Genomic DNA, 126,806 nt, shown 5'->3' with positions numbered 1-126,806 from the left:
ATGGAGGTAAATTGGGATGTATCTAGTACTCTGAGGCAAAAGAAATAGTCTGAGCTATTTTGAACTCTGAAGAAAATGGCTTTTCGGTGTATCTGTGACATATACGTTCACTTCTGATTAAATATATGATGGAAATGTCAGCTTGAAGGCCAAGGCCGTTTTGAAGGCGGCTAATCGTCTGACGGCAAGAGGTGCTGAATACAGCTACAGTTCATTATTGCAATTGCTGTAATCATTACATATTCTGGAGCTGCTGACAGAAAAGCTGTCAGTTAGTATTTTCATTGTTGTCCCTGTCAAAAGCGTTTATTTTCTTCTAACGTGATTTGCACACACAGTCCTGCTTACCATCAAAAGTGGAGTCCTGCTCCAAGCTTTAATGAAGACTGCTAATATACTGTGTATATCTTGAAAACTTGTGTGGGATATTGTGTTTGCTATTCACAATCTCATGAAAACAAGAAGCGTTTTTTAATCAACTGATTGATACTTTCAAAGGTGTATTTAAGTAATATTCTCTTTTGTGTATATGGCGTCGCCTTATATTGACACCTAGTGGTGTGGATGTAGCATCAAGCAAAAACATATCAGTTTTCAGTTACTTATACACTGTAGAAATTCTCTATTCGCACTTAGCCATTAATATCTGCTTTTTTAATATATGTCTGTGTAAAAAATGTGCTAACACTGTAGAATACGCACATTCACTATTAATTTGGAGTTTTACCTCAATAAACTCTTAATTTGCTGCTTATTATTAGTTAGTATGATAGTTGTAAAGTTTATGTATTGGGTAGGGTTAAGGGATCTAAAAAATGGTCATGCAGAATAAGACATTAACGTGCTTGATAACCAGTGATATGCATGCGAATAATAATTTGAATTGGTCCTTAAAATAAAGTGTTACCAAAAATGCTTTAAAATGTGTATTTACTGTTGATTGTAGCTTATTGGTGTAAGGGAAGCCTATACTCGCAATAGTGTTTTTACAAAATTCTCTAAATAAATCACTCTCAAAACAACAGAGCATCATAAAATAAAAGAAATACAGCAAGATACCCAGATACTTTTGTTCTGGCAAGTCTCTGAAGTGTGCATTCAGTGGACACTTTACTATCCCAGAAAACATCTAAACAGAGAACAAAAAGGCTAATTTAAAAGAAGGAAATGTCTAGATTGTGCAAAGCACCATTTATTTTACCCTTCCTCGAGTTTCACCTCCACAGACCCGCCTTATGCCATTAGAAGTTAATATCAAGTTACCGCAGATATTTTATTAAAGGGATAGTTCACTCAAAAATGAAAGATATAACATCATTTACTCACCCTCATGTCGTTCCAAACCTAGAAGACTTTTGTTAGTCTTTGAAATGCACATTTATGCACAGTAACGGTAAAGGAAAGATCGGTTGCATCTCTTCACAAGCCTTGGATTAAAAAGCTCATTTCATATGGATTTGATTTATGACGCATTCATAATTTTTGTTTTGCTTACCTGGAGATTTAATAGAAGAAGAAAAACCTCTTTTAGGTTAAACATCTTAATGTTTTAAAGATGAACCAAATTATAAGGTACGAGTACATGATGACAAAATTTTTAATTTTGGGTGAACTGTCCCTTTAATACTAATGGTAACCCAGCAAAAACTATGGCTACTAAGGTAGGCTCTTAATTATTTTTCTAATATGGCATGTTTTAAATTGGTTTGAGTGAAATTAGCATAACCCACTCAGATTGGGTGGTTTGACTCAGAAAAGGTGATGTGCCCTTCGTGCTGAAGACTGCATTAAATGAAAATGATAAAGTGATGCTGCTCTGTGAAAAATCAAACAGAAGAGGGGGAGTCAGACAAGCAGCCGGGCCTTTCCATCTCAGAGATAATAATCTGACACTGTCCCTGTCAGCGGTCCATCCACTGAGTTTACTGCAGCGCTGCTAATTCCAGCTCCATCTTCCTTCCTCTGTTCAGCTCAGTCAATGTTTGCTTTATTGATAATCACTTCAGATGGCCCGAAGTCAGAAAAATCATTTCTCCCCTCCATAGACAAGGGAATAGACAATAAAGAAGACGGCGGGCTGAACAGCAGTCTGCGCACACAAATGAGCGAACATACAAGATTTTTGTTCTCAGTTTGACTACTGAGAATCAGGTATGGAAATGACTTTGGAAAAGCACGTTTACATCACTTTGACAGATGGGTCGAGGCCTTCCACAGCAGCAAAAGTAGCTCTGAATATAAATATTCATTGCTCTTCGGTGTCAGGGATATACTGTATGTAGGCCTCACACAATCGTGTGAAACAGCAGCGAAAGCTCTTCTTTTATTGATGGTGACTCTGGAGTTTGTGCTTCTAGGAAGTCATGTTGAACAAAGAGTTCTGTATTGTGTCTGGGATAACACACAAATCGGGGCTCAACAAAAAATATTATTTGTACTCGATCTGTATTTTGACCATCAGAATTATTATTGTTTTTTAAAGATTTTAAGAAACAAAATGCAATCGTGAAATAAATGCTTTTAGAGACATGTATGCATAATCTTTGAATAAATGTTGAATGTTTTTGGGGAGCATCCTGCCAGCTAATATGTGTGTGTGTGTGTGTGTGTATATATATATATATATATATATATATATATATATATATATATATATATATATATATATATATATATATATATATGCATATCTTTATTGAAATGTTTAACAAAATATTAATATATATATATATATTTAAAAAAAAAAAAAAAAATATATATATATATATATATATATATATATATATATATATATATATATATATATATATATATATATAATTAATTTTGCATTCTGTGCATATCAGCAATGGTCCTGTCCAATACCCCGAAAAGCTGACCCTCCTCACTGTTGAGCCATATAAACACTGAAGTCTTCCTTCCATCTCTTTCTCTCCCATTAATCCGAATGTCTGTTTAATTCATTCATTTTCTCTGTGCAATGAGACACGTTCTGCCTTATTAGAATCAATGTCACACTGAAAGGTAGAGGCAGGGGACTGAGAAATTGAGTGAACAAAAAGCAAGAGAACACGTAGAATGCGTGAAAGGAGAGAGGCTGGCGGCGAAGGAAATGACGAGGAGATGCTCATTACTGCTCCAGAAGAACTGTGGAGGCTGAAGCACATAAGAGGAATCTCCCTCTGTTCACCCTCCCTCTATCAGATCGCAGCACATCACAGAGAGGCCAGAGGATAAAAGCACGGCTCAGATGTAGAGATTTAGGTAAGAGACGTGCCTGAATACCCTGATGCCTCTGAGCCAGAGGTCTCAGAACATCAGCAATGTAGAAATCTCCCGCCACCCACTGATTAGAGATCAGTGTAAGGGACTGGCCAGCTATCAGCCTGCGCCGAAAAAGTCATGCTGCTCGTACACAGGAGAGAAAATGTGCGGCTGGAACGAGCTGCATGCGGAAAGCCACCTCCACTTCATCGTTATTCTCCGGCAGCCGTGGGGAGTGACCTTTGCAGGCAGAGAGCTTAAGATAGTTAAAATTTGATTGGATTGAGGGAAGCTAAAAGAGGAGAAAATAGAGCCTTTTTCTTTCATTGATGCTAACCTTGAGGAGAGTCCCAGGGAGGATGACTGGAATTTTTCCCTGAGAGACAAAGAGAAATAGAGACCAGAAAGTCGTGCTGCATTTAAACGATATATAAAATAATAATAATGAAATATGAACGTGAGGCCTTTAGACTGAAAAAAACTGCATAAAAACGTACCCCTAAGAAAATAAGATAGTTTGCATAAATTGAGCAATTTGTGGACCATTACTTTTCTAAAATTAAGTACAGTTTTCCCTATAAAATTTTCTTTTAGTTTTCACTATGCTCATTCTCAGCAGGATCTCATTAATGTGCTACACTGATTTTGCTGACTAAAATTAGCATAAAGACTATACAAGAAACATGTCATAATGTACAGTATGAATCATGTATAAATACTACAATTTAAATAATATATCATCGTTTTGTCATATTTTTACAGTAATTAATATAGGATTGAATGAACGAACTGCTAAATGAATTAATGTAATGACTGTAGGTTTTCATAAAATTTTAATGGCCGTAATATGCATTAAAATTAAATTCTTCAACGGAAATGCATAGTCAGTAGATTGAGAAATATTGGGGTAGAAACAATATTTTTGAGTAGGCACAGTACAGGTTCTATATTGTATGAAATTAATATATTCATTGTCATGAAGCCTGCAACATCAGTTGTGTCACTGCCATTCACAAATCTCTATATATTTATCGACATCAGCTACTTTAAACAGATACTTTGTCATTAATCACTTTGTCGTTCCAAACCCATAAAAGCTACGTTCATCTTCCTTACACAATTTAAGATATTTTGGATGGAAATTATGTGACTGTCCCATTGACCGCCATATAATGTTCACCGTCAAGGATACGTTTTGTAAATGAATTTATGCTATGATTTGAATGCAAACAGTGCATCTGTGTTTCACGGGCTGACACGGAAGAGCGTTCACTTTTTTTTACGCGCAGCGATGCTTTTCAAAATGGACAAATTTGCTGAATAAAGTCATTACTTTTGTACACACATTATTCTCGTTGCTTCGTAACCACTGACGGCAGATGGAATATTCTGTTGATGTCTTTCATACTTTTCTGGACTGTGACAGTGTTCATTATTTGGCAGGCAGTCAATGGGACAGTCACAAGCCGAAATATCTTACATTGTGTTCGGAAGACGAACAAAGCTTTTATGGGTTTGGAACGACATGAAGGTAAGTGATTAATGGCACAATTTTATTTGAAAATGAAGCATCTATGGTTCCATGAAGAATCTTATATATCCTTGGAACCTTTCCATTGCACCCAATTTATTTGATAAAAAAAAAAATGGTTCAGAATATGTTCTTCACACTAAGAAAAAGGGTTCTTATAAGAACTACTCACTGAAATGGAACCAAAAATGGATTGAAATGCCATTGCTGCAAATTGCATCCGTTTCGGGAACCTTTATGTTCCTGTAGAAAGTAACGGCTACTATAGCGCCCGCTTTTACAGCACTAGAAGCTCCTTGAGCAACTTGAGCTCCCGTACTTGCGTCGGGCGTTTCAAGCCTCAGAACTGACAGAGACATCAAATCCAGTATTTCTAGGAGAAAAAAAGCGTCTCACATTTGTTATTTGCAATCAGAGGTGAGAGATTGCATTTCGCTTCTGAATAACAGTTGTAGTTCAAATGCGATAATAAGGTGCTTCTAGGAGATGCGCTTGTTGTGCCAACAACATGAAGGCAATTTATTCACTTTCAAGAGGTGAGCGGGTATCTCTTACTGGTTTCAGAATGCTTAGTTTGTGTGCTTATAAATAATTGCAGAGGTTGAGAGGAGAAAAGAACAGCGCATTAGCAAAACACGCAGCAGCAGACAGGGACAAACGAAGGGGAGGTGAACGGGGTGGGTTGCCAATTCCCTCCCCTATTTCATTGTGTCCCTCCGCAGATATGGTTAATTCTCCTTGGCTCACTTTTTAATCCAAAGCCATTTCATTATTTACGCGCACACGTACACACAAAGGGCTGTCTGCTTCCCCTTCTCCTCGCGGTTCCTCTCCTGGGGAAGGAAACAAAAGTTAATTGAAATAAATGAACTGGGGAGTGAATCAGAGTTGATTACATCTGCGAGGTAGGAAGTGATGTTGATTACAAGTGCAGAGAGAGCGAGAGAATGTAGCTGAGGCTAATGAAGAGACATGCTTGTCTGTTGCCTTTACAGAAGACATCACAGTGCCTCTGATCCTCTCCGAAAAGAAGCTCGCCTCAGAACCCGAAAAATTGCTTGCACTCCGAAGACAATGAAAAGGTCTCCTTTAAAGAAAGGCATTTTTAATTCGCTCATCACTTTTTCACAAATACAACTGTCAGCCAACAGATTAGTATTATCATTCATACTTTAGAGTAACTGTACACTATGTAAAATTAGTAGCACAGACAATATACAAAGGAGGGTTCAGAGGTCAGGATGGGCAGGGCTGAATTTAGTTCCTAGCCATAGCAACCAGGCATGTTAATATTTAGTCATTCTGGGATTGTCTGATTAACAGATTTGGTTGTTCCACATCATGTAGTTTCTGACAGAAAATAATAAATATTCTTGGTTTTAATATTTCTGTATAAATGGTAAAATGCTGTAAAACGTGCTTAATTTAATGTGCAGATTTAATATTTCGCTTCATGTCAGTTCCAAATCAAATAACATCCTCGTTTTAGTCTGTATTTTTGTCTTGCTTCCCAGTACAAATATCAAACTTTTTTTAAATCAAGATAAATTTAGTTGAAGTTAAGTTTAATAAATGACACAAAATTTAATGTTTAAAAACTAAAAATAGAAAAAACTCCCACTTTCAACCAAACTTGTTTAGTTAAAAACTAAGTTGATAAAATGTGGTGTGTCATGTACTGGAAAAGTAAACAAAAACACTTATTTTAAAAATAATATTTTTGCAGTATATTAATATTAAACATACTAACTCTGTTTTTTTTTCATTTTTTAATTGAGAAAATATAGGGTAAAAATTGATCGTCGCTGCTCAATTTACAGATTTGGACCTTTTTTTTAAACATTGCGTAAAATGCGTTTACTGTCAGCATTTTTGTTTACGTCCTTATAAATTGCCAATATATTATATCCATATCAGCACTACATTTGCACCGTATTGGCAGTATATTACAGCACGTTTTTCTGAGAGTGTTTATCTCCCTCCATTAGTATTAAGCACCACAGATGTCTTCCCTTTTCCTACCTCTGCCCCTGAGACAACAAATTATCATTACACATAGCAAAAAAAAAAAAATCTCTTTAGCACCACAGTGGGAACACACAACAAACAAGACATATCAACACACATACACAGCACACAATACTCTGAGGTTGATGATCAGGAACTCGGTAATCACAAATTCAGATATGAATGTGTTTGCATAAAAAAGAAGCATAATTTAGTCAGTCTTCAGTGTAATGATCGTATGACACCCCTCTCTCAACACAGTATTTTTCATTCATTACCACATACATATATGAAGCAATTCAGCTGTGTGGCACAAAGGTTGATACTCTAGCACCATGGAAACATGGATCACTGACAGGCAAACATACTAGGCTGCCCGCTAACAAGACAAGCAGCTTAAGTGAGCGGACTACTTTACATATTAATAAGCAGCTGGGCTCCATTTGAGTCATGCACATAAACTGCTTTGCGTTTTGAAAAGCTCGGGCCTTATTTAACATTGTTTATGTATGAGCGTGTGCTGATTAAAGATGAGTAACGCTGCAAGTGTGATGCGACAGGGAATATCCAAGCGAGGAATTACAAACATACCAGGGTTGTATTTTCTTGTCAAACTAGTAAAGAGGTATAACTTTGCCTCAGTTGGCATCACATTGCAGTCAAGGCAGGAAAATGGGTCTGAGAAATATTTACTCTTCAATGTCGAAGCTGATCCCTCAAGTGGCAAATTAATTTCAAATCATCGCTATCAAATGAGACAAACAAATATGAGATCCCAGTCGCAGGCTGTAAATTCAACATATATGCTGTGGGCTTAAATGGTCTGTGGTGCAGATGACAGACAAATGATGTATTTGTTTTTCAGCCGGAGCAGTTCTGGGAACTCTAGTGGGTCACGCCTCATAATTTAATCCACAGGTGAGTACAGTATAAAGACAGACGGAAGAGGAGATAAAAAAAGACTTCCCTTTGATAAATGTGCTTAGTTTGTCCTGGTTGGCATCTGTGCGTAGCGACCATGGACTTTTGGGCTTTTTTGAGAACCATCAGATGTTCAAAAGCCATTTGGAAACATGCCACCAACCCACTGTCTACATATTGCGTAATAAATAGCACTCGTGGCCTTGTTTCTTTAGCTGGTGAGTCCTGTGATGAGGCGCTCTGTGTTAGCCATTAAAACACACTGGTCCGACATGAAAGCCAAACTTCTGGTTGTTATTTCCAAAGTCTGATACTGCCACATCTATGACCGGAAGAAGCTCTGATCGCGGAGAGTCAATCTGCAGCACGGTCCTCTCCTGCCCCTTACGTGTCTATGGAAAGAAAACAAAACGTGAGCTGAAAGAAGGCTTTTTATGCTCTGGGATGAATTGCTGAGTGTATCCCTGTGAGGTTCTTCTGCTGGATGAAGCATTAAACTCCTGCTGAAATAGGCTTATTTGTGTGCTATTTTAGAATTAGCGTGTTCTGATTGTTTTTAGCTCCCCATTCTCTGCTGAAGGAAGGCTAATTTGGTGATTCATTAAACTCAGAGAAACTAAGTGTGGGCGTTTTTTTTTGTAGTTTTTTTTCAAAAGGAAGTGTTAAACTAATACTTCCCATACAGACAAAATTATTGTTTACAAACAAACACACGGCGATGGCATAACCAGGTTCTTTATACATCCTGCTTTAGATTAGCATTTCATTTAAAGTAGCAAAAAACATTGGTGGAGGTTTGGCTTTTTTGGATTTCTGTCATGATCAGTGGATTAGGACTGTGGATTTAACTCGGGATTCACGCACTGATGCTTTTCGTGAAAGGACATACAGATTTAAACCATTTATTTTGAATGGAATAAGTACAATGTTTAAAATATTCCTGTGATGGTAAAAGAATGTTTAGCATCATTAATGCAGTCTTCAGTGTCACGGGATCCATTAGAAATCATTCTATTATGATGATTTGCAGCTCAAGATATTTGATAATAACGTTCTCATTATTATCAACGTTGACAACAGTTGTGCTGAACAGTATTTATTTGAAATAGTAATCTTTGCTACTTAAAATAAAAAATAAAATATTGATTCATTTAATGCACCCTCGCTAAATAAAATGAATACCTTCAAACTCTAAAAAAGCTCTCATCAAAACCAAACCTGCTTATGTTAATTTCATAAATAGAAATCTCCTCACCTGACAACCATCATACAGTGCTGTGATAAAGGGCGATTTGGCTTGCGTCATCTCCTCGTCGTTGCTGCCGCGGAACCGTAGAGCTTGTTGATGGCTGTGGCTCGTCACATCGTACCACCCGACTGAGTTCTGGCAGCTATAGGTGAAGGTCTGCGTGGCTGTGGCACTGAGGAGCTTCAGGAAGGTCAGCTGGACTACAGGAACTGGATTTCCATCAGTGTCAATATAGGAGAACTGCAGTAAAAGGGAATCATGGGTATGGAGCACTCAGCTTAATCAAAGACAGTTCTTTAGACATATTTATTGCATGGCATCCATACAAACTTGCTCACCCCTCCTTGATTTTATTCCTAATGAAGGCAAGAAAAGAGTGACATCTGTCTACCTAAATCTCCATAACAAGGTCAGATGTCGCACCTTACGAATGAGCTCCGAGTGAAACAGGCTTTAGCTGTTAGTCTCAAGCATCATTTAATGAGCCAAGACGGATGGAGGTCGCTAACGTGCACTCAAGAGAGTTTGGCCCGAGGCGTTTCAGATAGAGCCGCATATAAATTCCATCATATCCCTTTTCTAAACCAGACATACCATTTATTTTTTATTTTTATCAAAGACACACACCCATTGAGTGATGCATCTCGGTTGATTGTTTGACAGTTCAGAAAACCTCTTTCACCATGTTTCGCTGTTAATTTGAGAGTTAAAATTCTATATAACAACTGGTCTATTTATTGCATCAGGCAGTGTGTTTCTAACAAACTGTGGGGCGACAATGAAGAATTTTTAGGCAAAAAAAAGTGTCTGGATTCAAACTTGGTGCTGCATGCATGTTGACAGTCAGAGAGTTAAAAGATGAAAGAAAAACATTTGAAGGGAAAAGCACCTGTTTGCCCTTTCTGTACTGGCTGTACCAACTGCCCGTTTTTTCTTTGTTCCAGGCGGCCAGCTTCACCTGTATTGAGAGATGAAGAGACAGATCAGACGTGTTTTTCTTCAGACTCCAAAAGGCCTGTTGAACTGAGACTGCAGGAAGACGTGTGTAGTGTACGTGAGTATGGTTTGAGGGTCACCATTTCAAATCGTTTATCAGGGTGCAGACAGGTCTCCCCCTCCGCAGTGAAGTTGCAGAAAACCTTAATGGAGTCTCGATGGCAGCCTTGGTTTGGGTCAATCCAATATTCACCTAAGAGGGGGTGGATTGCAAGATCTCTTTAAATGGTTTTTAAATACTGGGGAGAATAACATGGGCCAAATTCACTAAATAGTCACTTTCAGTACTTAATGCACAAAGAGCACAAACACAACTCTTTTGTATGTAAATCTGAATCATTAAAGATACCGCCAGTGCTGTTTGCCAAGGTCATGTAGCATTCAAAATTAAGAATTCTTTTTACATTATAATTCAGTTACTGAATTTAAACTGAAGTACAATCAAAATGTATTAAATGAAAATGAAGATATTTCTGTAGTTCAGACAAGACACAAAACAGTGCAACACCAAGGTCATGGGCTCGATTCCCAGAGAAGCATGAACTGACAAACTGTATGTTTGGCTCATGCCAAATGCATAAATTCAAACAAATTAAAATCCGAAAAAAAAACTGTCATTTCTAAATGCCACATTCTGCATTTTTAAAGCTTGTTCAGGTATCTGGTGGAATTTAGTGATTCTATATAGTTCCATTGAAGTTTGTCAGATTATATTAGTCTGCAGCATGTTTTACAACAAAACACTTTGAACTGACCTGCTTGCACTGTGCAAATTTTATTCAGCTTAGATTGTGCGCTGTTACCTGATTTGCATAATTCCTTCAATGAACAGACAGCATGTGCAAATAAACCAAGACGGGCACAATTACCAAGCATTGATAGCGAATTCCCTCCATCAAAGAAATTAATTAACTAATGGAAAATGTGTGTAATATTCCTCACCATCTTTGTATTCTGGATGACACAACATCAGCTCCTTGCATGTGCGGGCAGGACTCTCGAAGGTCCCGAGTGGTTTTCTCATGAGCTCCACCTCTGTTTTCATTGAGTTGAGTGACGCAAACACCTCTTCCATGCCTTCTGGGTCATCTAGAGACTCGTCTGCCTGTAGGAAATCCTCCATGTTGAGCTGGACCGCTTCCTCTTCCTCGCTCTCTGCCCTGGCTCCGGCTCCTTGTCGGTTTGAGTGTCTCCTTCGCTTTTTACGTCCCTCTCTGTATGGCAGAGGCTCAATCATAGTGGCTGGTGGGCCCTAGAGAAACAGAGTGATGGGAGACATGAGGAGTCGGGATAACAGAAACAGACAGAAAATTAAGGAGACATTATGATGGCTCACAGGTAGTCCAGGTGGACCAGCAGGTCCTGGATCTCCTCTTGCACCGATGGTTCCCTTTGGGGGGAGAGAAACAGAAACAGTTTAGTCAGGCATCCCTAAAATTGGCACAACACTCAAAGGCCACTGCCAACTCAGTGCTTCATATGGCGATTCGTTCAGAGGGATTATCCAAGTTAGTGCAGCAGGATGCAACTCAGGCACTGACAATGCCTTTCACTCAGGTTTCATAACAGAAGCAAAAGCTCAGATCAAAACAAACAAATACCATATAAACAGAGAGAGATGAAAAACAAGACTGCAATGAAAAATATATATACCGACCTGGTCTCCTTTAGATCCTTTCTCACCTATTGCACCCTACCAGTGAGACAGAAAATAACAGTAATGAAAAACAGGCAATATGATTCCGCAAATAAATTTAAACCTAACAGGTACCTTCAAAAGTAGTTGCTGTTCCGCTATGAAGCTAAGAGATAATCGATATATAGAACGAGAAAAAGGAATGCATATAAAAATGGCAACTCACAGACAACCCAGGGGGTCCAGGTGGACCAGTCGGGCCGGGGGGGCCACCAGTACCCTATCATCAAGAGATCAAAATAAAATTTTCTTTAAGACCATTATTAATACAGACAGTTTAGGAGTGTTTGTGTTTCTAATATGTTTACATTGTAACAATTTCTATATTATTATCTAATCTTTTTAATTGGAACCAAACAATCAAAATTAAAATCTCTATGGTGGCTACTGGTCATTCATGCTAACAGTTGCCCAACAATCAATAGACAAAGTAGATATTAAATTCATATGCATCCTAACGTAAGATACAAGAAAAATTATAGCTCAAAATTGAACATTATTGAACATTACTCATGAAACATTCCTACTTTCTTAATTTTCTTAGTTCAGTGAATTTGTGACTGAGAATGTTTACAACTCTGTTTATACATACATTTTAATTAAACTCCCAACAAAGACCATAATTCTAATGCTTGTATAATATATATTAAAACTTGTTTATAATAGTAGAGATATATACATACACCATCTCCTCTAGGGCCTTGTACTCCCTGGTTTCCCGGCAGGCCTCGATCTCCTTTCTCTCCCAGATCTCCTGGAGGTCCAATCAATCCAATCAGCCCAACATGACCCTACAAAGAACAAAGAAAGAGTGCACTGAGCCATTACTGTTACCACATGCCATGATTTTGCAAACAAAAGGACTTCACAATATTTCACAATGAGCACAGAGCCAGCAAGTTACGTTTTGAGAGTTTTATATTTGGCTTTATTGAGAGATATAATCGCTGGTTTCAAGCTGTTCAGTTATGTTCCCAGCTCTCTCAAGCTGTATTGTTTGATGCAGTCTATGATGCAGTCAGGTATCATATCTCACAGTTTCAAGTGTTTATGATGCTCTCATACCTTGTCTCCTTTAATGCCGGGATCTCCTTTCAGTCCTGGCAATCCAGCTGGACCCTATATAAAGCAAAGCCAGTCACAAAGTTCAATTTCATTTTGAGGCAGAATTTGCTACAAGCCAAAAATAATTTGACTTCTTTTCTTGAAGCAGCATTTGATACAGTTGTAGATCGATATGGGAGAGAAAGAAGTGGTGAAAACCCTACCATAGGTCCTGGGGGTCCAGTTTGCCCAGGGGGCCCATTTAACCCTTGCTCCCCCTGAAAAGGACCAAGCAGAGTGGTAAGTTCAAGATGGATTAAGCGGTCAGAGAGATCAGTAATAAGAGCGGATAAAGCCACGTTGTTCAATATCTGCTATCAATGGTAGAATGTTATACTGGAACATAGATGCGCTTAGACTCACAGCAGAGCCTGGAATCCCACGCAATCCCTCTGGACCAGGGTTTCCAGGGTGTCCCTGTGGTCCAACAGGCCCGGTTTTTCCCACTGAACCCTCAGCACCTGCAGAACCCTAAAGAAGAAAGTAAACATGATAGTTGTCCTTGTGTAAAACTATGCCATGCTATATACCATATATACCATTATAAAACACTCACCTTTGCCCCCTTTTTTCCCTGTTTCCCTTCTTTTCCTTCAGGACCTGTATGACCCTGTGTAGAAGGAGACTAGTGGTTAGATTAGTTTTTTATAGTATGTGAATCATCCAGTACACAATTGAATCCCACCCTCCGTCCAGGTGGCCCTGGAGGGCCAGGCTCTCCTGAGGCTCCTGGGGGTCCCTGTTCAAAAGAGAATATTTACTTGAATTACTTTCACAAATGTATAATTACATCAAAATCTCGGATTGCTTGAAAACTCTACTTACAGCTTTGCCAGGTTCGCCATTATCCCCTTTAGCTCCTGGCCCACCGTCAATACCCTACATCCAAAAATTATATTCAAATCACCATGTGAAATTACCATCAAAAGGTGTCGATCTTGAAGCTTGAATTGATGCAAGTGTTGCTGCACTTACATTAGCACCTGGCTCTCCAGGGGGTCCCGCATCTCCAGGAAAACCAAGGGGACCCTATTGAGGAAAATAGATGGTGTTAAGAGTACAAAAGTCTTGACAGTTTAACTGTGGGAATAGTTACTCACTGGGTGTCCTTTGGGTCCATCTGATCCAGGTGTGCCTCTGATTCCTGCGGGTCCTGCAGCCCCAGGGGGGCCAGTATCACCCTTCTCACCCACTTCACCTTTGTCTCCCTTGACATTAAAGCAACAGGGCGCTTAGTGATAAATGGGAGATCAAAGACTAATGAAAAAAGAGGTAACAGGAAGAAATTACTTACAGGGGGGCCGGTTTCACCCACATTTCCTGGATTCCCTGCTTCCCCATCCTCACCCTAGATAGAGAGCAAAAGAGACCGACAAAGAGAAGGAAGCAAAAAGATAGAAAGCGACCATCCATCATACTTATGCTCACATGTTTACATAGTTACAGAGGCAGCACCTTCCAACAAATAAACACAACCTCCCCCATAAATCACAAAAATACTTGTACATATACACAGTGAGAGAGTGGTCTACCTTTTCTCCAACAATTCCTGGTTGGCCCACTCCGCCCGGCATGCCCTGAGGACCCTTGCCACACAGAACAAAACTGAGTCAGTTTCATACATAATGCATGCAAGGCTGTCTCCTCTACTTGCAGACTGTTGACATTACAGTGATGAGATTACAGACTACCGAGCATGGTCTCTCTGTATATGCAATCATATTTTATTAAGCTAAAACGCCATATTGTTCAGCTTCCTCCTGGCTGAGGCGTTTATGGCTTCAGTGGCTGAGTATGAATATCTCGAATGAGTCTAAACTGAAGTGGCTGCCCTGGTCTCTGGAGTCTTTCTGCTGAGTGCCTTTAAGTGAGGTGCACACATGAAGCCAAATAGATGACCAGTGTATACATACTGGCCGCTTTTCATAAGATGGGCACATTGAGCCCCGGTGCACAACTCTCTTCTTTTCTACTCTCCAGCACTTTTAGAGTGCAGGCGAATGGGTCACTGCCACGTCTGTCTCGGTTCTCTCACTTTTCAATTATTAACACATGGGAGATGTTCAAAGGCGGCCATTAATAGAGGTAAATATAACTCTCTCTCAGGGATGATAGTCTAATATTCCTTAATCATTCATAGAGAAGTAAATATAACTCTTGCAGAAGGATCATATCCCACTTCTTGTTAATAATTTAACGCTCAAAATCAGCAGAGGGTGGGCAGAAAGAGATATGGGGAGGATGAAAGTCTGAGGAAAGAGAAATGAGGTGTCGTATGTGACCTCATAACAGCCTGGGGGGTTTTCATCTGCGGCACGGCAGAGTGTTGATACACAGGACGGGTTCTTTGGAGTCGCGAAACAAAGACTCCTCATTATGTCTCAGCAGTACTATCGCTAATCTACTGTCCTGCATTTGAACCCTACTGCACAGGAGGTTGATAGACAGGAAAGAAAACACAAAGACACTTACCTCTCCCCCAATGGGTCCCTGGGGGCCATGCGGGCCATGTTGTCCTGGAGGGCCCTGATGAGAAGCATAAAGATTAAGCATTTCTCACATATCATTAGACATGTACTCTCTTCTTTCACTCTCTCTCCTCCTCTTTTTGTACAATCAGCACCTTTCTCTGTGTCAGAGAGGTGTTTTTTTTGTACATCTCTGACATGGTGGTGACAGGCTATTACGGGCAGGCTGATTTCCTCTCTGTGTGCTGTGTCTGCGTTTTAATGAGGACCATCTCACTTCTCCATTCTCTGGTTACACTGCATGAATTCTCAACTCCTGAGGCATACCTCTTATTGCTGCGGAGGGCGGAACACGAGCCATTAATCAAACTGGCCAAAACCGTTGCTACCACGCTGCATGCGGTCTCCACCGAGAGATATTAGTGCAGCACGAAGCATCCAGCTGGAGAGACTACAGCAAGGATCAACACCAAGGCTGAGTGTGTAGTCTCAAAAATATACAATACCCCACTCTCCAGAATCCATCACAGAGGCTTAACACAAACTGGTACAGCGAAAATGGGAAATACAGTGGCTATGCATTAGGGCCTAGAAATCCCATGATCCACGGCATTCACTCGCGGATGAGATGTTCCCAGTAAGGTCTCGTGGCTTTGTTTTTGCCCGGTTTTGATGCACTTCATCTAATCGTGCAAGTGTGTGGAACCGTTGAGAATCTTGTTTTGCATTCCTTCATGGTTGACGGAGCCGTGAGAAGACTGTCACAAAGGAGTGCGCTCATTAGACAGCCCAGGCTCACGGTAATCTGATTAGCAGCTGTCACGCTGCCTTCCACTTCAGAACCAGCATCACTCTCTCTCTTCTGTCACTCTCGGCTCACACGGGTCTAACACTTATACACTCACACACATGAATGATGCCCTAGTCTCACACGGCTTCTCTCTCGGTTTCCTCATCTTTCACTGTATTATAGTTCTCTGCTGACTCTCATCCTACAGAGAGTCCCGTTAAGAGAAATGCTGCGCTGGTTTGGAACGTTGGACTGACTTAATGTGATACTCGAGTGAATGATTGTTTTTTCATTGAACAAGTTTGTACTACAAACTACTATTTTATGTTAATGTAATAAATGTGTAAATGTGAGTTGTGCTTGAGGCTCCAGGAGTAAGTTTTGGAAACCAGTGGCTTAGCAAAGTAACAGCACTCTTCTCTTTGACAAGTGACATGATTTGAGTAATCATTCAGGGTTGGAACCATTTGCATTTAGAAGTATCTATCTTTGTTTTGGGAATTTTCAAAATTCCATTTCTATTTAGTGATGGGAAGTTCGGATCATTTTACCAACTGGGACCTTTGAGTCTCGTTCAGCAAAATTAACAAATCTTTTTTCAAGTCAGTTTGTTCATTTTATCAAAACATCATTAAAATGTTATGTATCACTTCCCTAACATCAAACAATACACAACAAACAATACAAAACTATAATGCTATGAGAAACAGAAAAGACTAATCATTGTAAATCATTGTTTACCTGGGTCTTTAGTTTATGATTAGCTCACCTCACCTTTCAAGTCTTCAGGGTTTCATTGCATGACAGGCCCATAAGATTTAACCAATGCAGTATGAGCCAGAAAGAGAACTGATTAGTTTGTCTTTCAAAGAATTCCAGTACAGAACCAATAGGATATTACACATGGGTGAATGAACGAATCACTCCCAGAGACAACTTGTTCTTCCCGAGTCACATTAAAGATTTGTAAGCACTGTTGAAGTTTCTCAGATGTCTCAATAGTAGATCTGGCTGTTTGAATTTATAGACATTTGTAATTAAAAAAAAATCATATATAGTGTTCAGATGCAAAAAGCCTCTTCAAGTGCCACTTTAATTTAATTCTAAAATGAGCATATTTCTCAGGCTGCTATGTTTATGTTCAGCCATTTCACTGCAATGTCAATGAAGAGAACCTATTCATAGCCATTAAAGTGAAATTATAGAGCCTTCACATTGGAGTCTGATAAAAATTATAATTTTAGAAGAAAAATTCATGTGCAAACTCTTCATATACTTTTTTATATATCTGACCATTTCACAGACTAGCGTGGAAGAACATTTCAACTCAACTATATATCTGAATAATCCTCCTGTGGAGTGTGACAAATTCAATTTAAAAAATCTAACTCAAAACTGAAAAAAAAATTATATACTGAAATTTACTCAAACTTGCTGCATGCAAGGTGTAGCATTTAGGGGTATTACACAGGCTAAAAGCTTAGACTAGAGTCAAAATATTTATATGAGGAATTCATGAAATGCACATCTTACCATAGCTCCAACGTGGCCACTTTCTCCCTTCTCTCCAGGGGGTCCTGGCATTCCCTAAATAAACACATTTAAATTTAGAGTCATACAGTTTTGAAATTAAGGTGGATTAACCCCCTCAATGAGCTGTGAAAACTATGTCCCATCTGGATGAAGATGAACTAAGATTTTGCAAACAGTGCATTCATGCATGCAGTCAATAGATAAGGACATCTGGAACTGACAGAATGCTCAATATGTAACAACTCAGGGATGCAGGCTTAAAAATGGCAGACTATTTGCAAAAATGCCCACAAAACTAACATAGCCTTCTGCTATTGGTTGTATTTTTAGAATCCCAACTTTAATTTCATAGGTTTTGTTTGGTTATACAAACCTAAAGATGGTCTGAAAAGTCATGTGTATGTGGCATATGCTTTACCTGCAACCCCGGGGGTCCGGTTGCCCCCTTGAAACCACGCAGACCTTCATCACCTTTAGGGCCGTACATTCCTTGCTGTCCCCGGGGCCCTGGCTCTCCATCCAGACCCTGAAAGAGACATCAGTGCTGAACTGTGAACACACACAGAAATCTAAGCAACATCACTCTCACATTGGGTCATGCACACCACACTCATACATACTGGTGATCCTAGCTGTCCAGGAGGTCCTTGGCTCCCAGGCGGCCCTGGGGGACCCTGTGAGATAACATACAGCGATATGGTGATGCATACCTCTAATGAAAGTTCATGTATTATTCAGCACTTATGACAAGATAGAGATACTAACCCCCTCTCCCTTGTCTCCTTTGCTGCCTTTCTGCCCTGGTCCTCCTGTCTCACCCTGACAAACAAGCATGGCCATAAATATCAACCAGCATGTGCAATTTTTAAAAAAGTAGTCAAAGCTATACCTTATCTCCATCCTCTCCAGGTGGACCAGGTGACCCTGCAGGACCAGGTAATCCGACAGGCCCTTGTTCTCCATCTCGCCCAGCAGGACCAATTGACCCTTTCTCTCCCTGAAGAGGAACAGAGGTAATTGGTCATTACTCTTAAAGTTACTCTAGCATAGTAGTGTATCTTCTCATTTCACAGACTGAAATATCCTGTCGGCACTAACCGGCTCGCCCTTCTCTCCCATTGGCCCGGAAGGGCCGACACCTCCCGTACGACCAGGCTGACCAATGGCTCCTGCAGTTCCAGCGGGTCCTCTTTCTCCTGTGGCACCCTGGACAGGCAAAGGAATGCAACATTTTAGTTAAGTGAAGTATATTGTGGAAACACAAAGAAAGAAAAAGGACAATAGAAAAAAAACACTTACAGTTGGTCCTGCAACACCAGGGGGGCCCTCCCCACCCTTCAGACCTCCAGTACCCTAGTAAACCATAAATCCAAGACAGTAAAAATGAGATTCTTTATATGTAAAAAATAAAATCCTATAGCAATCGCCATCTGACAATCTATAAGATGCCTGCTTTTATATTGGAACAGTTGTCACTTATGTAAAGGCAACAGTCATCACAGTAGGAATTAAAAGAAGGCATTCTCTCAGATGTGTTGAGAAATGTTACCGAAGTGCCAGGTAAGCCTCTTTCTCCTCTGAATCCACGACGCCCAGCAGGACCACTCTTCCCGGACAGCCCTGCAGGTCCTGGATCTCCCTGGAGACCAGAGAACGCAGAAAGATGGATCTCTGTTTCCACAACTCTCTCACTCATTAGGAGTCATCCATCACTCTTTATAGGCACTGAGCCATGCTGGGAGCTCTATTCATATTGAATGAGCCGAAACATATGGAGTGTAATGAGCAATGTAACTTATAACTAGATGAATGTGTTTGGTGTGTCACGTGATGATGATGATTTCAACACTGATATCTAACCTTGGCTCCCTCTTTGCCCGTGACTCCTGGCAGACCTTGCTCTCCAGGGGGTCCTGGGGCACCCGGATGTCCCCTGTCACCAGTGGGGCCAGTCTCCCCGGTTTTTCCCTGGAATAGAAGATAAGTGAGACAGATTTATTAGATCAGATCAAACATTCATAAATGTTGCATAGCTTCTTGGAACTGAGCGAAGACCATGAAGCATGAAGGCATTGTTCATCCAAGCCTGTGTGATCGACTTACCTGTGGGCCAACCACTCCAGCAGGTCCGGGGGGTCCAGTCTTTCCTTGAAATCCCTGTATAAAAGAACTTGAATGTGAAAATAGTTTTCACACTGCTTATAATACTAGATACATATCTATATATCTAGTTGCGAAAATTCATTTAAAGCCCAAGATGGGCCTTGTCCCAAATGCAGTTTTCGTGATGTGATGCTAAATAAAATGTCAGGTAGCAGTTCACTGTGAAGTCTGCACTAACTCAGCACTAAGGGTAAATAGTGCCTTTTAAAAGCACTTGTGAGTAATTAAATGACAAGTGGGATATACAGTGCTCTTACTTGTCATTTAAGGATTCAGAAGGCTGCTCACAAGTCACATCAAATGTGTCACCAGTCCATTTGGGAAATGACCGTGGTTACCTTTCTCTGAAATGATTCTTTTTGAAATATGAACTGACTCACCGGCTCTCCCCGTTGGCCTGGATGACCTGGCAACCCGTCCTTTCCTGGAGGGCCCTTAAAAGAAAGGACATAAAAAACGTTGGAGATATCGTTTCATTTTCTCAAAGAGTTTTCTTTCTTTGCTGGTCACTTACGTTTGGTCCCTTTGGCCCGGCTTCTCCATCGCGTCCTTGTGGACCTTGAGGGCCCTGAAGCAGAGCGGAAGAAACACTGTTATTCATTTATCTCCGGCAATGAAAAGAAATGTGAAATCTCACATTAGTCTGGTAGATTGACCGTGTAATATGAGGAGAATTGTAATAGATAACACATACTCTCTCTCCTACAGCACCCTGTGGGCCATCATGACCGGCAGAGCCCTGTGCATAAGACAAAAAAGGGGACGTCACATGAATTTAAACACATACAGGACCACCTTTTTCAAAAGGAATATATAGGATGGGTTTCTTACCTTGGCTCCAGGCTTTCCTGTCGGGCCTCTTGCTCCTCTTCCTCCACGTACACCCTACAAACAACAGGAAGCCAACACATAAATATGCTCATAAAGGATGCATGATTAAAACAATAGTTCAATCAATTATTATCGACTGCTGCCTTAATAATCTCTGTATGTGTTTTTAGTAAAACCAAAGAGGTTTTACATTTCATTAGCATGCTTAGTACTTACATTTGGACCTCTTTCACCATCGGGACCAGGCTGTCCGGCAGAACCCTGTAAAGAAAGCATAAAAAACAATGAGGACACACCTATCGCTGTAGCAGGGTAAGCGTAGTCCATTGGACAGTGTACCATTGCACAGGCCTCTTACCCTCTTTCCTTTCTCTCCTTCCACCCCAGCTGTTCCAGGAAAGCCCACTGATCCCTGTGGACCAATGCGAAGGTTAATCAATTACCACATTCCATTCATTAATCAACCTCTACATTTAATTAACCACAAATTAACCTCTGAAGTCCCATTACCATAAATAAGCTAAATAATAATTGTAGTTTCAGATAAGCTATTAATAAAACTGGCCTCTAAATGGTCATTAATCATCCTCAGTAAAAATTTAATCTTGAAATATTAATATACCATGACTGAAACCTGCGGCTTTGAGATTTCTGTAAAAAAAAAAAAAAAAAAAAGGTTATTGTTATTTCAATGATAATGCTTTACCTTGGAGCCTTGCCTGCCGGGATATCCAGGCAGTCCAGGAACACCAAGTTTGCCCTACACATGGAATGAAAAATCAGGAAAATGAAGGCAAACAAAAATAATTGGAATATAAACAACGCAAAATAGAAGCAGCTATTACCTTTTCTCCAGCAATTCCCGCAGGTCCAGGCTCTCCCAGGGGTCCTGATTGACCCTTCGGCCCTTCTGGTCCATCTTCACCACGGCTTCCAGGAGCCCCATTATCACCCTGAGCATGAACACACACAAGTTATGCCATCAAAAAATTAAATTTTTTAAGAAATTTTGAATGGTTACCACAATGTTTTTGTATGTATTAAGTAAAATACTTTTCCTCTGCATGATATGAAGTGTAATTTGTGTCAGTAGCACAAAACAGTGTGGGACCACTTAAACACTGTAGTGCAATAAAACACTTTTGAGCAATAATAATGTTTGTTTTAACAAGCACCTTATTTGGGCTGAATGGAAAAACTCACTCTGTCTCCATTGATGCCCATGTCACCCTTGGCCCCTGGGAAACCATCTTCACCCTGTAACAAACAAAAATAATTCTATTAGCCGGAATAAAATGCAGACACACTTAAAAAACATCACACATCCTGTCACACATCCTGTGACAAAGCCGTGCTTTATCTACCACACTGATAACTGATTGTGTCTTCTCTTCCCTTGCTTTGTTATGAGAAAACAAGTGGATTATGTTTTTTCTCTTACCTTCTCCCCCTTGCTACCCTTCAGTCCCCTCACCCCGTCTGCGCCCTGTTAGAAAAGAGCAAAATATATCAAGTGTGTGCCGCAGGGATCTCTGAACCTCAGGTAGGAAACATTCACCCGAAAAGCAGAATCTCAGAGAGGATGTCTTGGCATGAATACCAGCACTGACTGTTTAAAGTAATAAAAATCATGGCTTACAAAATGCTGGAGGTAAGACATACAGCAACAAATAAAAGCACCACTGGGACAGAATATAGACACAGATGATAATAATCTGGATGACACCTTCAGAGTAGATTTATGTGCTATCAGGATAAATCCATTTTTTATTCCTTGACCACATGCTGAAGGCTTCACACACTTCCTCACAAACAAGCCCGGACAGGTTTCGTTTTCCTCCTTGTTGCGTTTTCGACTGTCCATCACGAGTGCTGTGCACTGTCAAGGCTTTTCCAGGAGGAATTAAACTGGTCTACCTGAGCCAGTTGTCTGCCATTCACCCACAGTCGGACTGTCAATCAAAAGTCTGCCATCCCAGACAGGATGTCTTTGAGCTAACCGTACAAGCTGCGATCTTAAAACTGCTCACCTTGACTCCACGGGGCCCGGGATATCCGACCGGCCCTTGTGCTCCTGATAAACCCTGAATAGAAAAAGAGACAATGTTAGTCTAGTGAAGGGGAAAGCATTGCACTAACAATACCCTGTCATTTATCTACGATTAAACCATGTGTGCCGACGACAATGCCTTAGCGTGTATGCTTCGTGATGACGACGCGGCATTAGGGTACATCGGTGAAAAAGAAACAATGACCGCACAATGGCGATGGCTTGATTCAAGTGTGCAATTACTGCGATAGCGCACACATAAAAGCATGCCGTTATGCTTTGTGAACGGTTATAATTTAGCGACTGCAGCTGGAGAGCCTGTAACAAAAGGCTTCAGACAGAGGGGACCGTGAACAGGGCAGCGCTTTTCTGCGTGGGGCCACATTTAAACTCTTGGCTCTCTCTGCTTCCTCTTCAAATTTTCACCGCTTATTCAGGTCAGTGGAGCAGCGATGTGTGTGTGTGTGTGATTGTAACCCACCTGGTGTCCCTTCTCCCCAGGGGGTCCCTCTCTTCCAGGATGACCCTGTGATTTGAACAGGATAACCAGGTGTTAGCATGACAGCAGGCTGATTAGGGGACATCCTGTTTCTGTGAGAGAGCTAATGAGCCAACACAAAAGGCCAGGCCTGGACTAAGGACTCTGCATCATCGCTTTTTCAGGATTCTGTGCATGAAAATTATGCTGTGAAGATTTATTGGGATGGTTCGTGGGAACGGATTAAATTGTATCTGTATGCGCCATAGCGTCCCCTGCTGGCTGGTAGAGATAGAAAATTTTAATTTAGTTCTGTGATAGTTTTGTAGAACAGAACTTACCGGAGGACCATCAATCCCAGGAAGGCCCTGCATTCCAGGTTTGCCTTCAGGGCCCTGGAAAAAAAGCACAAGCAAACAAATAAACACACACACGCTCAGTATTAAATCCTCTGATCCAAACCACAAACCAAAACCTTCTTTATACTCAGCATACCCAGCTTATTAACTGCAATCAATATCCATAATGTGCTTAGACACATTTGAGAGAAGATGTGTGTCTGTGTGTACGTGAGATTTCGCAATTGATTATCTGTCTAGATTCATATGGAATTCTGAATAAAAGCACACACACTTAGATGCTCACTCGCTCACATTCAATGCTTCTTTTCAAATGCTCATCTACTAAGGGGTCAAATGTCAGTGCTTTAAAACTGAAATAAAGCAAGACTAGAGTTTACCTTCTCTCCTGGCAAGCCTATAGGCCCCTGTGGACCAGGGAAGCCCTGAAAAACAACATAATTCTTCATTCAGAGGCAAAACTGTTTTAGTGCACATTTGCATTGCTGGCATGGCTTCAGTATGCGGTGCTGGAGTTTATATAGATGTATACCTGTATGCCTGGGTTCCCCTGTTGTCCTGGAGGTCCAGGCTCACCAGGTGGTCCCTGTAAAATAGTAGAAAAGTCATCAGTTTTGTGTAACCATAATCATCATTATGTAAAGGCATTAGTTTAGGATGTCTTTATGTCCTCCTGGGAAGATTTGACTTGGTTTGCATGTGTGCGTCCAAGTTATTTAAAATGGACATTGTGTGCTATTTCAGGGTTATTTCAGTTTAAAAAAACAACAAAAAGATTTGTTGCTCTAGTACCACAAAATCAAAAGCAAAGAATCTGCATTATTGGTGCTTTAAGTATGTGTTTTAGCTTTCTCCAGCTGTCACTGAGAACCATGGTAAATATATTTTTGTTGTGCAGGGCTGTTGCCTCATAAACTGGCTAAATGAGTAGTATTTTCTGTCAAGCTTTATAGCTGATTTTAATCAACAGTACACAAAGTGCATACAAACTAAAATGTACAGTTTACAATGAAAATCCAACGCACAGTTTGTAAAAACAACTAATAATGTGTTCACACTGAGAATGAAAGACTAACCCATATGGGTAATGGCCAACATATCCATTCACTTTCATTGTAAGTGCATTTCTGTTTAAAAACTGTGGAATGAGTTCAAATTTTCTGTGGTAAGCCACAGATGTTGTCAATAAAGCTTTAGTTGTTTTTAACACAGGATCACTAATTTAATTATAACCAATATCAATTAGGTTGTCTTCTGATTCTTTAATTGACAAAACCTCGACTCTGAAAATTAGAGCTCAAAGTAATTACACCATAGTGTTGTTATTAATTTGCAATCATCTTGCAAATACTACCATTCCAACATTACTTAATGTCAGCATATGTCAGCTGAAAAGATGCAGGCTTGAAGTAACTTTGTTCTGCTGTTTTCAAGGAATCTGTTATCCTATCTGCCAGGCATCTACAGGGCCTGTTGCACATTTCTCAATGGTTATATCGGACATGTTGTTTTGAACAACCACACCAAACCTCAGAAATACTGGAATTTATTGGCCTCAAGACATTCTGCAATACATGCATGGGAAACTTAATAGACTCACCAAGTTACCCTTTGCCCCTTGAACTCCATCAACGCCTTGAATTCCCTAAAAGCAAAAATGCAAGGTTTTATTTCACAACAATGCAGCAGTTAAACATCTCAATAACAATTCAGCCCCTCTATTCATGCTGTGCATGACAACTAGCCATTATGTAAATATGATAGATGAGCAATTGTCTTACCTGCTGCCCAGGTGGACCAGGTGGCCCTCTTGGCCCCACAAGTCCTCTTAGCCCCTGTAAAGTAAAACAATCAGAAACTCATCAGAAACTCCCATTAACATTATGAAGGTCAAGTGTGTTAATGATCGAAAGGTATATCACTGCAGATTACAGCTGGTGTATGCACAAGGTGGTTTATTCACATCTGTACTAATGTGTATGCGAACGTGTGTAAACCTTCTCTCTCTTCTAGTGTGTGTGTGTGTTTGTGTGCATGTATGGCTGGTGTGTGTGTTTTGTTTTTGTCAGTCTTGGTCTTTGTACACCGGCCAAGCCACCTGTTCCAGAGCCACATCTGTGATCTCCAGGGAGGTGATTGATATGGAAATATAATCATGCAGGCCAGGATTTCATCTCTTCCCTCCACCAATCTCCCAGCTCATCTATCTCCATCTCCGCATTTATCTCCACAGCATCTCTCTCTCCCTCTCTCTCAGCAGGCGTGCGGCGTAATGGTGCTCAAGTCCCTTACTACTCTAGGTGATCCATTTAAACAGCCGGAGCCCCAATGGATCACAGCTCACCTGCCGAGACTTAAATGGCGCTTGAGCCACTGTTAATCAGGCTGTGCCAAGCAGGAACACGGGCCTGCCCATGGGATGTCAAAGTCGTGTATGTGTTTATGTGCTCATGTGCATGTGTCTTTGGGTTGGATCCTGTCACTCACAGGTTCTCCCGGTTGCCCTCTTGGCCCAACAGGTCCATCCGAACCCTGTAATTGGAAATCAATCAACAAGTTTGCCGATATAATCATCTTCATTGCAGTTGAAAAGCATAAGCGAGATCTGGCCTTTAGTCTTTGAGGAAGGATGTCAGAAGGGTTATGTATGCAAAAATATTCCCATTCTTGAAAGCTGTGATCAATGTGAATCGCTGCTGCATACATTTTTCAACTTTGCATAATGAGAACATCCCACACAGTGCATGGCTTGTCTCTTTCATGCGATTTGTGAGTACACACCTGAGGCAGTGCAGGGGATCTTTAAACGGATTATTAGTAATCTGATAAAAGACTCATTCAGGGGCTTGAACAAAGCTTCTGAAAACAGGACAGAAGGAAAAGCGAATGTGTGTTACCTTATGACCAGGCTCTCCAGGTGGACCGTGGGGTCCTGGTTTTCCTCTGTCTCCCTGAGGATTGTTCACATGAGGGTCACATTTAAGATACAGCACACAATATGAATTCTAAATTAGATCTATTAAAAGTGAAGCGGAGCGTTTAGGCACATCTAAGAGGCACTCTCGAGTGAGCAGTAAACAGACTGTGTGATTTGATTAAGCAATTTGGTGTTCTCTACGCACTCTATGTCCTTTGTTCCCTGGAAGACCAGGTAGTCCATCAAAGCCCCTGTCACCCTGCAAAAAAAGACAGAGATCCGTGAGCAAGATCAGCAAAGCTGCGTTTTCAAACACACTCCAGCAGCACACTTCATTAGCTAAACAGAACTCGTGTTCTTTCCCAATGTCATATGCTTTGCTTCAAACACACAAACGCGCAGACTAGTGAGCAGTGACTACGGGGCAGAGGTGTGTGTGGCATGTGGCAGGGTTTGACAGGCCGCCTCAGAGGAACCTTCCCATCTGCTGCGATTCTCAGCCCGCATCCGGTGCTGGGACTCGGAGAGCTGCGGGAGTACCTCGCACTTCCTCATCAAACACGCTGCTGTTGTGCTAAATAGCTCTGCGTGATTTATTTACTGACGGGTCCTGCAGCTGGACAGGGCTGAATGCTTGCTATTGTCAGCGCACACAATTAAACACAGCTCTCAATAGCAAACGGTTCCATCAATGACCAGAACTATTAAGGTCAAATTTAAAAAGTTTCCGGTGTTCCTGTTTAGCTCTGGCAGTTGAAACTACCATTTGTGGACATACACATACAAGCTAATTACACACAAAAGCTGGATATTTGTGGTGACTGCCCATGCAATACTTGCCAACATATAGAGAGCTACGGGAATGAGTCCTAAAACCCAGAAATGGCCATTTTTGAAATTCTGGTTATATCGGTCCATTTAGTGGGTTTTGTAATGGTTTTTTGGTTAAATGCCTAAAATATGGTCTGTGGTTCATACAAGCCTAAAATATTTTCATGTTTATTCTGTGACATAAAATACTTCCCAATAAAATGGGAGTATAGAATAGTGTTTTTTGTTAATGAAAACACGAAACGCGAAATGTTGGCAATCTTTTGTCCCCTGACTACAACAAAACGAGGCAATGACGAGACCATGACAAGGTCAATAAACAATAACTATCAAAATGCAATCGTTGATAAAAGACTACACTGAAATGTATTTTAAAGGAATACAAACTATATCTAAAAAAGCCGACAAAATACATGCCTCCAATTCATGAGCTTTTCAAAATTAGAGCTTCTTTGTTAAACTGACATATTTTCTTGTATTGTTGATTTTACAATCTGGAAGCCATGCACACTCACCTGTTTTCATAATGTACACAGATATTACTTTAGATATTAAATAGCCTTTATTAAATTAGTACACTAAAGTGAATATGTGGCTATATATATAAATATGCTTTATATATATATATATATATATATATATATATATATATATATATATATATATATATATATATATATATATATATATAAAGCATATTTGACACAGGAATAAAACTAAGTCTAAATTACAAAATGGCTGACAAAATTAACACTAGTACAGAAGTTTTGGGAAGACTTTCCTATTCACTACTCACTACATTGCGTTTATAACCATGAACTATTCTAACTCAAACTCACACTTTCCATTTATTAGGTGGTTTACATAGGCTTATATAAGTTGTGTTAAATTGTGAAGATTATCATAATAAACAGAATGTGTATGAATCATTAACGCTAGTCACAGAGCCAAAGTTTTGCAATAATCCAAAAGCCATTGGAACAATCCTAGAAGTCTTTTGTGGTTGGTTGCTAGGGCATTGCTATGCAGTTGCTAAGGAGTTTCTTGCCTCTTGCAATTTAAACTGAGATATGTACAGAGGTTTAATATTTATCATTAGAGTGGTTGTTTAAACCCCTAACCTAAGTGTGAGCAATAGTAGTAATGACTGCCTAATTATCATAGGTTAATGTCAAATGTGTAAACACAGGAAATAAAACTCGAATCACAGAGGAAGCTGATATAAATGGTGTAATACAGCCACAGCCCTTATTATTGTGCAAGGCCTGTCCTACTGGGACTATATGGTGAATTACCTTTGCTCCCGTCTCTCCAGGAGCCCCTCGACCTCCATCTGCCCCTGATCGACCCTGCAAGGTGAAACACAGAATACCACTTCGTCATCATATTCTGTGCACCACTGTGTGCTGCTTCATGCAATATTCATGAAGTAAAAAACAGCACATCAATATAAAAACTGTTATCGCCCAATTCATATTCATGATGAGGTTAATTAAATGGATCAGACTTGAACTTTGATCACTCATCCATTGATTTTCTTACACTGAGTGTGAGATGTTCAGTCTTACCCTTTTCCCTGGTTTCCCATTAAGACCAGCAGGACCTGGCAACCCACGTGGGCCCTTAAAAGAGAGGAATACGAAACAGAGAGAGAGAGATGATTTTAAAGGCTACTGAATGTAAAGGAGAATATCAAAAGGAAATGTCCTCACCGCAGGCCCAGTCTCTCCACTGTCCCCTTTTAGTCCACTGGGACCTGGTAGACCCTGGAACAAATATACATTTTCAAAGACGGAAAGTATCCATTCAACCCCTCTAAAACCATAAAACAATCTGAATTTGAAGTAGATGGCATAGCCAGTGCTAGAAAAAAAGTCTGAAATAAACTGGAAAAGAAATGACAAAGTTTCTCACCACTGGTCCCGGCCTCCCGGTGAGACCTAATGGACCTGGAGGGCCCTTCAATGATAGCTAGAAGCAAAGACAAATAAAAACAAATAGAAAAAGTTTCACATTTCTCCTCATCCTTAACCCTGTGCTGAATTTACAACATTACCATTTTGTCCAAAATTTTAAAAAGACCAGTTCTCAAATCAGGTTTTAAGCTGAGCATATATTATAAACATCTGCTTATTTGGATAGTATACCGTAACACTGTTCAGTGTCACACAACATCTAGATTTTTACGGTTTCTGAAGATGCTACGTGTGAAACGGATTTTGTAGGTTGCTGCCAAGAGATCTGAGCAGCTTTTATTTGTAAATAAAAAATGATAAATAAATAATAAAACCAAAAAGTTGTTTTCCTTACTAAGCTAATTCTTAAAAAATACAAAATTCTAAAAGTCAATTCATTAAGTAAGTTCAGTCACATTAAATTGTTCATGTCAGCATCAGAGATACATTACAGTGTGTCCCAAATTGTAATTTTTTTGGTGTCTTACTTTGGTCTGTTGTAAGATGGCTTGAGCCTGTGCCTCTTGAGCCGATATCACAGGTCCCTTCTGAGAGTCTCCTCCATACTGGAACTAAATGCAAAAAAGAGACTGCTAACTAAATAATTTACTTACATTCACTATTAAAGATATATATTTTAACATGTTAAGCACTGAAACAAAACGAAGTATGCTGGATGTCATTAAGTCTGTTTATATCACAGCTCCACCATGTGGCCAAAGCATGCTACTGAGGCCACGTCCTCAAGTTGTGTGAGGTAAAATTTTAATTATTTTCCTCTGGCAAACAACTCCAGCTAATAAGATGCAAGTGGTTTAAATGTGTTACTGAAGGAATGACTTCATCTTACGGGTAACATAAGCAAAGTGCCTGGAGGACCGGGTATCCCATCAGCGCCAGGCAGCCCTGGACGTCCCTCAGGACCCTTGGGGAGGAGAGACAATTAGCTCAGTTCATCAATGGAGCATTTCTGTACATGCATGTGCACACAATCGTGTCAGCAATACTCACTTGACGAAACAATTGCAACAGCATCCTTCATTTATTCCCTATCCATTGGCTTGTTTCCTGAATGCAGCCTAACACCTAATGATTTTTCTTTTTAGTGTTGCCTGTATCAAAGCCTACTGTGCTTATTTTCCTGGTGTAAAACATTTAAGAGCTCAGCTAATCAAAGCTGTCAGTCAACAGTCCTCTCCCAACAACACAGAACTTCAACCTTCAAAAGAAAAAGATAAAACCTGCGGCTAGTACATATTCTTTTACCTTTCACTCAATGTTTTAAGACCTCTATAGATATACGAGGCCAAAAAGAGCTTACATCTCAAGCAAACGCGCTTTCTCAGCCTAGTCTGATGTTTTTACTAAAACTCAACTCTTTTGTGAAGCTGACACCCCAGAGAAGTTGATTCACAACCGGCCAGAGGCGCTAAACTGAGCGGAGACAAAAGAATAATCTATCTTCATCCCTACTGTCAGAGGTAAATGATGAATTCAGGCTCTTTACTGCAGTTGGAAGTCTGCAGTCTGTCTTACACTGCTAAGGGATCGTGTGTAAAGAGTGAGTCACGCTACAAGAACAGACACACTGTCCAGAGCAAATTAGGTCAAACTATCAAATGAGTCATGGCTCCCCTGATGCCTATGGCCTCGGTAGAGGTTGGTGGTCCCTTCGAGGGGCTCTGAGTCATCGGTAAGGTTTGTTCCATCTGCACACAAGTCCAATCATCCCACCGATCTCCCCTTGATGTGTCCTATGTGTCCTAGAATCAAGGTTCATGTCGGGTCATGTGGGTCAGCTGATTATGAGGACACTCACCACATCACCTGGGTCTCCACTGGGTCCCGGGGGACCTGTGATGCCAGGAATTCCTGGAAGACCCTGGGAGAATAAACAGACACACAAATAGTTTTTTTATGAAACAAATGCCAGACACCATTTCAAGGCCACCTGAAATCACTCGAAGGCTTTATTTCCCTGTGTTTTGTCTAAATTATTCTCAAAAATTCTGTTAAATCTTAATAGTATTATGACTTACTTCTGGTCCCGGTGGGCCAGGAGGTCCTTGAAAATATGTGCCCTAGTTAGTATAAAACACAAAGAGATTAGAATTAGATTGCATTAGCCAACATAAATCAGTGTGTGTGTGGGTGTGTGTGTGTGCGTAACTTCACACTCCAGCACTCACTGGTTCAACAACAGCTGGCTCTCCCTTCTGTCCTTTCTCAAATCTCCTGCCCTGTAAGAGAAAGAACAGGTGACAGATGAGATCTTGGTCACAACTGGCTGAGATTGGAGTTGTTACAATAATAATACATGTTACAAAAAGTAGTTTTAAAGATTTCAGTGTAATTTTGTTATTATTGATACCAGTTTTAATACCACATCAAAAACAAATGCGCTAAAGCAACATGAACTTTTATTTAAAAAGTGACACATTTTTAAAAAAGAAAGAATGAATAAATAATTGGAAAGTTGTATTTAAGTTATAGATATAAGTTATATTATAGTTACATTTAAAAAGTTCAATATAAAGCTTTAGTATACTCCAGTTACTTTTTGCAAATCTTCTCAAGTAATTAATTAAGTAAATTTAAATAGACAAATACAGAGAAGAAGTGGACATTTACTTTAAAAAAGTTAAATATAAACACAAATATTCTCCAAATAAATTTAAACAATGTTGTTTAGCTTTCAGTATTTTTCAGTCGAATAAAGATTACTTTTTGCAAATCTATTTACACGGGTAAATATTTATAGAAATGTATTTACACAGGTAAATATTTATGGAAAATTAACATTCACTAATATTTTTCATCTTTACGCATATTGCTACATAAATCTAATACTGTATAAAAACTACTATTACTGCATTTCTGTCTTATTGTAGAATAAACTCTGTCCATATTTGAAAATCCACATTTGCCCGTGCTGTTATTGCAAAACGGTACCTCTCCATCCCATGTGTCTGGTTTCTCCCTCTGAGCTGGGTCAAATCGGTCCTCATAAACCTCATATTCCTCATACTCCTGTTCAAAGCTGTTTGAGTCATTTTTAAACTCATACTCCAGGATCTATGAATGCCGAAAATATCCGTTATCAACAGCTCAGACATGCTCAGAATAGTCGGAAAGCCCAGAAACAGAAATCACATACCTCATAGTCTGTGATATTGGGGCCAATTGTCACTGTGGAGACCAAGAGCTCATTGTGTTCATCACCATAAAGGTCATCACTGAACTCAACCTCTGGTGTTTTAATCGGCCTCTCTTCCTGCACATCAACACAGCAGAGTCAGAGACGGCACAGCCATGGCAACCGCAACCATGGAGATACCGAGCACAGTCAGTCATTTCCACTCTATATTAGTTTGGGTTCACTGGGCATCTAAGCTTTAGACACATTAAGGCCTGAAATATAGTCTACACAAGCACATAATTTCAAATTAAGATATGTATCAGAATACGCTGCATTCTTTGCTCTGCCACAAGGGGGTGCTATATAGTGAGTATTAGCATAAACTTGCCTTGTTCCGTTTTTTACCCTCTTCAAGTTAACTACTGTCATGGCTGAGTGGCTGTAAGATGAAAATCTTGCTTGAAGTTACAGCACTGAAGTGTAACAGATGTTTGATTGCAACTCTTTCACCCCCTTGAGTAACTAGATTTGTTTGTAATGCAAGAGTGCATAATAAAAAATAAGCTCACTTCCAGAATAAAATTTCATGATAATTTGCTCACCCCCATGTGTGCCATGTCTTTCTCTCTTCAGTAGCAAAGAAATTAAGCTTTTAGAGGAAAAAAGATTTTTGTCCATACAGTGGACTTTAATGGGACATAATGGATTGAAGGTCGAAATTGCAGTTTCAACAAAACAATAGATAATTTTCTAAACAATAAATAAATGTATATAATTTTTAACCACAAATGCTTGTCTTGAACTACTTTTGCAATGCGCATGCCCATCTTTACGCATTACGTAATCACGTTGGAAAAGTCACAAGTGGTTAGTTATGCATTTGTGTACTTCGGTTTAAAATAGGTATGGTATGGCAAAAATCTAATTTTCAGATTTTTTCAGTCCGATTTTTCTCCACATTCACTTAAACACTGGTATTTCCACCCTTAGTCACACGTAACCTTTCTAATGTGATTACATAATGTGTGAGGTCGGGCTGGTGCAAAATCATTTCACTAGATAAGACCCTTATTTCTTAGCTAGAATCCCCTTGAAGGTGCATTGAAACGGCAATTTGGACTTTAAACCTGTTGGCCACCATTGAAGTCAACTATATAGAGAAAAGCCCTGGATTGTTTTTCTCAAAAACATTAATTTCCTTGCAGCTGAAGACAGAAAGATCTTAGATCACATATGGGTGAGTGAATTATAAGGAACCTTTGATTCTGGAAGTTAACGTGTCTCTGCGCTTGCAATATGCTGGCCAAGCATTTGCAAAGGCATTTGTGTACTTGTACAGAATATGTTTCTGGCCTCACTGTGCTTCAGATCTCCAGGTCACTGTTGACTAATTAAAATGTTAGCGCAATGGACAGAAACGTTTTGGTTACAAAGCCGGCTTGAAGGCATAAATACTGCTGAGCTGGTGAGTGTGGGGTAGGTGTTTTCATTAACAATGGGAGATGTCAGCACAAAAGCCGTATGTTCTGGTGGCAGCCATAACAGCATGAATGGAAGGGTGAGCAAACTTGGCACACTGATATTGGCATCTGAGTTTCACCTCAGCGGAAACTTGATTCATACAGCAAAAACTACATCTATCAGAGCTGTCGGAGGTAAATGCATCAAAAAGATGCATGAAAATGGATTTATACTAGACACAGTCCTGTTTTTCATTCTGTCTTGGTGCGCATCTTTCAGTTTCAGTCTGTAAAGCGTGCCAAGTCAACAAATAAAAGTGTAACTCTATGCCAAAACCTGGATGAAATATGCATCATGTCTCATATTCAACCTGCGACGCGCATCAAAGTGTCACAGTCGCAATGAGCCATAATCCATATGCACTCTGAGTCAATGCATCTCACTGAAGCTACAAACTATGAGGACATTGTGGTTTTTTATGAGCTTGAAGTGTGGGAAGAAGAGTTTTGGTGATGTTATTGGTGAGGTTAGAAGGGCAAAGGCTGGTTAGTACGATGGACGACTGGTGGTTAAAAAGTGTGAGGGGAGTCAGTGATTGATCAGGAGAACGATGGGGAGGGAGGAGGAAGTATGGGCAAACACAGTGGCACTTTAAGCTCTACCTCCACCTCCATCTTTGAGGATTCAGAAACTGCTGTTGTCAATACAGACTGGTCTTCTATATCTGTCACAGGCTCTGCAGTGGCTTTGGTGAGTTCGTCTTGAAAGGTGTCAGGTTCATGAGTGGGCATGTCGGGTATTGAATCCATCAGATCCACCATTGTTGTTGGAGTTGATTGCACTGGAGTCTTTGGCTGCTCCGTCGCAGCTGGTGAAGTTCCTCGATGAGGTTCTTGAGACAAATACTCCGGCAGCTTAGAGGACACCTCGAGGAAACCTTCTTCCAGATCTTCGGCCTGCTTCTTCTTCTTACGAGATTCTTTCTTGCCTTTCTTATCTCTCTTTTTCTTGTTCTTTTTGCCTTTGCGATCTTTCTTGGAGCGTTTCTTTGGTTCAACAGGCTCGTCTCCCTGCATGAAGTCATCGAGGTTACGGATGGGTTTGGCCTTTTATTCATGGGGCAAGGGGTCAGAGGTCGGGCATAGATGAACAGAATTAAAATAGTTACAAAACAACACAACTTGTAAATCATACCGGCATGCATATGACTGGCTCGCTACATCTCTACATAACTGAATCTAAAATTAAGGTGGCTGACTGATTCTGCTAGACAATGTATTTTTCTCTTTGCAAATTAGGTCACAGTTCAACTTGTTCTCAATTCAGATATGCGCTACATTATCAGCCCACAATTCAAGGGGTCGGAGTTGAGCTGCTTACAGGCTATTATGAGAGGCCCTGACTGAATAGGCTTGATGAGGCCTGTCGGGGGGAGATTATATGAATAATGTGAGAACCAATGCGAGGTGTTGAGATGCCAAGTCGGGCAGGATAGAATGGGATCAGTGTGAGCTCTGGTAATAGGTCAGTAATGTGAGCAATGCTGATGAATCTCGCCATTAGTCCCTCTTTTCTCAGCTGTTGTGGGAACTGAAAGCCAGCTGGCGCTACCTCTGAACGGATGCCGATAGACACTTTTCCTTGAGCCAACTTGGAGAGAGACGCAGACATTTACATTCAGCACACTTGCACAAAACTGGGCGTGGGAGCTGTGAGTAGAAATGAATGTACGATGACCTTAAGCGCTCCTCCCTGAAGGCCGCAGAGAAATGCTAACCCACTGACATGATTACTCACTGGGCTGAGTCACACGCACGTGCAAGTTCACAACAAACACAAATCACCACAATCGAAAAAACATGTTCAAAATGTTGAGGACAAATATGGGCCAAACTGTTTATTTGAAAGATGTAGAGGCTCATGTAGAAAGCCTCTTGTTCCCTAGGCTGTGATTCGAAAATTAATTATGCGATTATAAAAATGCAATCTTCATAATGCTTTTGAGCCAATCACCTGAGCCATAAATTAATATATACACTAATTCAAAAGTTTCTGGTAAGTATAATTCTGGAAAAAAATTCTCATGTTTACCAAGACTGCATTTCTTTATTAAAAAAAGACAATGTAATAAAGTGAAATCATGTCAAAAATATATTTCAATATGTTTTAAAATAGAATTTATTAATGTGATGTGAATTTTCAGCATCATTATTTTCAGATTCATATTCACATGATATTACTAGTGCTGTCAAACGATCAATAGAGACTAATCATATCCCAAATAAAAGTTTTTGTTTACATGATGCATGTGTGTGTGCACTGTGTATATTTATAATGTATGTATTGAAAATATTTATGTGTATTTATTTATATATACATAACACATGCATATTTCGTAAAATAAAAAAATGTATAAATGGATTAATCACAGTTAATTGTTTAACAGCACTAAATATTACATATATTTGCTGTATTATTTAATCAGAATAAATCTATCTATGTATTTATGTGTCCATCTGAGGAGAATTAATTTTCAATATTACCACTGAATCTTATGTTATTAATAGTTCATTTATTTATTTTTATTGTTGTTGTTATTTATATAGTTGGATTTGTATATTTTATTGTTGCAGTGCAATATTTTAGCTATTATTGTGTAAAAAAGCAAAAAGAAAAAAGCAAAGGACCCAATTTTGTCTCTGCAGTTTTACATTAAATCAACTAAATTATTTGTCACAAAAAATATATATATATTGTTCAAATCCTAAAACTAACAGTGTGTTAGTGCCTCGGCACTAAAATCAATTTTATTCCTATGCATGCCTGTGTTGTTTATTGGCTGGCTCAGATGAGTGCTCTGGGAGTCGAGCCCAGAAGCCAGAACAGTAAAAAGTGCAAACAGATAAATGTAAATGTGGACTTGAGAAGCCAAGGCAGCTCAGCCACTCAAAGAAAGTTTTGACAGGGCTCTTCCAAAAAGAGGAAGACATTTTTGGCCAAGCTGGAACAAATTATGTCTTCATAACGTCCTGCAATTTTCTGGAAAATGGCGAAGCTGGTTGCTCAGTTCATTGGGAAAACAAGTGTTTCTTTCTCTGTTCGCGCATGATACTTAAATGCTAAAACATGAGGAGTCTGGAGAATAATACAAGGCGAAATGAATGGACCAATAAATCTGGGAGGAAAAACAATGTGTTAGATGTAAAATAAATCAGACGGAAATAACAAGAAAAGAAGACAAAGAGCTTTTTGGACTACATGGGGAGCCAAACTCTTAGAGAAATCACTAACCTCTTCAGGATCCAGACTCTGGGTACTGTAGGGCAAAGGGCTGTCACAATCAGGAATGTAATCTTGGCAGTAGACCGCCGCAGCCTGAGGATCATCCACGAGCAAGAGCTGCTGGATCTCGCCCTGTAATACACACATATAACATTCGCATTGATTCGGTAATATTCACTGTACTGCGGTAATTCTTGATCAAAGAGAAATAAAACCCCGTTTAACACTATATAACAGCAGAACATGCTGATGTAAAGCAGAAAATTAATTTAAGATGAAAAACAACTTGTGTAACACTGATGAAATCGGGGTAAAACTTGTGGAATCTATTTTATTTGCATATCGCATTAGGCATTTTGGAAGCACACTGCAAATAAGAAATCTTCATTTCAAAAATATATTTTCAGCCTGTATTTGACTGCAGTCTCTATCTAAAAGAAAATAGTGCGTAGTAATGGGCAGTAGTAATGCAGTGTTAGTGCCAGTGTGTAGGATGCGCATTTTAAAAATCACTATATATCTGTGACTTTGTTGCACCCAAGACTGAAATCAGGCCCTAACCAAGGGATTAGTGTGATAACCACAATTGTGGATTATGGATTAATTTTTAACCTATTAAGTGTGTGATTAAGAGTGATTATGTGCATGTTTTAAAATAAAAATATTCTTTGGAAGAAGATCAAATGCAATATTTTAAAAATCCTACCCCCTTTTTATTTTTTCTTTATTTATTCTCTATATATGTCTTTATGATGCGAATAAAAAAACATCCTCACTTTTTTTTAAATAAAAATTATTTATTATTTGGCTGCAAAGAAAATATTCTCCATTTCAAAGTAGTTTTAAAAAAGTTTTCAGATATAATAAAAATGCAAGCAGCATCGATACCATATTTTCATTTCATTACATTAAAGATAGTATGATCTCTAATATCTAAATGTAAAATGTATTTAAACACAAATATACACACAAACACCAGTATGATGCTCCTATATGATAAATATATTGAAAATGTAGAAATGCTCAAATCCATACTGAATTCTTAACTGAAAATATCTTTAAAACCTATTGCATATTTGAAATCAAGATGCAATACCATAGGACAGAACGCCCCCTACTGAAAGGCAGCCATAATTCCATGAAATTACTTAGACATTTTAAGCAGCCTAATTTTCAGACGTTAGAACAGAACACATACATATATATTCACAATAAAGAGATCTTTCATCATAAGGCCAATGGAGAATCTTTGACTCATCGCTGGGGTCCTGCCAGCACATCAGTGGGAGGAAGAACAAGAGGTCAAAAACTGGCAATACCCTAGATACCACACAAACTCATTCAGCAGTAGAGTAGAGCCAAACCACAGCATTTCTCACACTAATCTGACATATGCTGGATCTTAAAAAGAAAATAAATCAGTATACCTAGCCAACTAATTACACTCCACTGATCCCACAAGTGTTCTCTTCTCTCTATCTGTCGGATGAAATTAGAGCCTCATGCTTGACAACTCAAGGACTCAACAAACCTGTTAACACAGTTTTGTTTCTGCATGCTTTAAACCAACCATTTAGTATCAGTGGACCAGACATGAACTGGATGTTATGGATCTTATCTGCATCTTCTAAGCAGAAACACAAACAACTGACAAAAAAATACTAGAAACAACTTGTGGATAATCAGCTGTTTGTTTTGTGTGTGCGCATGTGTGTGTGTGTGTTCTAGTTCAGTTCTCTAGTTCAGAAAGACTTCCTCAGCTCTTTAGCAATTTGTAAGAATCTGGAAGCAATAGACGCATTAACCCTGACCATAGTCCCCAGGCTCTCCAGCAGCTCTCCCACGCTGAGAGATTTGGACTGGAATATAAGTCCTCTGGATTCCCCCTCAATCCAGGGCCTGGGAACTGGCTTCAGATTGGGTTGAATTTACACATCCCCCAGTACCAGCCTCACCCAGATCACAATGACCCCGTGCTCTACTGGAAACATTAGAATGAGTGGGCAGGGGACCCAGAGAGAAAGAAAAAAATAAGGGGATTTAGTCATCATTCATCATCGAGGTTTGATCTGAAAAGCAGAACGAAGAAGGATGAGATTTCTTTTCTTTTCTTTTAAAGCTCAAGACGTGGTGCAGACTCTTAATCATGGCACAAATAGAGATGATATGCCACACTAAACTAAACTAAAAGCCTTGCTGCCCAGACAGTCAATGACTAGACACATTTATTTAAGGAAAGTGTCTTCAGGCCACCATCACCATGTCGTGTCTGGTTAGCTTGTGAATATTCTTAGTCATTAAAGTGAATATTTAGTCACCAGATTTTGTTTTCTGGTAGGAAGTGAATCACCAGGTTGGAATAAAAGAAACCTAATAATAATTAAATGATGAAAAAAATAATAAAAAATACAAATAGTATTCATTTTACTAAAGACCACAGAACCAGACATAAAAGTCACCTTTAGAATTGTTAGGATTTGTTCGTAGAATTGTTGATTTGATAGGATATAGAACAATCTTTGGAATTGAAAAAAAAAATATCCTAATGATTTTACCATAAAAGAAAAATGATTAATTCTGACCCATGCAGTGAATTTGTTAGCTTTTGCTACCAATATACCCATGCCTATTTATGACTGGTTTTGTGCTCCAGGCTTACATATTTAAAATATGTTTCTGTCATACTAAGCATAGTTCAAATAAAAACATTATTAGGAGTACAACTTCTGCACGATGCACATATCTTAATATTAAGACTAAAATGTTTTTTAATATCATTATTAATGAGGATTGTATGATTTGAACACTCTTTGAATGAAATATATTTTAAGAGTTCCAGAAGTATACTTTTTTATTAACTCACGACCAAAGCACATACACAAGATTGTGGGATATTACAAACAATGAATGTAACTTCTATGATCTATGCTGCCATTAAAAATAGACCAGATGGAGACATCTTAGTAAACAGGATGTCACATAAACGTTGGGATTGGGATGCACCCTTTGACTGAAAAGACAGAAGTTTTAGACGTATTCATATTGAAGGAAGCTTCTGAGATAGTTTCTTGCTCTTAACAGGATTTGTTAACAATGACACATTGTTTTGGGCTGGATTTGGGACACATGAAATGGAATGGGATGTGTATTGTGTTTCTTTGGGTGGTGTTTCAGCCAAAACAGCTAAAGGCAAACAGCAGTATTGGATGGGTGGAGTTGGGGAGGTAAAGTTATTGCAGTGGGCGGCTGTAGGACATGTGGCGTGTGCTACATTGGACATAAAGAAACATCTGTTTTTTTGTGGTGGGAGCAGATAGAGGACCCTTAAATGCACATTAGACCGACAATAGCATTCCCGCTGAGTGTTTCTGTGGCTTAAAATATATAAAACCACACTGGTCAGAATGTTAGTTGATGTCCTGAGGGTGCTTTGCAGTGCAAGCCCTCCTCGTGCCAGAAGTCAAGCATGAGGATACAGCCAAGAGCAGTGATGGGACCTCAACACTAATCTACATCTAGACAGAACCATCAAGCACAAGAAACAAGAGATTAGTCATGGAGTTTCAGTGCATGTTCAAACATATCAACGTTGTTCATCTGAATGTTATATAAACACCAAGAGAGTCATATATATGAACCCAAACACACTGCACAATGAAACCAAATACCCACCATTTATCAAGAAAACTTCACAGTTTTGAAAAGATGCCCTTTGGCTCTTAGCAGGGCTGATAATGGAGATCATACAAAAAGCCAGTGTAGTGGAATGCGTCTTCCAAAACGTTTTCTTTTTTTACCTTAATGCCTTTCTGAACCTGTTTGACTTTTTTTCTTCTGTGGTAATCTGAATTAATCTAAAATAATATGCTAGACATTTTTTTATTTGATAATGACACAAAGCACCATAAAAATATAAAAATTGTGTAAAAGCAATTGAAAAGCAACCAAACTGAAAGCTTTTAGTGTAAAACAGTCTTAAATTTAGGTCGATACACACAGTTTATCTTTCACTGTTAACCACTTCAACCGGATTGAATTAATGATTGACTTAGATCTAATTCATGAATTAATTGTTCGATCAATTTGGGAAAAGGATTGATCCAAAATTTGTATTTGTTTCGAATGAAATCTGCCGTTGATCGTTTTTTCCTGATCTTTATTATATAACAACTTTAACTTCTGTTGAAGCACAACTTTGTCCGATTTTGTCACTTTCATTACATCCAAAAACGATGCTGTATGGTGTAAAGAAGGTCATACTAGTTTGAAGTGAGTATGAATAAAAAAATAAATTCATATTATACCTTTAAGGTGTGTTGATGCTTTAAAAAAAACAGCAATGAAATACAATAAACATTCTCATTAAAAGGCTTTGAAAATACACTCTTCAACAACAGGTTTTATTATTTTAAATGAAATATCTGAGATAGTCCCCAAAATAGACAAAGTACGAAGAATAAAGGGTCATTCAGACAGCACTAATACTCAGGTGAGTAGGGTGGTACGCTCAGGTATTCTCTAGAAGTGAAAACAAGCCTGAACAGCACCTGTTTATCCCTCTTTGTGGAAACAAGACCCCAATGTTAGCAGCCCAGACAACTGCTTCTAATCAACTCTATTTCAAACTATTCAATTAAACATAAAACAAACAGACTGCCACTGCTTATTCCATTAAAGCAAAGCAGAGGCATGCTTATATATGAATTTTGTATGAACGCAAATTAGGCTGATCTGAGATTCCCCCGTCACCTCTCAAGAGAAATATCTTGTTTGCTGTTTGCTTGAAAGTCTCTAGGGAGTACAACGAGCGTATACTGCAGCATTTATAAAGAAGCTGAAGAGGGAATATGAAACTACAGCACAGAGTGCATTAATTAGCACAAGAAAGCTTATTAGGCTCACAAAGCCTACACAGAACATGTCTGGGTCATATTTCATCCCAGTCCAACCACAAATTATATTTGTAAAGCCAAAAGTAAATATTCAAATAAATGAATACAGTTATTTACACTGCAAAGTATTAATCATCATTATATTATTCTGCATTTATTATGTATTATCAAGCAATGCCTTATTATGTTCAGTCTGTGGTGTAAGAAGATTGCATTAGCAATTAAATAAATACATTTTTATCTATTTTAGTAGTAGTTCACTATATGTAGAATTCCTTACGTAAGCCCTGCGCACACTAGCAAAAAAAATATCCAAAATTATGTCTGGTGTCTGAATAATATTTTGGGTTGACTGTTTGTATATATATTGACATGCTGATCTGGTCTGATTGTGTTTTACTGAAGAAACTAAATCATCTACATCTTGGGGGTAAGCAGATAAACATCAAATTTTCATTTTTGGGTGAACTACCCCTTTAAGAAAATCTTAACCTGATTGGACTAACTGCGTAATAAATTTCCCTGTATTCCATTTCATACCTCGAATACTTCCTCATCTAGCAACCGCGTCCCAAAAACGGCGACTCCGTCTGTGCTGACCACAGGGCTGTCTCCACGCATCAATTCCAGCGTCTGCAGCTTCTTACAGTCCAGGTACAGCGTAACAGACTTGCCCTCCACGCTATAGGCTATCCGATGCCATCTGAGAAGAGATGACAGCAGGGTTAATCAGTGTCAACAACAGCAATGCTTTATCACAGTACTACCCCAGGGGTAAAAGTGATATTTACTGCTCTTCCAGGAGCGTGGCTATTAAAGGTGGGTGACGTAAATGTGAAAGAACTTTCTATAAATGGATACTGTGATGCTTTGGTACCATAGCCGGATCAGGATTTGGAAACTGTGTTTTTATTCTTCAAGAGCCACATTTAAAATAGCTCTCCTCCTCCAACAATTATACATGTTGGAATACGTCTACTAGTTATAATGTATTAATGAATGCAAGACATGATTCATAGTGCATAATAATGTGAATACAAAGTATTTCCAATGCTATTTAAGACAAAAAAAAGGATTCCACTTGTCTCTGTTTACATTTAATAACATCCATCTCAGCTGAAATGATAAAAGATAAATAAATATTATGATTAAAATAATATCTTGTATAATCTGCAAATTTATCTCAGCAGATCACATAAATCGCATGACAAATATTAATATTAATAGGTATTCATTCAGTCTCCTTTTAATTTAACTACTTTTTCCACTTTTCTTTGCTTATTACAGATTCCTCTTTTAATTGAATTAATTGAATAAATCATGAAAATGCAATAGCTTTTTTTTCCTCTAGAACTATTTTCTTCTTTCGCTGACATCACCAAGGCCACATCCTCTTAATGTTTACCAATAGACAATTTCTTATTAGCTATATTAGCATTTAGGCATTTATGTAGCAATATCACATTTAGTCTGAATTTAGTCCGTTATGAAGTAAAATCGGTTGTGAATGACAAATATTATCGGCTACAAAAAAAGAAAACTTCAGAGCCTTTAAGGCTACCAGGAATGCATTAATGCACTCACTTCCCATCAGCCAGATTGATTTTCTTAAAAATGGGGTAGAGATCTGGAGCTGGCTGGCCTCGGTGGTCTTCATAGAGGAATACAGGCGATCGGCCAAGTTCCAGCCCCAGCTGTTGGACTCCCTGCTCATCATACAAAGACAGCAGGAAGAATTGAGAGTTCTTCTTAGCCTTGACCGTGGTCATCAGAGAGAAGTTTTCAGGGAAAGCAGAATCTATGAAGAAAAGAGCAAAGCATAGTTCACATATAACATAATGCTTGTAGAATCTGCACTTAAAAAAATCTTATGGCCTTAAATGCTTGTAAGGCTGTGCAAACACGTTTCAAAGAGTCCATACCTGGAAAGAACTGTTTAGTTGGGGCACTGAGTTGAATCTTTTTGTCTATCCTGTAAGCCATGTCTGTTTCTGAAGTGCCCTTTCTTTCGGTGCACAGGCCGGCCTCTGCGGACACTCCCTCCATGTTTTCAGACAGCTCCAGGACCCGTAATACATCGATCAGATTAGCTGTAGGCAAAAAAGGAAAAAGTTTTTTACTTTTATTTGCAGGCTGACATGAACTGACTACTGCATAAAAAAAACGTATCTTAGTTGGAGGCACTTGTTTGATGGAGATGTTTATTTGAGTATTAATAGTTCAGAATGTTAATTTATTAAAATCTGAGTTGATCTCTTGATAATTTAAAATGGTGACAAATCCAGTAAAAGAAACTTGAAATTAAAATACAAGTGCAAACTGAATGTAATGTTTTTAACTGTGAGGTAATTTAAATACAGTTAGCTGAACTTCATAGTGCTTTTTTAACCACTGAAGTATGACTTAAGTACATGTGTGCATGTATTTTCATAATTACCTGTTTCCAATGACTTATGGTTAAAGTGTCCTGCAGTACATTACTTTAATGTCATTATTACTGCAATCTATTTCATATTTTTACATATATATGTACTGTAATCAACAAACTACAAACCTTTGTAATGACTGAAGTTACAATTTTGTATACATTAAAACTATAAAGCAATTTAGATGTGCTTAAATATGTTAATCAAAACATCATATGTGCAGACTATTAAAAAATTAAAACACAACGATTAAAAATGTACATTAAAGTAAACCTTTACAATTTTCGAACTGTGGTGCTTAGCAGTTTATTCAGATTATTCGATTTTGCATGTGCTGAAATGATTCTAGATAGGAACACTATGAGGAATGTAAAGAACAAGACTAGAGCCTGATGGCCCTGCAGCTGTATTGTTCACTAAGCCAATCCCCTTTGGGTCACGGCAAGATCGAACAACAAGCTGAGAGTTTGGCTGCTGTTAGTTTGCTGATCTGCAGCCAGCTCAAAGTGTGTCGATCTAGTTGGATGCTTCACGATACAGGCACGTTCAAATCAAGGCCACAGCTGGTTATGGATGGGGGTGTCATTATGGGATAGAGCTATGACACACAGTCTAGCCTGAGATAGTTAAACACACACCTGACAGGTGACACCTGTCAGCGCCTCTTTTTTTTTTTTTTTAAAACGTCTCAGCGACTTCCACTATCTAATATTCACGATCACTTGAAATGTATTCACGGGAAAGTTCACTTGAAATAACTTCTGTTGATGTTTAATGACTTTATAATTGCACAGGTTAATCTGATGAATCTAACCGGAGGGGGGGGGGTTTCTTTTGACTGACCTCAACCTTTGGCATGTGTGTCAGCTGAAACAAGGATCCTAAATTTAAATTACCCTCCTGTTTCTATGGCCTCCTTTTCTCTCCACTGTTATTTAAACGTGCCAACCAACTGCCTGCCGGAAAAAAAGCATTGCATTTTATGGCATTATTTATTTGTTTAGCAGATGCCTTTATTTTGGGCTGGCTCAAAGCATGGCAACAGGCTAGTAAAACGGCAGTGCTAAAATCCAGGCGAGACTCAAACACAACGGAAAACATCAGGTACTCATTTAACGGTACTTCAGACAGGGTTGTGTCAATATGCTGTGCCATATATTTCATTACACAGATCTTGTAAATAAATGATGTTTTCGGCTCACTGCCCATTGTCTCACAAACACGCATAAACGCGCCACCCAACTCAGCCACATCTGTTAATGTTCACCGGTTAAAGTCCATCAGTCTGAGGTGAAATGTATTCAGTAAATCTGTCTGTTTAACTAAATGGGATATGGATGGTTGAAAAAATACATCCACTTGAGAGAGCTGGTATCTGTACACTATTGTCATGCTCTCATTTAAATACACATATTTTTGTAGACACATCCACATAAGAAACAGGTCAGTAAGTCAGTGGTGTTTATATGTCTGAGCAGCCATGTAATCTGCATCAGAACAGGCCCAATTATCACAGGACCCTAGTAGGGTTCAGCCTTGCAAATGTCAGACATCTTGACTCTACATCTCAGCCAAAACCATAATTCTGACTGCTGTCTAATCCAAAACCGGTCAATTGTGAAGTCTGACAAAACAAGAATTTGCCCTAATAATGCCTTTGAAATACATATGTGCACAACCATTCAAAAGGTTGAGGTAAATCAGATTTCTTTTTTGAAAGAAACTAATGTTTTTTGTCTGTCATTTTAAGATCCTGTAATGTGACACATGAGTATTAAAAAAATTAACATTTAATGTTTCTCAGTTAATATATTAAAAACTCTACACATAAGAAATTAGGAAAATGTTCATTTTAAAATAAAACTGAAAAACGAAATAAAATACTTAAAATACTTTTAGATGATATATAGTAAGTCACAGTGCGGTGTCACAATTTGAAATTGTGTGTCAACCCATTAATAGTTAATACCTTGAGCTCAAAGTGACTTGTTTAGCAAATAATTAAAATGAAATTCTAGAGGGAATGGGTGAATCAGTTAAATATCTGCCCTCTGACCTCAAACAAATTCACATGACAGTAATAACAGTGGCCTAATGGTTTGAGAACAGGAGGAGAAATGCCTCCTCCGAGTGAGAATTCTTTCAGCACATTCCCAAGAAACCCAGCTCATAGTGAAAATGATCTTCAATGCTCTCAGAACAAAGCATCCGAGACAAGACTGTCATGTTACTTCCCAAATTAAAGAGGCATCAACATTTATGACATTAAACCAATAACATTTCAGACTAACTTAAATATTCAGTGAAGTACAGTGTGTAGGAATACCAAAGTTTGAAATACTGCATGGGAAATATCCTACAAATAACCTTAAATGGTCACAAAGTCGGATGGGATAGGATAGTAGCAGGATAGAAACTGTAAAAGCATGCCCAACATGCCCAAAATAAACCCTGTTTAACAAATCCTTTACAAAATAGGCCCTTCTCCACTGAGATCTCCTGAGGTCTAGGGAATGTTCCTCCCTCCCTCAGCATCATGAAGGGGCCTGGGGCAGGTGGCTGGACGCCATGTTGGATATCCGGAGCCAGTCCAGAAACAACATGCTGATGCTCTGTACATCCGCCAAGAGCCAATCCTGAGCCAAGTCTACAAATCACATTCATCAGAAGCTGTGAAACCCAAGGCGGTGCTACCTGTCTGTTATATTCACCTGCACGCTCCAGCCAAGTGCTGCTCTTACAGATCTACCTGTAGCTATGTCACCTACACCTGTCTGGGTGTGGCCTTCTGGCACATCCCAATATGCTTTGTTTTGGGGGAGTTATCCAGTGGAGGCGGCTTTCCAGCATCACCTCAAATAACTGCTGAACAAATTCAAGATTTATGTGAGTTGCAAATTACTTAGAATGCTTGATGAGTGAACCTACTCACCCCATAAACACATCTAAGCGTGTATCTAGAACTCTGGACTAAAAAAATTGTTCACCCAAAACCTGTATGAATTTTTTTCTTCTGTTGAACACAAAAGGAGATGTGGGTTACCAAACAGATTCTGGTCCGACTGACTTCCATAGTAGGGAAAAGTCAATGGGCACCACAAAATATCTTCTTTTGTGTTCAACAGAAGAACACAATTCAGACAGTTTTTGAAAAACATGAGAAGAAGTAAATAATTTTTTTTCTGTGAACTATTCCACTTAAGTTGGTGAAAATATTCACTCTAAACCATTTGTGTTTAATCTAAATGCAAACTATAATAAGTGTTTGTTTAATAGAAGTTAATATGCAGTTATGTGTCTAAGACATTGTACTCTGTTTGCACTTAATATTATTTTATACTAAAGTGTTCTTCTTTTTCACAAGGGTATCACTCTCATTGCGTTTGTCACATTGTATCCCTCTTCCCCTACGCAGGGGGCTTCCAAAAGAGGTCAGAAAAACAAAACCATGAACCAACTCAAACACTACAAATACTATTTTTGTATATCATATGATTACTTTTCCAGTCTATCCAATTAAACTCTGAATGAACCAGTGAAGTGATTTGGTTAAAGTCTATTGAAACATTATGTTACTGATTTCATGTTTGCACAATATGTACTAAATTCTGCAACATGATACACTGTGGTTTATACTGGCTTGTCTGCACTCACCATGAGCATCCTTTGAGCATCCTACCATCTCCAAGTTCTCACATCGTCCCACGTCTTTATTTACTGAAAGCAGTGCACTTGGGATAGGAGTCTTGGTTAAATTATTAGCTGTAAAATAAACTATAATTTGAGGGAACTCCCTTTAGTGTTCATCAGTCAGTATATATCCTCCCACATCGACTCGAGACCACAGGAATATTTACCACACCATGAGAAAGACTCCGGCGGTCTGGAGTTTCTCTCAACGGCTTTTCATAACATAATACCACGAACTGATATCTATTTACTTATTATGAAACTTACTATGAAACACTTCTGCAATTTTACATATTACTGGAGTCACATAGAAATAAGTACTAAATCTGTGAAAAGCAGCATCCTTTCTGAGGCTGAATATAATAGAATTACTGGTCATGACCCCTGACCTCAAGGGGCCTGGAGCCAAACCCTGTAGACAGCAGAAGCAATGAAGCGAGGAAAGATGGGACAATGCAGCTCAAACACACCCAAAGGCACTCCAGAAACGCGACGAGCCCTTAGCCATGGTCTATAGTTACTCGCACTTTAACACTCTTTCCACATTAGACTAGCAAAAACGCAGTTCAAATCTCAAGTTTCCTTCGTTGTGGTGTCGGATCCTATTTCACCTCGTTTGTCTTTCAACAAACTCTTTCATTTGTTCATACTCTTCCAAGAAAGCGTAGGATGGTGGTTAAATGCGTGGAAGTAATCAACTAAGATCTCCCCAGAGGACTAACGCTGAACTGCTCTGCAAAAACTTTGAGATCTTGGAGCATAAACGTGATTGAGATTTGAGTCCGGGTCTGTTTCGTGTTATCGCTAATGTTTGGAAGTCGTTCAGAATGGTGGCTGGATGCTGTTAGAGAAAGCCTGGAATCTGCTCCACCGCAGCAGCAAACTCTTTCCCTCTAGGAGTCACGCTCCACTAAACCCACAGTTTGGACGGAACAAGATTGTTTAATACCATCCCCATCTCGCGCAACATGCATTCCCAGCTGAAAATAAAGAAACTATGGCTTCTCAGTTGCAAGATCTGCCATTTCTCTAGTGTGTTGAGAGTTTGATGGCAGTGGGAGCAGTATGTGGGCTTAGAGAGGCGCTGTGGAGCACTGTGGGATACTATATCCAGCGTACTTAAGAGTCTGGGAACTGCTGAGTGGACGGTGCTATTGTGCCAGGGAGGTGAGCATCATTACACATCGGTCTCACATTCCACTCCCTGTAAAGTTTGTTTTGTGATATTTGCTCACTGTGAAACATGCTGCAAGGCTCACTGTAAGTGGGTCCACAAAGGAAACACCTGCTGTCCTTACATATATACAAATGCAACACACAAACAGTCCAGTCTAGGACAGACCAGATAGAGCTATGCATTACTTCAAAAAATTTAAGGCATCTCTGAGTAAAGGTGACATTTACATAGGTGACCATTTTAAGTGAAATCCAATCTGTAAGTCCTTGTAAAGGCGAATAATAAAGTTGTGAATAAAGTCGTTATTTTTGGTTTTTGCTCACAAAAAGTAGCAGCTCCCCTTGGTGTCACTAATTGTGCGGAAATCTATCTATTATAGGCAAGTGGCTTTGATTGCAATCTTAGCTTATCTAATCAAAATGTGAAACAAATCACTATTTCACAATCAAATCAAACAGGGTACAACTACTTTTGCTTAAAATAGTGGAAATATTTTTGTCTTTCTCGAAATAACTAATTTCCGGTTACTTTACTTTACTCTCAAACAAGGGGTCCAATCCTGCTTTTGGAGGGACAGAAAGTTGTTTACATGGATATCATAATGTAAATGAGTACCTCACTGCTCTTACACGATCAGGCCTTTAATGCAAAATACACTATACAGCCACATAAAAATGAGGATGGAGCTCTGCTTCTGTGAGCCAGATGTTTGTATTGTTTCTGGATGGAGGACACATTTTGCACAGCAGCACTGATGGCCCAAGTTCCTCAGCAGCAGGGAACCATGTCTGTTTAGAGAAAAGTAGGGCCCTTTTGAGTGGAATCTCCCATCCTCTTTGGCGTCTTGACTTTAAATATTCTCAACCATACTGTTTCATGTATTTGTTTGTTCAGTGGGATCAAAAAGAACATGCATGGCTGCTCTACTGCAGGAGTTCCCAAACAGGCCGTGTGAAGTGAGGATCTGGGGAGGCAGAGAGAGAGGCAGGGACCAGGCATGGACCAGGGACACGTGACAACCATAAAGAAAAGATGCAACATTAGAAATAGTCCTCCCACAGCTTTAGAACTCAATGCCTTTGAAGAGGATGGGCCAGATAGACTGGATATAAATAAAGGGAGGAAGAGGGACAGAAGAATCCCAAACAGAAAAAATGCCTTTGTTCTCCATGTCAGACATGACAACACACTGTGGCTACAAAGTCCTGCAGTTAAACACATGAAAGTAATGCCAGACTTTCTCGGGGTGATCATGCAAATACCCGACAGCTGACTCAGTTAACCACATCCTGCTCCATCATATCAGAATCCACCGCTGCACCAGACTGGAGTGATACCATTGCGACTGCACCTCTGCGGATGCCCTTCATACTCAAATGATGCCTTCATTGCAATTATAAAATCTACAAATTTACCTTAATAGCGCCAGCACTCAAGGTACATGAATCGCACAAGTTTTTATGAAACATATGATCTAATATCACTTTGCTTAGTGATTTAGTAATAAAATCTCTCACATCAAAATGTTTTTTTTTAATTACATTTTGAAAATTCTAAAACATAATTCAGAGTCTGCTTACAGGAGATGCATTGTCTTTATCATTGAGATTATATTATGGTTTTTATGAACCAGAATTTATGGTATAATATATATATATATATATATATATATATATATATATATATATATATATATATATATATATATATATATATATATATATATTTTTTTTTTTTTTTTAAAAATTATTATACATATACATATATTAATATACATTTTTATTTTAGCTTTAATTTTAGTTAGGTACATTAACATGAGATATGTTGCATTGGCAAATGGCCTATTTTATCTAATCTAACATTTATATATATGTAGATAGATAGATGCAGATATTGATGCATATATTAGTTTCAGTTTACTATAATAACTATGAACTTTACTAATTCTAAAAAAAAAAACAATGATTATATGCTCTCTATATATAATCACTATAAACATGCCACTGACCTTTTCACACTAAACATAATAAAAGCATAGCAGCATGAGTAGGTAATGTTTAATACTTTTCATGCTTGACACATACAGAAGAGTGCAACATCATATTTCTATAATAAATTAATTGTGTAGGGTACACTAATACTGCTGACATCAATTGAAACTGCCCACATCTGCAGTCTGCTCTGGGTTATAGTGTTGACATACTACATTTGTACAATAGCAGATTTGGCCAACTGCCCAAGAGGAATTTTAATCTACTGGAGTAGGTCAGTAAGCACTCATTCACCTATGTCTCAAGCCAACGTTAAACTGTTTCACAGCAAACCGACATGGCTCACGAGCAAACTCAAACATGACATGACAGTCTGCTGGAGAATTACTTTCCTTAACTATTCCAACTATGGGAGTCAGGTAACTACACCTGATCAACGATTTTAACCTAATAGAGCATATTAAAGGCAAAATAATTAAAATAGATATAATATAAAAATACACGGGAACCATGGAAAGTGTTGTGAATGGTAACGCCGTCAGTTTTAGCTATAAGAGAAGATGAAATCGCTGTCACACGTGACCACCCACCTGAGGTGACAAGTTTGTTCAAGGTAATGGATGTTAAAAGACAGAACTGTAGCATTTGAATCACTTTGTGTATTTGCTTTGAAAAACAACCAAAGTCGCCCAAAATACAAGAAAGGACAAGAAGGGCTGTACCAATTCCCAACGTATTTCTACTGGAAAGTTTTGAGCAGATAATAAACCTACATTTCACTGAACAACAAACAAACTGTTCACATGAAAAGAGGGTGGGGTTAAGTAGGGTCGTGATGGGGATCGCAAACATTTTTAAACGAAAGGAGCAAGTTTCATTAGCAATAAGTAAAAGATTCGAAATACAATTCGAATGCCAAAGAAATAGTTTTAAATAAGCTCAGTGTATGCCAGCGTCCCAGTGTGCATGATATCTATCCTAAATTCTATGTGACATTAGTCATTTTAAGTACGGTTAAGGGGAGATAGGCAGATATAGACAATGGGACGCGACATGTTTAAATGCTAAAGACAGAGGCACCGAATAAAACACGGGAAAATAAACATACAGTCTAAACTTAGGTAGAGTTATCAGCGCATTAGTGGCTGTCAGTCATCCTCAAACTCAGTGAACAAGTTGAAACCGGTGTAACATAGCCTATTCAACATTTATCTCAAGCTTCCCCCACATTAATGAAAGCTCCCTATAAAATGATTAAGGTAAAAAAAAAACAAAAAAAACCTCCAAGTGATAGCTACACGACATGCCCGCAGATCGAAACAAAACATTATGAGCAACTCAAACTAAAAAAAAAACAGGTCACTGACTAGCCGCATCTGTAGCAAGTGCATATGAAATAAATATGTGGTTTCAAATGATGAAAAGCATATTTGATTGAGAACTAAGCTATAGTTTTGAGTTTAAATTCAGGCTCGTTTACCTGCATCTGTCGTTGTGGCGCACAGAGAGAGAAGCAGCGGCACGATCACGCAGACCGCAGTCTCCTTCAGCCGCCTCATGTTCGGGACGCGTTACCTCCACTCGAGCGCTTTATCACACAACCAGCAGATTACGACTGAGAAAACCCAGAAGCCATAAGCGTGTGTGTGAGAGAGAGAGAGAGGCAAGTGCTGCTGCGGTCCTGGTATGTAGTTGCACAAGATGGAGAGGCTTTTTTTCTCTCTCTTCGAGTATCCTCCTCTCCTCCAAGACCGCTAAGCTCTGTCCCTCTCATTCAGTTTCTGCCTCCTCTCACTCCTTTCCAAACTTTCTCCCCCGTCCCCTCCTCTCCCTCCAGTGATGCGTTTGTCTCCAGACTCCGGCGCTAAACGGTGCCTGCAGAGGACACGTGTCAGAAATTGGATGTGTTGTAACGTTGCTGCTGTAATGTATATATAACGTATATGTAACATGCATAGACACCTTAAAATCAGCCTAAACAAGCTAAGATCAATTTGTAAGCCTACTCAAAGTATACAGTGGTGGCTAAAATTATTACAACACAAGTATTTTATCAGCTCAAAAAATTATTTTAAGACCCTGTAGTGGGTCACATTTTATATTAGTTGGCCTTGAGGCTGGGTGTAAGGTGTAAGAATCGGTGGATGTTTTATAAATGTAATTGAATAAATTAATTACAGATGTAATTACATATAGGTATTTTTTTTATATAAGTACAACGTAAAATATGTACGTACACAATAAGTGCATTACCAAAGGATTTTTTGCAATAAGTGCATAGTGGTTAAGGCCACTTAATAAAAAGTGGGATCGAAATATCAGTTTATATTTGCATACATTCATACGGCCAAGCACTTCACAAAGAGATCTGATCTGATCATCATCCATTCAGTCTGGAATGACACGAAGAAACAAAACAAACTGAGACAGACTAAATCCAGAATAACTGTGGCAACGTCTCCAAGATGCTTCAAGAAGCTTTCCTGAAAAACTACATGCAAGTGCACCAAAAGCAAAAGCGGCGTAAAAAATAAATTACTGACTTAAAACCATTTTTAACTGGTAAAAATACCACCACTGTATGCATGTATATATGAGACATTTCTGTCATTCAGTTTTTGTTGTTGTTGTTTTTCTCAGCTGGGCATAAACACCTACTTTATTTACTCCATTTTTCTTCAAAATTCAACCAAATGAGTGAATAACACAGCTGCGATCAAGCCTTGAACTTCATAGTAATAAAAGAATGAGAACTTGAACACCTCTGGTCAGTTAATGAAGCGTAGTGGGAAGAATGGGAAGGTTATCTGCAGATCTCGCTTCTCTCGGACCAACAATGCACCCCGAGCAACTTCTGCAACAAGATTGTGACTCCATGATCACTCACAAGGTGGACTGCGGCCCCGGGCCCCTCCAAATGGCACTGGTATCTATCCTAACACATCATTACAATACCTAGCGTTTTATTATCTATCCACTATTCACTCTCCTGCTTAACATATCAAAATTAAACATGGCAGATCATGACATTGTGCTTTTTTGCATGCCAAGGCCGAGATGTTTGAATATAAAACAAGGGAAAGCCAACCAGGGCCTATACTTCTTTGACTATATTTCTTTGACACAGTATATCCTTATATATTGCCTGTAAAATCTGCATGGCCACTGGAGCACTTTGGCCAAAAATTCTGCTTCGGCTTTGGTTTGGACTCGCAAAATGACAAGCCTTTACGAGATAGAGCCCCCTAATTGACGATAATTAATGGAGCTGACATCACCATAACCCAGGCCACGACAGACCTTTGTGGATGAGCCAGAGCTCATAAAGTTTGAAGAGAAATAGAAGAAAGTAGGAAAAGTGATGCTCTTGATCCTCCTTGAGGGAAAAACACAGAAAACAAGACTGGGGGAAGCGTGGGACACATTATGAAACGTAACAATCTCTCTTTTCTTCATTCTCTCTCTCAGCCGTATCCTGCAGCACGACCTTGGCTTGTACATATTCGTCTTTTCACAGGAAACGCTTGTTGCTCCCAGGTCACTTTGCATGTGTACATCTCTGATTAAAATGTTGAATATTAGAAACGGCCATCAGCAGTGTGTGGCTTCTGGGAAACCCAACAAAATGAAAACCTCCGTGAAATGCAAAGAGATTAATGGCTAGTGAATAAAAGCTTTATAATAACAATCTAGTCGCAGTGATAAACCGCCCTGTGGGTGTGAAGATAAACATGGGACGGAACTGGGAAGTGCACAAAGGGAACAAAAGACATAAGAGCCTCTCAGATATTCAGATATCTTTAGAGATCGCAGCTGATCCTTTGCGTAAACTCTGTTCTCTCACACACACTTTCACCTCAGTTTAGTCGGGCTCTCATAAGTTAGACCCGCATTCCTTGTGGTTTTAGCAGATAGTTACTAAGAATGAAGTCGGGACATTTAAGCAGAAAGTGAGAAATTCCTAATTCTAATAGTGAGTTTTAGACTGATTTAGACGCTGGACAGTAGTCAAGATAGATACTCTCCAGTCTTATCTTTCTGCACCAAAGTTTCATGCCCACTCAAACTGATGGACCCTGAAGATTAATTACTTTGCATGATCACTGGTGACACAGAAAGCGTTTGTCTAAATGTTTGCAGCGGAGAGTATCCATCCGCATGTCGGAATTTGTTCTGTCAAACTGAGTCACGTGTATTTTACTTTAAACTGAGAAGTCTGTCATCGTCTGCTCTCAAATCGCTCAAAGGTCATATGACCTCCTTCCCAGAAGAAGAGTTTATTATAATGCAAAAACAGATCACTGGCTGCAACTAGCAAATAAACACAAATAAATGACATAATGACATAAAAACATAATCACAAGAATGCTGCACTTAATTGAATGCATACATGAAAGTGTAGAAATGTAGTTATTATCACACACATTTTGATATATTAATAACATATAAAAGCATGTTTAAAATATAATTTAACTGTAGTGTTATTTAATATTAAAAGTTAATAACATTTTAATGGACTATATTGCAAATACTACAAATTGTAATGAAAAATATATTTTTTAAATATGTCATATTGGTTTCAGTACAGATATTACATTGAAGTACAGTTTAGTTTGCATAAATTATTGCCAGTACATTCAGCAGTGCACTTTAAACATTTTTCAAAGACAATGCAAATAATTATTATATTAAGATGTACTCACTTTGTGTAAAACATTCTAAAGCTCAACAAATTTCATAATATATATATATCATGGTCTGAATGAAAATGCAAATTCATTCTTGCCACTAAGTGCTGTTTTTGGAGCGGTAAAAGCTCACAAACACTGCATTAAATGAAATTAACCAATCACTGGATCCTTAAACAAATCATTTGTGAGTCATTAATTAAATAAGGTAAAAATCTATACTTTATTATAAAGGAAGTGGGTGTTTTTACCTTTGACCTGCTGTTTGGGATATTTGAACCTTTCATAATCCATAAAAGGGGCACTTTAACATGCAGTTAAGAAGCTGAAAACATAACATTCAGTTCCCACTACATTTGTTCTGTGATACATACTGTGATGTTGCATACATTTTGGCTTTAAACATCTCAGTGAACAAGCTTCACTTCACTCATTTTCATACGGCCAAAAGCAGTTCTCGGACAGCAGCTCAGACAGTTGAGACTCACTTCACATACTCAATCCCTGTGCTCAATGTCCTTCATTTCGAAGGAACACGTGTATGCAACAATGACTTGGAAATTGCTGCTTATAATAAATGCATTACTCAAATTTGAGTAATTGTCTGGAAGCTGAAAGTCATCAAAACCAATGTCTCTTCAAGCCATATGTTAAGGATTAAGTTGTGAAAAGACCTCGCTGAGCGTAAGAGTGTTGATGCACGCATAATTCATGCACTGAAGGCCTGTAAGTGCTCTCATTTCAGAAATACAGAGCTTTGCATTTATATTGTGTTCATAGGCTTCATGTTGCATTTGGCACTTTCTCTGTTTGCATAAAACATTGAAATGCGACCACCTCCGTTGTCTACCCGGGTTCGTGGAACATATGGCACACCGCGTAGTAACATTAAAGCACATCTGTGACTTGACACAAATTAGTCTCATGTAGCAGTTCAGAAACTTACAGCAGATATAAGAGCTGGCAGGGAATGAAACCATTCGTGATTTCCTTGAAGAGCAACAACAGACCAGCCACCCATAGAGTGTGATAAAGAATCTCAGAGGTCTCCACATTGACTGCACTGCTCTGTCTTTCTATGTCTTGAGGTCATATCACAGACATATGTGGCACTTAAAGAGTAAAGTGCTTTTGCGTATCTGCCGCATTCATCTACACTCGTCTTCTCCTGCGGAGTCTCCACGAGTTAGTGATGGTAAAGATCAGGAGGGAACTTCAGATAAGAGAAGAACTTGCGGAATGATGCAGGTGAGGCTGCCATGACAGCATATGGAGACTAATATAATCATTAATCACAGAAAGAGAAAGTGAGGGAGATCCGAACATCTTGGAATAACAACTGTTTCCTTTTATGCTTCACAAAGGTGGAACGTGCTGGGACAGGTCAAGCAATCGGTCCAAAAGAGGAAAATATGCATCTGATGTTTCAAAGTAATAAACTGAGTGAGTCTCCACTGCTGCCAATACATAATTTGAGGGATTTCGAGGAGAAAATATGCCTTTGATATTAATCTTTTCTCTATGGGAGTCTTTTCACCCGTTGAGAACTTAATCATGTTAAATAAATCACTGCACTCTGATGTAAACGGTCATACATGGTTGTAATGTCATACAATGTATTGGCAAATTTCATTACGTAAGTTATAAGTCCAAACAAATACGGCAACCACAAAGATTTTAGTTATAAATGAGGGAAGAACATATTCTTGAAAATATTGATAGGTCCTAAATCATAGAACTTAAACATCATGAAAGGTCTAAAACTTTCTGAAACACCAACGCATCAAGATGAAGTCAAGATGACGTTTAAACAACTTTTGTGAAAAAGTGTGATTAATTCTATTAAATGTATACTTTAAATCTTAAAAGCTGATTTTATTTTATTAAATGTCATGTACTTTAAACAAATATCCGCATTTGTGTTGTCCATCATACTAAAGCAAATTTTAGTATAATATTACGTTTGTTTGACAATTTTAATTGATTTTACAAACCATATTGTGGGTGTGGGAGGAGTTCATTTATGTTTCTTCTTTTATTGTATTGTTATGATAGAAAATAAGGAATGAGTCGATACCTTTAATGCATTTGCATATTTCATATCTTTACAAAGAAAAGGTTAATATATTTTAAATGTAATTTAAATGCAACTTTATCATTTTAATTTGTGGTTACACGTATTTATACACATTTGTCGATAGAAATGACTTCAAAGTATATTTTAATCATAAATGCTTGTCAGTAGCTTACATTCAGCAGTACACTTTAACCGTATTTAAAAAAAACTTTAAAATTTAATATAAAGATGTTTTTAGGACTTAGTTAAGTGGGTAAAAAATTAAACAGTCAGCTAATTACATGCATAATATCAACCATAATACAATTTAACTAAATTGCATGCACTTAGATATCTGAAAATATTAGTCATAAGGGAAATTAAAAAAATTCAGACCAATGCATCATCTGAAAGCTGAATAAATAAGCTTTCCATTGATTTGTTATTTGACAATATTTTGAAAATCTGGAATCTGAGGGTGCAAAAAATAAATAAATAAAAATAAAATATTGAGAAAATCACCTTTAAATCAGCACAAATGAAGTTCTTAGCAATGCTAATCAAAAAGTTTTGATATATTTTTAGTAGGACATTTACAAATATCTATTTTTGGCATTTGCTACAAATATACTTGTGTAAGATTTTGTGCTCTAGGGTCACATTTAAGAATATTCAGTGGAAAGTACTTATTATTACTGAAAAACGTGCTTCTTTTTATCATGTGAAAACATTTGCACAGAAATGTATGGTAAAAAAAAAAGCAACAACAACAACACTATCTCATATTGATTTCTCATCCAATCACATAAGCGCCGATTTGACAAGCGTGCCCAGTGTCCTTGAGGGCAGAGCTGTCAAAGGCACTGCGGTGAGCTGTAGATGTATGACAGACGTTCTGTGAACTCCCACTGTTACATATCTGCTTTATATGCATCATGTGGGGAAAGATCAATGAGAGCGAGCCAGCTAAGACAACCGCTCCTGGATATATCTGCAATCAGCTCCATATGACCAATGATTTACTGACAAGCACTAATATATGACCCACATCAGATTCCCTCCAGCACTGCAGACTCTACCTCTCACTGCTCGACTAACTCCCTCAGATTAACACTCACAAATAAAACACCTTATATGTGTCATCTTATATTTAACAGCTGCCTGGAGTACTTGATTCCGATTGGTCAGTCAAGGTGTTCTTCTATCGAATATAGCAAATCGTATCGCAAATTTTGTTTGCATTAAATAAATTTTTCATCAGTTTTTTTTTTTAGTTAGCAGCTCTTCAATTCTACAATACACAACAGCTTACTGTACTTTACCGCTTAACAGCTTATTATTTTTAAAGAACCAATCGGTGTCCTTCCTAATTCCTGGGTAAGTTCCCACACAGATTTTCTCACGATCATTCATCAAGTGTCTGAGAAAAAATGTCACAGCTATTGAGGGGTCATCTTTAGGATGTAGGTTGTGTGTGTGTGTGTGTGTGCAAGGAGGTGGTCTGGATTGTGCTGAGACTCTACCTAGGTGTAGATTTGATTAGAATACTGTAAACAACTTACAAGCCCAGAAAACACCTGAAATTGCTCAATTAAGCATCTTTAATGTCATTAGTTTTATTTTCCGACAGTGCAAGCACCCAAAGCTCGAAGATGCGCAATTATAAACTACTTAATGCAGGGGAAAAAACAGTCACAGCTTCTCAGTGTAATTGCAGTGACCTCATAAAAAGACAATTAATACCTCTTAAAGAAGAAGAAAACATTCGATTCTCAGGAAGAGGAGGAGCAGGTTTCCTGTAATGAAGCACAGTTAGTTCTTAATGTGGAAAAAGCCTGCTGTAAGAAGCCGGTTTGGGTGGAGGGAGGAGTTCTCAGTGTGGTGTTTATTTTGATGATTACCAGCGTGACGTTGCCTGGAATCATTAGCATGCAGGATCAATTTTTTTAATGAGCCAGTAAATCAATGAACACTTCCAGACTCGGATGCGCTGCTGTCTTCCATCCAGTGTTTCGTTTCTCTTCGTCCGTCTGCCCACTTCCTACAGCTTTTCATTCTCTTTCTTTCTTCTGTTCTTCTCTGCGAGCCCGTCTCCTCCTTTTATTAAAAGGCACATATTCTTTTGCTTTCTCGTCATCCTTCCCTTTTCTTCCCCCTGCTTTTGTGAAGTTTGCATTCCACACCTCCTCAGCAGACAGCAAACAAAAGAGCAGAAAGCAGCACTCTTGACCTGCAGCAAACATTCTTGTGAATGTGTCTGTAACCCGCCTCCAGCTGCCCAGAGAGAAAGAGCCTGCAGTCTATACAGTGGGCACATAAGAACTATTTCTCACTCAAAGAACAGTTTCACATCTAACTTAATTAATCGGCTGCAAAACCAACTGTGAATAGTAAACATTTCAAAGCAATAGTAATCATTTCATTCAGCGTGTGAAGATAATACTAAAATCATTCAAAGTGAAAAAATATAAATTAAATAACAACATCCCATCTGAATCAGCAAATAGATCAGATGGAATATTTCATTTTACATTCATTTAATTTCAAATGTAATTTAATTAAATTTTACTTTCACATTTTGTTTTAATTTATAAATTTTTTTATTTCATAAATATAGTTACTTTTCATTTCATTTAACTTTACATTGTATTTTAATTTCTTTAATTTACTTTTATTTAATTGTATTTCATAAACTGATTTATAGTTAATTTAAATGAAAATTTAATTTGACATTTTACATTTTACAAAATATTTGTAGTTTTTGTTTTACTATTACGTTACATTTTGTTTTAATTTATTTATTTAATTTTATATTTTTTATAATTTTATTAAATTAAATAATAAAATAAATATAATAAATAAATAAATATTGGGATATGTTACAGTTAAGCTGAATGAAAAAAGAAAAACGCTTTGGCTAAAAAGGTTCCATCTACAGATGAAAAAATAAATAAAAAAAATCTGTCATCATCTACCATTATAGTGCTCAAAAGCTTTTTCCCTCTGGAACAAAACAGCAGTTATCACTATGATCATGTCAAACATGCTTTTTTCTACACAATAAAAATAGCTGTCAAGTTCACTTGGACTTTTTCTTGTTTTTTAATAAGAAAATTATATATTATGTTGAGATTTTAACCTCGGTCTCAACGCTCAATAAATAAAAACCAGACCCATGCATCTGAAACATCTAAATCAAAACGTGTTGTTTTCTTTTGTCATTTCTTATTTCATCTAGGAAACAAGTGAGCCAAGGGGGAAAAACTGCATGATGTCAGTGTGCTGGACCGGTTTGTGGGAATCCATCTTCACAGACAGGAAACCAGAAGAGCCACTGAACTGCAGTCACAGGCGGGAGATAAAGGGTCAAATGTCATGTCCAGATAAGACAGTCACACAAAGTAAAAAGAAAAAAAAATATATAATGCATTCTAAATTCAAGCTCTGCATTAAGCTGACGTGGACACACAGCGAGAAAGAACTGCGCATGAAAGCAGCCAGAAAAAGAGAGTGTGTTTTAGGACAACAGCAAGCAGAGGCCTGTACTGCTGCTTATTTATTCAACACACACTCTCCTTTTCTCTTTATCCCTCTCTAAACCTGTGTAAGATGCCAGAGTGATAGCTTAGAGGCTAAAATTCCCTCCCCGGCACTCATCCTCATCCATTTAACACACACTCACTCACACACACCTGTCTACTTTCTCCAGAAGCAGAGGAAAGGCACAGCAGGGAGCCTCATACATAGCCATCCGCTCATCTATCCTTTTCCCTTATTCAAATTCAGATGCGACTGATTAAATCTGAGCAAGGAAAATCTAAAAGCTAAATTCACCAAAACAATTAACACCGTGTCATTTTTCCCACACACACACACACACCAATAAAGCCCACGTTGATATGTCAGCTAAAATTACTAGTGTTGCATTTTCTCCATTTGCGTAAACTATAGATTGAGAAACAAACTTCTCCACTTCATATATCTTATTATTATTAACATCTTAATTCATTTGTTGACCAGAAACTGACCACAAATGCCCTAAACATTTGTCAACCATTATTTTGGTATTATTATTATTATTATTATTATTATTACTAATAAACACTGAAAAGAAAACAGTGTAGAAACTTTCATTTGGAAATTGCTAGGACGTTTCACAAATAATTACAAATAAAAGATTTAACGCACATTATAGTCATCTCTTTATTTACAACTTCAAAAAAAGATTTATAGTATTTTTTATTATTATTTTTTAAATGCTTTTGTCATTTTATTAGTCTTTTTTCTTCTATTGTATATATTTTATTTATTTCTCATTTTAAACCACAAATAAAACTACCAGGCTTATAAAAATATATATTCAGTCAGCTGCCAGGGTTACAATTTGAACTTTTAAGTTTAAGCTTTTCGTCCAATATTTAAATTTTCTTTGATATCAGCTTTATTTCAACAACCAAAAACAATTTTGTAACAGTTTTAGTCAACAATAGCAAAACCGTTGTCAACTGCCGAAACAGAGTAAGCATATTTCTTTGTTTGCAAGTGAAAGTAGGACAATTCACAACAAAGTTCGTTCCAGTTGATGCGGTGTGGCCTAAAATATGAATACTGATTTATATGTGAATACTGAACCGCTCCATTCCCAATTTTGTGGTGAACTTGTGGGTTTTGTGGCTGCACGGCTAAACTTGCGTCCAGTGTGTAACTCTGTCAGCGTGTAGGATGAGGGCTGATCCTGAGAGGGCTGGAGCAGGCCAGGAATCCATGCTGGGAAAACAATGCCGGCCCTCAGGAAGAAACTTTAAAAGGCCTGACAGAAATCAATAACTACAAACGGAGAGGCCTGTGGCGTATCAGATCGTTCTGTAAACAAACCGAGCCTCCACACAGCAGATATGCAAAGCGTCAAACTCCATCCTCCCCATCAACCCAAGCTAATCTGTTATGCTAAGAGTCATAGAAAACTGCAGAGCGGATCTTTTCTAGTCCGTGGCTGTGCGACTGGCTCAAGTTAAATATTTTACTTTTTCATACTTTTTAAATATAAAACTTCGTTTGTCGGTCTCATTTCGGCTTTACAGCCTTGCAGCTGTGGTCACAACAGCATGTCCAAACACGCGCGACCTCCGCATTAGCGCTTTTCATTCTTAGCATCTGCACTTTGACACCTCTCAAAAACTCCAAACTGCGACTCACCTAACTAATCTAATCCTCTGCCAATAAAATTGCTTTAAACAGTTCTCAGAAAAGGACATTTGTGACTGTATATTTAGTTCTGACCCTGTTCTACCTTTGTCAAAGAGAAAAACACTTACTTTCATAGAGATTTATTAAGGAAATATGTACTTGTGAGAACTAAATATAATATTTTCATGCATCTATGTTAATTAGAATTAAAATAAAATGTTTTATAGTTCACAGAAGGACTGAAGTACATTTTTATGTCATCTCATAGTTAATATTATATATATATATATATATATATATATATATATATATATATATATATATATATATATATATATATATACATACAGTATATATATATATATATATATATATATATATATATATATATATATGTCTCATGAAAAGCAGATACACGCCAAAGTCAAATTTTGCATATCAATCAGATCAGGTAGTTCTCAAAATTCTAAAACATATTACATTATAAAATACAATATTCTATCATCTGCATGTTAATCATCTGTTATTTTCAAAAATACTTTTAAGGCTTGAATTACACTAGCTCATTCAACCCAGCACAGTTTTTCAAGTGACTCAGAGATAGAATGTGATATCCAAATGATGGGTTATGTATTATGTATTATGTAAATCAGATGAATCCAGACTAGATTCCTATGGTGACTTTGATTTTACAAGCATGACCTGCATCATTATCTTTTGTTTGTCCTGGAATAACATTTGTGTAATCCTAACTATTAACTACCCTACAATCAGATTGAAATAGCTCATATGTTGAGAACGTTCTCCAAGCCCCAGTACTAAACCTAACCCTAAAATCTGACCGTTTGATTGTACTTTCATGTTATCGCTTATAGGAGGTCTATAGGTTTTGTTTATACACTTCTGAAGCTACTTTTATACCTATGCTTCAAGTGCACTTTTCTCCACTACATCCCAACCTATTGTATGATTCTGAACGTAATAAAAGCTGCTCGTGAAACAGGATAACAAGGAGATTAAGCAGATGATAGATGCGTCACATGAGCTTCATGACTGCATCCCAGCCTCGTATGGGAGCTGCTGTGTCCTGAAGCGCTGCGCTGAACGATGCAATCAAATACTCGGAGGTCATTACAGCTTATGAGCTGCCCACACATCCACGACTTCAGTTATTGTCTCAAACAGACCAGATCTTTTCCTAAAGACCATATAGTTATAGACTTATTTCACTTGCATCTTCTGGCAAATAGCATACAAATATTCAATCAAGGACCAACAGATTATAAAAGCAGCCTCTATGTGGGGGTAATGAGGCCATCACCCATCCCTGATTCATATGCATAAACATTAACATCATTTTAGCCGTGCTTTTTTTGTATCGTATCATGCAACTTTTAACTTTTATTATGCTTTTAAGAGACTCTAGTCCAGTGAATGAAAAACCTTAGGCCATGATCTCAAATCTTAGGTCTTAAATATTTGGACCGGGGTTTTATAGAGACTTGGGCAAACTCTTCTGACTTTAGACTTCTACAGTGACAACAGAAAACCCATAGCAACCACCTCACAACAACACCTTAGTAACCATCCACAACACGATCACAAGAGTAGGCTATAGAAAGCCCCTGGCAAACACCCAGAGCACATTTGCATCACTGTGGCAAGTTTTAAAGAAATTGACACAGTCAAGCATGATTTGTAGCTTCTCTTAATAATCTGGTTTTACTGTAAAATTCTCAATATGTTGTCATGGACACCATACTGTTGGTTTATATAATTTAATTCACTTTATGCCTTCATCGCCTATTTTTTGTGTAATTTTTCAAACGTCTATTAACATTTTCTTAAATTATGAAAATTCATTTTAAAAATATGAATTGTTACACTTAAAATAAGTTTACTATTCACTGTGTGGAAATTACGCATGATTGTGCATTATTTTTGGTTTGTCAGAAACCATGTCATTCCCTGGCATAATTTTTGATCACGACCAAACATTTCTAGGCGTCTTTGGGGAGGAAATGTCTATTAAATTAGTCACCCATCGTGGAATGTCATGGGAGTTAAAGCCGCGTGTGTTGTACTAAGTTTTACCAGCAGGTGGCGGTACAGACTAATGCAATTACTAAGAAAAGAAGCTTTACTCACTTATCAGTGTAGAAAATATTCGTGGCAATTATAAACAGTCTTAGATAATACTAAAAATAAAATGAACGCGCTAAAACAAAACATATAACAACGATAACTTTTTGCGTGGAGGGCAACATCAAATAGGCATATACTGGGGAAAAAAAAATGAATTCATTAAGCAATTTATACACAATATACACTGCAGCATTTTAAAATCATGCTCTCTCTCAGTACACTGATTAACAGACCAGAAGGCGCGAAGTAATGACTTAATTAAATAGGCTTAATTAAACTGTTTACTTTTGATTGTTTTTTTGTTTTACTTGTTTTATTTATTTTTTCTCGCCTTAGACCCCCCGCCCCCTCCCCAAACACACACACACACACCTCTCTCCCCTTTGCACCCACAGCTCCCAATGCATCCGACTGCGTTAATCTGTTTGTTTTTGAAAGCAGTACAGTAAAGGCTGATGCTCGCGTAAGTAAGCATGCGTGTTTACGTCCTCCTTTAACTAATCGATTCTGTCTGCCATGTGACCGCGTAACCCGCTCACATGAGCGCCGAGTTGCATGATCCGCTTTAAGTTTTTTAAAGTCCGCTGCTTCAAGCTCGCGGCTGACACGGGAGTTGCCATGGCGAGCGGCGGCGAGCAGAAAGTGGTGCTGATCACCGGCTGCTCCTCTGGGATCGGACTGCGGATCGCCGTGCTGCTGGCCAGAGACGAACTCAAGCGTTACCATGGTAAACGCGCTCATTTGCGTTCTAATTCCTTCAGCGCTCGAACATTCTATTTTCGCTTAGGCTGTTTTCGGGAACGTCCACGGGTTCTAGAACTTTACGCGCGTGCTTGCGGTCGCTATTAATCGATAGTGTCGCGTTGGGCATTTTCATTACATAACGCCGCTGTGTAGGCTGCTGTTGGAGAATTCGCTTGTCTCTTCATCCCCCGAGCGCAAGATTATACATTCACTTTTTTTTTTCCTTGCTAAACCCAAAGGCTCTTTATTATCATGTGAAAGCGCAGTTTCCAGGGTACGGCTCCGCAAGGATACCGCTTGCCAGGCGGAGATCATAAAGAGACTGCCAGTTCTCTTTCAAGTGACTTCTCCAGTACAAAGCTCCCTTTATGGCTGTGAATTGTAGACCGCTGCCCTGGTTTAGTGCCGTGTCTAATGCGCCCATAGTTCACACACTGGAATGAGTGTTGGGAGAGGGACAAAGTTTGAGACCTGTACAAGTGAGGGCTCTAAAGCGAGGGTCGTCTGAAGACTTCATCTGGGGCAAAACCATTGGACGTTGGTTATTTCCTACTCGGCTACATCCAGAGACTCGTTAATGTCAATCAAATACAGTCCGTTTGGTTTACGGCAGAGGTCATGAGGCCCTTGGTGGATTGAGAGATATAGTAGCACACTAAGTGACACTTTTAGCTTTGGTTAGTTATCACAGTCATTTTTACACAAAGTCCCACATTGAAGTCCCCTTGTTTTACTCCACGAACGGGACGCTTTTAAAAAAGTTAAAACGAAGACGTTAAAACGGAACAATATCGGAATAGGAACTTTTCCATTCGAGCCCACTCCTTTGGTTCTTTTTCATCTTTTAAATGAATTCCGTTTGAACTCTGTTCTCATTCGAAGAGCATTGCAACAGTTTTTCAGAAAAAAAACAAAATCCTCTGAGATTAAACATTTCATTGGTTCTGGTTATAATGAGGAGCAGTGATATATGCCAGCTTCAAAGAAGCCAAAAAAAATCCAATTACAAGAGAGAGCGGCTCATTCAAGAATGTTTAATCTGCCTCAAGACTTACTCCGAAACAACAGCTTTAACAATGAGGCGCTTGTTCTCGCAAACACATTTATGTTGTGGCCTAGTTTGGCCACACAGGCTTTGTGTGTCGTAAGAATTAATTTCTTCTCTCGTCAAATCCAGCTTACGCTTTATAAATGCATCTGGTTTAAGCGGACAGGAATGCAGATTTCCTAGCAGCTGCGTCTCCATCATCACCTTACAGATGCGTTACAGTCTACCCGTGCTAACCGGTTCTTGTCAACAGCAGCTGGGCTGTGACTGATCGTGGATGCTGTCTGTTGACAGACTGCAGTAATCTGCCGAATGAATGACGCTTTAACCCTATGATCCGCTATGAAGGCTGCTCAGCTTTATCTGTAAAATCAGAGATGATTTAATCAGCAAATCAAACATCAATATACTCAGGGTGCGGTAGTGTCACGGAGACAGACGCTGTTAAAGTAATGCCCGACAGCGTCAAATAAGCAAATGCTGAAGTTCAAACCGAATAATGTAGTTATTGAGTTACTGAATTATAAATGAGGACCGCAACAAAGTAACATGTAACACGACAAGGCAACGTATTACAAGCTAGAAAAGAGATGAGTGGGAAAAATAAAGTTTTTTTATGTTTTTGAAAGAAGTCCAGCATGCTCTCCCTTTTAATCAGAATGATATTAAAATAATTATATTAAAATAATTTAACTGTTTATTTATTCCTGTGATGCAAAGCTACATTTTCAGCATCATTACTCCAGTCTTCATTGTCACGAGATCCTTCACAAAACACTCTGAATTGCTTCTCAAGATATAGATGCTATTGTTATTATTAATGTTAATAACAGTGCTGCCTGATATTTTTGTATGAACCGAAAGGCTTTTTTTTCAGGATTCTCTGATGAATAGAAAGCTTAAAAAAAACAGCATTCGTGAGAATATAAATATTTAGTAAATATCTTTATATCTGTCATGTTTGATACATTTTTGCATCCTTGCCAAATACTTATTTATATTTAAATGATAGTGCATGTCTTTATAATGATCACTGATATCACACGATGACTATGTCTAATGATTTTATAAGGATAGCACTGATTACTCCAAATCCAACTAGAAGAATTACAGATGAATGATGTTCAGAAAGCTTATTATTACATCTGGGATTGGCACTTGATTTAGGTCAGTGTCCCCTCAGGTGTTCAAAGTGCAAAGTGCGTTAATGTTAATCTCTCCAGCTTATCTTTCTGCCATAGTTTAATTAAGCAACACTTACCACTGATTAGATTGAGTGCTTTGTTTGGGTCAGCATATATGTCGGGGCTAAAAAAAGATGAAAGGGATCAAATTAAATCTAACTGCAATCACCTCTGCGGTGATTTTAGGACAAAGCGTCTTAAGACTCAACTCAAGTCACCTTTATTATTATTATTAGAACGCTATTACCTATACAAACTGTTTTAAAGTGGCTTCACAGTAATCAGTGATGAAACAGCAGTTTTAGTAGTAATTATTGAACTGTTTTGTGCATTTCTCAGTTGCTTTGTTGATGATAAAATGGTTCTCTGTCACTTGTCTTAAAGTTATTGCCACTATGAGAGACCTGAGAAAGAAGGACCGGCTGGTGGAGGCGGCGGGTGACACATACGGAAAGACCTTGACGCTGCTGTCCTTGGATGTGTGCAGCGATGACTCAGTCAGGCAGTGTATTGACAGTGTGAAAGACCGCCACATCGACGTTCTCAGTGAGTGCACTGTGCCTTTGACCTCTTAGGCTTTGTTCATATACTGCAGGGGAAATCTGGAAAACTGGGCTTGTAAAAAAAAAAAAAAAAGAAAAAACACTGGTCGCAATAGCAATGAGACAAGGTGTAACTACAAGAATTTAGCAAAGGATGTTTTGCCATTGATTGTGTTTCATTAGCATTCGTTATTGCAAACAATAAAATATGCTGAAACTGCGGGTACAGTTAAAGGGATGGTTCACCCAAACATGAAAATTCTGTCCTCATTCACTCACCCTCAAGTGGTTCCAAACCGGTTTGCCTTTATTAAAACAAAAGAAGATACATTTAAAAATGGTGGTAAACAAACAATTATTGGTCGCCAATGACTTCCATAGTATGGAAAAAACTGGTCAGTGGCTCTTCGTCAAAATATCTTCTTTTTGTGTTCAGCAGAACAAAGAAATTTGCACAGATTTGGAATGACTTCAAGGTGAGTTTTCATTTTTGGGTGAACTGTCACTTTAAGAGAGCATTGTAGACTTCCAAAAAGGCATTGACTTATGGGTTCATGTCAGTTATCTCTCCTTGTTTGCTAAAATCTAACATATTTGATATGACCTTTAACATCCTAAACTTGTATTCCCACTTAGAATACTTAAAGAAAAAAAAAAAACTTATTACTGAAATGACATTGATAATATAACAGTAATAATAAAGTTTACTTAAATGTAGTTTAGTATGTCAACACATCAATTGTTTTTACTTTTTAAGCACAACTTGTACATTATTAGAACTTCTAATAATGCACATTACTGCACATTATTAAAAGCTGCACTTTTTTTTAAATTTACGCAATTGTTAAACGTTATAAGGTGTACTCTCTTTAATTGCACTTACATTCATTATCTGCAAGTATTTGTTTATTAGTGCTGTCAAGCAATCACAATTAAACACATCCAAATTATTATATCTTTTTTTGGGTGTGCACTGTGTATATTTATTATGTATAAATACACACATATACAGGATATATTTAGAAAAATATTTACATGTGTATATTTATATTATGTATAAATATATTTCTCTAAACATATTTCTCTTAAAAATATATACATACATGTGTGTGTATTACACAATAAATGTGCAAAGTACACACACACACACAGTCATTTTATAAACCTTCCTTAGAAAAACGCATTACCTGTGTGCATCTTAAGACGAACAAAATGCATTGACATGTTTTACGGTCAGTCAATTTTTTTTTAAAGTTAAAACAGAGATTGGTTATCAAAGGCGATGGCCTTAATGACATACATATGCAGTCCTAAGATTATACAAATCATGCCGTTAGTTAACAATAAACACATTAAAGCAGTGATTACATGATGTGATTACAACGGTCACATAATGACCACCTGTTGTTTTTAACGAAACACCTATTGTATTATCCAGTCACATGACGAATAAAAGAGACACGCAAATCCTATTTGACTGTTCAGACTCGAACGCATTAAGAAAAAACTTTAATAGGATTTCGAACAAGCCCACGTTCGAAGGCTTATACAAATTGGATTTCATATGTTTTTAGCATGTCCAGACTACAAAAAAAGAAATTGAGTTGGACAGAGCAAATAAAATATTTTCTAAGCCTATAAACACCACCTTCTTCAGCCGAGGTACGAACTGTTGAGTGAATTTAATGTAACATAATTTGAGAATTAACATTACAGGCGAATAGATAATTAGTAAATGTGTTTGCCGACTAATATTATTTAAAAGATATGCAGTCACCATAGATGAACGCTGGCCTAGAGCATAACCACCCTTCCTTCCTCTCTGATTTTCCAGTTAATAACGCAGGTGTGGGTTTGCTGGGCCCTGTGGAGAGCATCAGCATGGACGACATGAAGAAAGTGTTTGAGACCAACTTCTTCGGAACTGTGCGCATGATAAAAGAGGTCATGCCGGACATGAAGAAGAGGCGAGCCGGCCACATTATCGTCATGAGCAGCGTAATGGGCCTGCAGGGTAGGAAGACTGACTGAAAACCTTCTGTGTCACACAGCTGAATGCTGGACAGTCAGAGCCCTGGACAATAGAGCCATTCAGAGTTCTGCACTTAGCTGAAGAGCATTATGACAGACAGATATGGCACATATGGTTTGGGCAGCAGAACAATGGCACGATCGCTGAATATGTCTCTGTTGAACTCATCTGCAGGTGTGGTATTCAACGATGTCTACACGGCCTCTAAGTTCGCCATCGAGGGCTTCTGTGAGAGTATGGCTGTGCAGCTGCTCAAGTTTAATGTGAAGTAAGTGACCCAGAGTCTTTTGATTGAGGGCCTGTGCATGTCGAGACAGGAATTCTTAGAATTAAAAAGTCGAAAACAAGGGTTTATTACCATAACAATATATTTTCATTAATATTATTTGTTTATTTATTTGTACCATCCCCTATTGAAACTCAAAAAATCATCATGAGTGATGCTTCAGGCTATGAGTTAATAATATTTAAATAAATTAATTATTTTAAAATAAATGCTATCTAAATTTTTTATTCTTATATATATATATATATATATATATATATATATATATATATATATATAGCATTAGAATTTTTGCTATAATTACAGCAGAAGTATTAGAAAATATATCTCAACTAGAAAATTGATAGCAAGTTAAATAGAAAGAAATGGCAACCTACACACTGAGTTATACATTAAATTTGAGAAGGAATGACAAAACCGGTATTATCTTTATTTTATTTATATCTATGGAAAATTAATGTATTCAGTAAGTATAGAGAGGCCTTTAAATGTTGTTTTTTAGAAAAAGGTGACTTTATTCTTAACTTTATGAATTTACTCTCATTAAAATGCCTGTAAAATTTATTCTAAAAATTAATACGTTTATTTACAAGGTACCGAAAACCTGTTGTGCTTATCAGAATTGGTATAAACAGGCTTATCTTATTGTCATTATAGTGTGCTCTGGTGCTTATGTAGCCTTCCTTCTATACTCCCAGACTCTCTCTGATTGAGCCAGGCCCTGTGCATACAGAGTTTGAAACAAAGATGATGGAAGAAGTGGCCAAGATGGAATACCCTGGAGCAGATGCGGACACAGTCAGATACTTCAAAGACGTATACATACCATCGTCCATCGATATCTTCGAGGCACTGGGACAAACCCCTGACGACATTGCAAAAGTATGTGTCGCTGCTTAACTTCAAACATATAAACGCTATAAATTCAATGCATTGAAAACAAGCTCTAATTGTCCTATGCTACTTTTTAAATCTCCGCAGGTTTTCATTTACGCACTAAACCTAATACCGTTATTCTCTTTTTAATTACTCACAATCCAGTGCACCAAGAAAGTGATTGAATCCAGCCGACCCCGATTCCGAAATCTGACCAACAGCCTCTACACACCTATAGTGGCCATGAAATACGCAGACGAGACCGGAGGACTTTCAGTGCACACTTTCTACAACCTGCTCTTCAACTTCGGCTCACTTATGCACATCACCATGAGCATCCTCAAATGCCTGACCTGCAGCTGCCTGCGCAGACGCACCATCTCTCCTGACTGAAGAGGGCAGCAGTGAGGACACGCTCTCCCAATTCCCTCAGTTTACAGCAGAACGGACGCAAATCAAACACAAGAATATGATACCTCAAAGGAACGATCCACATTTATACACATCTGCACACGAATAATTTGGAGGTTTTCACTTAATCAAGTGAGTTGCTGTCAAAGCAGACATCGTTTTAAAAGAGTAAACTGGTTTAAGTTATTACAGTGATTGTCTGTTTTGGAAAAACTAGTTTATAAATCAAACCGTACACCATGACGGACCATTCAAAAAAGCTAATTGTGATGCTTATGATGGCCATGATTCAACTGAAAAAAGAATCACGTAGCTGCCTTTATTTGTGCTAATGATTTACAAGTAAATGTCTGTTTAACTCTTTCCCCGACGTTGACGGAACTTTCCAGCTTTCTGTGTTTTTACTGTCGTATGGTAGGAGGCACTATTAAGACGTCTTCCGAAAGAGTACTGGATGTCTGGATCAAAACACGACTGCCAGAGACACATCTGAGAGTAGACAAGTCTGAAGCTCAGAGGGTAGAGGACTGACGCATTGCTGCTGCCTGACTGCTGAGGAGTCACAATATAACAACAAACTTGGGAATGCTGAACACTACGCTTAGGTACTGAGAATATAGTAAATGTGGGTGTTGTGAGGAACTGGGGTTTTTGACCAAAGGTCTGCATGGGTACAGAAATGGCAGGGAAAGTGTGGAAAAGGGAAAGAGTTGGGGGGGGGGAGGGAGAAACACCCAGCATTGGGGAGTCAGAAAATGCATGAGGAGCGAAAGAAACATACGTTAGAAGGAAACGTTTACCTGATTAAAGTAGTGAAAACCATTAAAGGACAGATCTGAGAAATGAAATGTGCGAGGATTCCAGGGAGATGAGAACTTGCTAATTGAATGTAACATTAAAGTTGGAGAAAGAAAGGTGGAAATTTGGCAAACGTTGAAAAACGTAAGGTGGTCAGATATGGGGAAGAGAGAGATTAGTGGATGCAGGGGGGGGTTCCCATTAATGTAAGGGAACTGGTGGAAAACCTAGATGTGAGAAATGGCGCAATGTACAAAAAGTGCATACAGAAAAAAAAAAAGTGTAAGAAGAATGACGGATAACCTTTATTAATTCAATTTAAGGGGAAGAGATCTACGTAAGGACGAGCTCTGTTTTTAAAGACCTATTAAATGTTTATTGTAAAAATAATATTCGTTGTGCTGATTTATTTGATTCTCAATTGAAATAACAATACACAACGTGACTGTAAATAATACAGTCAGTGAAACGTGTCTTGTTTTATCTGGGGGGGAAAAAGAACGGAAATCAACAGAATATCACTTATACTGCATAAACCCTAAATGATCAGAAATGGTATCGAGCCAGTAGCGATGACAAGAAATTGATATTGGTATCAGCTGCAAAAATCCTGATCAGAGAATCCCTAACTGTGGAGGAAATGACAGTGCGACTTAAGAGGAGGAGACACAGCAGAAGAAAAGTTATCATATGTTAGATCAGCTGAGTTGGCCAGACAGGAAAAAGATAATAAAGAGACCAAGGGAAAGCAGAAGGACAGCAAGATAAGAGGAACGCAAGGATAAAGAAGAAGAGACTGATCACTTTCATTGCAGAAGTAATGCATGCGATGTCTGAAAGCAAAACAGATGTGACAGGTTTGAAGTGGGGGGAGGTAAATGAACTTAGGATTTTAATAATACATAAAGTGTACAGCGATTCAATTTTGCTAATCTTGCAACCAAATGTGAAAAGTTTAACAGCTAATCAGCAAGCATTAGAAGAGAAAAAAAAAGATTAAAACCTAAAAGTTTTAAAACCTAAAAAGTTAGATTTTGTTTATATGATTTTGCCAGGTAAGACTTAATCATATTATTAATCATGATGGAAAATAAATGTGGGCTTCTTACACTCCCTTGTGGAGTCCCATTTTCTACAGTATATCGATATGACAAGACTTGACCTATACCTGTATCATCGGCTGTTTTAAGAAACGCATGACTTATTATTTTAATTGAATTATATTCATCATAATTTAATTTCTTGTTTAATAAAAATTTTAGGCACAAAAGATGACATGCATTCAACGTTTTGTTTTCTTTAAGTAGTGCCTAGTGCTCTTGAGTCCTTAAGAACTTAAAACTGCAAATGTTTTTGCAAAGTGCAAAATATTAAAGATGATCTAGCAGGTGCTTGTCTTTACAGGATGGTTTAGAAAAAAATAAATAATTTGTAAATAAATATTTTAGATTACAAAGTGTTTTTGTAATTAAATACACTGGAAAAGCCCCTCCAAACTAGACTAACACTGTAACCTGCTCATTTTGCTCTGAAAGCGTGTAGTTTGAAGTGATTTGTTGCATATTTGACTCGCTCTGATTACTACATGCTATTTTTTTACGTGCCTCGTTCATTTTCTTTACTCCTGCGTCTATAATCAGCTGCTGAGCTTAGAACAACATAACACTGACTCCAACACTGGAAACACCGAGGAAACAGCCACAAAACTGTTGCGGTACACTCAACATCAGCAGAGGACGGACATCTGCTTTGAACCAGCAGAGGGCGACAGAGTACATTAGCAAATAAAGAAGCCCTATACAGAGGAAGCGTGCTTTTTAATTACTATGGGTGCCGTATCCTACTGAAGTTGTGTCCTGCTTAGTCCCTCAAAGGCTTCTACGACTCCTCCTCAAGGGTGAACACTTGACTGAGACAGACTAGTAAGTGTGCACGGCTACTTCATAAAAGTTTCAGGCCTCGCACTGTTAAAAATTCTTTCATTAGCGGAATATAAAGTGACTATCTACACTTTGATTTTTACACCTTCAAAATATGCAAAATGATGGAAATTAAGAAACCTGTAAATTGAGACCGGACTTGATTTACTTGATTAACAGCCTTACAATGCAGCTGAGAAGTATTGTATGGCTGCATTCAAAATCACATCCTTCCATACATAATAGGCAAAAACAGTATGTGAAAAGAGTAGTATTAACAGTATTCATAAAACAGTAATTACAGATTACCTGTATGACGTGCTACTTGTTAGGGAATTCTGAAATTTAAGGACGCTTTTTGTGAATGCAGCAACACATCTGACACTTTAGGTCACATGACACCATGATGAATGCAGTACCATCCGGAAAACATTAATACTACATACATAAATCCACACTACATAAAACCTACTTTTTTCAACAGACACAAATTACTTACTACTCTGTACTTACATTTAAATTAAGCATTTGATACAACGCACTTATTGTGTACATACATGTTTTTACATTGTACTTGTAGGACTATTTAAAAAAAAACTTGCATGTAATTAAATCTGTTATTTTTTTTTTTTGAATCCCTTATACATTAGCCCTACCATTTCTAATCACAATTACAATTATGAATGGCAAAATTACATAATTGTTCAATAAGGAAAAAATCTTGTGTTATTCTGAGCGCTTAAGAGGTGTTTTTTTTCTTGTTATCTTCTTGTAATTACAGTTTAGTTACAGTTTAGCATGCATATTTTTCCGCTTTTCTTTTTTTTTTATTTGAAGAAGAAACCAATCCAAAGAAAAGCTGACATTTGAGGCTTAGTACTGTACCATAGAAAAGTAATCAAAGTTTTTCAACTTGTGTATTTTCATTTAAAAATATGACGTAGTTGCTTTAAACAATGATATAAACACCATTCAGTGTAAATTGTGTCATTCCTAATTAATATTCGCAATTACAATTTTAAGCAAATAATCATCATTTATGATTTTTGTCATAATCATGCGGCCCTTACTATTCTTTATTATGAATATACAGAGTACGGGAACCCCTTCAGTCCTCCGTGCGTGAATTTTAGTCACTATGCAAGGACGACAAACAAGAAATGGGAAAATTCAGGAAACAGAAAGTGAGAGCAAAAGATGCAGAGAAGAAGCGGAGAGTCACCAAAATGAGCGCACAAGTACATTCCGACGCATTGCAGATTGGACAGCGCACACCCGGCCAATGATATGTTGATGGATATAAAGAGGTCATGGCCTAGTCCCCATCCGCCACCCTCCCTCGGCACCCCCAGCCCTCTCACACACACACTGCTTTGTGCCGAGTGAGAGAATGTGACCTGGTTCCCATCCCTGAGGAGCTGTGTTAATGACAAACTCTTCAGACAACATTGAGCATCCCTTTGGCCTCCCCCACCAGCTGTCCCTCTCAGCCGCAGCACCACCTTCGGCACGGCGCAGCTCGCAGACGGCCCGCGCAGAGCCCATCCGTCCTACATCCGGCAACACGCAAGCACGTCGTGGCTTTATAAACGCCTGGAAACGTACATCACGAATGCATTCACGTATCAGCGACGGCAGACCCTTCTGTCTGCCGCAACAAGTCCAAGAGCGCGCGTTCCTATGCATGTGTGTGCGTGTGTGTCTTCATCAGAGGCGACAGCTCACTACAATGGGACAAAGAATCTGTCAATCACAATCAAAAGGGAAATGGAAGGCAGTCAAGAGGGGGAGGAAGGGGCCGCTGTGTGTCCCGAATCTTTGGACGGGATGTGGGCCACGGAGCGCAGGGGGCTGGGGATTGGAGTGGGATGTGTCTGATTTGGAAAACGAGGGCCGAGGTTCCCTGTATTCAGTGGGGGACCTCTTTACTAATTGAGCGATTGCAGGAGTTACAAATCTCATTAAACAAGACCATTATTCTTAACGGACCATTGTGGTGCCGCAAAATAGTTATGACATAATCAGCAGCAATATTGTCTTCCATAGGTTTTGGGAACATTTATCGTCCGGGCACAACTTTTTCTGCAGGCCTTTCAGGGATAGTTCACTCAAAAATGAACATTCTGTCATTGATTAATCACCCTCATGTCATTTCAAACCCGTAACTTCGTATCTTCAAGATATCGTGGTAGTACCCTTGCCGTCAATGGAAGGCCACAGAACTCTCAGATTTTATACAAAAAAATCTTCATTTTTGTTCCAAAGATGATCGAAGGTCTTATTTGTAATGACATGAGGCTGAGTAATTAATGACGTTATTTTCATTTTTGAGAGAGCTATCCCTTTAAACAGCAGAACATATCATTAGTATCACCTCAAGTTCATTGGTTTGAGTCTGGGAAAGCCGGGACTGATAGAAGTGTGTGCTTTGAATGCAAAGCAAGTTGCTTTGGAGAAAAGCGTCTGCCAAATGCATAAATGTAAATGCGTAAAATGAAAGAACTTCAAAGGGAAACGCTGCCAAGTAGGCGTAGATTGGCTCTCTGAGACGTACGTTCGAGAGTTTGAACAGCAAGAGTGCGTAGGCTTCCAGCATTATCTTTGGCATGCTGGTTGTCTGACACATTCCTGCAACATCTGGTCTGTCCACAGCCTGGGTCATCTCTGGTTCAGCCCTTCGCAGTCTGAAACAACCTCAGCCTGCAGTGCAGAGGCAGGACATTACAGATTGTCAGTAGGAAGTCTGCAGGACCCATGCCTCGAGAGCACTGCGAGAGCGGCAGTCGTCTAGACGCTCTCTTCATTCCTGTCTCAGAAGCAAAAAGACAGGGGTTTCCCTTAAGAAAAGCTGCTGGAGAAAATGAAGTGAAATCAGAAGCGGTGTTGGCTGAGATAATTAGTGGCTGTGTCCAAATGCCTACAGATAAAACAATCAGTTCCTTATGTTTTCATTCAAGCTTTCTCACAGGTGGTTTCCTGACTTGTGCTGCTTCATTAACTGTCATTTAGTTGCTGTTGTAATGTCATTATTTACTCGCTCCGTTCTTGCTTCAAACCAATTAAACTTTTTTTCTGCTACAGGTAAGAAGATAATTTAAAGAATGTTTTAACTGTATGGACAATATCTATGTATTTATACAGATATATCGGTTTTTCTTTGTCAAAAATACCATTTGTTGTGCAGGAAAAAAAAAGTCAGGCCTATTTGGAGTGACACGAGAAAGTAATGAAATGAAGACAGATTTTTCTTTTCGAAAGGAACTTTCCATTTAAATCTTAAAGCTTGGTTTTTTTGCAAAAAACAAGAAAAACTATTTGCCAATGGGCTAAGAGGTATGAACTTAATTCAAAGGGGAAATACGTTTATTTTTGTTACCGTACAGGCAAAAACTTGTGCTTGTTTTAAGCCTGAACATTATCATGTCATTTCATTTATTTAGTTTTAGGATGTTTATAAATCTTGCATTGATAGCGATTAAGAAAATGATTCTTTGATTAAGAAAATGATTATTTTGAGGGTAGCAGAACACCTGGCTTACATTACAGAGTATTCGCCGGCCCAAGCGAAGCCTGTCAGAGCTGCCAGTGTAAACAACAGGGCAGTAAAGCACCCAGGGCTATCTCTTGTCCGTCTCTCCGCATGCCTGCTAAAGAACACAGAAATCAACATGAAATCAACAAACATGTTTTCAGAGCTCACTGTTGGATCCTTCTGTGCGATCCTTCTACAGATCTCATCTACTGCCACGAAAGGTCACATCGAGGAAGTATGTTAGAAAAACAAATGTTTTAATGTCATTACGATACTGCAGTTGTTCACCTTCCCACTCCCTCTCCAGGCATTTCCATGAGTTTGAAACGGCGGTTGAAAACTTTCAGGGGGTTCAAATGACTGATTAAAAGGACTCAATCTTCTGTTCCGCAATTAACCTCGTCAGACCTCATTTTGATCGCTGTGATTGTGCCAGGCTTAGGTGACGAACACAAGTAAACCCCTGCCACCCAGCTGGGGTGACACACGATATCCCTGATTTTATTACAGACACAAAAACCGAACCCCCCACCCACCCACACACAACACAGACCCCATAAACCCCATTGGCCGGTGCTTTTAGGGGATGAAAGGAAAAGGAGGAGAGCGTTGTCAGAAAAACGAAACTGCACTAATCCTCTGGGTTCAGCTGTGTATGCAGGTAACAGCCGGAAAGAGTGTTTCACTGGCTTTTATCTCTCACTCCCGTCTTTCCTACTCCAGGTAATTATTGGCACTCCTCCTGCTCCCACGATGCCTGGCGGATTGCTCCTGGTGGACAGCCAAACCACAGCCAATGCCAATCATCCTCTCTCTCTTTCTCTTTTTTCCCACTCTCTGCTTTCTTTTACTCACCTGTAGCTCTCTCTCTCTCTCTCTCTCTCTCTCTCTCTCTCTCTTCTTCAAGACAGGACACATTCCTTCATCCCACAACTACTCTTTATTAAAAAACTGTTTCTTATTTCTCAGCTCCACCCTCCACTCTGGGAATTTCTGATTTACAAATGTCATAAAAACACATTACACTTGACTGTTTTATGTTCATTTGCTTCTGTCACTAATTATGTGATTTTGTTTTCTTTTGCAGAGCATTTAATCCAGCAGTTTTCTCACGTGAATATCACCTTTGCAGTTTTCCCAAAATTCTATGGTTGTACTGACTTGGGCCCTTCATAGCCTGACACTGATTTCAATTCATCCAGGTAGAGCATATATTGTTAGGTGGTTTAAACCCAAATGACACAAATAATGCTGAGGAAACACAAATCACAGCTATTCAGTAAAGCCACACTGTTGGCCTTAAAGAAATAATATTTAAAGAAACATTTCAAGATATTCAAAAGCTGAATATTTAAATTATAAATTTTGTTACTCACACTTCTGTCATTAATTATTGGCCCTCACGTCGTTCCAGACCCACAACCAATCATGGTACACACGTGAAAATGCACCAAAAAGTAAAACAGAAGAGAAGCATTATTGAATAAAGTCATTGTTTTTGTTTTCTTTGCATACAAAAAGTTTTCTTGTAGCTTCATAATGTTATGGTTGAATCACCTGATGTCACACTGACTATTTAAATGATGTCTTGAATGTGTCAGTTGTGTTGTTTAGAAAAGTTTAGAAAAAAATTAGGGTGTGTGAATAATGACAGAATTTTTATTTTTGGGTGAACTATCCCTAAAGTGCCCTATACTAATTGTAATAAAAAAAATTAAATAAATAAATAAATTATATATATATATATATATATATATATATATATATATATATATATATATATATATATATATATATATATATGTTACTGTTTTACTGTATTTATGATCTACTAAATGCAGTCTTGATGAGCGTAAGATAATTCTTTGTAAAAATCTCGAGCCTTGAAAACAAGTCATGTTAAAGTAAATGTATATTTAAAGAAGTTTAAAAAGATCATTACTGATTAACAGAGTTATTTTTCCGGAGTGCACATTAATTCTCTTAGGTGTGTCTCTGACATCCGTGGCTGCGTCGGCAGATGTCCAGAGCCTACGTGAAAGTGTGCCAAGATTCTGAGCTCAAAGCCTCTCTCGATTGCTAGCACACTCACTCATTGACTGTCATTCAGGTCTGGTTAGGGTGGGAACCACCCGTCTCTATGCCAGCTGACTGTACAGAGGCCATTTAGCTCTCATCATTGCTTATTTAGTTAGAGCACATCACTTTTTGGCAAGTGGATGCAGAAGCGCATTCCAATGTTATTCAAAGTTCATAAGAAAAAAACAGATGCAAATTACGTTCTATGTTTTTTCAATTATTTGCACCCCTGATTTCAATAGCTTTATCACTACAATAAGAAATGACATTTCTCATTTTCGCTTTGTCAATTGTTTCCAAGTACAGGCCGCCTCAGTTCGGTCTGGACCAATCAGAACGCAAACACGCCTCTGTGATTTGGCGGCTGTTCCTCGCTTTTAGACGCATGTATTGCACACCCACACTTAAATCTTTCGACAAAACCAAATTTCCTCTCGCTTTCTAAATTTCCATCCTTTTTTTGCTCTCCAGTTTTCTTTTTTATCCTTGCCATCACATTCTTTCAGGTTTCCTTCCATTTTGTCATCTTCTCCGTAGACTACAGGCAATGTGAGTAGTTCTGTACTGACGCCTATGTCTTTTATTTTGTTCAGTGATGTCCAGGAACTGTTCTACAGGGACCGGAGCAGTTCGGCTGTGGAGGTCATTTCCTGCCCTTGTTAAACAGAAAACCAAACATCTGCCACTGCAAAGATCAAATCTTATCTTTAGAAACCTGTAAAATCAAAAATATCTCTCTCAAAGATATATTATGAATGACATAGGGGATCTTTCACTTATAGAAATACTGTACATATGTTAAAAATCTGTATGAAACGAGTATGAGAAATATGATGTCTTTGATATATCTTGTGCCTGCTTGTCAGCATTGAGACGGAAAGGAGACTTCTCAGAAAACACAGTACTGTCATGCTTCTCACAAATTCTGCTCACATTTTCCAAGATTAAACTCAAGAAACATATATTTCACAATGAACATGCAGTGCAATATGCAACGTTAACCTCAACCATTTCCAAGTTTCTGTATGTCAGAAATTGTTAAAGTTTCTTCTAAAGTTAATTTAACATTTTAACTTTTTTTTAAAGGAGGTCTCTTTAATATAAGCCCAATATGTCTTTTAAAATAAGTGAAAAGTGTAAGTGCAATAAGACAAAATACACAAATAAGTCTAAATATCTTATGCAGTGATTTTTAAGTTTAAGTTCTTTTTTTTTGGTTTCAACAACTTTTAGATATTTGGTAAACATGTACAAATCCCATTTAGTTAACCCATTTAGCCCCATTAGTTAACGCATCTAAAATGAACTATAACAACATAAACAGTTGTGGTTTTAAATGTATAAATTAATATTGAAATTGCCATTAACCAGAATTAATAAATGCTTTAGAATTATTTTTCATTGTTAGTTCATCTTAACTATGTGTTAACAAATGAAACATTACAGTAAAGTGCTGACAGATATTTTACCTGAAAAAGGGTGACAGAAAAATAGTTTCAAAGTCCTAACAAATTCATTTAGAATTAATTTTTGAAGCGTAATGAAGGACTTTAACACTTTAAAGAAAAATTACAACAGTGTTGTAACCAGGAACTTAAGGTTTGCAAATTATATATCCATTAATTCACCAAAGAAATAAGTGACAGGTTATCTGTATTGTTGGTTGCAGGCGTAACAAAATGTCTGTGTGTGCGAGTTGCGCAACACATACAGCGATAACGGTTCGGTTGGTGTGACAGAAGTCAGTGTGTTCCCTGGCAGTGGGCATGGCTGGATGAACCGGGCTGTGCCCTCACATGTGGGGTCACCAGCACCATGAGCAGAAAGCAGAATCAATCTCATGTGAACACCCACTTTTCCTGGTCTTCTGCCAGGAAAGAATAGAGTTGTGTGTTTGGGATTTGGTGGGAAAAGTATCCCTCGGAATGTGACTTTGTGAGGGGCGTGGGGAGGGCTGGCAAGAAGGCCCTGGATTTCTCAGCTCCTGGGGCTACGGGATAATCTGGGGGTCGGGGGTCAGGCCGCACTCTCTCCAACGCATACCCACTCTCTCAAACATACAAAACCCACTGCTGACACAACACATACTGTACCTCCAGACTGAGCCCTCAGGCGCAGCACGGACACAGAGAGGCACTCAGCTCTCCCTCGGGTCCACCCCACAATTGTCCCATACAAGGCATTTCACAGAATGCACAACAGATCCTTTCTGGCTCAATATCACACTAAATGACAAATCTGCCTGCTGAGAAACCCTGAGACTCACCCATCCGCTTAATGAACAAAAGTGTTACCTGATGAGTAATCTGCAGTCTGTTTCGTTTTAATAAAGGATGCCCAGATTAAATGTGTTTGGTTCAAGGCCTAAAATAACCACTATAACTAATGCTATTCTTGATAGTCTTTAATTAAGGGTAACTTATATGACCTTCTTTTTGAAAGTTTGGAGTAAAAACAACTCTTTTCTATCTATCTATCTATCTATCTATCTATCTATACCCATTTATCTACAGCATCTATCAATAGAGAGTAATAACAATAATAAACAGCCAATGTTCTAGTAATATGCATGTTAATAAAGACCTAGCTTAGAGTGAATATGTTCCCTAATATAAAGTGTAAACTGATATAGCTACAGAACTAAATGTTTTTGTTCAGTTTTGTTTTGTTTATTTTATTTATTTATTTTTTTTTTTTAAGCATGACTTCTCCTGTTCTTATGAACCATAACTGTGTGAGTGAAAAAGACCTGAACAGCCTTCAGAAGGTGTGTATTGTATCCCACACAGAACAGAAGTCACGTACGGGAACAGCATGAGGGTGAGTAAACAATGACAAAATTCTCATTTATGCCTGAACTTTTCCTTGAAATGATAAATCAAAACGTGATGAACTGCCTCAAGGACAGTGACTAAACAAAAGCTCAAGCATTGCATGTCCTGGCAAGGCCTGCAAAGCAAAAGCACAATGTCAGAATTGGTTCCAGTGACATTAAACAAATTCTTTATGTCAGCTTCCCTTTACCACAGAAAAGACAAATATGCTTGTGTTTAAAAAGCCTCATACTTTAGCTTTTTCTCAGAATATTGTTTAGGAAATATAAGGGCACTTCATCTTTTTTACTACCCCCCTTCCCGCGCCCCGTTTTTTTTTTTTTTCTTCCCTTTTTCCTTTTCTGCAACACACAAGTCCACACAGGAAAATAACAAACATGAAATGGATGGGAAAGGCTCCCAAGTGTGAGTGGAGAGGCAGAGGCACAGCGGTGAGCTCGTTCCCAGGCTCTGGGAGGAGCGGAGAGGGCAAGCCATCGCTTGACTGCTTGAGTCCCAAACAGGGAACCAGAAAAACTGGCCGGGCCTCACCGTTATCCGTCATCCGTCCTCCATCACTTCACCGCCACCTTTAATCACAACATGTGAGCACATGACACATGCAAGTCCGAGCACACACTGAGCTGCTAAACAAATTCATCACTCTATACTGACTTTTCAGGATGTTTGGAGAGCATGGCGACAACAAAACCTGAAAGTTCACACACATCCACACACACAGGCTCAGCCTCAGTTGTGAAACAGACGAGTCTGCTTGCTCAATAAAATTTCTGAGCTGTACGCACATCCATGGGCCATTACTGTTGCAGTTTATGCTTTGACATGCTCTGGCACAGTTGAGTAATCTTGGAGAGAGAGGAGAGAGAGAGAGAGAGGTATACGCTCTCTCAGGGATGTGGGCTACGGATGAAGCCAAAAAAACTGCAGGAGAGCACACACACACCAACAAGTACAAGCAAAGCATATAAAATCATATATCACACATCAACCGCAATACAACCACTCGCTATTTTTCACAAAACCTACACGCTCACATGAAACTGTTAGAGATGAGTTTGTAATTACAATCGACCACACGGCTTCCTTCCCTTCTCAATGACTCACGGTCACAACTTTAAAACAACCTCCCGCACACACACAGCCGTGCGTACTCGGCTTCAAAACAGTCACAAAAGACTGTCCTCCCTCGGCAGCGGTCTGTTCCTCTCAAACAAATTAACCACAGCTCTCCTATAGTCCTGCAGACTGACAGATCTCGCTACATGCCAGCACTTCTAAACCTACAAAGGTCCCGTAAGCCAAGAACACGGGATTAGCCCAACTGGCTAAGAACAGTCAAACAAGCCTCTGGGACTGATGCTGTTCTAGGGCCTTTTTTCACACTGTAGGGATCCAACTTGGCAGTGGCACACAAGAGAAGCAATTAAAACAGCCCGCTAACAGTGCTGGGGCCCATGATGTAAAGGCTTCTTCAGTGAGTCATGAGGAATGGCCCAGAATGCTCTGTGAAAGAGGACCTGGGCCTGCTAGGAAAGAGAGAGTCTTCAAGTTTTATTATTTCAAATCACTGTGAAATAGGAGGAACTTTCCATAAATATAGTGCAATGTAACATACCTCAAACTAGGTCAAACTATACTACTATATTAAAATAATATACTGTAATGTTCCTAATAAACATCGTTCTTTTCACCTTTCTATTAATCGACAAAAATATAAAGCGTATATAAAGCATTTTTAAAGAAAGATCATGAAGACTTGAGTAATGCTGGTTCAGCTTTTTAATCACAGGAATAAATTATATTTTTAAATAAACTGATAAGAAGAAGTTCTTTTAAATTGTAATCACAATATTAGTCATGAATGCAGTCTTGGTAAGAGACTTTTTTCAAGAAAAAAAAAATCCTATTCCTAGCAATCCAATAAACATTAAAATATTGTAAGTATTTTAATATTGCATAATTTAGCCTAGATTAAGCAGTTTACTAACTAGAGGCCAGATAGTTTGTTTCTGATTCTGAAGTTTAATTGTTACTTTTAAGAATGCTACATTTGATCAAGTTTTAAACTGATGTTTGGGTGGAACTTGTTCATCTATCCATGTCAAATACAACAAAAGCACCAATAAGTCGCTGCTTACCTCACTTCAATGACAATTCAATGTTTCTCCACCACCCCATCTCCACCTTGATTTTTAAGCACGATTTATTAAAGGGATATTTCACTCAAACATGAGCGTTCTGTCATCAATTACTCACCCTCAAGTCATTCCAAAGTATGTAATTGCATGATATTCTGCTGTGAAAAATGCTGGCTTCCACTGTTTGGACAAAAAGGAGAAAATCCTACAAATACAAATGGTCTATTTTACAAAATAAAGAAAGACATGGGTTTAAAATGAAAGGAGAATGATAAAAAAATGGCAGTTTTTGGTATTGTTTCGCCTTTAACCAGCTTCAAATATAGTCACAGAGAAGCTGGAGAAGTCTTGTTTATCAGTTGGTTTACTTTCATCACTCTAGGATTAACTGGGCATGTAATTTCATGAATTTGTTTTAGTAGGAAAGTCTTGCTGGGATATGGGATGTTGCTAAAAATTTATGTTTTTGGTAATTAAAATGAGTTCATAATTAACAATAGGCTGACCGAAATGAAATTTTAATTGCTGAACACAGGCCAAAATCACTATTTAAAGTTACGTTATGTTAGATAAGGAACCTATTAAATAGTTGTCACAACAAAAACAGGGGATTGAGCTTCTAACACTCTGAAAACAAAGCATAATGGGACACCAAAGCGAACCGCATTCACGGAAATTGCCAGAAGCGTTGAAGAGAGTGTGAGAAGCATGTTTGTTACAGAAGCATCCAATCATTTTGTTTGCTTTGTGTCTGCAGGCAGACACGGTGGCCTATAAACAAGTATGTTTTTGTAATCAGTTCCACGATTTGGAGGTTTGACAAACACAAATCAGGTTAAGTGAGATTTTCAAAGTCTGGGAGTGTGCTTCACACACAGGTCAACAATACCAATGGGTTCTCAATCAAATCAGCACACGATTGAACTGCGCAAACCTTCAACATGGCGCGTGTCAGCCTGGGTGTTTGACAGGCTGTGTGTCACCTCTCTAACTTGTAGATACAGCGCAAAATTGCTCCATCGTAAGAGGTGACACCCCATTGCAATGACATCTACACCGGTTTCATCATCATGCAATGAATGGTGTTTGCACTTCGCATGTAAAGTGAAGTTTTAACAGGGTTATTTAATATAGGAAAAACTTCAGAAAGTCTGGAGAACATGCAGAGAAGTGGCTCTGACAGTGGGTGTGGTGACACTGGAGGAGGTGGTCTGGTGGCGGGACCTTGTATGGTGAAACAATTCGGATTTTCAGAAGTTCATTCCCCAAACCTTACACAAAGCTATTTTAAGAGCAACGTAGTCTCCCACGCACACACAACAATTTCGGGGTTAGTTCATTTATTTATCTTGTTTTGTAGCGTCTAATGAAACCCTGAGAAGGACATTCAGAGTTGTTCTTGGCTAGCAGAACGAAAAGGGAGGATGTGATTCAAATTTGCGTGACCAAGGCACCCATCGTCTCAAACACAGAGAGAAAGGCGCTCCAGACGGAGCCCACTGGCGCGCCCTCGCACCCACTCCCTCAAGGTGTGTTTGAATCTGACAACTACTCACCCCAGATCCGTGCCTATGCAAGGAGAATGGCGTGTTACTGCTTGTTGGTTGAAATGTGATAAACAACATCAATCACTTTTAGGAGAAGAGATGAAAAACAAATCAGGCCATCGTGGGAGAAGAACTAGACAGAAAGAGGGACAGATTAAATGTTTTGCAGTAAAAATCTTTTCTACTAATGAGTTAAAAACGTCAAAATGTTCTAAATATGTTCAAGTGCACCATGTGCAGTTTTACGAAGGAAGATAATATATTTTAAATACTGAAGTCATTACGAAATGACAAAAATGTGTTTAAGTGGCACTCTAATATTCAATTAATTGCATTCCATTTAAACTAAAATGCTAATTTAAACTAAATTGTGATTTAAATTGAAATTTTCATATAATTACAATCAACATGGGGGAAAAAAACATTAGATTAAGTTATTTTAAAGTATATTATTTCTGCAATAACTACTTTTTTTTTTACTTTAAAAGGGTTGGAATATCTTTCTAATATTCATTTTACTCAAAGTTCTGTTTGTCTCAGCGAATTACATTTTACAAGGACTTTTTTTCATATTGAGTATCCACTGGAAGATGATGAATCTTCAGTAGAATGTGGTCTGACCATTCACTATCCTCAATTTCAGTACATTGTTCTCTGACAGATCCCACAACTTCCCTACATATTTTAAGTCACTTTGACAAGTCGAATATACAACAGTTTGCTTGCTCAACAGATACCAGTACACAAATCACACAGGGACAAAACATCCAGGAAACACCAACACACTTATAAGCTGTCACTTCCAGTATTCTGAAACAAATGCATATATTAAACATGACTCAGCCTTTCAAAATAAAAACCTCTAACGTCAAAGTATTTGGTTTATCACAAAATACACTGGAAGGATGTAAGCTCAGATTACAGCTGAGAAGAGGAAATATGCTTTCTTTACTACACAACTGAACCATGTGAATTACAAACAACAAATCAGAAACCTAAATATACCTAAAGATTATAAAAATTCAATACATCTGTTAATTTTATACATTTACAAGAAATCTCACAATGTTTGACGTTATTTCTGTTGTAAGGAACCTGTAAGGAACAGAATTGATTTAATTGTGTTACATTTCTTGGTACGTTTTGAGGCCAACAATACAAATATAATTACTTGCAGTTCATTGAGTCAAATTAGTTCAGTAATCACCCTGATTCATAAGGGTTTATGACTCACAAAAACACCCCAAGAGTCTTTCGTTCTGGAAACTGGACTAAACTGGTTGTGCTGTATTTTTTTTTTCACTAAAAAGAACCGACTCAAAACGGTCATTCTGAGTTCAGCTCCCAGTTCCCAACCAGAATTCTCATCTACAGTTCTGTAGTGAACTTAATTCTGAGTTTCCTTAGTTTACACAAACTCTTTAACAAAAATATGATATTCTTCAGGCTGTGGTCTGCAGGTCATTACTACACTCTCAAAAATAAAGCTACAAAAGCTGTCACTGGAACAATACCTTTTCAAAAGGTACAAGTTTTTACCTAAAGGTAAACATATTAGTATTTAAAAGGTACCGCCTCAGTGACAGCTTTTATACCTTTATTTCTGAGAGTGTAGAGCAGTGACTGAGAACAGTGTTGTCATTCAGTTTCACCTGTCTGTTGACATTACTTCAATAAAAAATGTTAACAGATGCTGCCCTAATGTCTTAAAGGTTGACTAATGTGGGTTTTCAGTAAAGGTGAGCAGATAACAGTTGCAACTTTATGCTTTCAAAAATCTTACCCCTATTACTCTGAATGGGCCTCCATGACTTGTGTAAAAGTGGGATTATAACTGAGGCGGGTTGCTGCCTTTTCCAAAAGCTGCACTGAGACTATGAGTGACAATCTGTTATGAGTGTCTCACAGAGATCATGTTCCAAGAGCCGCCTGGATAGCTCAGATGAGAGGGAGACATGATGGGACACATTTACTATTTGTAGTCTATTAGCCATCAAATCAGAACAAGTAACACTTTCGAATACAAACCTTTGATCTGTAGTTATCAGTTGTATCAATCAAATGTCACACAACCAGTGCAAATAATGTTCTATTCACATATTAATTTGATTTGTGTGTGTAATAAACACTTTAATTAATATAAAAGGTGGGTTTTTAAAATTTATCAGAATTGAATTCAGGACACCTTAGTGAAACTTTATTTTAAGGTCCAATTCCTGCCATTAAAAAACCATTTGCTATGGCTTTTGCCTCAGTAAAATTCTAACTTGTTGCTTATTAAAAATTAGTAAGGTAGTTTATGTTTAGGTATTGGGTCAGATTAGGGGTGTAGGTCATGCAGAATATAAGCAGTAATAAACAGCCAATATGTTAATAGCAGGCATGCTATTAAGCAAGTAGTTATTTGTAAGACACTAAAAAAAAAAAATCAATGCCTTACCGATGCCTTAAATTTATTTTGGATTCCTGAACAGGAGCTGTGGTAGCAAGCAAAATGCAGATTTGCCATCGAAATTTGAATGCAAGGAAGCAGAATTAAAATGTGATAAAAATCAGGCCCCGTCCACGCAGAGGCGTGCAATTTTTTCTGTATATTTTGTTAAACTATGATGTTATTACCCCACATCTCACCCCTAGTTAGACACTACAACCACAACAAACACTAAACCATTGTATTTTTAACAACTAACATTAACACAGATTAATACATATTTTGTTCCATGTTTGTTGGTATACCATGCACAAGGTTTATGCGCATAGTCCAAGTCTTCTTCTCTGTTTTTATCTCTGTGGCAGAATACAGCACCACATACTGGTCTGGCATGTATATTACATTGTGTCGGTTTCAATGTTTTGTGTGTATGCAGATATTTTTGGAGACAAGGGAAAATGAAGATCTGATTGGGAAAGCTGTGGCTTTGTGTGGATGTAGTCGTAGGTCATGACCACACGGACATGGGTATTTTTATAAATTACGTTTTTTCCTTCTTCCTTTTTTAAAACATCTCTATGGACATGAAAACTTGAATGCCTGCATAGAATCAAACTAACAGGTAGCGAAATAATCTCTACCGTAAAGCCATGTGGGCCAATCAGAAGCCTGAAAAGGTTTTTGTAAATCATCACCCTGTCAAGGGATTTCAAAAATGTCCGGTTTCAGTGACCTGGTGCGATGAATGGCTAAAGCACATAGAAAAAGCGGTGGTTTTGAAAAAACCACATTCATGTGGACAGGGCCTTAAAAAGCTAAATTTGTCTATTTTTGATAGATAGATCATATTCTTAAATAGACAATATTCTTTAAGTTTTTATGTAAATTAATATTTTATCTGATTCATTTATTGTTTTATTTCAAAATGTTAAAATGGCAAACAATGGCGTCTACCTTATAGGTAATGAGTGTGGGAAGTTCAGATCCCTTGACAATCTCCAGTGCTGCTCCATATCGCTGGTGGCGTTCTCACCACTGCTTAATGTTCCACAGGAAGTGATCTCATTAAACAGGCTCACTTAATCCTTATGTGCGGTCCTGTGGGAGGCTGCCTCTGACCTCTGCATTGACATGGGCCACAATTCTCTTTGGCTGGAAAACAGGCTCTTTGGCTGTCACAACTGTTTGTTTTTGCTTGGAGAATCTCAGGCACTAGTCCCATTTCAGGCCTTCTGACTTATACTCTACTGTTATTAGAGGTGAAGTTACAATTACATGATTTCTCACACTCCGAGGAGCCTTAAATAGGCCTATGAGAATACCGGTTCCCAGTGTTTAGAGCCCCATCAGCCTCATAAACGAGAAAGGGGGGTTGAAGCAACTTCTGGTTGCAATTTGAAGATGCTTTTTTTAGCCATCTTTAAATGTGGGAAGTCAAAGTCATCAAGCTGGGGGCGTCTGTGGGAAGCAGAGAAGATTTGAAAGGAGGAAAAAAATTCCATCTGAGGGTTTTCTCGCTTAGAAGGAGAAAGTCAGGGAACATGGATTTGAAGAAAGATATGAGTCCTTATTGGCACTAGATTGATGCAACATGTCAGTGTAAAGAAGCAAGATCATGAACTAAACTGCATGAAACGGAACCGGCAATCCATACCACACAGCAAATCTGTAATGTGGGGATGGAAAAACCACATGATATGGAAACTAGAAAGATAGTCCTGGAGCACAACCAAAGACTACAGTTTTAAGGAAAGGATAACATGTACGCCTTCCTGTACATAGAGAGTATGAGCAGTACCAGTGGATGAATACGTACCACAGCCCTCTGTATTTCTCATAGCTCTTGCGTGCCGAATGGACGTCATGCTGCAGAACAGCTGCCCAGAACTGATTAAATAATGCATGCCAGCATGCTGCCCATAAGCACTGTTTTGCATTCAGTTATTGAACTTGGACAACAACGGTTGAAAAACGCACTGCTTTGTGCTCTCCAGCAAAGAACTGATTTGTCTTGAGAATATCTGTTGCTCAACTAAATGTGCATTTGAGTATTTGAAATGAAGTTGAGCCACTATGCAAGAGTTTGTAGAGGAGGAACATAAAAGCTACAGGTGTTGTAATAAGCAGAATTAGACAAGTCTTTCAAGAACCTTTTGAAATGTGAGCTTCCATCTGCAAAAGGCCTGATGCCATTCATGCTTTGTTCACGTTGTGGTGAATTGTTGTGGGTCAATGTTAAACGTGTACATTAATCTACAATAAGTCCTCTTCAAAAAACACAATTCCCCCATGTCAGTCACATAGAGGGGGCTCCTACGGAGACGGAGAACTTAAAAGCACAATGTTAACGCAAAAGACAAATGGCGCACTGTAGCTGATATCTGATAGCCGTAAAAAAAAACGCTTAAAAGAGAGAGGGGGGGAGGCATCAACAGAAGACCACGCTAAGGGGCACGGCTGAGAGTTTGAGAGATTTCAGGGAGGCTTTTAGTTGTAAGTGATCCCAGCAATTTAGGCCAAGTTCATTTTCACGCATGTTTTGGTCAGTAACAGGTGGCGGTAGTGTAGCTGCAGCTTTGCACTTTACACATGTTCTTTGTTCCTCTCCAGCCTGGCAGTGGCATGCCTAAAAGTTCTTCTGGCACTCATATCGTCACTGTTACCGAAATAAGGATTGCTACACAACATTGTTGTGAAAACGTTTATGCTCATACTCTATATTAGATGGGATGAAAAAGTTCCCTTCCACAAACACACACACTCACTATTAGTCAGGGTAAATGGAGCAAGCAACGGCTCCATGCTTGAGTGCTTTCACAGTGGGTCCGCAGGGGACTGCAGTGCACAGGCCTCAGGACCGGTCATGCTGGCTTTTTGCAGCACTGTGGGAAAGTACTGCTCTCTCTTACATCGCTTATTTGAACCAATCTTTTTATAAATGGACTTTCACAGTCCATGCAATCCTGCAAAGTCAAATCAGGCCTTACATCCCTATCTCAAGAGGCTGGAGTGAAGAGGGAAGAGGTGCCAAAGGGCATGCATATTTTCCATTCACTACACATAGAAAAAAATCTGGCATGCCTTGGAGTTGACTTTTAACCTCAGATGTTTATAAAAGCTATTAATGAAAATATTTGTTACGGCAGTCATTTTTTCTTCCGATATTTGTCTGGGGCTGTTAAAGTTGTCCAAGTTGTTGTCAGTCATAACAGAACTTTTAAATTACTGACACTTTTTTAGAAGACCATTTTGGGGGAAAAATCCTCCACAGTGTCGTAAACCTCTGAGATTAGTACGTCACAGGCCAGACGTTATTTAAACACAAAAGATCTTGGGTTCAGTTGACTATTAAATAACTGCTGCGCTCTCAACTATCCAATTACACAAAGCACTATCAGAACGGAGGTTCACTGTTATCTCTGGTGTGAGATCACAGGGCTGTTTTGTGCACATGGCACTTGGTTACTGGTATCCAAAAGATCCAAAAGCTCCAACAGGTGCTTGATACCACAGCTCTTAACCTTGGATCTGTATCTGTGAGGATGTATGCTAAACTACTTTCGCTTGGATTTGGTTAAAAAACCCAGATTGCTCCTAAATTTCAACAGATGAGTAGTCATGATCTTGAGCTGTAGCAAGCATTCTAATATTAATATCTAAGTACATCTGATATTAATCACCAAAAATAACACGCTTCAACCAATAAGGAACAAAAAGCAGCAAGAATAAACATAAACTGGCATTTGATTAAAAATACTTTTTGTATTTTTTTTTTAATTACTGTATAGTCAAACGTAATTAACTATATAATCTGTATAATCAAACATAATTTTAGTAGATTACTTGTAAATCTCCCTGAAAATAAACCCCAGGAACTAAAAGTCTTATAAAAAGTTCCTTTTTTGACACCAATTTGACAGCAAGCTAATATACTGACTAAAAAATATTCTGATATTATATTTGAACCTGGACCACAAAACTAGTCATAAGTACCACAGGTTTATATAGTAGCAATATATTGTATGGGTCAAAATTATACATTTTTTTATGTCAAAAATTGTTCGAATATTAAGCGAAGACCGTGTTCGATGACAATATTTTGTACATTTCCGTCCATTAGTATATTGAAACATAATTTTTGATTACAAAATCTTTTTGTTTCTCAGTATTTAGATTTTTTGCAACTTCAGATTAGTTTTATCTGTGCCAAATATTGTCCTAACAAACCAAAGCTTTTTTTCAGATTTCAGAAATCTTAATTCATAGAAATTTATCCTTATGACTGGTTTTATGATCCAGGGTCACATATACTGGAATATAAAGGTTTGTTTGTATGTTTTTTTATTATTTCTAGAGTTCAGGCCTAACCCAGACTCTGTCCCAAATGTGTAAAGGGTTTTTTTTCATGCTTTTTAGGGATATTTCTTGGCTAGACTGTATGATTTCTGATTGAACTGTTGCTATGACAATATCAATAACACAGTTGTGCAATGTGAACAACACAGTCATTCTGGTAGTCTGACAAAACACTCTTTAATTTACACTCGTGCTTATGCTTGTGAAAATCAGCCTTCCGCTAGATTAGGGCCTGCTATTAAAACATGATGCCAGTCTACACCCTAAATACAAAAAACACACCAGAGTCCCTTAAATCAATCTCCGCTGGAGGAAAATGACGAAAACCATCGTCATCCCATTCTCACCCACTCCACAGGAAACAACATAACCCACTCTCTTTCATTCCTCTTCCCCTGTCCGTCTCCATTAATTTAATACGATTGTTTTATCGTACTGGTTAGTGTCCAGTGTTTCTCTCGCCATCTTGAAATGATCACATGGAATGAAACGCAGCCTCTGAAAAAGAAAAGAGGCTTTACAATAGACTCTGTTCTTTGTCTCTGTGTTTTTGTGTTTTCTTGGAATCTCTCGCTTAGACATACCAGCAGCTGTCACGGGCTGAGTCTCATTGGTTTGGCTAGGAGCTGCATTACGCTATTAATGACTGATTAGTGTCAAATATCTGGCCTGTGCTGCCTGCTCCCAACTGTGGGAAATAAGCATGCAGAGTGCATCTGATCCCAAGCTCAGTTTAGAGTTTCCTCAAACTAGCTCCACAAATTAGGAGGAACAGAGAGAACCAGGAGAACTGGGCTTAACTTGAAATAACAACTCAACAAAATGGCATTTGATGGTGATAATCACAGTCCCCTTGACAACTGGAAGCCCTCCAAACCCCGTCTGCCAAGTAGGAGAGAACAAAAACTAAAAGAAAATCTCTGCTTTTAAATCCTATTCTCAGAAAGCCATCCCAGCTTGGTGCAAATAAGTTCATTGCCACCACATGGGGACAGGTGTACAACTAGAGATATTCAGTGTCTATGTAAAATCAAATGGTTTGAAACCAGTATTGCTAAAAGTTGGTACTAAAAGAACCATATATTTTGCTTTTAGTGAGAGCAAAAAAATAAAGTGCACTTGCATCAGAGCCAGCTGGTCTGATATACCAAGTACCTGAGCCAAATCATAACTCATATGAGATGGGCAACAAGTGAAACAGCACTTGTAAAATTCTTTCCAATATGCTTTGCCCTCAGAAACAGAGATAAAATATGAAGAAAATGTAATTATACCTATAAATCAGAGGAGCTTACAAGTAAAAATGTCTACATGGAACAAAAAGCTGCATTTCTCAACAGAGATTTTCTCATCATATTTACAACCCGCTCCAACTGGAGAGAAACGCTTGGACAACCTTGATTTGTTTTATGAAACTTTAGGTTTAAAAAACAATGTGAAACTGGGCCAGAAATAGATAGGTATCATATGCTTTGGTTGGACACAATATTCATAATGAAATCATGCTGTCTACATTGTCTTGTGCAATGTTTCAACACAAGACAAAGAAAGTACACACACAAATACACATATTTACACATATATTTACTTGGCCGTTCTAAATAGGGACATTCCATTGAGATTTTGAATACTAAACTTTCCATAGTTGCACAATGGAAAACAAGATCTTCGCTCTTAATCTGTTTTATGAATGAGGATGTCCTCAGATTTCTCCAAAAAGTGGTTTTGTCAGGTTTCAGGCACAAATTTGCTCCAAAATATAGTCAAGCAGAAACACGCACATAAAGCAGTCTAAAAGACATACACAAAAAGAAAACTCTCTTCTTTCTTTTTCCTTGTCTCTGTTCAGCAAGTTGTGCACAGTAGGGCTTGTGAAAGCTGCCATACAACAGCTAAGAGGAATGGATTCAGAAGAGACTGCGAGATGGCTGTGCTGTCTGCGCTGAAACAAAAGGAGGATTTGGCAGAGGGTTGTGCCTGCATCAAAAAGACCTGTTTATTGGACCTCTCCCCTTTCCTCACACAAGCTCACAGCAGAGCCTAAGAGCCTAAGATCCACAGTACTGCTGAGAAGGAAGACAGAGACCACACAGCGAGCACCACAGAGCTCTGCCCACACTTCTGTTTACAGTTAAATGCCACATTGGAGTATTTTCTACTTTTTAGTCCACCCTGCTTCATCTTTTTTGTCCCTCAGATCAGGTTTTGTTTGGTTTTTATGTCTCTTTCTGAATGAGTGCTCAATGTTTAACTCACTATGAGAAAAACTCATACATTTCTCATGCGGGGTGCAGGTGGAGTGATTTTGCTATCGGAGACAACTCTTTAGGGTCAATACAAAATACCTTTACAATAAATCATAATTTTGTGTCACAGTCCTACAATGTATAATCAAGTCCTTACTACTTTGATTCAAGTTCAAATCGGATTTAATTGGACTTAGGTTCATTTGAGTGTATTTTATTCACATTTAATGTAAATACTCTCTTAAACAATGTTGTAAACTATGTGGGGAAATTAATATAGCGAAATTGATATTATGGTTGGTCAGATCACCTGTCCATCAAGCTTTGTGAATGGACAATTAATACATTTATTCACTCATGAAGTTGATTAGAGGCCCAGTTTCAAAAACAGAGGTCAGCCTAAAATAAATTTTTTTTAACATGCCTAAGAAAAAAATCATTATTGGTGAACATCTTAGACAAACCATAGGCATGATTTAAGATCAGTCTGTCTTACAACATAAAATTGTAAACCCAAACACTTCAGTTAATAAATGTGTAATATAAAAAAACATTATTATTATTTAAAAAAATTAATTAAAATCAATGTTTAAAATCTACCCTCTAAGCACCACACATAAGGCTCACAAACAGAACTAATGGTGTTGGGTTGTGCTACTCATAAAAATAATGATAGGGTATGAAAAGAAATGATAGTGTTACTACAGCAGCTGTAAGTGAAATAAATAAACATAGAAGATTCTGAAAGAGTACTCATATAGTAATGTTTTTGGGTTTTTTTAAGAATCAATATTAATATTGTTCAAATGAAGATTATAATTATCTTAAAATCTGCTACTACTATGCAGCGGGAAAAAAAAGCCCAATAACTCTTCTGCACTGACAAAACTGAATGCCTACTTTTAACAAAACATTGCTGATGTCAACACAAGGTCTTTAAAACATCTTTCAGTCAAGACCAAATCAGGTCTTAAGATGTATATTGCACGCTCTGATTTACCTGGCTTTGCACTCATGCTTATTCCACTCTTTTCCACCTCTCTGTTACAACAGGACTGTCTTCTTGGAAGTGATATATGCACAGCCCTGACTGTCATCTACCAAATGAGAAGAACTGAGAGAGTTGAATTCCCAAAGGCAGCACTCTGTGCTTTACTCTGTGGGCCACTCGAACTTGAACTGCTTTGAAGTCATTTTTCTCCCTGTAATAACACATTTTACTATGTAACAGCGGCAGGAGGAGTAAGCCGAAAGCAAGAGACAGTTAGTGTGAGAAAAAGCAAGAGGATCAAGTCATAATGGGAAGATGCTGATAGGATCAGGTAGAGTCAGTTTGCTCTTTTCTCACAATACAAGTACAAGCTCCTATCATGCCATCAACCACAGCCATGTGCATAAAGGATGTGAAAAACATAGGGGTTTCACAAGAGATTACAAATCCAACCGTTCCGCCATTTTAATATCTCAAATGTGTTTTCTAAATCTCAGTCTCTTCTATATGCCTTGTGTACATGCAGCTACAGAGGAAACTCTCCCACATCTTCTCATCCCTGCTCTCGATTCCCACGCTAAACCCACAGACCTGATGGGAGCATTTAGATCAAGACCCTGCTCTAGTTCCCAAAGGCTTGTGGTGTAGAGAGCACCCCGGGCACACGGAGAAAGGAAAAAAACAGTTCTCGTAGTGACCTTGCTGAGACTCATGTTATGTTGAAATTACAACATGGGAGGAAGTTCTCACACCAAAACAGTTTTCATCCATGCTTGACCAAGGCCACACCACGAGCTTATCTCTCTCACATTGATCCAAACCATGGAGAGGAGCTTTCCCACACTAACACCCCCCTCCTGAACGCAAATAAACACAGAGCCCGACATCTGCTCCATGCACTGCTCCTCTTTCAACTTCACCCCGCTACTAATTTTTGAAGCCGCGGTGCAGTGGCAAGCAGCATCCAAGAGCAGTCTGGATAGCAGAAAAACACTGGAAGTTAAATACAGAAATCTGGCATTGGCAGTTAGCTCATGACAAGACCGGGAGGAGAATTATATACAGTCGGGATTTTGAGTCATGAAACAGAAGATGTATTGTTGCAGCATGTCGAAGGTGCCAAGCTGTTGTTACTCAAATCTCGAAACTCATACGTGTCCACACAACCCATGTGTCTGTGTCATCAGTTGTTCAAGGAAGCTCTTGACATAAGTGCTGTGCCTCTCAGAAAAGCTGTTAGCCCTGTAAACAACCCAGTGGATGAATAGGACAACCCTTCAGAGATGGAAAAATAAATACATAAATGCAAAAAGATCAATGCGATTTCCTGAAGCACAGTACAAACAGGGGTCTTCAAGAGTTTAACAGTATTTCAAATATGAACTTGCTAGCATCCTCAATTACCACTTTAGTATAACTTATAAACATGAATTAAAATAAAATGAAAAAATTGTTCCACAGCATATATATATATATATATATATATATATATATATATATATATATATATATATATATATATATATTTTTTTTTTTTTTTTTTTTTTTTTTACATTTCCATTACATTACACTCTGAGAACTTGTTAGACTTCAGGGTAAATTCATGTCTACACCTGCAACTGACCTTTAGTTCTCCAGCTGTCTTCTCTAGTCTCCAAACTAAAATCATCATGTAAATATATTATCGGCTAACTAGCTCATAGAAATATATCCTTCAGCATATCTTTGATCACTACTAATTGTTCCATTTCAAAGGAGAGTTCAGGAACAAACTTAAATCTGTAAATCAAGTTTTACATAAAATCTCTACTTTTTTTGTTATTTTTATTTTAAAAGAAGGCCAAAGAAACACTGCATACTTGTGGCAGAACAGTGTGAGATTGGTGTTCAAAGCCCACCACAGATGCTGAGTGTTTCCACAACCATCGTCCCCTGCTTTCCAGCTGTGTTTAAACTGAAAATGTTACTGTTAGGAGAAAACCCGGCAATGATATCCCATTGAGAAGAATCACCCACAGGAAAAAGGGCTTAAAAGTCAACATAAAATGGTGTTTGTAACCCATTTTAAGCCATACATCCAAGTAAAACAGGACATTTATTCTGATTCTATTCATTGTTCAGGAATGAAGTGTGATCTCTATATGATAAGTGTTCAATGGAGAGGGGTTGAAAAACAGAATGGCACATTTGTAAGTTTCAATGAATATGGTACAAAATAGCATCTGGGAAAAACACTGTTTCCACACTGTGAAAGGAAGTGCTAAAATTTCAGGAAAAAAAGCAGACTTTCAACCACAAAAGGCAAATTTTTTTGCATGATTTGCATGGTTTGTAATTCCTGTCTAAATAAACATTTAATATATAGTTTTAAAAGGTAGCTGGCAAGCTATAATAGTTAATTTAACTTTAAATTAAATATTAAGCTTATTTATGTATAAATATAAATTAAATAGAACAAATGTGTTGAAAATAAATGACTGTTCCTTTTAAGAAACAAATGAATAAACAAGAACAGTTTAACTTTACGAAGGCTATATGAATGCTAAAAACTATTTTTTCTTTGCATTAACAGGCACAGATCACAATAAGCGTGAGAAGGAAAACTCATAAAATTAGAACTACAATGTCCTCCACCTACTGAACCTGCAAAGAAACAAAGCTACACAATGGGGGAAAAATACCAAATATGTGAAAGGTTACAGATGACCCCTTATCTTTGATTAGCAGTTCCCGACTGCCATGTCCCCTTAGGCACTGAATCCCACTGGTGCAGCTTCTTTTTCTGCCTGAGCCCTAGGGTTGGTCTTATTGTTGGGATATGGGATTTACTACTTCTTCCTCTGTTTGTCCAATGGTAATAAGGAAGGAGCTGAATTGGTACAAGCTGTTGAAATAGCACCACAAGAAAACAACACTGTTGGTCCTGATGCTATTTTTGGTAAATTTCACAATGCATGCAATCTTAAAACCCTGAAAGTATCACGTTCAAAAAACACTTTTGTGGTTTCCAAGTGAACAGAGAAAAACAAAATGTAACTGTCACTACAGTTGTGTAAACATGACCTGTAGAGGGCATGTGAGAGGAGGAGTGAGAGAGCAGACAGACAGAGATAAATCAATCACTATGCACCTGATCTGGAGCACAGTTTGATTCCCACTAATTAGGGCCTGTAGAAGACTTAATGGTGTAATTAACAGTTTTCACAGAACTGAAACCAGACCACATCTGGAATCCTCAAGGGTATGTGTGTCTCAACAAGCCCACCAGAGTGTGAGAAACTACACTCTCATGGGTACCTACGATCATAAAGGGATCACTATCAGTGTGTTTCACTAAGGTTGTGAAATGCAAGGCTTTTTTTTTAAAGTCTCTACTTACTTTTTGAAAAAACACAAATTTGGCCCTTTCATTTTTTTTCATTGTTTATAGCTTTAAGCATGAAACTGAAAGGTGTCCAAACTTAGAAATTCAGTAAAACTTTCTGCAAACTTCAATTAAACACCTTGATTAAAAGAGAAGCTTGATCTGAAAATACAGCAAGCGTTCTACTCCCAACAGGAGATAGGAGATTTCTTCCTAATAGTGGCCATCTGTTTTACTGCTTCTTTATTATGGCCCGCAATAATTTTACAGTCATCCTGTAATCTCCACTGTACTTAACCTGGTGCAGGTGTTGTGTACTTGGTATGAGCTACCAGAGCATGGAAAGAGCGCTGAGGAGTTAGGGCTTTTCTGTGACCTTAGTGCCTTCTTTCCCCCCCCACTCCTTTTAGATGGCCTTTGATGGCTGAAGTCTTGCAGAGCCCAACAGCTGCTCCCAAATTAGAGACCAGGAGACGACACGACAGAGCCCTGGAATGCCAGGATTGCCTCGTTGCTTTCCCACTTCAGAGCTCTGGCAAATCAGAAACACAGTACTGTGGATGTTAGAGATTCCCTTCAGTGAGCAATATTCTTTCTCATAATGCAGCCACACTAAATGTATGTAAGAAATAAGTATTAAAGGTATAGTTTGCACAAAAATTTTAATTCTGTCATATTTATAGCCCTCATGTCGATCCAAATCCTGTTAAGGAAGATTTGATCTTCATCAGATCAAAAAAAATTCCCCTCAAAATATCTTATTTTCTTCTGTTCTTCAGAAGAATAAAGTTTAAATGCATGTGGCATACTATCTCTGCGTTCCCAGATTAAAGGCATAGTGATGAAGCCAAATTGTCTGATTAATGTTTGTATATTGTGGGTGATGGCGAGCTACAATTAAATTATTTATGCCTGCTAATTTAAAAGAATATTTGACTCAAACATTTTAAGTCTGTAATTACCTGCCCTAATTAATTAAGAAACCCACTGGAGACCAACAAACATGTATACAAGCATAACAAGCAAGCTACTATTGCAAAATTCAAAACTGATTGTAAGCAAGCTTACAAGACAAAAATGGTTCAGTCTGACTGAAAATAACATTTATAACAAGTACATGAACTGTTGCTATCATAAATGTTCTATTGTTTTTTTTAGTAGAGGTGAGGGGTTGATCAGAGATCTAAGAGCCATGATGAAAAGCTGCTTTCTCTTGCATTATTGGGTCTCTAATTAGTCAGTGTCCACTGACGCACACGGACCAGGTCACAAGGGTCAGTGCGGCCAGAGGCAGGGTTATTTAATCACTCTGACAAAGAGGAGGGCCAGGATATCGGTGATTGGGTATTGCATTGTACATGGTCAGTGGAATGTGACTCCTTAGTCGTGGACGATAAACCACACCCAGTGCAATAACCCTCACCTGAGGCAGTGGGCTATTGTACTCACAGAGAAAGGAACATAATGAGTGAGGAAATGAAGGGCTGAAAGAGTGAGGACTTAAAACAGAGCGCTTGACAGTGAAAGAGTGAAATCAGATTGGAGATCCTGGGACTACAATTACTGGACTTTTAAAGTATTAACTAAATCAGTGAAGCGTCACAAATAGGGAGTTCAAAAGACCAACACTGAGAACGAAAGTGAGGGAAAATGTTAGGTGTACGACTACAGACTTAAGCCTCTAGAGAGAGAAGCCCGTCATGCTGATTTTTCATCCCTCCAACAGTGAAACTTGTTGTTTTCCTTCAATATATTTTAATAAAAGTGGTCTTAGAGCCTCCCCCACCTTGCCCTCTGGCCAACACAGAATGTCTGCTCCTTCTTCCCTCCTGCTGCTGAAGGGAAAAAAATCTACCTAAAAAGCTAGATCACGCACTTGACAAACAGAACCCAAATATGGAGAAAAAGTTTACAATAAGCCTGCACTGTATTTCCCATACTTAACATTATACGTTTCTGTTACTCAAAGACACATAGATCCAGAGGCTTGTCTAAAATTGCCGGGAATACTCCAGACCCTGTTATGAGGACAAACATGGCTAAAGCAACTATGCTTTTTTGTGTATCTCGATGAGTAAATCCCATATGGCTTATTTTGGCAAGAGCATATTTGTGGACAGAGCAGTGGAGCTGAGTTAAAGTCCTCCACAATATTCCTCTGTTAAAGATGGTTATCCCTAAAGCATAAGGTATGCAAGCTATTTCATCACTGCCAGCTCTCCGCTCCTGTTTCACGCTATTACATTCTCCAGCTCTCAAACTGCTTAGGCAGTTTCCTTCCTCAACAATAGGTTTGGGTCAGTTGAATATGATTTAAAGCTAAAGGTCCAATGGAATCCGTGAATAAACTGCTTGCCACCCTCTGCATTTCCTTTTTTTTCCTCTCTCTCTCTAGAATTAATCCCCTCTTGGGCTCAGTAAAGCCAGCCAAGTGGCCAGTCTGTCAGGAACTTCCACTCTGATGAAGTAAAACAGCAGCTGCACCGCAGTGTGTGATAACATCCTGGAGTAAACATCTAGCGTAGTGTATGCTCAGTGGTGAAGAGGAGGACGTGGTAACATTTAAAAATATAACCTAATAACAATTAATGCAGATTTAGAGACAGAGAATGTGATAAATACTGTGATCAAGGACATGCATTAGCAAAAAGGTGCACCGAACAGCAAAAAAATACTAGATCATTTTCTTGTTTCTAGCCAAAATATCTAAAAATTCTTAAATCAAGAAGGATTTTCTTGACAATTAAAGAAATATTGTGTTGTTTTCAGAAAAAGACATCAAATTAATTGACTTTTTGCTTAGATCAAGAAAAATTATCTGCCAATGGGGTAAGTAAAATAATCTTATTTCAAACAGAAAACAAGATTTTTTTGCTTATCCCACTGGCAGATTATTTTCCTTGTTTCAGGTAAAAATGTATTTAATTTTGACAGGTTTAATTAGGCTTGCTTTAATTTAATTTCTAGATATTTTTTCTGAAAACAAGAAAAAAATTCTAGGCTAGAAGAGCATTTTTTGCAGTGTGTGGGCTTTTGTGGTGGCTGTCATCATCCACTCGTTGTTACTCGTTTCGAACCTAAGAAGAAAATGCAAATACACACATCAAAGCAGTAAGTGCTCAGAAAAATTATGAAGCGATCCAAAAAAAACTGCATATGGGACAGAAAATTACACCTCTCTACCAAACCTGTTTATATCGGACTTAACTGATACATCTCTGCTAGGGAGGTCTCCCAGTGAATTTCTATTTGCGATGTTTGTAATAATTATACACATTTTGTAAGGGAGCTCAGCCATTGTGATCTTCTGGCTGATATTATTGCTGTACCCATGCCAATTTGTCATCCTCTCAGCCTTCTTTAGGTTTCTAGGGAAAAAAAAAACAAATGATAGTTTGGCTGAAGCTGAAGGGCTGTGCTGGAGCAGGCACGTACAGGTGAAGTTGTGGGTTTAGTTTCACTCACCTCTGTGAGGAGGCGTGGGAACCAGAGATCTGCCAGTAGTGCATGAGTAACAAGAGCCTGAGGGAGTGTGGCGTAATCTCAACTACCACTTTTCTTTTCTCTTTTCCTTCGTCACTTACACGCACAAGATACACACACGTAAACATACTGAAGCACTCAATCATTTTAAGATTACCAATCTGTGCATGAACTTTCTGACACTGTCCTTTGTGCTTTGCCTCATTTTCCTTCACACATAATAATACTGGGGTTACACCTGACACTCGTGATGAGATTTTATTTTCTATTGCCTTTCCATTACCTTTTGTGGGCAGTCGTACAAAGGCTATGATTAAGCTAATGCTAGTGGATTAATGTGAATAGAGATGCATGTTGTAAACAGATAAAGTGTGTAAAAAAAATGGAAGACAGGCGTGTCATCAGCCTAAATCACTTTTATCTGTAATAACCTGCTGAAAGGCTAAGCAAATGTATTATGAAGCGTAGCTGCTTATAGGGTGTTCATAAATATATGAAAACCTGTTTTCACCAAAAAATTGTAAAAAAAAAAAGACACTTGAGTTGCACTACAAATATACTATGCTGCAGTACATAGTATGGGTCTAGCTGCCAGTCACATCTGGTCCAGCTATGTTAAGCTGTACAAAACAGTTTGTACTGCTGATTGATATTGAAAAGGGTGTGTTTTATATTAATTTAACATATTCTCTTAATTATATAGTGCAAACAGTTTACCGTTTACTGCACTTTGTCATTCTGCTCGTTTTTTACTATAGATAATAAACTGGAAGTCTCATCCAAAGGCTTCTGCATTGAAGAAAAAAGCGGATACAAACTAATAAATCATACACTACCAGACATTAAAGTCATTCTGATCACAGCATGTTTGATATTCTCTGACTGGATAAAAGCATAGTCTGTAGTCAGTGATCAACACTGACTATGTGATTTTCTATTAATTATGTCAACTGAAATTTGCAGACTGGCTCTGACTTTCAGCAATGGCGACTATGAGATCTAGCAAGTTTTAAACAACCATTCCGTATTTTAACACACATCACAATTATACAGCATTCACACTGCATTGACAACAGCTAACCCCTTGCACCTAATAAGCTGACTGACTACTGCCGAATGTGAAAATACAAACACGCAAACAGATTTTGCTATAGTTAAGAGGCATATGTAAGTGACTTAAGTGAGTTAAGTACATAAGCCCTGGCCTCCCTAAAGAAGCCAAAAGAGAATGACAATAGATTAGAGATATAATACATATCATAGTCTGGAGTGGGGGCGAATCAGTGCGTGTGGGTGCCGGGGGACAGTGGGCTGGCAGCTGTCATTGCTGTTCGGGGGCCCACGGGTCCCGGCCTACCTCTAATGACCAGACCAGCTGTCGGAGTTGCCAGTGTGGGGATGCGGGGCTGTGCGAGGCGGGGAGGGCATGAGAACTACCACCCCCCTGTTCTGAGGGGCGTGTCCCCAGCCTGTCTCCCCTCCTCTGAAAGAGGGTGATTGATGGCGCAGGGTTGACACCAGGCTTGAGGAACAATTGACTCGGGAGGGACGCAGTCTAACAGAGGCCTGGGGTTGCCTCAAACTCTTTTTCTTCTCTTTTTTTCAGAGGCAAATGCAGGATCAATTGAAGTTGTAATTCAGTCATTTTTCTCAATATGTCTCTTTCTGACATTTTAGGTTGAACATATGCCACTCTTAACACCCTTCAAAGACCTTTTAACCAGTGCCAAGGGAACGAGACATTCCATCACTTATTTGTTTAGCGATTATTTGTCAGATTAGTCAAATGTGGTCTCCTTCGTGACGACCGATTAAATGGCCAGACATTCCTCCATTCTCCGTGTGCACAGACGCCACGCCAGAGTTAGTGCAAGCCCTGCAGCCCCTTGTAGGTGTGGTTTGGTAAATCAACCTCTGGAGGGAAGAGCAGAAAGATGACCAACAGTGTAGCCTCCGGCGTACGATGGGTTATCTGTGAGTATCGGCATTTGAGCTTCAGCTCCAGGGCCTTTAACACAGCCCCTGACCCCGAGCACTAAACCTCAGGACCCTCTCAGGAGCCCTTTTCAACAAGTCGCCAGTACCTCCTGTCCTCGAGTCAGATTTACAGCCCTAGGGAGGAGGCCGACGAGGAGGGGGCACTGTCCTGCAGCTGTCCACAGCAGACTTAAGCAGTTATTTCACACGAAAACACAGCAATGGCATTCAGAATTCCACCAGCTGGCTCTCGTCCAGCCCTCATCTGAAATATAGTTCCTGACACTGAGCAGCCAGCTTTTGCACACTCAACTAGTTACTGCACACAAACACAGACTCCAGCAAAAGACACTGTGAACGGATTCTGATGGGCTGATGACTTGTTAAAAGGGACCAGGAAGGGAGTTTGCACTGGAGATGGGACAGCGTTGCACTTTCTCATCGCTGAGAAATTCTGGGTTCGGACCCCTGAGATCAGCAATTAAACCCACCAACTGGACACAAATCACTTTTGCCTTGATCCGGCGCAATCAAGGAAGAGAAAAAACAGAACTTGAGATTGAGTGGGAAACACGCCAAAGAATAAATGAACCCTTGATCCCTAAACATAAACATTCCTTCGCTCCCACACATATACAGACACTGTAACACAGCAGCGCAGTTTCACACAACTTAATAATAATTTAGCGAGCTGGTGTGAAAATCAAACACCTTGTCTCACAATGCAGGCAGTGATCTATCGCTCACTTATTTGCCCAGGATAACAACCTCTTTGTGTAATGTGTGTTTGTGTGTGTGAATATGAGAGAGAGAGGAAAGTGGGGGAATGTGCTAGGAGGTCAAATTGAGGAGACCGCTCGACATGTAACAAGCTTTGTTTTAGGTCATAATAAAAACTGATTTATTTCCCAAGCTCTGAGTTTGAAATAGCACAGCAGATTGCTGCACTTTTTATATATTTGTGCAATGGATTTTTTTTTTTACTTGATCTGTATATTTATTTTGTGGGAACAAACCAAAAAAATACTATATTTTGGCATCGAAATACGAAAATATAACAATGCTATGGGGTCTGTGGCCTGTGGGCTTTCTGAGAATCTTTTTTTTTTTTTTTTTTTTTAAGGTTTTGTATTTCTGAGCTTCTGAGACTTGTCTGTTTGGGAACTGCAGAGGTGTAACTGGGAGACATCCCTAATTTTCCAACCCTAAGAGAATGACTACGTTTCTTATCATGCAAGGAACAGAGAGTGCAGAAGGTAGGTGTAAGAATGTCTGGCCATGGAGGAAAGACCAGGAAATTATTACAGGCAGAAAATGGTGACATCACCGGTACAACCAAAAAGGGACATGTCCAAACCTTTACATCAGCTTCTCCATAATTTCTCCTCAAATATAAAATAGAAACCGACATGTCCAAAACAAAACAATGCTATCATCACAGGCAGTTAGTACACAGTACAATCGTGAAACTTTGATCATGGAGAGAGCGCAAGCTAAGGTAATAAAGACAGTGATCACAAAGGCAACTCTCTGATTGGCCGTGACGTTTCTTACTAGGGGGTCTGCGTTGCTGATTGGCCATGACGAGTTTTGTGGTGGGGGCTCTAATCCTCTCCACACTCACTGCAGGCGCTCAGTGGAGTTTTCCCACATAAATCACACTGCACTCGGGTGGTAAAATCATTATTGTCTTTTCAGGACTCATAGCTTGCTAGCCCCTTAAAGGCCAAGTAGTATGCTAGCACAAATAGTTCACATACATCCTCTTCTTGCTAAAAGGATAGGCAACATTTAAACAGTCACAGTTCATGCAGCCTTTTATTAATCAAGGCTAAGTATACTGTGTAGCAGACACTAAAAAGCCTGATGCTACAAAGACCTTTGCAACACAAATGTTCTAGTACATCTTTCAACAATTTAGGCATACATATGACTAACGCGTAATCCACATTGCATACTAGTAAAATAATGTTAAAAAAAATTTTAAAGTATAACATACTACTATAGAAACAACACTTGCATTGAGTGTGTAAAAACAAGCCTAGAGATTACATTTTTCATGTTATTGGATCTCAAATGCCCAAATCTATCAGTAGAGCTATGTAATAAAAAAGGTTTTAAAGCTGCATTATGCATTTAGGTTAAAATACCTTGTTTACTATAGAAGCTCAAAGTCCAGAACTTTGAAGAAGTCAAAGAAGTCAACGCTAGCATAATGTCAAGAATTTCTACATATTTGACCAAACAGTGGACTTTAAAAAAAATCTAGTGCTTCCCAAGACTTCCTAGTAAGTTTTTCAAAAAAGTCAATTCAAACGCAACCAAAAAAAAGCTGGACAGGACAGGTGAGTTTTCATAAGCCATTCTCCTTCACTATTAACCATCCTCTTTTTGATTAATTCAAATTAGGTTTTTCCTTCGACCACTGCTTATTACCCCAGTTATTTTTAAGACTTTCTATGTATCAGCGTGCAGTTATCGTTAATCTCCCCTGGGATGTTTGGGGTGGGGGGTTAAGTGGGTGAAGAGAGAGGAACAGGGACGTTTGGCTTTGCTTCCCACAGGGTGGTCCAACTTCACAAAGTAGATTCACCATCCCACTTTCATTTAGAACAAGGCAAACATACAGTACCATTCAATTCGCACAAAGAATAGAAAAAAAAAAGTATAACAACAAAAAAAAAGCAGACCGGATTACAAAGCACTACTACATCACAATAGTACTCAAATATGTGGTGATGTTTGATGCACATCAATATAGCAAGTGAGAGTCTACAGCTGAGCAAATGACAGCCTTTAACATGGAATTACTTGTTCGGATATACCACATCAATGGGGTGTTTAACTAATCAGAATCTAGGCAAATAACCTCTACATTTAAACATGCACCCAGGTGCTGACGGCAAGCGCGAGACCGTGTTTTGCCTTCACCGGCAGTACCTAGAGCAGTAAATCACAGTGTCCGTCACCTTCTTGTTTGTCTGATGTTGGAACCCCTCAGAGCTTTGCGAGAACCTCGTCACCTTTCTTTCCCTTCCTTTCCAAGCACATACACACCTCTGCACTTTCACACGCTGCTGACATAAATCAACAAGTAATATAGCACGTCCTTTAACATTAAATGCACATTATATTAACTACAAAATGCTCATGGTCACGTGTTTCATGACGAGCTTAATGAGACAAAAGATTCTCATTCCATAATGAAAATGATGCGCCGCTTTGAAATTTCATTTTGCATTTCAACGGGTTCCTCCAAACAGTTTTTCACTGATGCAGAAAACCATTAATGAGAGCACCCCATATTTGAGCTAAAACGCACTCAGATTACTTGCTCTCTGTCATCAGAGCACTGTGACAACAGAGCCATTTATATGGATCTCGTCCAAGTCGTCTGCCAGCCGTAACCACAATTTGACAGACAGACAAAAAATATTGCCTCCCCTTTAAGATAGTGTGCATGAATTAATGTCGCACACAACAAAAACAATAAACAAAACGGCGTCCCGAAACGCGGTGGGTGAGAACGCCTCCTGTTACCACTCCAAATCCACAAGTACTCAAAATGACATGTCAAAGAAGCTACATCAGACAACTGTTGCTTAACATTCTCCAATTATCTAGCACAACCAGAAGAGAGCCCAGATAATCTGAAGTACACACTCAGTGAAATATAAATACTCTAGGAGAGTCTGATTAAAAATAGTAGTGAAAAGTGGTAAAACCAAATTGAATTAACAAACCAATTGAATTAACTAAAGCACAACAAATTAGAGTAGGTGCTTAAGTTATGGTTCCTCGTGAACTGTGGCAGGTAAAGTATCCCATTTCTCTGTTTGAAAATAAATTTGCATTGTATGACATAGCTTAGCCCTAGATGTACAACAGTCTACTGTTTGACCACTTCCAATATAGTTTAATGAGGGCAAAAGAAAATGAACGCTATTTATTCTGATAATTCTATAAACAAAACACTGCATGAACACTAAATATATGATATTTAGTTTGAAATTTGCTTTAAAAAGTCACATTTAATAGACAGGTTTTTTAAAGATGAACTTTAAGAGCGCAGAGCATTTTAAAATATGGGGAAATAAGCATGCGCAGCTACATTTCTAATATCATCCAACAATGATACAAGAAAAAAAATATCTGATATGGCACCAAACCACAAATTTTCAGATATAATAATTACCCACAACAGTGACATAAAAAAAACGTTATGGTTTTAATGGCTAAATGTCTTCGCAACGCGATTCGGAAGACAAATCATTCGACGATTGTCTGGGGATCGTTTTTGCAGTTAATAATACTTCTTGGTGCTAGATAGTCAATACAAACGTTCTGCTCATCCCACAATGATGTTGTTCTCTCTAACAAACAAATTTGTAGTGAGCTTGTTAGACTCCATACACACTGCTTGCACTAATTTATTCAATGATAGATGGGGGGACAAACCACATCCCTAAATGTTAGTATTTTGCCCCCTCCCCCCTTCCGCACCCCCTGCAGAGAGAAACTGTGTCATAATGCAGTAGCCCTTTTCTCATTCAAATCACTGCCATTGTCTCTGTAAGCAACCAGCTCTGCTATGTGCCACAGAACAACTGAGGCTCTATATGTCGCAGAAAATGAGTACACCAGGGCAGGGTGTAGTGAAGAAGCCTCAATGAACATCCATGCTGCTTTGCGAGAGATGAGGGAGGGCAACGTCTGCTCTCGTTTACATCTACCAAACACAGTTCATATTCTTCAGCACAATATCAAATGTAAATACACAAACAAGTGACTATACACATACATAATGTGGGAGACTGCAGGGCCCCTTATGCAATAACGTCAAGCAGTGCTCAAAGGCAGATTAACAAACCTCCATATCTCCATATGTACAAATATGTTTTTGTTCTTTTGTTTGGGCTCACCAAGAAATTCCAGACAACTACACTGTTTGGCAATAAATAAAATATCTTAATCTAAAACTTTTGAATATTGTAAAGTATCTATAGATTTTTTTATAATGCTAGCGCACAATTTAATTGTTTAGTTGTTAATGTACAAACTTGGATAAGCTGCTATGCTTAGCAGTGCATCTGATTAGCTCCTAGTGCGGTTTTGTTTGAACATATCTTTACGATATAGTTTATTTAAAGATACTTAAACTATGTTTTTTGTTTAGAGTACACTCCTGAAAATAAACTGTTAAGGATGTTTGTCATACAGTTAATGATGATTTTTTAATAAGTAAATAAAGCATGCTAGCCTACAGACACTAGGCCAAACAAAAAGCTAATTCTCCTCAGATTTACTATCTGCGCTCTAAAAAAAAAAAACATTTTAGTTTACCTTATATTTCCACGTTCATGTAGTAAATACAAATATTATTTCTATCGTAGATATTCCTAAAGTTAACATTCGCTATTTTGCGCCTTCACTTTATCGTTTACCAACATAAAATGTCTTCATATTAAACGTTTCTAGTCACTTTTATTAGTTTACCTGTGGATTTCTGTGATATACAAAGAGCAACTGTCACTTTCATTTGAGTTCACATCTTCTGCATAACCTATTTTTCCGATAAAAGAAGACGTTTGGATTCTCTCCATGCGCTTGACGAACCCGCACTATTCGATTCAGCGGAAGAACAAACAACATCCTTGAGAAAGGGGCGGAGTGATCCAAAGCCTGGCGGTGGACTCGGATCCGAAGTGAAGTGGAGAAACTTTTTCAAAAGTTCCTGGAGGTGTTTCGAGACGCACGGCAGCCGAGTCCGAGCTGCAGAGGAAATACGGAATTGGACTATATCGAAAACGCTCAATTTTTATGAATTTCTCTCAAGTTAACTTTATGACGCTACTTCATCTTAATGTGATTCCTTGGAACTTTAATCACCGTGTCATTTTTTAAAGGATGTATTATTGCTAACATTTCAAAAAAGGAGTAGGATCGAGTTTCCACAGAAATGGGGAATTACAGTCTTTGGATATTTCTGTCAATTTTATATCTTGTGCAAAACAGCAAAGGTAAGCTGCCTGATCCTTTTTTCTCTTTTTTTTTGTCTGGATCTAACTGATTTATAGGACGCGTGTGGACGTATAACCTGTTACATTAGAACCAGTGAAAGGGCATAAAACATCACAACCTTTCATTGATTTATTAACGTTCTTTCATGAGGTTTAGAATCGTGACATTCTGCGGCTTTGCCCACAGCTTTTTGAAATCTGGTCAGGATATGTCATTAATAGTCTGTTCTCATAAACGTGTTTGTTTCAGTTCGTCACTAGGTCAGGATCAGGATGCGTTTAAATGTGAAGCATTACGTTTTCGTAATAAACCGCTGCACTTTTAGCGCAGCAACGTTGTGAACATCGCTGCAGAAAATTACGCACGATTTATTCAGTAGATGATGGGATTTAAAGCATTCAAACCACGCGTGGGGACGCGTTCTCTTTGTTGGTGAGGGATGTTGCATTTGCTAATTATTTATTGTGGTGTAACTTTGGCGAGTTTAGTTCTTCTAAGTAACTTTAATCATTTTTAAAGGGCATTGTATCACTTGGGTCCGTGTGCATTTTGTCCTTGTCTGAACCGTGAGAAAGTAACAAAGTAAATGACCGCTTCGCTGCGCTGGTTGTAAACGACCTATTAACGTCCACAGTCGTTTAGATTGTCATCAGGGTTCTGTTAAATCACTGCAGTAGATTATATCTGATGTAGCTATTTTACGCTTTTGATACGATATTCTTTCATCCTGAAATATTTTGACTGGAAACATAAATAATGAGCTTTGTAGGACTTCTCGCACAAAAAGCGGATTGATTATTGTCCCGGTGTCTTCTTTTACATACAAAGAACAGTCAGCAATTAAACTTCTTCTGTTTCTTCCTCTTCGATATGGAGGTGGGTTAGTGGGCAAAAATATACAATTCCGAGATCTGTTTAGTCCACTCCTTATCATAAAATTCTGATTGAACATTCTGATGAAATGCAATTGAATTTCCCCCACAAATGATTGTGATTTCCCTTCAGATTTTAAGTTCGGTCAGTCATTCTATATATTTAAAATGCACACATATGGGGGGGAACATTACAAACCTATATCCTGAAACAAAAAAAAAAAAAAAAAAAAACAATTAAGTCTGATGCTTGCGCTCAAAGACCAAAAAGACGCAATCAGTAGATCTTCGTGGCCAACAGTTACAGTTAAATCGATACAGTTCTACTGCCTAATGAAGTATTAGAATATTATCTGAAATCAAACGTCTTCTATTGCTTCGTATTAGATAAGAGTTCACGTGGTGAATTCTATTGTCATCCAAACAAAGCGGGAGTCTGAGCGAAAGAATCTGAATGTTATCTCGCGGCACACTCACAGATAAGAGGCGATGCATATTTGCAGAAAGCAAGCAAACAAACTTAAAGATACGAGGAAGTGTTTCTAACTAAAATAAGCGGGAAATGCGTGTATAACAGAAATGTAATGTGTAGCTAGTAATTCAATGTTGCTGGGTATAAAAGAGTCTTTGATTCAATATAAAGTGGTCTCTGCCTCATTGTGCCCTCTCTTTCCACAGGACTGCGCTGCGTGGATACACTCAGGCCGTGCGAAAATGGAGGAATGTGTATCGATTCAAGATGCTTGTAAGCCCACAGTTGTCATTTTATTGCAAATACACGTTAACCCCAAAGCCTACACTTTATCGAAGTCAAAATTGTTTGCTAAATCACTTTTAATGTGGTGTGACCTCAACTGAATGATGCAGTCTTGGTTATCAGTTTCACAGGGCACAGTGTGGGGAAAAAAACATTGTAGCAATGTTTTAATGTCTTGCACATATAGATGATTTACTCTGTTTAAAAAAAAAAGTCCTTTAAGTTTAGTATAAGACTCTGAATCAATGCCCGTGACTCATGTTTAATTCAGGTTGGACCATATAATTTTGTGCTAACTATAAAGCCACTCTACACCTGTCCACAATATATCAGGCACATAAAATATTTGATTGAACGTCTGATAGTGGGGCAATGTGAGCTTTTTTGCTCATGCCAAGTTGTGTTTCGAATGCGTAGCGTCCCTTCACACAGTCTTTGTCTTCATTGTTTATGCTAATACAAAGTGATTGTTATCACATGAAAGCCTGGGGCTGTTGTTTTATGTTTCCCGCCTGATTTGGAAAACAGTGTCTGTGCACTCTAGCTTCCATTCATGGTGATTAGTGCTTTTTTTCCAGGAGGCACTAATACGTGGGAACCACTCTCAGTGGTTGTGTATAATGACAAAATCAATAGGGTGTTAAACTAAAAGTAATAAATTTTATGTTTGGTACGTGTATCTCTACAGATCAATGGTTGTAAGAAGCAGGAAACCGTTTCATATTTTTATCTGACCATGAAACTTTGCATTCTCTTCTGCAGCCATGTTTATTACTTAATGGTATGTGACCACTCCTTTACCTTAACTTAAAACAAAGAAGTCACAACCAAGTAAAGCTCTACCAACTGTACTAGTGTTTCCTCTTGGAAAACAGTTTTATATAGCTTGTTAGTGTTAAGTTTTCTTTACTTTGGTTATTTAATATGTGTAAGATGCTCTTGTTTTTGTGCCTTTAGGGCATAATCTACATATGTCAATCTCCCCACCATTAACCAAAGAATCTCATACCCCCAGGCAAGTTTTTATTGCTTGCCCACTAGCCAGGTATACTGGATGAAGCCTCATTGTACTTTAAACCTGAAATTTTAATGTAAACACACAACAGAGGTGGTGGAAACTGGCAGTTAAATCCTAACTGATTAATAATTGTTGAGGTGAACTGAAGCGTTTTAGAGGTATGGCAAAGCTAAAAATTATTGGTTTGTTTTTTGAAACTTTGGTGTATACATAAATCTCATAAAACTCTATAGAGTTTTCTAGACTCTATATATAAATATGGAAAGGTGGCCTTAAAATGCCTTGTGTGTTAGTGTTACGGTCTTTAATCATTACCCAGCACACTTTAAGCCAAGTTATAAAAACAGTGTTAGTAAATGTATAATGGTGTTAAATAGTGCTTTGTTCTTTCCTGCTCTACTCACTCCAGATTTTTTTCTAGATAACATATTTTGTTGACAGCGTTATGACATTTTATGTCTTAAAAAGCTAAATGTTATTGTATGTGTGTGAAGAGTAGTTCACATATAGTCTGTCGTGTTTGTGTCAGCAGGTGGTATTTTTCCTTTTTTATAAATAAGGAGGACAGTAAATGTCATGCCACACAACACAGTAATACAACCATCTGGAATGGCCAGCCACAAGAGAGTGGTCCAACCAGTCCTTGAGCTATGGGGACAGTAGTCCCACTCCAGCCCCCTCCCTAGAGATTCTGATGAAACCAGAGATCCAAAACAAGAGAAAGGAACCTTTATTCCTCCAGATACCAACTTGTAACCCAGCACCGCTAGAGAGACCAGAGAGAGTAGAAGGAGGAGGACTAGAGAAGAAAGGGCATATGAGAGTGAGGGAACAACAGAGAAAAGAGTGGATAATGGCACTTTTAGCAAACAGAGGCAAAGGTTGAACTAGACATAGTGAGGAGTACTGGTTGGACCTCGGAATTTCACAAGTATGCCACCAAAATTTTCAGGATGTGTTGAAATCTGGTCTCTGAGACAACCTTGGCAACATGTCTTCCACCTGTTCCTCTCCATGAAATGTTTTCCTTCTCTACAACGAGAGCTAATGTGCCTGGAGGAAGTTGATTATCCTATTTATTGTAGTATCCTTGTTGCAAAAGGGCTCTCTAGTGACTGTAATATTATGCGAATATGCCCCTTAGGACTGTAATTGTTACCAGCTCAGTTATAAGCCTGTTATGTTGACTGTTGTTCTACCAAGGGTCTGGTTTTGGCATATATTGAGCCCTAGTTCTTCTTGGGCTCCTGTGTCATTTCATGGTCCCCTGCACCAAGAGCTTCAGTGACTGGTGCAGTCCATGACAGATTACAGGAGTAATCCCTCTCTAACCTTCTCCAATGAGTGCTTCTTCACAATGGGCCACAGTCCAATGCTTCTTGGGCCACTCTCACAAGCTGGCATAGGGTTAACATCTGGAATGTTGAGGGTGTGCAATACAGGTGTGTAAAGCTCACCATATGATCCCTGTGACAAATGTATTTGGAACCTATGGTGGTGACGTCAATGGATAAAAGTCAGGGTATCTTGGGAAACACAGCAGAATGTTGTGTTGATTCAGTTATTAATTTCTGGCCCTGCTATGGACTGTCGCTCTTTAAATCCCGTATCTATAGGAAATGCAAGGGGTGGAATGACAGCACACTTGTTGTGAAGAGTCCAGGAATGTCACTCTAGGTGAAGAGTCAGGAAGCTCTGTTAAAGTGTCTCTAATCTCAAACCCCCAGTGTGGAGAGCGTGCAAGCAAGTGCAGCCACTGTGTGGGATAAAGTCTCGACTGAAGCAAAGAGATAATTAGGCAGATTGTGAGAGTGTCATTCAGAGAAGGTCCAGCTGGAAGAATAAGGCGGGGGTGGGGATGTGTGTTGGAGAAAGGGGGTTATGCTGGGGTGTAGAGGGACAGCTGGTGGATGTTGTGATGGTAATCCAGTGAAGTCAGACCCTTACAAAGGGGGAGCGGAGGGCCAGGTGCTGCCATTGAACGGCTTGCCACCCCATGCCGAGACAGACGGGCCTATGGAGGAGCGGAGCCGGCGGCCCACGGGCCTCCTAACACATGCTCACACACACGCAGCGAACTGATGTGGAGGTTCTCTATTGTCTGTGGTGGCTCTGCAAGCCCAGGCCGGTGTCACTCTCTGAGAACAAACAGTGAAGATTAAAGTGTGTGAGCAACAGAGTAGAGATGAGAATGAATTTAGACATCTATGTTTGCACTTTCCCATCCATTTGCTCAGAAAGGAAGTGGATACAGTGGGGCTCTGTCCATTATTGATGGTGTCGCCTTGACCCCAGTAGCAGAGTGAGTCTATAAATTGTAAGTGTTGTATTTTAGTGACCCATGGAAGCGCTCTGCCTCTTAAGAAATGATGTATGAGGACAGTTAGATGTGAAGCAGGCTCTGCAATCCCTGCTTTCTCTGAACTAACAACTGTAGCTTATTTACATAAAGTATTAAATTTAGCACAGAGCATTGATATCAAATGCCGTTCATCTACTATAAGAGTAGTATATCCCAATAGTTGTGGTTATGTTTTAAAGGGTTGGAACGCTGTTTGTTTACATTGAGTTTAGCACTCAAGAGATAAAGTTCCTTTCCCTTAACATATAGTGGATTAGTTTGGAATGCTTTCTAAGATTCCTCCTCTGCCACCACTCCATTCATTGCTGTTGTTTCCTCCAGCCCATTCAGGATATTGAAGGAATGTTTTAGCAAAACTATCAAAAATGACAGATATGGTAATGTCTGCTTGCTCTGTGGATTGAGACATCTACCTGAAAGTAAACAGACTGAAAAGCAAATGCTATGAGTTGATAGTGTTGGAGAGCAGTTGGGGTGTAATGTATGCCTTTATGGTTTGATGCCTCAAGCTGGGAGTCCTGGTTCCCAGGCCCTGTCACAGGAAGTGCTGACTCCTGACCCTTCTACTCTACTCACATCCTGTCTATCAAGACAGCTGAGGAGAGCTTATGATGTGTTCTTGCCCTCTCTCATTTTCTACATTTTTTTTAACCATATCAGATAACCCACCACCACATCACAAATCTGTTTTGTATGAGTGTGATTGGCTAGCAGGGGTCCAGAAAGTGGTAATCTACTTAAGCTCTTGATTCCAATATGTGCTAATCACTTTTATTGAATTCATTCCATTATGATCATACACACATATTGCAGCACTGGAGTAGGCCCAGCTGTGATAATGCAAGGAGGAAAGTTGCTGTTTGTTTGGGTGTTTATTGATAATGGGTAAGATAAGTGCAAGAACCAGAGAAGTTTATGGGTGGCGGAGCAGGAGATAAGAAGCATTCTTTGGCCTCTACCTGAGTATACTCTTTCACTCTTTATCAGGCTCTCTGGAGCTCTGTGTTTTCTGATCACAGCCACATTTAAGCTTTCTGTTTTCAAGTGTTTTCAAATGTGATGTAGAAATGAACTGGGAGTTCTTAGAGTTTCATCCCACCTATCTGCATGATTCATGATTTATAAGATAGAATAGAGTAGTTGGCAGCATTTTACAGGATGTTCGTCATGCTACAAAACAAGGAACCATCGAGTTCCCAGTGAGATTGCGTAAGTTGTACTGCAGAACACTTCAGGTTATAGCAAGAAGCTCTTTTGTAGTTTTGTGGCATTAGTTTCTTCCATCTCTAGTTTTCAAAGATTCTCCAGGCATATTAGTGTAGACACATATTACTGATAGTCTTCTGATTTGCAGAATCGGTAAGAAAAGACTACTTCTCTTGGAGTTCCAAGAGATCTGGATCAGTTTAGGTGCTGGGGTGTGGTTTTGTGGTGAAGTACAGCAAAGAATGCTTTGGAAGACCTCGAGTCTGGGGTGCATGCAATGTGGTTATGGTTGGCTTGTTAGCAATACCAGAAATTCTGGAGGGTTTTTTGTGAGCATTGAGCATAGTTACATTCTTTGCACTAGTTTGTTTGAAAAGCATAATATCTGATCTGAAAAACATACCTTGCCCTAAAGTAAGTGTTTTTAATAAGTTTTTGTTTGATTAGATACATGTTTAAGGGTTTAGCCTAGTCTTGAAAGACCATATTCATATTTTAGTCCATGTTTCCATTCCATTTATTATAATGATCTTACAGATAATTATGTGGCTAATGTAACAGCAGGGCAGAGAGTTGGTGAAGGAAGACAAAAATGGATGTTTCATGGATATCTACCCATCTACAATATTTCCATGAGTTGACAGGTGCTTCTTGTTGAAATGTTAAGTTTATCTGTTTATATTAGTCAGAGTTCATGCAAACTACACAAAACACTGGATAAAAATGAAACCCACTTTCACATGCCACAGGCATAATTTTGATTCCAATTTTAAAAATTTCCTTTACTTCCAGCAGTTATAGAAAGTTTATCGGGAAAGTCTGGAAGGTTGAGTTCCTGTGAAAGTTCTGTCCTCACAAACCCCCACCCTCTCAGCTCTCTCCTCAACCATGGGTTACTGTTGCCAGGCTACAGCAGAGGCCTGTTGGTTCGTTTGAGCACAGGCCTGAAAGCCCGGCTGTTTGGGCCACTGCTCCCCCGTCCTTAAACAATAGGGTTCTGACTACTTTAGCTCTTTTATTTGGCCCACAAAGTGCTCCCCTACCCCCACTTTGGTTCCTCTTTGAGAAGATGGGGAGCTGGGAGGGGGCAGTTGGGGGAGGGGGAACAGGCTCTAGTTGGCAGTTTGGTGTCAGTATGGGTTCTTCACAAAGGAATGGAGTGGCTATATGCCAGACACTGCCAAAGACTTTTTTCTGAGGGGACTTTCGGCATTTTGATACCCTGAAAGTTGCTTTAAACCTCAGATTTTCATTGTTTTCAAAGCAAACAAAACAGGGTTTAGTTTCAGTGACATTAATAGCAGATGACCTACACTCAACTGACTTCCTACTAAGGAAAGAGTTGACTTTGTGAAATACATGGTTATTGTCTTTCACCTCAGTGTGGGAAGGATGGCTTCAAGCACCCAGGAGATTGGAGTCCTGCTGGGAACTCTCTCATGCTTGGTGCCTCCTGGACCATGACTGACCAGATGAAGCTCTTTCAGGGAGAACAGTGTGTTTTTGCTTTTCGTCCACAGGTGTTGTGACCTTAGATGATTGTATGGTATTGTGGTAAAGAGAATAGTATCGAGTGACATTGCCACAATGACCCTGAGATCAGGAAAAACGGCATTGGGTTTCAAAAGCAAGCAGAGATGCCGGGGCTTCACATACATGAATCATTCCGGCAGCATCCAAAAGCCCCTGTGTGCATGAACATATAAGTTACAAAAGTCCTTGAGAATCCGAAAGGCTGTCAGGTTGCATGAAGTTCTTTTGATATGTCATGTAGATACACCTATACAATATTTCTGAATGAGGCCCTATCCATTGTTTCTCCAATCTGACATATTTTGTGGTTTCTCAGCATCCTCGGAGAAGAAGGTGTTTGTAAGTCACACAGTGTGTTTGAGTGTGCATGTGAGGTATTTGTGGAGATGCTTGAATGCATCAGTGCCCAGAGTTGTTTGTTTTTCACTTGTTAAGAGTCATTGCTTAATTGTCACCCTGTCTGACTGCTTCATTAACCTACTTTCAACAGTATCAAGGAAAGCATACTGTGACTGTGATGCTATACCTGTGCATGTGATCTAACAGCCTGCATTTATGTGTGTGTGTGTGTGTGTGTGTGTGTGTGTGTTTCATGCACATCTGTTTGGCGATTTACAGACAGAATAGTGCCATTGTTTTGAGTGTAATCCTTTAAAGAACCAGCAAGAAGGCAGACAGCCAAAGCAGTGCTGACAGATGTGAACAGTTGTTTAGTGCTATTTGCAGCTGGCGTGAACCATCATTGGTGTTGTGACATTGGGGGATTATTGTTTTTGCCCTCTTTCTACCTCAGCCATGTCTACTCCGATATTACCAAGGGGCCGGAAATCAGTCTTGGTATATTTGACTCAATAGTCATGCTGAGTAACATCCCACACCTGGCTAATGGCGGAACGGCCTTATGACACTCGAAATTGTCCAAATTATTCTTTGTAGAACATCCTCACTCACAGTGAAGTTCCTGCCAGGTTGAAGGTCCTTTACAATGAGTTATTTTTCACTTTGAAAGTTCTGATAGAACTCTTGGCTGTATGTTTTTAGACGACTGATATGCACAGCCAAGGCCCAGACAAAAGAATGTGTGTTTTGGCTGCAGAACACCGTGTGAGGACAAATATCCTAACCTCCCCCTGCTGCTACTTGACCAATATCTACACATTCTCACACACTTTCACCAAGGTTTTCACAATGCAATAAGTATGGAACTCCAGCACGGATACACACACACACACACACACACACACACACACACACAGAGGGAATGAGTTCCAAAACTCACATACACATGCATGTTATCATGTTTTGCAAGGCCAGAGGCTCCCTTTCTTTGTGTGGAAATAGCACTTGTCAACACATCTTCAATTCTTCATAGTCCAGTAACTCTCTGAAATCCCACGAGCAGTTCCTCTGTGCTTGTGCCCATTGTTATCTATCCAAATATGTATATTTTTTTAATCACTTGCTGACCACACTTTTTGTGACAAAGGGTATGTAAAAATAGCCCAGTTAAAAGGTGTACACCAGAATGTGACCATCAAACATTCCTAACTGCTCATGTACACATACACATGAACTCATTCAGCGCTTCTCAAACCATAGACAGGAGAACAACAGGTTGTAAAGTAGGCCGTGTCTAGGCAATTTTCAGCATTTAAAAGCCCCTTTTCCCAGAATGTCTATTTTTTAAGGGCTTGAGTATCAGACTGCATGCTAGTTGAACCTTGATGCAGGTCTCCTCCCCATCTCCTCAAAACTCTTTTTGTGCCGCAACTCCTAGTTTCATTTTTTTCGTGACCCCCGAGATTCCAGACATAGTTAATTTGCCTCTAAATAAACCCAGCCAAGCCATGACAAATAGCCAAGGGGATGAAGGGTAGGGGGTGATTGGTGGGGTGTCAGGCTTGCTCGGTCGTCTGTGAGGTTGCCACAGCAACAGGGATCTGGGATTCAGAAAGAGTGTGAGTGTTTTCAGAGCAGGAGACGAGGGATTACAGGAAATATGACATGACATGACTCTGCGTACCGGACTCTTCCCCCATTCCACCCTCCAAAAGACATTCTCTCCCTAACAGACGCCCCCGACCCGCCCCCCACTACACTGCCTGACATTATCATCACAATCAGACTGCTGACCTCTGACATTTGACCTCCCAGCATGTGAAGGGTTCATAGGGAAAAGCAGTGTGCTGCATTGGTGGCTTCAGGAGATGGTTTTCATGAAGAATTTTCTCATTGCTGCTCTGTTTCTTACTTGCTACAGGAAAAAAAACAGCAACAACTCCCCACAGACATGCAGTCTTAACTTTTTTCAATACATCCAGCTACATGAAATTTCATAACAGACATGATTAAATATGTTTTTGATATATCATCCTTCGGTTTGGTCCAGTAGGCCCCTTTCACTTCAAATGTTCAAACAAAATAATAATAATAATAATATAAAAAAAAAACACAGCCAAGAAATAAACTCTTATCAGGTCAACAGTATTACTATTAAACAGACATGGTTAAAGAACATGATTGAAACGAGCAAAAAATTTTCACCACCTTCACCCTCAAACATGTAATTCTATCCTTAACATAACAGTTTCTGTTCAGTATTGGATATAAATATTTTTAATCATAAAATTGGGATTGTTGAAGCTAGCAACTTGAGCTTAAGCGTGGCTGTCTTATATCTGTTTTTTGGTTCCAACTCTAGAATAGTATAATAGTCCCATGTGAAACATTTCTGTAGGTGTGTCTTCCAAACAGCAGAACACTGTGGCGTCATACTCTATTGTCTCGCTGGGTAGAAAAACAGTTGTCACCACAGTTATGAGTTTCACTGGTTTTGATAAAGCACTTAAATGGACCGTACAGTTCCTAAAAGGCTAGCAGGCTCTCGCTGTAGTGCAGCAGAGGTCTTAAATAGCACCCCCTATAGGCCAAGCCCTCATTTGAAGCCCTCTCTGAGGTCGGAGAGAAACTGCTTCAAATAAGTGTGGGGGAGGAGACACCAGCCACAAAAGAGGCAAAACAACAAAGGGACAGATAGCTTGGTGTAAAAAAGTGGTCATCCTGTAACAGAAAGAGGAGGAAAAGCCATTGTTGTCTCTGCCCAGGGGTTGTTTTACAGTGAAAAGAGAGAGAGGGCCTGAGGGGGGACACAGGGAGAACAGACCATCCCAGTGCTTGTCATCAGCTTCAAACAGTGTTTTTGATGTGGGAGTTCATCCTGTGGCGGGTCTCCCTGTGTGGGTGTAGGGTTACCCAACACACACTGGCTTCTCAAGTCTAGCTTACCAAAGGCCCCAGAACCCATGAGAGAGACTGCCTTTATTAAGAAAAAATTGTTTATTTTGTTGTACCTGTTCAGTTTCAGGTTCCACTCAAATGTCCATCAAGATAACCGTCCTGCACTGAAAAGCATAGAATTAGAGCAGAAAGAACTGTATTCAACTGCCACAAAGTGGCTTGACCACCATCTCATACCTATGGTTTGTTGTCTCCTGTCTTTTGAGTGGTCTCCATTGTGAAGTTAACACACTGAACATTGTATACAGTTTGCAAGGTCTCCTGGGTAAACACAGGTTGTTCTGCCATTCCATCATTGCTTTACTTTTGAATGCAGTGGAGAGATTGGAAAATCAGTAATAATCCTGGAATGCAAACTGGCATGAAGAGAAGCATGCTTTCCGGATTAGAATTCCAGTAGGCCGTGGAAAGTGTGCTCTGCTGTTATAGTCAAGGCAAGCATATATGCAACAGCTGGTTGATAGCATGAAATTTTGTATTTTTATGCCTGTGATTTTGTGTGTGCGTGTTATCACCCTCTCACTAACTTTATTATAATAAGACATTTAATATTCAGTGGTTAGATGTTCTGAGCATGAGTTGGTTGAAATACTTGACCTGGGCTGTTGATAAAAATTTGTCTCACTAAAAGGCTTTTACATTCTGATGTTCATGTTTTAAATTTGTGCCCCTTGTCAGATGCCGGCCTGGTTATATTGGTTTGCTCTGTCAGCATCTGGACCCCTGTCATCGCTCACCTTGTCTAAACGGAGCAGCTTGCAAGAGCCAGGTGGCTAACACAATCCCACAGTACACCTGTGTGTGCCAGCGGGGGTTCAGAGGTAAGGTTGAGTGCAATCAAGATGATACAGTTTGCGGAAAAGCAGTTTGTGAATAACGCTTCTTGTGTTTGCAGGTCAGGACTGTTCCTTGATTGATGCATGTGCCACAAATCCCTGCGCCAATGGTGCCCGTTGCACTAATTGGAATAATCACTACAACTGCTCATGCCCACCTGGGTATCAGGGCAAGAACTGTCGCAATGATATTGATGAATGCCGCAAACCCGGAAAGTGCCTTAACAGTGGCATCTGCATGAACACACATGGTTCATTTCGCTGTGAGTGCCTTGCTGGGTACAGCGGGAGGACATGTGAGGTGCCCACCCAGCCCTGCGCCCCCTCACAGTGTCTCAATGGGGGCACCTGTCATCAGACCGGTGACCACACCTACGAGTGTGCTTGCTTGCCAGGTACGAACAAAAATTATACAGGCATTCATGTAGACACACACCCTTTATCATATTCCCATACACATTCTTATCCGTCGTATTCGGGGGTTTCCCAAAGCCTCTGGACTTTCCAGGCAGTGATACCTCATGCTTGGCTATAAATAGCTCAGGCTGAGTGAGAGAAGGATACACGGCAGAATGAGTGAGCGAGACAGTCAAAGCGTGGAAGAAAGAAAGCTGCTGTGGTAGGAATTTACTTTATGGCCTTTCTGCTCCCCTCTGGGGAGCAAGCAGGAAATGTCTCTTGCCAAAGAGGAAGTCATTGAAACCGTGAGAGATTATAAAACAAGCAAACATGGCAGGGAGTATGGCCCTCTAGAGCAGAGCTCTGTCAGGTCCTGGCTTTGCCGCTGTGGGAACCACCGTGAGAATATGTAAACACTTAACACCCACTGAACCTTTTTACTGCTCACTTTACTCTGTACATCAATTTATCAATAGTTGTGGAGCAGGACTTAGTGAAAGTTATTAGGTGTGTTGGGAAAGTGAGGAATAGAACAGACCTCCCTGTTTCCTGTGTCATATCATTTCATTTCTCCACCTAGGCTTCAGGGGACACAACTGCGAGGAGAATGTAGATGACTGCCCTGGAAACAAGTGCATGAATGGTGGGAAATGCGTAGATGGTGTCAACACGTACAATTGTCAGTGTCTGCCTGAGTGGACAGGTAAATACACACCTTTTTCTTTATGTTTACTTTTAATTTTCTAATTAAATAACTTTTAACATTGGTCTTTGTGTCCTTAGGCCAGTATTGTGCTGAGGATGTCAACGAGTGTCTCATGCAGCCCAATGCTTGTCACAATGGTGGTACATGCTTTAACACTATTGGAGGACATACCTGTGTATGTGTCAATGGCTGGACTGGAGATGACTGCAGTGAGAACATTGACGACTGTGCTATGGCTGTCTGCTTCAACGGGGCCACGTGTCATGACCGTGTAGCCTCCTTTTTCTGCGAGTGCCCAGTGGGCAAAACTGGTACGAATGGCTTCACCATCACTCTTTATTTTTAGGTTTTGTCCATTGTCCTCAGAGTCACATTCTGCTGTCCCTGCAGGTCTGCTCTGTCATCTTGATGATGCTTGTGTCAGTAACCCCTGCAATGAGGGGGCAGTGTGTGACACTAACCCTCTGAACGGCCGCGCCATCTGCACCTGCCCTGCTGGCTTTGTTGGTGGAGCCTGCAACCAAGACATGGATGAATGTTCCATTGGTAAATTTATTGCATTGTGAATGCCTCCCTCTCTCATTGACTTTTTCTGTCTCTTCCCATTTTAGTCTTTCTCAGTAGAGTATTAACTCACTCCTCTTTTTCTTTTGTGTGACAGGTGCCAACCCTTGTGAGCATTTTGGGAAGTGTGTAAACACAGAGGGCTCATTTCAGTGCCAATGTGGACGGGGCTACACCGGTCCTCGCTGTGAGATTGATATCAATGAGTGTCTGTCCATGCCCTGCCAAAATGATGCTACCTGCCTGGACCGCATCGGCGAGTTCACATGCATCTGTATGCCTGGTATGTCAGTGAACTTGACCTTGACCTACTCAAAAACGTTAAATCTGCTTCTAATTAATGTGGACTTCCAGACTGTATGACTGTGTAGACCTACTTAAGAAAACATGCAAAGGCGAGAGAAGGTTTTGTTATGTAATGTTTTACCACACAGTGGTCATTTGAGGAGCAATTAATTAAAATGTAAAAGCTCCACATGGGTAACTCAGAAAAACCACAGACCAATATTTACTTTGTGTCTTCAGCACACGTTCGGCAAAAACTAGTACCTTGCACAACATGCATCTTTGGGTTTTTTGGGGAACTATACAAATCAGTGCTGGGAGCGGGGTGTATTGGGCAATCTGGGAGAGAGGGGGAGGAGTGTGCAGTGAATTATAATGAGATCTTGAGTGGTGGGAATGGAGTGGAACAATGGGGCCCCTCTGTGCTCCGTTCCTCGCCCTTCGCACATAGAGAGAGAGCAAACTTTTTCCCAGCAATCTCATCCCCTCCCCCCACTTCTGCTCGTACCCCTTTCAATTCGGCAGACACCTCTTCTTCCCCACCCTCCTCATCATCGCCGACTTGGCCCTGGCTCACGTGGAGGGGCCAATTCTTTCTGATTCCATGCCGCCGTCAGTGCTATGGCCCCGGCCCACACTCTGTTTCACCTGAATGGGGTGACACACAAGAGCAGCACTCTGCTGATTATAGAACATGCGTGTTCTCAATGGAGAGATGACCACAGGGCATCCTGCGGACAGTAGGGTGTGGTACTCTTAGTCAAAGCAGGGGCCCCAGTTTGCATAGATTGAGCAATTCTCCATTTCCTCAGCAACATGAACTTGCTCTAGGGTGCAATGTAGCAGAACAGCTTG

General features: G+C 39.0%; 3 protein-coding genes across 5 annotated transcripts in view; 2 read left to right on the top strand and 1 right to left on the bottom strand.

Annotated features, from left to right (window-relative positions):
* Positions 1–5,873: 5,873 nt before the first annotated feature.
* Positions 5,874–52,986, bottom strand: col5a3a (collagen, type V, alpha 3a). Of its 2 annotated transcripts, XM_043235655.1 has the most exons (67): positions 52,682–52,986; positions 43,840–44,007; positions 43,502–43,715; positions 42,458–42,620; positions 37,035–37,157; positions 34,406–34,849; positions 32,301–32,417; positions 32,096–32,218; positions 31,333–31,383; positions 31,183–31,224; positions 30,963–31,025; positions 29,994–30,068; positions 29,632–29,715; positions 29,103–29,159; positions 28,901–28,954; positions 28,757–28,810; positions 28,484–28,537; positions 26,563–26,616; positions 26,338–26,391; positions 25,928–25,972; positions 25,222–25,275; positions 25,041–25,085; positions 23,973–24,026; positions 23,821–23,865; positions 23,423–23,476; positions 23,085–23,129; positions 22,584–22,637; positions 21,995–22,039; positions 21,757–21,810; positions 21,399–21,506; positions 21,260–21,313; positions 20,912–20,965; positions 20,770–20,814; positions 20,554–20,607; positions 20,417–20,461; positions 20,237–20,290; positions 20,103–20,156; positions 19,663–19,716; positions 19,420–19,527; positions 19,109–19,198; positions 18,859–18,912; positions 18,658–18,765; positions 18,449–18,556; positions 18,325–18,378; positions 18,180–18,233; positions 17,978–18,085; positions 17,560–17,613; positions 15,241–15,294; positions 14,301–14,354; positions 14,063–14,116; positions 13,869–13,976; positions 13,744–13,797; positions 13,594–13,647; positions 13,454–13,507; positions 13,325–13,378; positions 13,132–13,239; positions 12,933–12,986; positions 12,730–12,783; positions 12,348–12,455; positions 11,831–11,884; positions 11,626–11,661; positions 11,305–11,358; positions 10,911–11,220; positions 10,049–10,161; positions 9,862–9,930; positions 8,979–9,212; positions 5,874–8,115 (listed from the first exon to the last, which is right to left on the bottom strand). In XM_043235655.1, the coding sequence occupies exons 1-67, from the start codon at positions 52,758–52,760 to the stop codon at positions 7,969–7,971; spliced, it is 5,655 nt and encodes a 1,884-aa protein (XP_043091590.1). In that variant the 5' UTR covers positions 52,761–52,986; the 3' UTR covers positions 5,874–7,968. The 2 variants fall into 2 exon arrangements, with proteins under 2 accessions (XP_043091590.1, XP_043091591.1); XM_043235656.1 differs by lacking the exon at positions 34,406–34,849.
* A 12,694-nt stretch (positions 52,987–65,680) lies between these two features.
* rdh8a (retinol dehydrogenase 8a) lies at positions 65,681–73,588 on the top strand. Its single transcript, XM_043226026.1, has 6 exons — positions 65,681–66,004; positions 68,638–68,799; positions 70,630–70,809; positions 71,002–71,095; positions 71,812–71,995; positions 72,155–73,588. Exons 1-6 carry the CDS (start codon positions 65,833–65,835, stop codon positions 72,380–72,382), a joined length of 1,020 nt encoding a protein of 339 aa, XP_043081961.1. The 5' UTR covers positions 65,681–65,832; the 3' UTR covers positions 72,383–73,588.
* A 38,246-nt stretch (positions 73,589–111,834) lies between these two features.
* The window catches only part of notch3 (notch receptor 3), a 29,077-nt gene continuing 14,105 nt past the window's right edge, over positions 111,835–126,806 (top strand). For both annotated transcript variants that reach the window (XM_043229924.1, XM_043229915.1), the window contains exons 1-8: positions 111,835–112,115; positions 113,667–113,733; positions 123,840–123,982; positions 124,057–124,392; positions 124,977–125,099; positions 125,180–125,413; positions 125,493–125,648; positions 125,764–125,949. In XM_043229924.1, the coding sequence (XP_043085859.1) occupies positions 112,055–112,115; positions 113,667–113,733; positions 123,840–123,982; positions 124,057–124,392; positions 124,977–125,099; positions 125,180–125,413; positions 125,493–125,648; positions 125,764–125,949 (1,306 nt within the window). In that variant the 5' untranslated portion in view covers positions 111,835–112,054. The remainder of the gene's footprint in view (positions 112,116–113,666; positions 113,734–123,839; positions 123,983–124,056; positions 124,393–124,976; positions 125,100–125,179; positions 125,414–125,492; positions 125,649–125,763; positions 125,950–126,806) is intronic.

This window comes from Puntigrus tetrazona, chromosome 3, assembly GCF_018831695.1.
Source record: "Puntigrus tetrazona isolate hp1 chromosome 3, ASM1883169v1, whole genome shotgun sequence".
In the NCBI taxonomy this organism is placed as follows: Eukaryota; Metazoa; Chordata; class Actinopteri; order Cypriniformes; family Cyprinidae; genus Puntigrus; species Puntigrus tetrazona.
Note: the sequence above shows the minus strand (reverse complement) of the source record. Positions and strands in the feature narration are given on the sequence as shown.

Coding starts and splice junctions, on each gene's coding strand:
- rdh8a (XM_043226026.1), top strand. CDS start 65,833: ATGATCCGCTTTAAGTTTTTTAAAGTCCGCTGCTTCAAGCTCGCGGCT. Junction 70,810..71,001: donor CAGCGTAATGGGCCTGCAGG/GTAGGAAGACTG, acceptor ACTCATCTGCAG/GTGTGGTATTCAACGATGTC. Junction 71,096..71,811: donor CTGCTCAAGTTTAATGTGAA/GTAAGTGACCCA, acceptor CTATACTCCCAG/ACTCTCTCTGATTGAGCCAG.
- col5a3a (XM_043235655.1), bottom strand. CDS start 52,760: ATGAGGCGGCTGAAGGAGACTGCGGTCTGCGTGATCGTGCCGCTGCTT. Junction 14,355..15,240: donor AGGGACCCATTGGGGGAGAG/GTAAGTGTCTTT, acceptor CTGTGTGGCAAG/GGTCCTCAGGGCATGCCGGG. Junction 8,116..8,978: donor CACTGTATGATGGTTGTCAG/GTGAGGAGATTT, acceptor TTCTTTCCATAG/ACACGTAAGGGGCAGGAGAG.